The 144179-nt window shown below is 46.2% G+C and overlaps 1 protein-coding gene across 1 annotated transcript; it reads right to left on the bottom strand.

The window, feature by feature from the left end:
- Positions 1-22576: 22576 nt before the first annotated feature.
- Positions 22577-70291, bottom strand: KIAA1210 (KIAA1210 ortholog). Its single transcript, XM_045994815.1, has 12 exons — positions 70231-70291; positions 63786-63954; positions 55759-55885; positions 55300-55437; positions 51710-51865; positions 36775-36972; positions 33892-34000; positions 27404-32398; positions 26292-26467; positions 24740-24845; positions 23175-23177; positions 22577-22749 (listed from the first exon to the last, which is right to left on the bottom strand). The coding sequence occupies exons 1-12, from the start codon at positions 70289-70291 to the stop codon at positions 22577-22579; spliced, it is 6411 nt and encodes a 2136-aa protein (XP_045850771.1).
- Between the last annotated feature and the right edge of the window lie 73888 nt (positions 70292-144179).

The raw sequence follows: 144179 nt of genomic DNA on the forward strand, positions 1-144179 counted from the left end.
CAGACATTTCTGCAAAGAGGATATCCAAATGGCCAACAGACACATGAAAAAGTGCTCAGCATCACTCGGCATCAGGGAAATACCAATCAAAACCACAGTGAGATACTACCTAACACTAGTCAGAATGGCTGGTGGCTAAAATTAAAATTGATGGCTAAAATGAGCAAGGCAGAAAACGACAGATGTTGGTGAGGATGTGGAGAAAGGGGAACCCTCCCACACTGTTGGTGGGAATGCAAGCTGGTGCAGCCACTCTGGAAAAATAGCATGGGGGTTCCTCAAAAAGTTGAAAATAGAGCTACACTACAACCCAGCAATCATACTACTGGGTATTTACCCTAAAGATACAAATGTAGTGATCCGAAGGGGCACATGCACCTGAATGTTTATAGCAGCAATGTCCACAATAACCAAACTATGGAAAAAAACTAGATGTCCAATGGCAGTTGAATGGATAAAGAAGTGGTATGTATATACAATGGAGTACTATGCAGCCATCAAAAGAAATGAAATCTTGCCATTTGCAACTACATGAATGGAGGTAGAGGGTATTGTGCTGAGCGAAATAAGTCAGTCAGAGAAAGGCAATTATCATATGATCTCACTGATATAAGGAATTTGAGAGGCAGAGTGGAGGGTGTTGAGGGTAGGGAAGGAAAAAATGATACAAGATGGGATCGGGAGGGAGACAAACCATAAGGGACTCTTAATCTCACAAAACAAACTCAGGGTTGCTGGGGTGGAGAGGGTGGTTGGGTTATGGATACTGGGGAGGGTATGTGCTATGGTGAGTGCTGTGAAGTGTGTAAGTCTGAAGATTCACAGACCTGTACCCCTGGGGCAAATAACGCATTATATATTAATACAAATAATAAAAAAAAAAGAAGTTGCTATGACTGAGATCAGAAAGTTTGCTGCTTGTGTTCTCCTCTAGGATTTTGATAGATTCCTGTCTCACATTGAGGCCTTTCATCCATTTGGAATTTATTTTTGTGTATGGTATAAGAAAGTGGTCCAGTTTCATTTTTCTGAATGTTGCTGTCCAGTTTTGACAAGACCGTTTTTTGAAAAGACTGTCTTTTCTTCATTGGATGTTCCTTCCTGTTTTATCAAAGATTAGTTGACCATAGAGTTGAGGGTCCATTGCTGGGCTCTCTATTCTGTTCCATTGATTTATGTATGTTTTTGTGCCAGTACCATTCTGTCTTGATGACTACAGAGATCTGTCATACAGCTTGAAGTTGAATTGTGATGCCTCCAGGTTTGGTTTTCTTTTTTAGGATTGCTTTGATTATTCAAGGTCTTTTGTGGTTTCATACATATTTTACGATTGTTTGTTCTAGCTCTGTGAAAAATGCTGGTGGTATTTTGATAAGGATTATATTACATGTGTAGATTGCTTTGGGTAGTATAGACATTTTAACAACATTTGTTCTTCCAATCCATGAGCATGGAATGCTTTTCCATTTCTTTGTATCCTCTCCAATTTCTTTCATAAGTGTTCTATAGTTTTCAGAGTACAGATCTTTTATCTCTTTGATTAGGTTTATTCCTAGGTATCTAATGATTTTAGGTATAATTGTAGACAAAATCAGTTCCTTGATTTCTTTTTCTGCTGCGTCATTATCAGTGTATAGAAATGCAATAGTTTTCTGTACATTGATGACCCTATGTTTTACAACAACAAAAAAGGAAAATGCATGAAATGTGCAAATATTTTCTTTTAGTTTCAATAAGCTTAGTTTATGCTTACTATGAAATATGCTTTTCCCTGTATATTATATTTGGTTTCCCTTAATGATATATTTTTCCCATTTTAAATGTAATGTAGACTTGTTCTAAAAAATTAAAATTAGAAGGTACAAAGAAGAAAATTAAAATTACCTAGAACCCCACTACCCAGGAATCCCCATTATCTTTCCTAGTCTTTTTTCTTTGCATATATATTTATAATCATTAAAAAACAAAGTGGGAAGTATGCTGCATCTACACTATAACGTAAGTGTCCTATACTGATAGGAGAAGCAAAACCTTAAGAGTAGGAATGAATGCATCTTTCAGTAATAAATTTTAAAAGTCAAAAACTCCTGTTAGCTATGTAGCCAAATAGGGTCTGATTTTCACAGTTGGGGGATGTGTTAAGCAGTTCAAATATTGTGGAGAAAACTGGACATACATACTAAAAGCACAAACACACATCTCCTCCTTTTCTCTCTCATGTGGACTATAACCCAAGAAAGTAAGAGAAAAACATAGATCAAGAATGACATTAATAGTAAAAACATGGAGAGTAGGTGCATGGATAAAGAAAATGTGGTATATAACATACACTGAATACTTTTCAGCCTCAAAAAAAAATAAGAAAAGAAAAGGAAGGAAATTCTTCAGTATGCAACAACATGGATGAACCTTGGGGACATCATGTTAAATGAAATAAGCCAGTTCCAAAGATGAACACCATGATTCCATTTATATGAGGTGTCTAAAATAGTCAAATTCATGGCATGGTGGTTGCCAGGAGCTGGGGGTAGAGGGAAATGAGAAGTTACTAATCATTGGGCAGAAAGTTCCCATTAAGCAAGATGAGCAAACCCTAGAAATTATGTGTACAACGTTGCACCTATAGCTGACAATAATGTATTGTACACTTGGAAAGTTGAGAATTGCATTGATATGGATGGAACTGGAAGTGATTATGCTGAGTGAAATAAGTCAAGCAGAGAAAGACAATTATAGGGTTTCACTCATATGTGGAACACAAGGAAAAGCATGGAGAACCACAGGGGAAGGGCGGGAAAACAGAATGGGAGGAAATCAGAGAGGGAGACAAACCATGAGAGACTCTGGACTCTGGGAAACAAACTGAAGATTACAGAGGGGAGGGCGGTGGGACGTGAGGTATCCGGGTGATGGGCATTAACGAGGGCACATGTGGTGATGAGCCCTGGGTGTCAGACACAACTAATGAATCATTGAGTGCTACATCAAAAACTAATGATGTACTATATGCTGGCTAATTGAACATAAAAAAAGAAAGTTGAGGAGGTAGATTTCATGTGGTGTTCTTACCACAATTAAATAAAATTTTTTAAAAAGATAACTAAAAATGATGTCAACTACCATGCTGGAAGGAAGAGCTTTCACTTTTGTTTCACTAAAGGTACGCCATTAGTATAACTAAAGAAAATTACACTCTTCGAGTTATTAAACAAGTAAGAAACTGAGATGAAAAGTACAGCCTAGGGAATATAGTCAATCATATTGTAGTAACATGGTATGGTGACAGATGGTGATGACACTTATGGTGGCGAGCACTGAATAATGTATAGAATGATTTAATTAATTTATTTTTAAGTAATCTCTACACCCAGTGTGGGGCTTGAACTCACAACCCCGAGATCAAGAGTTGAATGCTCTGCCGACTGAGCCAGCCGGGTGCCCCACTGTACAGAATTGTTGAATCAATATGTGGTACACCTGAAAAGCAAATGACATTGTTAATTATACTTCAATCAAAAAAAAAGGAAATAAGACCTTAAAAAAAGAAAATTATACTGCAGTCAGAAAGACATTTTCAAAACCACACTACATGGAATCCTGTGTAGAACATGTTGAAAATACGAAGCTACAGAGAACTGCATGGGAACAAAGTATGTGAAATGTTATAAATAAAAATAAGCATAAGACTACACATCAATAAGAATTGCTAAAGTAAAACTTAGTGGCAACAAATGATGATGGTGAGGATGAATATCAGTCATCTGGGACAGGTGGGGGCTGGCAGAGGTCAGGGATAGAGGAATTCTCCCTGGCAGTCACTTCAGATAAAAAAATCGCAGGCCTTTGTGTGCTTCTGAGTCTATGATTTTTCCAAATGTAAGGAAAATTGATATTTGATGAAATGTGCAGATAGCTTCTTGGCGGCATTTCCCAGGAGCTGGGATTGCAATAAAAAGCGAACATTTCTAGCACATCCCACGTTGGCTCCACTTGTCCTAAAGGAGCTTGTACAATCCCCTCAAAATTAATTAGTTATCCCACTTCTATTTATACTAGAGATAAATTAAAGCATAAAATTCTTCTTCCTCCCCCAAACCCTTGGATCTAAATTGTATTTCTCCCTCTGTTCCTCCTTCCTAGATTAACCCGGCCTGCTGTGAGCTCTTGCTAGGAGAATTCGTCCTGCATTTATGGGACGAGTTCAGACGGCATTTGAAGAACCATGTGATTTCACATCGTCTTCTGTGTCTGTGTTCTTGCTCTTTTTGCCAATGATTTGTTACCTTCCCAGTCAGTGTGTACACTCCCTGAGAATAAGATTAATGTCAGATACTTTAAAGATTTCATTTATTTATTTTGAGAGAGAGAAAGTGAGAGAGCACGAGCAGAAGGGGGGGGGCAGAGGGAAGAGGAGAACCAGGCTCCCTACTGAGCAGAGATTCCCAATGCAGGGCTTGATCCCAGGATCCCGGGATCATGACCTGAGTCAAAGGCAGACGCTTGGGGCGCCTGGGTGGCTTGAAGTGGGTTGAAGCCTCTGCCTTCAGCTCAGGTCATGATCTCAGGATCCTGGGATCGAGCCCCGCATAGGGCTCTCTGCTCAGTGGGGAGCCTGCTTCCCCCCCCCCCACCGCCTGCCTCTCTGTCTACTTGTGATCTCTGTCTGTCAAATTAATAAATAAAATCTTTAAAAAAAAAGGCAGACGCTTAACCCACTGAGCCACCCAGGCATCCCTAGTGTCAGATGCTTTAGCTACACCACCTATTCCACCATCTCAATGGGTTAGCATGGTTTGGAATCAAACAAATGTTCAGAAACAACTGAGAACATGCTTGGGGAAGTCACGAACATGATGTCTCTGTCCCTATAAAGCATTTTAAAAATAGCTACAGGGGCGCCTGAGTGGCTCCGTTGGTTAGGCATCCAACTCTTGATCTCTGCTTAGGTCTTGATCTCAGGATCATGAGTTCGAGCCCCATGCTGGGCTCTGCACTGGTGATGGAGCCTACTTAGAAAAAAAAGTAGCTACAAGAGGGCTCCTACATGAACACTAATTGCAATTTTCTCGTGACACTAAAGCCATAAGCAAATTTTGTTGAGTTCTGTATTTAACCAGCTTGAAGTTTGGCCCCATCTCCCCTGGACCTTTAGTCAGAGATCAGAGAAAACCCAGCTTCAGATGAATGCCTTGTTGGGAAGTGCAAAGCCGGTGTCCAGGTATTGGTATAGGACCAGCAACAGGCAGGAGTCTAGTCATCTCTGGAACGGGGGCATGATCAAGATAAATGGAAAATACTTTGCCTGATGGATTGTGGGATTGTGATGTGTTGCTACTGGAAGGCTTTCTCCTGTCTCTGCTTCACCTGGGATTGCCTCTGTCATTTTATTTACCATGCTGTGTCATAGGAGCTGGGGCTGCTTTTGCTTCCAGGTTGTCTTCAACTGCTTCTGGGCATTTCTGAAATGAAACTGGGTGGTAGGTCAGCACCCACCACCCTCAATCATTTTAGTGTGGATATCAATGCTCTCTGGGCAAAGACTACCAGGAATACACATGTACTGACCGAACTGGGTCTATCTCTTGCTGCAGTGAGAGACAATGTACACCATGGAGAGCGTTGAGGCATCTCAAGAAAGAGGTATCTATACGACTTATTATACTAGGATCCAAGCTTTGGTTGGGTGACTCGGGTGAAGGTCAAAGCAACCTGTGCTTTGCTCTAGATTGGGCGCTGTCTGCAAGCAGGACAATCCCATGATTGTTATTACTGTTATTACTATTTCTGTGCATTTTATCTGGGGTTGGGGAGGGCAGACAAGAAGGAAACAGAAGTTGCCATTGGTAAAGAAGGAGTGGTCACTCATATTATCCGAGAGAGAGAGAGAGAGTCGGTCATTTCTGTGGTTTGGACAATGTTCATATTTTGTCTGGGTTCAGACAGCATGGAGTCGTTCTTGTTTTTGTCTTCATCCATCACAGTGGCGGAGTTGCTCTGTCTGATATTGATGTCCTGGGAAATTACTTATGCTCAGCCAAACACCAAGCCCTAGTTTGGTGTTGCTCCTAGTGTTGGGCTAGCCCCCAGCAACACCAAGGCTTAGCTGATGATGTCGGGCTAGCTCTTGGATGCTAAGACATGTTCTTCTTTTACTTAGTTAAGTGTTTCAGTAGAAAGCCACGTGCAAGGGGTTCCCATATGCATGTTTCAAATAGGTCTCTCCTCCTTTTTCACCCCACAGGCATTTCTGTCCCTAAGTCCATATTCTTTTGCCCCCACTGCATCTACATCTACCCCCACGTCTCCATCTACCCAGCCCCTGGCATCTTCCTAGGGCCTACCCCAAGTCCTACCTCTTCCGTGATGCTATCTCTGACCATTCCATCCTGAAAGACTTTCTCACCACTCTCTTCTTGAGGTCTTTATTGTTTGCTCTATTTCATTGGTACTTTTAGAGTTATACCAAGGCTGTCTGGCTCACTAGCATGTCTTCGGGCCTAACACCAGGTACAATCTCTGTGTGTGGTGCTAAGTGGCGGCATGTACTATTAATTGCATTTTACTGCAGGAGTCTTCCCTCTCCGACTGATCTCGAAGCTACTTGAGGGTGGGAATTATGGACTGAGAGCTCATGTATACCCCAGACTCTGTTCTGACGTTTTTGCATTTAATGCAACAAGCCCATGAAGTAAGAACGAAGGTGAGCTCCATTTTCAGATGAAAAGGAAACACGTTTTCCCAGCCCTTTCTGTCACCCTTTCTGCCCTCCCCCCATCCAGGACAGTTGGAGGCAGGTTCATGATGGATGGCAAAAGGCAGGGAAGCAGTAGGCATGCATTTTCTCCCCAAATACTATTCAGGTATAACTCATGTTACATGTCACACGTTCTTGAAAATCGGCATTAATAAACTGTGCTTGCTTAACCAGCATAGCTCTTTGGGTCAGGGTAACAATATTATGAGAGTCTATGAAGACACTATGTGCCAAGTTAGATCAATGTGATTTGCACATAGTATCTCCTTAGACTCTCATGATGCTACCCTTATTCTCATTTTCCGGGTAAGGAAACCAAAGAACAGAGTGGTTCCCAGGAAAAGAGGAAGACAGGTTAAAGAAGTAAGAAAGAGGTGGGGCACCTGCGTGGCTCAGTCAGTCAAACGCCTGCCTTCAGCTCAGGTCATGGTCCCCAGGGCCCTGGGATCGAGCCCCACGTCGGTCTCCCTGCTCAGCAGGGAACCTGCTTCTCCCTCTCCCTCTGCTTCTCCCCCTGCTTGTGTTCTCTCACTCTCAATTTCTCTGTCAAATAAATAAAATAAAATAAAATAAAAATTCTATAAAAAAGAGAGGGGGAAAGTGGGTCTAGAGATCTGATACAATCCTATTAAAATCCTAATCACATTTTTCATCGAAATCCAACAAACAATCCTAAAATTCACATGAAACTACAAAAGAACCAAAGCAATCCCGAGAAAGAACAAAGCTCTGAGCATTGGACTTTTGCATCTCAAACTATATTATGAAGTGACAGCAAAACAAGACGGTAGTGGCCTAAAGCAGATACACAGTCCAATGGAACAGAATCCAGAGCCCAGAAATAAATCCACCCGTATACAGTCATATCATATTTGTGACAAAGGAGCCAAGAAGACTCAGAGAAGGATAGTTTATTCAAGAAAATTTAAGAAAACTAGATATTCACAAACAAAAGAATGAAATTAAATCCCGTCCTTGACATTGGTCTTGGCACCAAAAGCACAAACAACAAAGGCAAACGTCAACAAGTGGGACTACCTCCAACCTTTTAGTGCTATCATGCTTTTGCACGGCAGAAGTAGTCATTGGAAAAATGCAAAGGTATTCAAAATATATAGGGAACTCATACAACACAATAGCGAAAACAGAACAGAACAAAACAACAACAAAAAACCCTAATAGTCTAATTCAAAAATGGGCAGAGGACCTAACCAGACATTTTTCCAGGGGAGGCATCCAAATGGGCAACAGGTACATGAAAAGATGCTCAACACCACTCACTCATCATCAGGGACATGCAAATCACAACCACAAGGAGACACCACCTCACACCTTCAGAACGGCTGTCACCAAGAGATCAGAGATGACAAGTTCTGGGGCGGTGGTGGAAGAAAGGGAGGCCTTGTGCCCTGCTGGTGGGAATGCCAGCTGATGCAGCCATTCTGGAAAACAGTATGGAGTCTCCTCAGAAAGTTACAAATAGAACTACTCTGTGATTCCAGTCTTACTACTTCTGGGTGTATATTTGGAGTGAGTAAATTCATTGTCTCAAAGAGATAATGTCATCGCATGGTCATTGCAGCACGAGTCACAAAAACCAAGACATGAAAATCACCTAAGTGTCCGTAGATGGATGAATGCATAAAGAAAATGTGGAATATACAATGGGATATTATTTCGCCGTTAAAAAAAAATAAGGAAATGCTGCCATTTGTGACAACATGAATGGGCCTTGACGGCATTATGCTAAGTGAAGTAAGTCAGACAGAGATGGACAAATGCTGGAGGCGCTCTCCTATATGTGAACTCTAACAAGGCCAAACTTGGGCGCCCGGGTGGCTCAGTGGGTTATGCCTCTACCTTCGGCTCTGGTCATGATCTCAGGGTCCGGGGATCGAGCCCCAGATTGGGCTCTCTGCTCAGCAGGGAACCTGCTTCCCCCTTGATCAAAGAGCTCTAACTTTCTAAGAGGAGTAAGTCCTGAGGTTGCAAATGTACTGTCTTATATACTTGAAGTTGCTGAGAGTAGACCTTGAACCTTTTCAGTGGGAAAAGTGGTCATGATGTGACATGTTGAAAGTGTTAACTAATCCCATTAGTTAACCTAAGTGAATGTAATCATTTCCCAATACATACCAGTATCCAACCATCCCATTATAGACGCTGAATTTGCCTGGTGCTCTCTTTCAATTGTATCTCAATGAAGTTGAAGGGAAAGAGGTCAAGAGTAGGGCCAGAGGTGAGAAAATGGTGGCTGAGCTTTGTGGGGGTGGGTGAGGAGAGGTGAGGGAAGCTCTAGGTCCGTGACCTTTTACTGTGAACCTGGAAGGAAAGGGAGACCCCAGGACTATAGCTTTCTGAAGGCACTGGCTAGCCAAGCCCCCCGGAATGGGATCTGAGGTCAGAGTCACCAAACAAACACACAAACACAAAACGACAGCAGCAAAACTCCCCAAACCACAAAACCGGATTTGTCTTCTCTGTGACAAAGCCCAGTCGCTACCCCAAAACACAGTCATACCGCTCCACCCAGTGGCAATCTCTGAACAGGGCAGGCAGCCGGAGCCAGAGCCTCGTTCTCTCCTCGGACTTTCCTTTTCTCTCATCACATGCCACCCCTCCGTGGGTGATTCTGTATCTGGTGCTGGAGACACGGTATTCCGCGCAACAAATGCCATCCCTGTTCTCAGGGAGTTTATAGTGGGAAGGACAGAGAGCAAGTCTGTACTTTCAGATGCTGACAGGCCCTACGAAGGAAAGAGGTCTACGGCTGCGTAGAGTGTGCCTGAGGTCAGAGCAGGCCTCCTGGAGGAGGTGACATTGGAGCTGAGACTTGGAGAAGGAGCAGTCAGCTATGGAAGAGTTGACCCAGGCCCTCTGCTGAGCCCTACAGTGCCTTTGTTCTCAAAGGAAAAGGAACTGCCCTCTGAACACACATCACATAAATAAATAAATATTATATATAGTTTATATAAATATATATTATATATCTAATATATCAATTATATCAATAACATTAATTATATATTAATATATCATATATTATTAATATACCATATATCATTACTGTGTCATATAGTATATTATTAATATATCAATATATGATTAATATATGATGTATTGTTAATATAAATACATTAATATATTATACATTTATTATATACTAATATATTAATTATATTTTATATATTAATTATATAATTAATATATTAAATGGATGATATATAATAAAATATATTTATATATTCTATAATATAGAATATAATTTATGAATATATTTTATATATTATATCTATATTTTATATAGATAACTTTAAAAAATCACACTGGTTGTCACGCAGAGGATCTACTGAAAGGAACAAGACCCCTCACTAGCAATCCCACTTCAATCTGCACCCTGACTTCCCCTTTGCCATGTAACCAAATAGAGTCCCGGGGTCCCAGGGATGAGGGCGCCGTGGCGGGCTGGGCCAGGCTGGTGGTCTGCCTACCCCAGAGTGGTTATGACGAAAGTCAGCAGATGGAGTCTAAGCCGGGTAAGGAGGCAAAGGCAGAAAATGGTAGGCGATGAAGAGGGAAAACTGGTAGGGAAAATGGGTTGAAGAAGTATCTGACGGGACTGACAAACTGTAGTGCTGGAGGAGAAACCGTTTCACGGCCGTTTCTGGTGATTGGGGGAAAAAAGGCGAGGGTAGGGTCCTACGGTGGGGAAGAGGAGGTGATGTAAGGTTGTCGAAAAGGCTAGAGGAGGTCAAGGAGGTGAAAGCCCAGGGTGAGGAACGGGCGGTCGGTGTGGCTGTTAAGATCACCCCGAAGGCTGCGTGAGCCTCGGTTCGGGGAGGACAGCCGAGCCTGGGAGAGCCCACGAGCTAGGGGAGCCTGGGAGGGAAGAGGGGTCTTCGGCTATGCCCCCTCGCCCAGGACCAGGAAGGATGGAGAGCTGACGATCCGCCCCACTCCCAGGACCTGGGCTCCAGTCCCGGGCCTGTGTGGTGACCCTCTTGGGGGCGGAGGCAAGGTCCCCGGTCTCCCCTGGCTTCAGTCAGCAGCAGGGGCCGCTGGGCTCCAGGCCTTTTGCCTGAGGGCTTCAGGTTCCTGCCGCGGGGGGGCCAGCACCCCCCCATGTTTGTACCCCTGGAAAAGGCTCGGGAAGTTGACTGAAGCCCTAGGCCCTGTCCCAAGGACCCCCAGGCCACATACTTGTCATGAAGAGAGCCTCAGTGTCAGAGCTGGGAGGAGACTCTCCCTCAGTTTTGCTTCAGGTCCTTTCCCGAAGGCTCAGCTTTTTCCTTCCTCCGCTGTTCGCTGGTGCTAATTAGGTCTCCCTCCCAAAGACTTGGCGGCCAACTCCAGCCGCCAGGGGAGACCGCTTGCCGCAGCAGTGAGAGGACAATCTCTTGCAGGGTCCTCCTCACTCCTGTCGTTTCATGGCCGTCGTTTGTCATTGACGGCAGCTCACCCTGTGGCATCCCTAGGGCCCTGGCCCTCCTCCCTGAGCAAAGAGGAGGCTGCGGGTACACACGTCTTTACCAGAGACTTCACGAGCGACAGCCTTCATCATCCCGTGTTTCAACCCCGCTGGTCATGGAAGGAGGCGACTGGAGAGGATATGACTGAGTAGATACAGAATCATGGCGAATCTGTCACAACGCTGACACTGCGTGCAGCTGGGAAAGCTTGGCTTCCAGAGGTCTTAGCCCTCTCCCCCCCTACCCCGGAGGGGCACAGGAGCAATGATGGGGGAGACTCTAGGGTGGGGACCACGGACAGTTCTTCCATCTTTGGGTTGCACGTGTCAAACAAGGACAGGTACGCGACAGTTCCAATGGGACATGGCACTGGAAGGTACCCTATACATTTGGTAGGTGTGTAGATGCGCGATTTCATGAATACAGCTGATGAGTTTAGGTAGGAGGTGAAGTGGATGGGAGGCAGCATGCTAGGCGGTGGGGGAAGGGAATGGCGGCACAAAGAGGCATATGTGCTTATAAAGGAAGCAGAAGACTTTCTTAGTAATAATTATTACTAGTAATAATTAATTATTATTAGTAGTAATTATGGCCTCAATCTGCTTTCCAGGCCTATCTGCCACTCTGCCCATGCTGGAGCCATTTAATTCCCTGGACAGGTACACATATTCACACATAAACACACACACACACACATGCACACCTCTTGTACTATTCATGCTGTTTCCTGCACCTGCAGTGACCTCCCTCCTTCTACTTCCCTTGCCATCTTTCGTTGCTAGGTAAACTAATGATCCTTCAGAATCCGGGTGAAATGCCTCCTCTTGGGCACCTTCTCAGGCACCAGTCCACTCCCTTCACCCCGGCCACTAATCTCTCTCTCATGCTCCCATAGTGCTCTGTGTTCATCCCTGTTTTAGCACTTGCCACCTGTGTCATCGGTGTCCAAGTGTCTGTTCTGTCCCTCTAGACCAAGAACTAAGGCAAGCCACGAGTCTTAGGCGTCTGTGAATGGGGACTCACTAGTGTAACTCAAGGCATACAGTAGGTGCTCAATACATGCTTGGTGAATGACTGAATGACTAGAGTCTGCAGTTTATGTCCTGAAGCTTCCTGAGTCATCAGATATTGTTAATATGGCTAAGTTCTGGGAACCTCTAAATGGAAGCTGGATATCCTGACTTGCATTATCACACAGCAATTTGATGGCTTCACAGTGGTAAAAGGATGTGTGAGTGTGAGTGTGTGTGTGTTTGTGTGTTTGTGTGAGAGATTTTTTTTTTTGAGTTCCAGGTGGAGATTGAATTATTTTTGATTGAGAAAATTCTCCTGCAACTGTTATAATTGAACAGGGAATGTTTTTGGAAATTAGCTTTTGTTGTGGATTTGGTAATATTTCTTAATGAATTCAACTTAAAACTCCAAGGCAAACAGTGGTTATGTACAAAACTTAAACACTAACAAAGTCATTTCAATGACAACAATATTGCTTGAATCAAAGTAACGTCAGGCTGCTTTTTGTACTTGCCTTGCTGTCAAAAGTTAAAGTAAGCGAGATCTCTATTCTCACACAAATTTGCAGTGGATAGGTATCCAAGCTCAGACTATAGTTCCAGCAGCATTTTTTGGACTGCTATGTAAGTACAAAGGACATATTCATATTTCAAACCCACTTAACTGTGCAGTTGAAGACTTCCACATAAATTTCAAATGGAAGTGATTAATCTGTAATGTAATGACATGCTAAAGGCAAATAAAAAAAAACAAACCTCTAATAGAATTCTGTAAATGCCTTCCACGAGATGAATAGGCTCAATGAAAATCATATGTTTGTGGACTGATATCTATATTTGCCAGTATCTCTGTGAAAAGACATTTCCAAAGATGAACTATGGAATACCTCATTAGAGATCAACAGATGGATATTTGTAATCAATTTTGATGACAGAGAACACTGTGAACTCCAATTAAAATGTTATTCTCCCCAAAGGATTCCATTCTTCTCATTAATAGGCCTTTACTATAAAAAAAAACTATGCAATTATTATTATATTTTTAGTTTCAACAATCAAATATTTGTGGAAATTTGTTTTCTCTCTTTTTGTATAAGTAATTACATAATGGTCTTATCTTACCTCTGAGCTTCCCCAAACCCAAATGTTCACTTTCTGTCCCCAACCTAGGTGGTCAATGTATTGAATCACTCTACATTTTCAGACACCGGTACAATTAAAGGGACAGGAGTCATGCGGACCTAAAAGTCACGGAGAACCCCAAGGCCTCGAAGAACACGGAGGTAACCATGAGCAACCCCAGAACCTAAAGGCCTCGGTCACTCATTGGAGGCGGCCCATGTCAATCCTCGCTTCTCGACAAATGAGCCTGGGTGTCCAGCAGCGGGGCCACCACCCATTGTTGGCGCTTCTGGCCCCGCCCCCCGTCCCTGGTCTAGGGGCCCCTTTGGAGCCCTGTCCACTGTTACCCGAGGGAGGCCTGGGTGGGCCGCTGGCGACATCCGCCCCCTTCCCTTCCCGTCGCAGGCCTCCTCAGGCACCGCCGCAGACTGTCGTCCCCTCCGTGACCGGCTCCTCGGCCTCCCCGTCCACCTCACGTCGGGCCTGCTCCCCACGGCCTCCCGACAGCGGCGGCCACCTCGGTGGCCACCATCTTTGCCGTTGGCTTTGCCTCAGCCGGGTCGCCGCCCCCACTGAGGTACTGCTTGTTGCAATGTCCTCCTCCGGGGATCCCGGCCAGGCCCCTGGCCAGGATAGCCCCGTGAGCGCTGTGGGGGCATTGTCCCTGGAGGCCGGAGGCGGCAACGGGGTGGCCCCTGGGGTCGGGTTTCCCCAGACTGATGTGGCCGGAGTGGTGGGGCCCGAGGTGGCCCTCGAGTCCGGGCTGCCCGGGATGGAGGTGGCCCTCGAGTCCGGGTTCCCCGAGATGGAGGTGACCCTCGAGTCTGGGCTGCCCGGGATGGAGGTGTCCCTCGAGTCCGAGTTCCCCGAGATGGAGGTGGCCCTCAAGTCCGGGCCCCCCGGGATGGAGGTGGCCCTCGAGTCCGGGTTCGCCGAGATGGAAGTGGCCCTCGAGTCCAGTTCCCCTGGGATGGAGGTGGCCCTCGAGTCCGGGCCGCCCGGGATGGAGGTGACCCTCCACTCTGGGCTGTCCCCGATGGAGGTGTCCGCAGAGGAGGGGCCCGTGGGAGGCCTCGGGGAGGCTGCCTTGGGTCTGGGTCTGGCCCGCGGCCCGGCGGACGTGAGCGCGGAGGCCGAGGAGGACGACTCGGATATCGGGCCTGCGGACGAGGACGGGGAGGAGCAGCAGGAGGAAGGCCTGGACGTCCTTGTGGATGCCCACCAGTTCCCACTGGTTGGCTTCCGTTTCATGTTCCTGGACCTGGTGCACTCGCTCCTGCACCGGATCTACCACAACAACCACATCCTCGTGCGGCCCCGCCGCGGCCGCGTGATGGTCTGGCCCCGGGCCCGGCAGCCCGACGAGCCCCACTGGCACCCCGCAGCCCCCGCGGCCCCCGCAGGCCCGCCGGTGGCCCGCGAGTCCGAGGCCTCGTCCGAGGAGGAGGCCGCCTGGGAGACGGCGGAGGAGCCAGACGAGGAGTCTGAGGAGGGCCGGGCGACCGCCAAGGGTGAGGAGGGACCCGGGTGCCCGAGGGGCGGGGGCGGCGGGCGGCCCTGCGGGTGGCCGGGACGAGGAAGGCGGGGTTCCCCCAAACCCAAGGCCGAGGGCCCGAGCGGGAGCCCCATTCCCTGGGGACCTACAGCTTGAGAAGGAAGCGTGCGGCCCTCTGGCAGCCTCCACTAAGACAGCTGAGGGCCCCAGAGCGGCTGGCGAGCCGCAGGCCATTGTCCGCCCGGGTGGCGGGGCGGGGCGTGGGCGTGGGCGGGGCGTGGGCGGGGCCTGAAGGAAAAGAGCCAGCCAATGGCACACCTCGTTTCTGCGCGTGGCTGTGAAAATGTCCAGAGTCTCAAAGTTCATCCCCCATCATTCTGAACTGACGCGCGTGGGCCTGGTACACGTGAAAGATTCAGGGGTTGAGTGAATGCGCTTCGCCATAGAATGTGTCATTGAGGCAAAACAGTTTTGCGAGAAATTTCTGGCCAAACCTTAGAGAAGGCCGCAGACCCTGATGATTCTGATCCCTTCTTCTGGGAAGGGCCAGAAATAGTCAGCTGCACAGGGTGGCTGGGTGACTGGGAAGAATGTCACCCTGAAAGTAAGGGATCGAGCGGCAGAACTATCAGCCTGGAGGAGGCTTCCCACCTCCGCTTTTCGGAGTTACTTCTATGCTCCTGCTTCGGGGAGAGGACTGGGTGTCACTAGTCCTTATGCATCGGGATGGTTTTCCCTGGGAATGTCTGCTCCAACGTCTGTCTTATTCTTTACCAAAGGAACAACTAAATATCAGTATGACGATCCTGCCAAAGGGGCCAACGACTCTGAAAGGGAGGAAGAAAAAGACAATTTTAACCAAAAGCAAGAAGGAGCCGACTAAAGATCTGCCCCAGCAGAGAAAAGCCCCAGAAGATCAGGTATCACAATAGCTTTGCACATCACCCCGCCTTTCCTGGCATCTACCTGCTACTGACAGTCCCCCCCCCAATTCTCCCAAATTAAGAAGTTTGTTAGAATTGGTTTAAAAATTCAGTTTTACCAGCTTAGAACATTAACAGAAAACTCATGTACCTAGTAATAGAAAATATAGTATATTCTGAAATATATTTCACGGTTGCTCATTCGTTCTTGTGAGGTCTTTTGTCCTCTACCTGAAAGACTACTAACAAGTGGTAAATGTCTCAGTAACTGTGAAAAATATTTCTTTAGAGAACAGTTAGCAGAAGCAGTAGGGAAATTGGCTGGCTGGGCACTAGTCAGACATTCATAGGAGAGACAGTGCCTTTGCAAACGTGATTACATACAAATAGCAAAAAGTCAAGAATTCCAAGTAGGACCACACTTAATGATTAATACCTAAATATTCAGGTGTCGATGTCTGTATTTTATGTGACAGTCCAAAGACACTTAGTCATCGTATGGCTATTATCACTGAATTGGCAATTAGGTCTTGAGGAATATCTTATCTTTGAATATTTGGAAATGATGTACATTTCTTTGCATTTTCACAGCTGTGTACTTCCTAATCACAGCCTCATTCTTGTATGGTAGATAGGGAAACCGAGGGTCTGGGAGGGTAAGGGAGTATCATTTGTGGAATGAGCAGAGGCTTTTAAGGTGAAGAGATTTCCACTAATTCCAGAATGGCCTCTAGGGATTGGGGCGGGGGCAGGGAGAGATTTATGGTGTCAGGCCAGAGGGAGGCAAGGTTGGTATGATCACAGAATTGAAGCCATGGGTTGCACGAGCACCCTCTACACGAGGGCACAGGTTACAAGAGGGAAGTGTGTTGTCTTCTCCTTGCTGAGATACAGCACACAGACGGAGCCCACGGACACAGGGCTCTGTTCATAGGTCTAGAAGGTCACTGGTGCTGGTTAATGCTGCCTCACTGTTCCTTTTCTCTCATTTCATCCTGCAGTTGGCATAAGAGAAAGAAGATGAAGAAAGAAGAATCTGTTGTTCGTTAGTTTTAGGTTTTTCATTTTTTAGAAGCCCGTGGGAATTTTATTAACACTGATGTCATTCCAAACTGCATCATCCAAAACGTGATATCCAATGAAATGAGACTCTTCGCTTATGTTTGACAGATATATCTGACAGCATTTGTTCGAGTTAAAAATAAGTTTGTTTTAAATCAATACACTGGAATGTAAGCAGATTTTGCTTAGACAAATTATCTTGACTCAGACCTCTCTTTTTCCTCTTTGTTTTGGCCCACTGTACCTTCACTGAAAGGTATCACTCTCCACCATCTGGTGAGCCTGTTTTAAATTAATTTCTTATACCCCCAAATATAAGAAAATGTCAAGTTTAAAACAATTGTTGTAAGGAGAGAGATGTAGGTCAAGTCTTTAGAGCTACACTGTCCACGACATTAGTAACTAGCCGTATGTGGTGACTGAAATATGGCTAGTCTAACTTGATATGTGCTGTTAAGTATAAAAATGTTCAATTAACTCACTGATAATTTCATATGGATTACATGTTGAAACGACAATATATTGAGTTAAAATGTACTATTAAACTTAATTTTCCCATTTCCTTTTACTTTTTAAAAAAGATTTTATTTATTTATTGGGAAGGGGAGGCGAGGAGCAGAGGGAGAGGGACAAACAGACTCCGTGTTAAGTGCAGAGTCTGACGTGGGGCTTGGTCCCATAACCCTGAGGTCATGACCTGAGCCGAAATCAAGAGTCCCATGATTAACCACCTGAGCCACCCAGGCACCCCTCTTCTTACTTCTTAATGTGGCTACTAGAAGACTTAAAATCACACATGTGACTTGTGTTATATGTCTATTAGACAGTGCTGCTCTAGAGTATGGTTTTGTTTTGTTTTAAAGACTTTATCTACTTATTTGAGAGAGAGAAAAAACCTGACCAGGGGGAGGGGCACAGGGAGGGGCAGACTCCCCACTGAGCAAGGAGCCAATGCAGCTCCATCCCAGAACCCTGGGATCATGACCTGATCCAAAGGTAGATGCTTAACCTACTGAGCCCCCCAGGTGCCCTAGAGCCTGGTTTTGAAGGAAATCTCCCTGCCATCTCCACTGGCCTTGAGGCCAGATGGTGGTGCTGAGCCTGGGCCCAGACACTGACTTAGAGTGGTGGTTCTCGAAGTTCGGTCCCCACAACAGCATCACCCAGGAATTCTTAGGTTCTACCCAAGAGCTACTGAATCAGAAACTCTGAGGGTAAGGCCAGCATCTGGGTTTGAACGAGCCCTTCAGGGATGCTGATGCAGCTGAGGTCTCAGAAGCGCTGGTTGAAGGCCACGGGGGAAGAAGCCGAGACTCACCTATGGTAGAACCAGCCTTCATTCACGGGCTTGGGACTGGCAGGTAAACTGAACAGGATGGCAAGGGCTGGCCTGGGGAGGAGGCCAGAACGCACAGGGGGCTGAGACACAGGGGGGCTCCGATGGGGAGATGGCGGCTGAAAGCAGCATAAGGGAAGAAGCTGCTTCCAGAAGGATACAGACATGATACCGCACGTATGACGTCTAAAACACATGCAAAATGACCGCCAGGTCTGGACTGTAGCTACAGATGTCTGTGGGAAAAGCACGCGCAGGAGAGACGCATACAAATGCAGCATGTGCGACAGCATGCGCAGGGAAAGGGAAAGAACTCATTTAGGATGGTGGCCCAGGGTTTTGAGAGGAGAGGGCCTATTTCTGCATTTAGTTAAGACTTCCTGCTGCCCCCTTGGCAGCACTGATACCTTCTCTCACATTCTGTGCCAGCACATTTCCTATGCTAACTTACAGGAGCATTATTTGTTTAATCGAGGTGAAATTCCCTTTAAATTAACCATTTAAAAGCGAGCACTTCAAAGACATTCACAATTTTGTGACACCGTGGCCTCTTTCATTCCAAAACGTTTCCATGGGCCCCAAACTCTGTACACCTGAAGTGGCCACTCCCATTTGCTCCTCCCCAGTCCCGGGGCAGCGGCCAGTCTGTTTTCCATCTCCATGAATTTACAAACATTTAGTAGAAAGGAAGTCACAGGATATGTGACCTTTGAGTTTGACTTCTTTCACTTGGCATCACATTTTCAAGACGCCTCCATGTCATACCAGGCACCAGAACCTCACTCTTTTTTATGACCGAATCATGTTTTGTGTGTCTATGCGGCAATTCGTTGATCCATTCTTCCGTCCGGAGAAATTTGCATTGTTCCCGGCTGTGGTGAACAGTGCCTGTGAACAGTCCTACTCAAGTATTTGTGCATTATTCATACATGTGTGTATTGACCCCTCCTCGCCTCCCCACTCCCCCGCCACGGTGAACTTCCAAATGATTGGGACCTTAAAGGCTTTTATATTTTTTCCCCCAGAACCCTAGGCCCTGAGTTTTTCACTTAGTAGGTACTCCACTACTGCCTGTTAAACTGAACACTTTCCCTTTTAACCATTGTTGTTTTAAAATGGATTCGCACGTGTTCCTTATAACTAGACCCAGGGGGTGACACAGAGACACAGACCCCTGGTCATCAGCACCTAAACGGAGAGGGCAGGTCAACAGTATTTGCAAGATGTGATTCGAGGGCCTTCAAAGTGGTTCCAGTTTGTTGGAGTTTTTGCGGTGCTAGCTGCGGTAGACTATTGCTTTAAGACCCAAGGGAGAGGGACCTGTGTCCTGTGGCCCCACTTTGGTCCTCTTCCGGCCACGCCCCCGGCCACGCCCCTCCCTACAGGACCGGAAGCCCAGTCCCCAGGGAACAGGGACAGGGGTGTGTCCCTCCTTGCCCATGCTCCAGGGCCCTGCCCCCGCCCCACATCCCTGGCCTGCTGCCAGGGCCTGAGTGCTCCTCTTGGAGCTGTCCTTGAGAGGGCTGACTGCACTGCACGCGGCTGGGCGTGTGTGCTCCTAGGCCTAAGGCGGAGGGGCCTGAAAGGGGGTCGTGTGCCTGAAACGGGGGGGGGGGGGGATGGGGTGTAGTCTAGGAAGAGGGGGTGGGGGCAGCTCTTCCTATATCATGGGAGCAAGATTTAGAGGAGTCTGAGAATTCTAAATCCTTTCAGGTCATTATGGAGGTACTTATATCGTGGAAGGAGATAAGTCATTCAATAAAACGTGCTGATTTCAACGTTTCAAATACATAGATACATGGTATGTGGGTCCCCAGCTGAGCTCTTTTTCTGATCGTTGCAGATGTTACAAATGTTCAGAAAGTCCAGGTTAAATATCTGGTCCATCACCCCTTTCCCCCTCTTGGCTCCGGGGCGTTGGGGTGGGGGGGGCTTGCTTCTGAAAGTACTTGTTCTAATAGCCCATCTTGCTAGAAGACTTGGATCTCGTCCCTTGCCCAGGCTGGAGAACAACCACCAACCACTACCCACTCCTAACCACCACCACCACCCCCTCCAACTGCAGTACCCTCTCTTCCCACTGGTCCCTTTCTTTGTTCTCCAGGTGTTTATACACCACACTTCTCTAATACCCCTTCTTCCACACACAAACACCCACCTGCCGGCCATCAGCTTGGCCAGGTGCCCCGTGTGGAGGCCCTTTGTCCTCCGCACAATCTCTCTTTTTTTAATTATCTTTTTTATTATGTTCAATTAGCCAGCATAGGTCCCCTCCTTAATGCTCATCCCCCCCACCGCCCATTACCCCATCCCCTCAACCCCCCTTCTGAAACCCTGTTTGTTTCCCCACCCCCGCCCCTGGAGTCCTGAGTCTCTCATGGTTTGTCTCCCTCTCTAATCTCTTCCCATTGAGTTTTCGCTTCCTTCCCTTACAGTCCTCTGTGCTGTTCCTCATGTTCCACGCATGAGTGAGACCCTATGATAGTTTTCTCTGCTTGACTTACGTCACTTAGCATAATACCCTCCAGGTCCACCCATGTCGATAAAAATAGTGGGCATTCATCTCCTAATGTTTTGCTTCTCAGACAACCTTCAGGTCTGAGTTATCCGTATCTTATTCGGCTTCCCTCCCCACGTGACCAAGACAGACTGCAGAACAAGCTTTATTGAATTTATTTGCGTTGCGTATATACAGTGAAAACCACAAATGCTAAAAGAAGCTGAAAACTTGTCAGAATGCGCATCCAGGCATTAAAAAAACTTAACAAAACTCCGTTTTTAAGTAAGCAGGTTAACTGTGGAAAAGAAATTATTAATGGATAGCTCTCAGAGTGAGAAAAAAAAAACCTAATAGTGGTCCACTCTAAAGAAAGGGGGTAGGGACTGATTACCAGGGTCACTTGACTAAAGGGTGTCTACCTAAATAAACTGTTCACTATGGAAGTAGAAAGGAAATCAAACTCAATCACTCCAAAACCTAACATTATCAGAATGGCAAAGATACAGTATCAGAAAGATGTTTTATCAAGAAAATGCAAAAGCCAGCATATGACTCTACAATGTCACGTTATACCATCATCATCAAAACCAAGTCCCAAGGATTTAAATTCACTCTGGCACCTCACTGCTTCTATGATTTTTTTTTTCTTGTAGGAGGCAGCACCCCACTCAGAATTTAAAGGCACGGTTAGATGGCAGACACAGTAAGAGATATAGCGAGAAGATACTTCTGGGTCTCCTAAGAAAATGAGCTAGGGCCTGTCCAGGCATCCAAGGGGAGCGTTCCCTTAGTGTTTGGTGTGTTTGGGAGATGGAATAAAGGGAAAGGACTTGGGGGACTGGCTCATTGGGGACAGGGTGTGCGGGGACCTATAACAGTCTAGTGACTTCTGAGATGTGTGCCTTCAGGAATGAGGGGAGGGAGAAGCTTATCTGCTTTAACCCCCAAGGCTTCCAGTAGGCAGAAAGTTAATTGTTCTCAGCCTTTGGGAGTTGCGGTCTGGCTTTGGGCTAAAATCTTGTGAAACAGAAGCTGCTGAGGGGGAGAGACTAGAAACTGGGCTACGGGAAGGTGTCTACCTTAAAGCTGGCATCAGGGAAAAGAGCTCTCCAGGAGCCCGGGGTCTTAACTGCTTAAAAAACAGCATATATACAGCATTCGGTATATTTCTCAGCAACTAGAGAGTCCCAATGGCCTTGGGATAAGAGGTCAAATACTGATGAGCTAACCATCTAGGAGAGCATGAGAATCGTCAAGAAATGTTCTGCCTCCTAGGTAGGTGCTCACTGCTGGGAAACTGGCAATGTGGGGCGTGCGCAAAGAGAGAATGTTCTAGAAGTTGCAGGGATTCGAGGGGGGTGTGCAGGGATACAAGGGTGCTGTCTCAAAGGGCAATGGCTAACTGGGGGGACTGGCTGTGCAAAACTTTTCTCGGAGACCCAGAATTTTCCGTCCCACCACCTCTTCTCGGGGCCTTTGTGAAGCTTGGAGCAGCAACCAAAGAACTGAAGCATTTAGCCAGGCTCCTGAAACCTGAAGGCCAGTCCTTGCGCCAAATCATCTGGCCATTTCCATCCGAGGGAATTTATTTGATCAAGGGAAATGATCACCACCTCTCAGTCGCTCGCACAAAATGTTTTTTGCTTCCTCTCTTCTAAAGCTGGAGGTCCAGAGTGAAACACGTCGCATTGCTTTTGTAGAGGAAAGGCTGGGTTTTCAGATGTTGGCGGTGACTGTACTGAGTGAGGGTTAGGCTTTCATGGCACTTTTTATGTTAAAATACTTACTGGCTTTAATTGTGCTTTTAAGGTGCTTCTGCTTAATAGAAAGTGGTTATGGGAAATAAATCACTACATAGCGTTAATGCGACTGTTGGCAACAATTCCCCCCACCGGGAGCTGTTTACTGCATGATTTCCGATATATGGGTCCAAGCTTTGGCTTTCTCCTTGGCCAGGAAGAACCAGACTGGCTCTTCTGGCTCTGCTGGCGCCTGGACCACAGCTGGGAGAGTGGAAGACCGCCTGGTTTCTTTGGCCATGGCAGGCATTTGAGCTATCTTCTGATCTTTGAATCCTGCAAGAACCACAGCGAGTGACACACAAGCGGTAGGAAGCTCCAGAGACAATGGGGGAAATGTATGGGATACAGTAAAAGTTCTCCTCCTTTCAGGTTTCCTCGGGCTTCTAACAGTCCCATGCATGTGGCCTGCTATGTGCGGTCTCTCGAAGGGAAAAGATCTACCCGGCTCTGGCCACGGGGGCCTGGGCATGCGAAGGCCCAAGAGAAAATACCAGCCAAGCTTTGGGTGGTTATTACTGGACTGGCTCACACTTATAAATCGAGACCAGAGAGGAAACATAAAATATGTCATCTATTCAGTTTTTCACATTTTAAATGAGGTCATGTGATCTCTGTTTTGCCGATCCTTGTCGTGTGAAATGACTAGTAAGGACTCAGTAGATCCACCCAGTACAAGTCTGTGCTAACAAATGCTGTACCAACTACGTGACCGAACAGAAGACCTCCCAGTGCCCTGCTTCCACTCCTTCCTTCATCCCGCTTTACCACTGACTGATTCAGTGACTTTGACTCAACTCACGTGCGGGGGATGCATTAGAATCGCCTAGGCCTCTCTCTCTCTCTTTTTAAGCAATCAGACATTTATTTGGTCATTTAGAACTGCAGTTCAGGAGACACTGATTTGGGTAGAAGCCTGACTGCTGCTTACAACTAGAGATCTTTTGTTTTTTGAGAATTTATTTATCTATTTGACGGAGAGGCACTAGCAGAGCGAGCGGCAGGCGGAGCGGAAGGGGAAAGTAGACTCCCTGCTGAGCAGGAAGCCTGCCCTGGGGCTTGATCCCTGGGATCAAGACCTGAGCGGAAGGCAGATGCCCAACTGATGGAACCACCCAGGCGCCCCAGCTAGAGCTTTTATTTAAAACTACCAATGCCCCGGGGGTGCCTGGGTGGCTCAGTTGGTTAAGCATATGACTCTCGATTTCAGCTTAGGTCCGAATCTTAGGGTCTTGCAATCAAGCCCCGCATCAGGCTCCAGGCCTAGAGCCTGCCTAAGATATTCTCTCTCTCTCTCTTTCTCTCTCTCTCTCCCTCCCTCCCTCTCCCCAAGCCCCTCCCTTCTATCTGCAAAATAAACAAATCCTTTAAAAATATAAAAATAAATAAAAACACCAATGCCCACACCATTTCCTGAACTATAAGAATTAGAATCTTTTGCAATGGCTCCAGGGCCATCTGTAATTTTGTAAATGCTTTAAAAGCTCAGCAGGCGATTCGAATGCACAGTCGAGAACCACCTGACAGGAGTAGAGGGCCTGTGAGGTTATTAATAGCTATCAGCAGTCCAGGTGCCATGATTTCATGGCCAGATCACGGCTTCCCAAGTTCCTGGTCTAATTTCTTTATGAAGGGGATCAAGGCAGAGGACAAAAATGATTCCGTACAAACCCACCCTCCCCTCCCCCTGCTCCTGCTATAAAGAAAACCCCCCTGGCACACACCTGTACTGCTGAGACCACATTCTATTCTATCCCTGCCCTGTGTTCGCTTGGCTTTCAACATCTCCCCGCCTCCCAAGCCCTGCTTAGAAGGTGGAGAAGCAAGCCTCTGAAATAGTGAAAAGGAGCAATTCTACACCACTGGGCCCATATAGTGGATTATTTTACAGTGTCCCCAGGGCTGTGGAAGGTGAGAAAGTACTGCTTTGCTAAGAGCTGGAAAGGAGCTTGGTGTTTTCCTCTGGAATCACAGCTGTGGGAACATTTTAGTGAGTGATCACAACTCTGTGTCTATTTCAGCTTCCTTGACGAGGCAGAGGACTGGGAGACCCTGGAAAGTCACATAGTGGACCCAGAGTGGTCCTCACAATTGGATTTTCCTGAAACAAGCTAATATCTGTACCTAATGGAAGAGCCATGTGAATTACGAGGCTGATTTGGGGCAGAGGAGGGGTTGGGGAAAGGCATATTGTGTCTGAAGTGGAAATTGCAGAAGTTTCCCAATATTCTGCCAGGACTTTTTTGGGAAGGGGGCTTGTTTTTACCTGCTTTGGTAAACTTGGGTAGCTTCTTCTCTGCCGGCTTCTCCAGTTTATTGACATCGGAAGCAAAAGCCTTTCTGGATTGGTTTTCAGTTGCAAGGCCAGATCCCTTTAATACAACAATGAAAACAAAAACTTGTTAAGGCCTGACATGGAGGAATGATTGGTTATTCAGAAAACCACAAGCGGCAAGCCCTGTCCTGACTATTATGAGCTCCACATTAGGCAAAAGGAAAGAGAGCAAGGGAAGGAAATAGCACTGAGAGGACCTTGGCTCAGAATTTAGGTCCACAAAACCTCAGCTGGTTCAAGTTTACCACCTTTGAGATCTGGAAGAAAAGGTTGTCTAATCATACAAATAGTGTAAACAGGTTAATGTAATTATCTAACTTGAAAACAACCTTCTCCCTAGCACATTACCAACACTTAATAGCACGCTAACAGAATGTGGGGGTTACAAACAAATCATATCAAGGAATTGAAGTGAGTTCCCCAGGATCTCACTTAGCAAAACTGTTGACCTCTGACTTGCACTCCTTGTACCAGAAAGAGACATTGCTACGGGTCTTTCCAGAATTGTACAGTTTAAGTTTTTCAAACGCACCTCACCACAACTGGTCTAAATTACTGAGTCTAGGTACCCTAGTGCATTTCCCCCATGAAAACTTCGACCAAGACATGCTTTGCCCCTGTATGTCCTACTCCCATAAAAATACTAATGATAAAAATGAAAAAAAGTCTTTCAAGGAGAGTTAAACAGATCCTCATGTGATCCCTTCACAGAGTGAGCAGTTAAAAGTACAGGAACTTAGACATATCTCTTGGTATGTAAATGTGATATGTTTTCTTAGGTCAGGGTTCTGCGATTTTGACAAGAGGGTCTCTCCTTCCAGCACCTCCAAAGACATGGCAAATGGGACATTGAAGGCTAGACACCATCCCGTCATCCCTGATCCACAGGTGGGACCGTTAGTCTAGTTCATCACGTAACTCTGCTTCTCGCCTGTAGGGATGGGCCTCACTAAAGCCAACCAATAGTCAAAGCCCCAGATATCAAGCGTTACTTTTATAAGATCAGTCATTCTGGATGATATGGAAAGGTGCCCAGAAATGAAATGTCAAATGAAAAATAGTATGTATGGTTCGATCACATTTATATCTTCTTCAATACACACATATTCGTAGGCATAAAATGCCTGTAGGGATAGTTATTCAATTCTCCCCCAAGTGGTTAACTTTGGTTTTTTGTTTTGTTTTTTTTTCTGTAACTTATTCCTCACTGCTCAACCGACTTCACGGAATCCTGTTCTGGAATAATAATCAGGACAGGGTTTGATGTACAGAAACTTGTCATAGTCATTATGTTTCACAAACCCTTTCAGAGCATAAAGCTGGACATGTTATTATCTGAGTTCCAAGCAAGACTCTTCCCCCCGAAGAAGCCCGCGCCTAATTAGTGCACCCAGAAAGGTGGGGAGCTGCGGGCTCGGCAAAGTTTCCAATGCAAGCTTAGTCAACCAACTCTAGTAACCTTCTGGAGTGTTCTGTGGGTTGCCGCAAGTTCTCCCCCATGTCTAGGCTCTTTGGCCTCAGGCTTGGCTCCAGCTTTGTTCTTGGTTTTTGTCTCTTTCTTGAGAATTTGGACCTGGGAACTCTTCTGCTTCTGCTTTACCATGGTTATCCAAGCTGGCTCTGAGGCTGTGCAATCTGAGTGTTGGCCAAGAGCCTTCCCTGAGAAAGGAAGGAGAGCAGTTAGAGCAGAAGTGAGGCAGGCAGGGTCTCGAGCGGGGCTGGAGCCCACCCACACTAATGTACCAGATGGGATCCTTGTTAATTGCCAGATGAAAATGAACAGAGATTCCATTGAAAAGGGCCCCCTTCTTTGGTGCCATCCCCACAACCTGGCAAGGCAGGAGCTCCTCGCATAGATCAGTTTGCCTACCATCCTCTGACTGGTCCCTCACCCTCCCTTGTCCATCCCTCTTCCCATCCCCAGATCAGGGTAGGAGCGGGGTGGCCGAGTGGGCTGGGAAAACTGCCCACTCAGATAGCTCAGGCTATCGATATCATTCCTCGAAGTCCAAGGAGTATCTTATGATATTTGACACTACATATTCCCTTAGGCAACCATGTGATTACGTGGGTGTGGTTCTAGGTGTGAAGACCATGGGATGGTCCATGTGAAGGTACAAAGGCTTTGAGAGACATTAGTGCTCAAAAGATCACCTAGCTCTGGATTCTTAGGCATTTCAGGTGTGGGAAGCAGCTGTGGAAGTAAATTAAGATTTCAAGCTCAGAGTCTGAATGTAGCGTTCTACTAATGAGTTGGCTTTTAAAAAAAACACATTGTGTTGTGGGGGGAGCATAATACGTGTCTAAGTATTTTGGGAAAGGTATAAGAGTCTATCAAAAAGGAAGGTGCCCAGAAGGAATGGGCAGATGGTGGTGTGTCCATTACAGAATGTGGATGGGTGGATGCCCCTGGGAAAGGGAAGACTCAAAACTAACCATCTCCAAATCCATTAAGCCACAAGCCAGCCCTATCAAAATGACAGCTTTGATCTCTAGATCAAAGATCTCTCGATTTAGATCTCTCGAACAGACTTTGATCTCTAGTTCTTCCCTCCACTTGGTACCTCCTTGTCCTCCAGAAAGAGAAAGTCTCACCTGGGACCTTGTAAATGGGCTGCTTCTTGGCCATGCTTTCGGATTGGGGCCTGGTCTGTTGCTTCTCTGCAAGGTCAGATGCTGTGCCGGGGTTCTCTGCGGTGCCCTGGAGCCCCTGGGAAAAGCTTCTTTTGATTTGCTGTTCTGTGGAAGATGAAACCGGACCCAAGGAGAGTGAAGAAAACTTTAAAAGATCATCTTGTTTCTCGCTCTTGTACTTCTTCAAGGAAGGGACTTTTCTCAGGCGAACTCCAAAAATGGTTTCAACACCAGTCTCACTGGTAGATTCATCTGGATGGCTGTTATTTTGATCACTGCTCTCGAGACCTTCTCCCTTGGAGTAAGTGCCCCCCATGGTGGAGGCCTGCCTAGTAGAAGCTGTAGTGAACTTCATGGGTTTGGGATCTGGAGGCAGGGTATTCTTAAGGAGGTCTTCAGAGACTTGTCGAAATCTCCTGGTCTTGTTTGGAGAAGCTGGGCCTCTTGAGAGGGACCAGCTTCCAGGACAGCTCTCAGAGGTGGTGCCCGCAGCGGCGGCACTCACGGAATCCGGACGGACCTGTGGCAGGTACTCAGGCTCTGCCAACACCTGGCAAGGGTATCTGCGATGGCAAGGCTGGCACTCCTCAGACCTGTTCCAATCTCCAGGGATGCTTGCTGGGCCTGCCAAGAAAAGCTGTGGCTGTAATTCAGCCCCCTCGTTGGCTTGGTGAGGGCCTCTAGAAGGCAGTGGCTCTTCAGAACTCTTCCGTATTTCAGGAGAGCTCTGAGAGGCTGAGGAGGAGACTTGCTGGTACTTGAGCTTGGCCGGTGCCATGGAAAGGTATCTGGGGGGCAGCTGCTCCTTAGAACCGCTCTGCTTCGGCTTGGTGGGGGCACTTTCTGAACATGGGAGAACTTCCCTGGGGACTTCCGGCCTCCCCAAGGGCTGTTCCAGGGGCAGCAGCTTGGAAGAGATGGCTCCCTCGGTACTGGCATTCTCTGGGCCCAAGAAAACTGGGTACTGGACTTTAGACCTCAACAGAGATTTGGAAAGTTGATTTGTAGATAGAGAATTAGCAGTGCTCTCCGAAAACACTTTTTCTGCCATAAACTTCACAAACGACTGGGAAGGATGCCTGGACACTGGTGGTTTCTTAGCGGATCTTTCAGCAACGGTATTCTCTATACGTGAGGACATCTCCTGAACCTTAGACCTTGATGAGAACTGGGTAGGATATTTGGAAGCCACTGGCTTCGCATACATGGCTGTCTGGGCGGCAACACTCTCAAAATTGTACGATATTTGCTGGACTCTATATCTCCCAGGGGACTGGGAAGGCTTCTTGGAAGGCCAAGGCTCTGTAGAAGCAACCCTCTTGGTGGCAAACTTTCCTGGAGCCACGGAGGCTGGTTGCCTGACCACCACTTTGGTCGGGGCCTGAGAAGCCATTCTGGAAGAGAGCTGATCTATGGAAATGCTCCTCTGGGTCAGGGAGCCATCTGGAACCAGGAAGGCTGCTTGCTTGACCACTGCTTTGGTCAGGGCCTGAGAATGCATTCTGGGAGACAGCTGATCTGGGGAACTGCTCCTCTGGGCCACGGAGCCCTCTGGAGCCAGGAAGGCTGGCTGTTTGGCCACTGCTTTGATCGGGGCCTGAGAAGCCACTCTGGAAGAGAGCTGATCTATGGAAACGCTCCTCTGGGTCAGGGAGCCATCTGGAACCAGGAAGGCTGCTTGCTTGACCACTGCTTTGGTTTTAAAAGACCTTCTGAGAGAGTGCTGCTCCATAGCAATTCTCCTCAGGGCCTCCGCGCCCTCTAGAGCCTCTGAGACAGGTTGTTTGACTTTTGTGCTGCCCCGGGACCTGATAGAGCATCTGGGAAGCTTTGGCTCGGTGGGGGCACTGCGTCTTTCTGGAGGCATGCTACTTTGTTCTGGAGGAGCACTGCATTGTTCTAGAGGCGCGCTCTGTTCTGCAGGAGCACTGCTTAGTTCTGGAGGTGGGCTCCTTTGCCCTGGAGGCCCGCCCTGTTGTTCGGGAAGCACGCTCTGTTGTTCTGGAGGAGTACTGCGTTGTTCTGGAGGCCCGCCCTGTTGTTCTGTAGGAGCACTGCGTTGTTCTGGAGCCGTACTCTGTTGTTCTGGAGGAGCACTGCATTGTTCTGGAGGAGCACTGTGTTGTTCTGGAGGCGCACTCTGTTGTTCTGGAGGAGCATTGTGTTGTTCTGGAGGCGCACTGTGTTGTTCTGAAGGCGCACTGTGTTGTTCTGGAGGTGCCCTCTGTTCTTCTGGAGAAGTGCTCTGTTGTTCTGGAGGAGCACTGCCTTGTTCTGGAGGCATGCTCCATTGTTCTGGAGGACTGCTCCATTCCGGGGGGGCGCTCGCTGATCGCTGGGAGTTGGCTCGCTTCACTGCCCGCCTCCTGGGGTTCTGAGAAGTCTTTCTTGGAGGTAGTGGAGGCAGGGGAGCTCGTGGCTCCAGAGAAATGCCCCACTCCAGAGCAGCGCTCTCTTCGCGCTCGGAGTCCTGCTGCTCGAATGAGGAGCTCAACCAGGACCGGTAGACGGTCCTGGGAGATGCCGGGCCCGGCACCAGTGCAGCACCCAGGGCAAGGCCCAGGCCGGGCCGGTGGCACCCTGTGGCGGAGGAGCCCAACAGCTCTGGCAGGGCGGGCTGTGGTGGGACTTTGGGCCACATGGCGGGCTGCGAGGGGTCTCTGGGCAGCAGCTCCATGGATGCGCCCTCGGTGCTTTCGGCCTCCGATGCTTGCGCGCCTCTCACATTGGTCAAGGCCTGAACAGAGTATGTGGGGAGCAGTGGCTCCATCGAAATGACCTTCTCGGCGAAGGCGGCAGTGGCCTCCAGACCAGAGAACACGCTGGGCTCCGTTATGGGGTTTACGGAGGCCTGGGCAAGGCCTTGCGGAGGCCAAGGCTCCTCAGGAGCTGCCGGCCTTTCTGGACCATCAGGGGCCTGTTGTGGGACCAGAGATCGTGTCGGGGACTGAGAGTCTTGTCTGGGGAGCGGCGGCGGCTGCACCAAGGTGTTCTGGTCAACCCCAGCACTTTCTGCTCCCAGGCACACCTGCTGCTCCATGACTGGCCTCAGGACCGTGTGGGAGGGACGTCGGGGAGGCGGCAGCTCCAAGCAAATGCTCCCTTCGACAGCCAGGACCCGCACAGGCTCCTGGATCGCTTGCTCTGCTATGGGTTCCAGCAGCGGGTGGGAATGCGGCCTTGGAGGCAGCGGCGGCGGCAGCTCCGCGTAAGAAAGCCCGACAGCGGTAGAAATTTCTGGACTTTTGGATACTGGTTGCTCCACCCAAGGCCTCCCGAGGCGCTTGGAAGAAATTCTGGGAGGCAGCGGTTCCGGAGGAATGTCCCACAGTGCGGCCGCGCTGTTGGGGCCCGCAGAGGTCTGTGGCTCTGCTTGAGGGCTCGACCGGGACTGGACCGGCTGCCAGGGGGGCGCGAGCTCCACAGGGCTGCTGCTGGGGGCGGGAGGCCTCGCCGAACCCCTGGACATTTGCTGCGGAAGGATCGGCTTCGAGAAGGACAGAGCCAGCCGCTCCACGGACACACCCCACTCTGTTGGGAGCATCTGGGAAACCGAGGGCATCTGTTGCTGGTCTGTGGGCTTCGCAGAGGCTTGGGAAGGGGGTCCGGGAGGTCCATGTTCGTCCGCGCTGCTCCACTCTTCAGCACTGTCGTACTTCTCCATGTAGCCGTCGGATTCTGTGGACATTTGGTCTTCAGGCTCCCCCAAGCCCTGGGCAGCCGAGGTGGGAGTCAGAAGCTCATCAGAACCGCTCGAGTTGCTGGAACTTTCTGAGTCTGAGGATTCTTGGTCATCGTCAGGCTCCTCCAAGGCCTGGAAGGGGTGGCTGGGAGCCCGCTGCGGCTCGGACCCGCTCTCCTCCTCCTCCGATGCGCTCTCTGGATCCGAGGACGCTTCCTGGGCTTTGGCATTCCCAAAGGCCCCCGCCAAGTACCTGGCAGCCAGCTGCCGCTCGGGGCTGCTCAGCTCCACAGCCGAACTCTCGGATCCTGTGAAGACGTCTTGGTCGTCGTGAGGCTTCCCGGAGGACTGGAGAGAACACCGGGGGAGCAGCAGCTGCTTGGACTCGCTCTCCTCCTCTGACGGGCTCTCCGGATCCGAGGACCGGTGTCCGTCTCTAGGCTTTCTCAAGAACCAGGAAAGGCTTCTGGGAGTCAGCCTCTCGGCAGAAATGCCTCCCTCGGCCCGAGCGCTGGCTGGGCCTGAAATGCTTGCTGTGAAGGCCCGGAGAATGTTTGCGGGTGACCTTTCTCTGCAGACGGCTGGAATATCTTGAACCGACTCCATCTTCAACTTGATAGCTTGCAGATCAAAGCTGAAAGCCTCCTCCCCTTCTGACTGGAGGTGGCAGGGCTCCATAAACACTTGCGCCTCCATAGCCACCGAGAAGATGACATCCTCCAGGGTTGTAGAAAGGCTTTCCATCCCCGATGAAAGAGGAGCCCTGCCTTCTGGCTGCTCGGCTCCGGAGGCCCCGTCCTCCCGGCCTGGTGATGGACCCCAAACCACAGACTCTGCCTGGGCTTCGGGTACAGACTGGGACACTGGGGCTTTTCTGGTGTTCAAATCGACGCCAGCCTTTCTCTTTCCCTTGCCATCTCCTTCTGGAAGCAGCTCCTGGGGAGGAGTGCGTTGGGCCTGCAGAGTCGCGGGCTTCTCCATGACTTGTTGCTCCAGAGACAGGTTCCAGAGACGGCAGTCCCTGGCATTCTTATTGGCGGGTGGGGACCCAGCCCTCTCACTGGGGACAAGCCCTCGACTGGATGGTTTAAACCTTCTTCCTCGGGGCGCACACTCAGTCGATCCTGAAGCACTCGAACCTTGCTTGCTGCGATGTCTCCCTCGTGCCGCTGACTCCCGGCTCTCACCCCAGGCCACGCCGGCCCATGCAGCCTTATCCACTGGCTTCTTATCCTGCGTTTCGGTTCTCTTGCTGTGTTTCAGGCTTGAGACACCTGTAACCAATAGAAATAAGGGAAAGAAAAATAGGCATGCCTAGGATGCCCTAAAATCGCAGGATTCAGCCCCCGCCCTGTGGGTACCTAGTCACTACCGAATCTCTTGGTATAAAGAAGCTTCTAGGCAGAACGGGGTCAGAGACTTGGCTGCTATTAGCCTCTGCAGTTGGAAATGTTTACATCAAAGCAAAATCCCAATTTTATGAACGGATTACGAGGTCATCTCATCAAGCGCCAATCAATGGTCTGGACCACCGTTAAGTGTGAAACACGATTTTTGAACCCAAGGACACCGAATGGGTTCTATCCTCTGGGTGTAAAAGGGACAATTATTAAAAATAAATGAGAGAAAAAGATGAAAAAGAAAGTAAATTTAACTTTTACTTCCATTTCTTCTCTGTATGGGTGTGTGTATGTTTCAGGACAGTTCGGTGGTTTTGTTAGTTTTCATGGAAAAACGTATTTAAGGATATCTCTTTTTTTTTGAAGGCACGTGTAAAATCCTTTGTAATAAAAAATAGGAAAGAACTCTTCAACTTAATTGTGGAATTGGAATTTTGTTTTATCAAGTATCACTTGAAATTAGGTTGCTGTCAGCAGGAACCACCATCCCTACACAGACACACACACACACACACACACACACACACACACACACAGACACACACACACACAGACACATACACACAGATTTTTTTTTTTTTTGTTCCAGTGCTTTGTGTGGCTCGCGGGATCTGGTAGGTGTTTGCTGCCAAGGACATCTGTCTATAGCTGCCCGAGCCCTCTTTGCCTATGGATAGGGGAACTGGTCTCACTCTTCACAAAACCTTTTTCTCTCTATTGGAAGAGAACAGCAACCTTAAAAAAAAAAACTAGTTTTGAGCAGCACCTGGGTGGCTCAGTGGGTTAAGCCTCTGCCTTTGGCTCAGGTCATGGTCTCAGGGTCCTGGGATCGAGCCCCGCATCAGGCTCTCTGCTCGGCGGGAAGCCTGCTTCCCCCTCTCTCTCTGCCTGTGTCTCTGCCTCTGTCTCTGCTTCTCTGCCTACTTGTGATCTCTGTCAAATAAATAAATAAAATCTTTTTTGAAAAAAACTAGTTTTGAGCTAATTCTGTTATTAGTGTCTGGTTCTGGAGCTCAGGGGATACGGAAGGGGGGAAATCACTGGTTGCCTCAGATATACCTTAGCCTTAGAGAGGATTAGACAAGCTTACAAACAGATAAGCAGGCACAGCACATCTCTCTGGTTGCAAATTCGTTTAGATAAAAGAGCGATCCAGGCATCATCTTTTACCTTAATTCCACACCAGTGGCAAGGGTAAGAGTTGGGCAGTTTAGCTGGAGGAACCCAGACCCCCTTTGATATGCATCTTAAACCAAAAGCTCTCTGAGGGCCAGGGACGGACAGCAGCCTAGTAAATCTCATTCCACAGAGCCTGTCACGGAGTGTGCGCAATACACGTTTCTGAATGAGGGTAAGGGTGTGCTAACCTGCACCATCTCTTCTTGGTTTCCATTTGCCCGCTTCTCTTGGCTTGGTTGTACTCTTCTCTTCTCCAGAAGCCACGAGAAGGATGGGCTCCTCTTGCTTTGCTTTCCCCTGAAAGAGGGAAAGAAAGAGCTTCAGACGGAAGTGCTTCCCCCCCACCCCTGTGTGGGTGCCAAAGAGGATGACCTCAGGGAAAGAAGTCCTTGATCTCCAAAGGGCTCTGCTGGGAACACAACCATACCATTAACCACAGAAATAATTTCCAGTGGCATCCATCCCCTTGCCGATCATGTTACCTACTGGAAGTGATCGTTTTACCCATTGGGAGTGATTCACCTAGAAAGGAAGCTTCTGATCTCTGAGGGGTTGGCAGAAACAGCCCGAAACCTGCAGAACCACATGGCAAGCCCGATAGCAGTCCTATTCGTGCTGGGCCCAACGGCAGTCCTATTGGTGGCAACGCTGGAATTCCCAAAATTCGTTTCGGTGGATCTGGGAGCCAAACTCAAAACCCATTTGGCTTCTTTTCAGGGAATTTAGTGAAAGCGTGAATTAAGTCTCTCCAGCTCCAGAGAAGGAAGAGGGTTGGGGTTTCGCTGGGAAAGGAGAGAGAAAATGACGAAGGGTTCGGCCCTTCTGCTGAGAGGGTTGAAGCTGGCTTCATATAAACAAGGTTTACAGATGATTATGGGGCAGATTTGGAAACGTCAGAGCAAAGCTGCCCTGGACGGCGGCCGGACACTGCTGCGCGTGAGCCTCTGTGACGTGCCTCTGAAGACTAACGTCCTACGCCTTCCACTCGCACTCACGGTGCCTGTGCAGACTCGCTGAGCACGGAGGGATTCGTTCTTGAGTGAATGAGGTGAGGCAGCCCTGGGCTCCAATCTCTGCTCCTGTGTTCACTCACCATGTGAGCTTGGCCAGGTTGTTCGCTAAATCTCTATGCCCACACCTGAAAATCAGGGGTGGGGGGAACCTGAGAAACTCTAAAGCAAGGAGCAAATGACAGTGGCCTTCGTGTCAAACATGGTCCTGGACCCTTTTACATTCAGCCATGTCTTGGGGGGAGTCACGTGGAAGATGTCCTGACCTTCTGAGAGAGGGATGCCCAGGCCTTTTCTTCTTCTTTTTCAAAAAAGATGATTATTTATTCATTTGAGACATATATATATATATATAATATATATATTATACATATATATATATATATAATAGGGGGAGGGACAAAGGGAGACGGAGAAGCAGACTCCCTGCTGAGCAGGGAGCCCGATGCGGGACTCGATCCTGGGACCCTGAGATCATGACCTGAGCCAAAGGCAGATGATTCACGGACTGAGCCACCCAGGCGGTCTTCCCGGGGCCTTTTTTTTGATTAGTCTATGCAGAAGGAAGAGAGTCAGAGGCTCATACTACGTTTCCTTTAGCCAACATTTGCCATCTCCCTGGTTTGTGGTGCGGCCTCCCGGTGAAAACACATATATAGGGTTTAGTGCTTAGTAATGCGCCACCTTCTGCTTGATAACCGACCAAGGAGATCCTCTTGGAGCCACCAGAGGGCACCCCGGACCTGCTGTTCCGCTGACTGCTCTTTAACTCATATTTTGTTCTCTTTCTTTTTTAAAGACTTTTTTTGGTTTGTTTTTTAGACAGAGAGAGCACACAAGTGGGGGAAGGGGCAGAGGGAGAGGGAGAGAACCTCAAACAGACTTCTTGCTGAGCGCAGAGCCCGACGTGGGTCTCAATCCCATGACCCCAAGATCTGAACGTGAGCCAAAATCAAGAGTCGGACACCTAATGGACCAAGCCACCGAGGCCCTCCTTGCTGTCTTTTTAAAGCTAAATTGAAGTGTCTGAGCTCGATGCAACGTGGTGGGGTGAAGAGAGTACGGGGTTGGAAGTCAAGACTGGGTTCTGGCCCCAGATCTGTTACCATCAGGGTGTGTGACCTTCGTCAACTATTTGTGCTTTAATGTCCTTCCCTATAAAAGGGTTGTAAATCCGTCAAGAGGCTGGGGAACAAACTCCCATATAGGAAGACCTTTTAGTGTCTTCCAGCTCTGAATACATCCCTTGACTTATAGCCCAGAGTCACTGAGGAATTGGGTGTTTGACCCAAGTGAAACTTGCAGCTAACCGACCCATCTTTCTACACACCGACATCTTTCAGTAAATTAAAATTAAACACCAACGTTTTACCTTTTGCTAAAAATCTTTCCCAAAGACGTTACTTCCCTCTCTTCTTAGACAGGTATCAAGAAACACAGGTAAACATTTCTTGATAACTTGGATAAATAATGAACACGATCTATCACACTGGACTGTGATGAGGTGTGGCCCTGAGGGATTTACTGAGGTGGGCAAGGTTCTGGAACCCTCTGCTCCCAAACCATTTCTGCCCTCTTTCTCTGCTATCAATGGTCACATCGCTCTGTTGTCAGATCTCCCAGTCTAGTGGCCCTGTTTTTAACATACGTGGCCTGCCTCGATGCAGCTCTGGTGGCTAGGAAATCGTGTGACACAACTTGGGACATCTACGAGACAGAGAGATCTCTGGGGGTAGGACAACAGGCTTCTGGACCACAGCTGAATATCCAACAGGGGGAGGGTGGAGTGGATTCCCAGATGCTAAGCCCAGAAGCAGTTCCTGGGGTTCAGGTCCCTGCTTCTGCTTTCTTCAGTCCCTTATGTGTAAGTTCCACATGGAGAGGACATCCCACCAGCTAGACACAAGTTTGCTTACCTTGGGACAGTGCCCTTGACTTTACCAGCCTGACTTAGGGCCTGGATTCCTCAAACCATACCACTCCCCTAGCAGCAGTTTGGGAAGGTCAGAACTCATCTCTTATTATATGGGAGCTTATCCCCAGGCCTCTTGAAGGCCTTACAGTGGCTTGAGGATTATTTCTCTTCTTTTGTTTCTGGGGGTTTAAGGCCATCTTGTGTCGAGCTGCTGAGGAGTCCAAGCAGGTGCTGGCTGCGCTGCTGAGACTCATGGGCAGGTGGGTGCGGCTGGGGGAGGCAATCATGGCATCCGTGCCCATGCACTGTGAGCGGGTGGGTCCTGGTGAGGGCTCAAGGGAGCTCTGGAGAGAGCGGGGGAAAGGAATGGGTCAACTCCCTATGCTACCACTGGTCCCGGAAGCTGGAAACTTCTCTGGCTGAAGGGCTCCTACAGTAGAAATCCTTGGGGCGCCCAGGTTGCTCAGTCGGTGAAGCGGCTGCCTTCGGTGCAAGTTATGATCCCAGGGTCCTGGCATTGAGCCCTGCACCCGGCTCCTTGCTCGGCGGAGGGCCTGCTTCTCCCTCTGCCTGCTGCTCCTCCTGCTTGTGTACACTCACTCTCTCTGACAAATACATAAATTAAACGTTGCAGAAAAATTAAATGAAGAAATCCTTCATGAACTACTGTCCCTTGTCCTCCAGCAATATTGACCCTTCTAGTCCATGGGCTCCTTAGAGGCAAAGTGCACACTTCTGCTGGGTTCCTTATAGGTGAAAAATGAGAAAGAGGAAATCCGGGTTGCTCCCCTGCTTAGAAAGGATTCAGGGGCTCCCCTTCGCCCTCAGGACAGGAAATCAACCATTTACTGGAGTTTATAAAAGCAAAGGATTTGCGTTTTCTCTTGTCCCCTATGCCCTTCTGATTAACTGGAGGGTCCTGCTGGGGTGAGAGGCACAGTGTGGGTCAGGAAAATCCATCAGGGCCGTGGGGTTTCTCGGTAGGAGGGCTGAGTGGAGGGGACAAAGTCAGGCTGGAAGAGGGCTTGTGTGTAATCTGCATTTGCATGTGACAAGCACTGGCTGTGGTAGGCAACTGAGGAATGATTGAACACTACGTCCGAAAGTAATGATTTTTTAATTAAAAAATTTTTAATTAATTAATTTTTAATTAATTAATAATTAATTAATTTTTTTAATTAATTAATTTTTTAATTGAAAAAAAATTTTTTTTAAATCTACCTTTATTTCCGCCAGGCTGACGGGAGGACCCTGAGGAGCTGTGTGCCCCATCTCCAAGGAGGTGGGGAGGAAGCCCGTCACCTTGTCCTCTTTATGGCTGGCCTCCACCTCTCCGAACTGTCTGGTCCCAGGGCTCCCAGTTCAGTTCCTCTGTAGGAGCTTCAAACTGGTCTCCTCTGGGTATCTTGACATAGCACTCTCTACACCTCCAAGATACACCCTAGAACAGGTCCCACTCGTGAGCAGCTCCCAATATTGGTGTCAGGAGAGCCTCCTCAAAGGCCAAGTAATAAATCATCTCTCTCCTGGACACCAATGGAGAAGGATGTAGATTAGCAGGTGGACACAATCTCCATCTGTTTACTTACTAGCTCATTCTAGCTTTCCACAACACCAACGGGTCACCTGTGGCATTTGCAGCTTTGACCTCTCTCCTCAATTCCCTACCACTGTCCAGTGATAACCTCAGCTACTATTTTGGTTCCAACTATGGTTCTTTTATGGCCTGGGATTCCAAAGCCTGAGACACAACACGGTGCTAATGGGGCCAGTGAGAGATCCAGGTCCCTTCTCTGTTTGGGATTCTAGGGAAAGGGGAAGGAATGCTAGTTATTTTTGGCAGGGTGAATCATGCAAAATTAGGAGTGGCCCCCAGGCCTGTTCTAACTTCTTCATGCAACTCTCATCCATGAATTTAGAGAATACCTCTTCTGGGCACTGTATATTTGTTTGTGTTATCTGGAGGAATTGTTCATTGAATACTTAGTGTACAGAGTAAGGTCTCTTGTTTTGTGGTTCTGAAATGTGCTCGTGCTTTGGGGAAGGAGGGTCGTACAGTTCTGGTATTTGGGGACTGGATGACAACGTTATACTCCCACTAACCTCCCATGATCTGTCTCCCTGTTGTCTCTGTGCCTGTGTCTCCTGTGACTTTCTGTTGCAGACACACTGTTGGTTTGCTGTGCCTCAAACATGGCACGCATGCCCTTCCCTCGGGGCATCCTCACTTGCTGTTCCTTCTGCCAGGCATGCTCTTCCCCCCTTGTTCACATGGCTTCCTCTCTCACTTCCTTCAGGTCTCCATACACAAGCCATCTTCTTCTTCTTGCCGATCGCTTCCCTGGATAACCCAGTCAAAACTTTATCCCTTCACCCTGACAAGTCTTCCTTGGGCACTTGGATCACTAATATACTGTGTATATTGCTTATTTTTCTTGTTTATTGTCCATATCCCCCATGATAACTATAAACTCCATGAAGAAGGGTTTCCATTTGTTTTATTTACTACAGGATCCCTAACACCTAGAAACGTGCTGGTACATAGTAGTTGCTCAATAAATGTTTGCAGAACCGGTGAATTGATTATGTTAAAAGTTTCCATCAGATGTTGCCTGTCTGAGAAACTTCCAGAGAAATATCTCTGGTTCTCTGTTATCATTTTAATCTTCCTGAAACCTCCCTAGCTCCACCCAAAGGTAAATGGAAAGAGTCAAAGAGGTCTGTGGCTCCAGAAACCCTAAAGGGACTCCGGGGCAACTGGCTTTCCATGAAGATGAACTTATGAGGCCTAGACAGTAAGCAAAGATACATTGAATTTAAAAATCTTTTCACTTTGGTTGGCAACCTAAACCTTGTAAGGTAAACACTATAGACAAAAGCACTGTTTAGGGAAACTCACTTTATAGCAAAACAAAGAAATCAGGCTCAGCAAACTTCTGGCCAATGGTAGACTGAGTGTGTGAAAGACAGAGCTTAGCTGTTCGCCGCCGCAGCCTATGTCAAGAGTCTGTCAGACTTAAAAATAGCCACTAGTCTCCCCGTGCTTGAATGACTCTCGTTAAGGAATCTCTGGGTATTAGCTCTAAACACAGACGCACAACTATCTTTAAAACGGGGCTAAAAATAAGAGAGCAAAGCCATCAAGCATTCTTCCCACTGGACTATGGTGCCCCAGCTCAGGCACAGGATTCGAAACAGCTCTAAGAGGATCTCTGTTGTTGAGGTCAGAGTATGTCGTATGGGTATAGAGTATGTGTATATTTTACAATTTCCCTGAAACTCAGAAATGAATTGAATAAGCAGTTCATTAAATGAATGATTCAAATAAACTGTCTGGAACTCTGGGGAGTGGTTCTGAAAGTATGTTCTGGGATTCCCCTAACGATCAGCATCAGAATCATCTGGAGTGTTGAAAAAAATGTGTTTTAAAGGACACATAGAGACCTGCTGAATAAGCCTGTCAGGGGAGGGGCCTGACAGTGGCTCCGTGGGCTCTCCAAGTGAGTCTTCTGGGTTGTGACTCACTCCTCACTCTCTGGCGTGATGAGAAAGGCTCTCATTTTCAAACAGAAGCACAGCAAAATCCTAAATAACCCCACCAGTTGCCTCAGAACAGGAACCATCCAAATCTGGATTCCCTGTGGGAATTGGGGCCCTTTCCTGAGGCCCTACACTTTCCTTCAGCCATATTGGTTAAGAGAAACCTAGAAGAGTCACCACAGGAGCCAACCAGAGGATTTTATGAGCTACCCAGGAAAAGCAAGCCTAATCCCTTCTTGGCAGGTTTCTGCAAGAAAGCCAAGTGAAGGAAATGAGACTCCTTTCTCTACTTTTCCTTCCCCTCATGCAACCCCTGGCCTCCCTCCCCATACTCTGAGAGCTAACACACCCACTCTCTACCCGGTGTGCATTTTATTAAGGAAGGACAAGATGTTTTCATTCTTTCTCCTGGGTTTTAGAGGGATGTTAGCACAGACAGCTTCGGACTAACAGCTGGAGTTAAATGAGCTCCTTTTGCCTCAACATCCGGGAGAGGTGCCAGGCCTGGCCTCTACTAACCCAGAATCTTCCTGGGGAAGGAGGCTGGGTCAGGCCTTTGGCCAGAGGAAGGGATCCTTCAGCATTGGTTGGTAGTGGTGCCGGATACCCCTTTGTATTGGTTCAGGTAGGGGCTGCTCTTCGGAAAATTAAAACACATTTCAGTTCCCCTTTTTCCCTTCTGTCAAGTTTCTAGACCCGGTGCAAAATAGTTCAGTCAATAATCCATCCTTTTGATGGTTTCTTTATCTGTTGTATAATGCTAGGGTCTCCCCCTTTTCTTTTAACTCTTGATAAGAAACACTTGGGGAGGGTAGAGAGCACTTTGGCCGATTCTCAGAACAAAGGAGAACCCCCATGGTTACATCTTACATAAGGGCATGAACTGGTGGCTATTTAGGCCCAGATTTCATCAACCATTGGGCCCCCAAAACTGTCATCCTGGGGAAAAGCTCCCTCTGAGACTGCCAGGGAGGTTTTGATACTGGGACGTTGGAGAGCTGTGTTCCGTGTGAGTCATTCAGCCAAAGGCTGGAAAGGCAAGTATCCATTGAAAGCTCTCCAGAAGGAGCGGCAGCTCTTGGTGGGAACAGTGGTTCTCAGTGGGAATCTTCTCTACCAAGACGTACTGACACAGGGTATGAGACCCGATATTGGCCATTGGGATTTTCATTTCCCAGGTGTGTCATTGGGCTTCTGTGCCCATTCCTGAGAATTCCTGTGCAACTGTTGCTTCACTCAGAACCTCTGTTTCATAAAACCTATTGTGGTCACGATTTTGCCAACTAGAAAGTTCTGGGAGGTGGACATCCACGTATTCCCTGCAGCTCCCGTTCTCTGCCTGTCTCAATTTCTTAACTAGCATGGAGAAGGAAGAACACGAACTTTGGAAATGAATAGGCCTGAATTTGAGGTCTTAGTCATGCCATTTATTAGCCCTTTGACCTGGGACAAGTTACCTGATCTCTTTGAGCCTCAGTCTCTATGTCTCTACAACATATCTCTATGTCTCTGAGAGGGATGATAATAATATATAATTCAGTGTGCTGTTGGAAGGATGGAATTCAACAATCCAAGGGAACTGCCTTTCACAGAAGAAAGTCTCAGTAAGTGTGAATGGCTATTGCTGTCGTGGGTGTTAGTTGTACAAATTTAGAAAGCTGCTAGAGTCCACACGGTTTGGTGAAAAGTCCTGTGAATTTAGGCACGACTCCTGGGTTTGAATCCCAGTTCTCTCTCGCTGGTTGGCCCTGTAACCTTGGCCAAAGTCATTTCATCTCTCTGAACCTTTTTTTTCTCCTAAAACAAGAATAATGCAATCTTCCCCCATCTATTTTACAGAGTTCCTGAGAACATCAGATGCACCTATAGATACAAAATCACTTTGTAAGCTACGAATTTTTATGCAGCAGTGGTGAGGGGGGCACTATGCTCTCCTTTGCTGTATCAGAGACCGATTTGTAGATAACAAAGGTGAATTGTGGAGTAGGCAGCCCGGAATAAAGAAAGAGACATGACAAGGAGGCAGCCTTACAGCCATCTAAATGAACTCTTCAGCAGCCAATACGACGGGCTAACTAGGAGCAGGTATTTTTTTTTAATTTTTTTAAAGATTTTTAAAATTTTTTTATTTGATGGACAGAGATCACAAGTAGGCTGAGAGGCAGGCAGAGAGAGAGAGAGAGGAGGAAGCAGGCTCCCTGCTGACTGAGAGCCCGATGCGGGGCTCCATCCCAGGACCCTGGGATCATGACCTGAGCTGAAGGCAGAGGCTTTAACCCACTGAGCCACCCAGGCGCCCCTAACTAGGAGTTGTTTAACCCCTACCATGTTCAAAAGTGACATTTGTCCTGCAGGGGAACCCTATGGGCGCAGGAGTTTAATCAGCTCAAATTTTAAGCACTAAGTAGCTGATACATCCCTTTCTCAAGAGTGAAAACTGATTGGGTTGCATGGGTATGCCTTCTTTTCCACACAACTATTTTTCTCCATGAAGAACCACTATCGAAGCAAAATATTCGACCTGCTCATTAGGGAATACAGAGGAAGATGAGTCGGGTTGGGAAAGTGGGAGGGGTGGGGGAAGGGCTAAGTAGGAGGATCCTCTGGTCCAAGGGTGGGCTAAAGATGGCCGGTGGGGTGGATGAGCCAGGCCCTGCTAAGGTAGACTGCCTGCTGAGGGAGCCCTGGGCTTTCCGTTCTCTCTGTGCAGGAAAAGCCGAGATCGAGCAGAGTCACGGTGGCCCGTCAGGGCACACACGCTCCGCAGGGACACCTGTTCATCCTCAAGGCCTGTCTTGCCTGTACTCAAAGAACTGAAGCCCCTGAACTGGGGCAGAGGCCTCGGACACCCCCAGAGGAAGATCACTCAGGGAAGAAATAGCAAGTTTTTCTCAACCAAAACTCAAAGTGGGAAAAATACTCAACTCTTCACTCAGGGAAATGGGGAAGGAAGAGGCAGAGACAGCAAGGTTTCCGGCAATCCTTCCTATTCTGCCCCGAGGAGTTTGAAAGAAAAAGCGAGCCTAGGGTAAAAGGTCTTCTGTGTCCTTTTAAAATTCTCTCTTTGTCGCTATTTTTTGCCATTTTAATTATTACAGGTCTTAGGAGTTCTTGAAAGAGAACGTGTTTCCTTATGCCTCCAGCAGGGGGCAGCAGCTTAGAGAGGAAAATAAAATAGGCAGCTTGGAAAGACACCCTCTCCCCCATGCCCTCAGCAGCCTACCAGCTCCGCGCACCCACCCAGAGACTCAGGTATCTTTCAGTCTGACGTCCGTACTTGGATCCGCCTAGCTCCCTAGTTGATCCTCAGTGAGAAGGCAGTTGGAGCTGGGTTTGTGGGAAAACCTCCAAAGATAGACTACTTGGGGGTCATAATTTATGGGAAGCTTAGACTAGCATCCGGGCCAGCACATCTGGTTGGGATACTGATTACAGTTGCTTCTCGGAATGCCGCTGTTGCTGCTGTTGCTGCCACCTGCCCCCTCGTGTTCACCATGATGAACATATGAACCAGGGAGCATGGTGGAGACAGCGAGAAACGCTCGTGCCTAGGGTGGGAGGGGTTTGACCATACCACCCAGGATAGACTTTCTGCCCGGCAGCCCAACATGTAACCTATTGCAAGCAAACTGAATACTTGGATTTATTAATAGAAAGTTGGTTTCACCACTCTAAAAAACAGCATGAAGTTTCCTCAAAAAATTGAAAATAGAGCTACCATACGACCCAGCAATTGCACTTCTGGGTATTTACCCTAAAGATACAAATGTAGTGATCCAAAGGGCCACGTGCACCAGAGTGTTTATAGCAGCAATGTCCACAATAGCCAAACTATGGAAAGAACCTAGATGTCCATCAACAGATGAATGGATAAAGAAGAAGTGATGTATATATATACAATAGAATACTATGCAGCCATCAAAAGAAATGAAATCTTGCCTTTTGCAATGACATGGATGGAACTAGAGGGTATTATGCTGAGCGAAATAAGTCAATCAGAGAAAGATAATTATCATATGATCTCACTGATATTTGGAATTTGAGAGGCAGAGTGGAGGGTGTGGGGGGTAGGGAAGGAAAAAATGAAACAAGATGGGATCAGGAGGGAGACAAACCATAAGAGACTCTTAATCTCACAAAACAAACTGAAGGTTGCTGGGGGGAGAGGGGTAGGGAGAGGGTGGTTGGGTTATGGACGTTGGGGAGGGTATGTGCTATGGTGAGTGCTGTGAAGTGTGTAAACCTGGCAATTCACAGACCTGTACCCCTAGGGCTAATAAAACATTATATATTAATAAAAAATTAAAAAAGAAAGAAAGTTGGTTACATTCAAGCAGGGCAAATGTTTAGACTGAGCCTTAGAAATGTTGACTATAAATAATTTAACTCTATTTTTGACCTAAAAATACATAGCCTACTCAAATTCCGGAAAGAGAAAACCTATGTCTTCAAATGTTACCTACTTTTAAAGAAAAGAATTTAAAAATATAAGAAGAAGGAAATAAGGGAATGAAAATAAGAAGGGTGCACTGGGGCACCTGGGTGGCTCAGTCCATTAAGCGTTTGCCCTCAGTTTAGGTCATGATCTTGCCGTCCTGAGATGGAGCCCAACATTGGGCTCCCTGTTTGGTGGGGCGTCTGCTTCTCCCTCACCTTCTGACTCTGCCCCTCCCCCCGCTTGGGCTCTCTTTGTCTCTCAAATAAAAAAGCAAAATCTTAAAAAAAAAGAAAATGGGTACCCTAAGACAAAGCAATTAAATCCAAAAGAAGGTAGCAGTGGAGGAGCTGAGGAACAAAAGAAGATAGAAGATACACAGGGGAAAAAGAACAAAATGGCAGCAGTAAGCTGTTCTTTATTAGCAATTACTATGAATGTAAATAAATTAACCCTCAAATCAAAAGACAAAAATTTGCAAGATGGATTTAAGAAATATGATTTCTTTATATGCACATACAAGAGACTCACTTTAAATCTAAAGACACAAATAAGTTAAAAGCGAAAGGATGATAAAAGATATTCTAAGCAAACAGTAACCAAAAGAGCCAGGTGGCTACACCAATATCAGACAACATAGACTTTAACTTCAAAATTGTTATAGGAGATCAAGATAGATTGGATACACTGATAAAAGGGTCAATCTATCAGGTAGCTAGAACAATCATAAACATGTACACCCCAAACAACAGGCTCCCCCAAATACATGAAGAAAAATGGACAGAATTGAAAGGAAAAATAGTTCTACAACAGTAGTTACAGATTTCAGTATCCTATTTGCAATAGTAAATAAAGAACTAGACAGAAGATCAATAAGGAAATAGAGGACTTGAAAGAATACTATAAACCAAGTAAACATAACAGATATATATATATAAAACATTCCATACAGCAAGAGCATAACGTGTATTATTCTGAAGTACACATGGAACATTCTTCTGGATAGACCAGATGTGAGGCCACAAAATAAGTCTTAATAATTTTTAATTATAAAATTTTATAAAATTATATTATTATATATAATTATATAGAATTATAATAAAATTATAAAATTTTAATAAATTTTAAAAGATGGAAATCATATAAAACATCTTCTCTAACTACAATGGATTGAAACCAGAAAATGTAAGGAGAGCCAGAAAATTCACAAATAGGTGGAAATTAAACAACATAGCCATAAGTAACCAATGGCTCAAAGAAGAAATCAAAAGGAAAGTTAGAAAATACTTTCACATGAATGAAAACTAAAACACAACATAAAGAAATGTATGAGATACAGTAAAAACAGACCTTGGAAATGTATAGATATACATGCCTATATTAACAAAGAAGAAAGGTCACAAATCAATAACCTAACTCTCCACTGTAAGGAACTAGGAGGAGAAGAGAAGACTAAACCCAAAGCTAGCAAAAGGAAAGAAATAATAAAGATTAGAGGCAGAGATGATGTAAAAGGGAATAGAGAAACAATAGAGAAAAATCAATGAAACCAAAAGTGGGTTCCTTGAAAAGTAAAACAAAATTGACTAATCTTTAGCTAGATTTACTATGTTAAAAAAAAAAAGGAGTCACAAATTACTAAAATCAGAAGTGAAAGGAGACAATCACTAGTGACCTTAAAGAAATAAGAATTATAAGACAATACTATACGTAATTGTCTATCAACAAATTAGATAGCCTAGGGGAAGGGATACATTCTTAGACACACCCAATTTATCAAAATTGACCCAAGAAGAAAGAAAATCTGAATTCATCTATAACAGGTTAAGCGAATGAATCAGTAGTCAAAACTTCCCAACAAGAACCAAAAGGACCTGGACCAGATGGCATGGCCTCACTGATGAATTCTACCAAACTTTTAAGGAATAAATCACACCAATCCACACCAATAATTCACACCAATTCACACCAATTGAAACAGATATTTCAAAAACAATGGAAGAGAGAATACCCCAGTTCTGTGAGGCCAACATTGCCATGATTCCAAAGCTAGATAAAGGTATCACAAGAAAAGCACACTATAGACTTATATCCCTCATTAAAACACATGCAAAAATGCCAGCAAACCAAATCCACCAGCCTATTAAGTCAATTGTATAGCATGACCAGTTGGGACTTATCCTAGGATTGCAAAGAGGTTTGCATATGAAAATCACTCAATGTAATATAACATATTAATAAAATGAATGAAAAAATATAACATGATCATCCCAATGGATACCAAAAAACATATGACAAAATCTAAAACCTTTTCATGCCAAAAACACCTAACAAACTAGGGATAGAAAACATATGTGAAAAATGCATAGCTAAGATCATACTCAATGGTGAAACAGTGAAATCTTTCCCAAAATTAAGAATAAGACAAGGACGTTTGTTCTTAGCATTTTTTTTTTGCCCTTACCACTTTTATTCAACATTCTACTGGAAGTTCTAGCCAATTAGGTAAGGAAAAGAAACAAAACCATGCAAATTGGAAAGGAAGAAGTAAAACTGTATCTACAAATGACACAATCTCATATGTAAAAAATTATATCTGTATATACAGTTGCAGTTAATATAATTTTAATAGATAGTCAGATGGGGAATTTCAAAGAGAAATGGAAACTATAAAAAAAGAACCAAATAGAGGGTGCCTGGGTGACTCAGATGGTTAAGCATCTGCATTTGGCTCAGGTCATGATCCTGGGGTCCTGGGATCAAGTCCTGCCTCAGGCTTCCTGCTCAGTGGAGAGCCTACTTCTCCCTCTGCCTCTCTCTCTCTCTGTCTCTCATGAATAAATAAATAAAATCTTTTTTAAAAAAGGAACCAAATAGAAAATCCTAGAACTGAAAATTACAATGTCTGGGGGGGGGGGGGGGGAAATCCCAGATAGATTTTGCATTCTCATAAAAGCAGAAGAAAATACCAAGTGAATTTATACAGAGAAGTCAATAAAAAAGGCAAAATATGAAGAGAAGAAATTAAAATGTTAACAAAAAATTAAATTCTAAAGAATCCCCATAAATCTAGGAGAGCTAATAAATGAATTAATCAAAATTAAAAGATACAGGATCAATACACAAAAATCACTAGGCATGAGCAATCTAAAAAGGTAATTAAGAAAACACTTCCACTCACAAAATCATCCAAAAAAAAAAAAATACTTCGGGTTCCTGGGTGGCTCAGTTCATTAAGTGACTGCTTTCGGCTCAGGTCATGATCCTGGAGTCCCAGGATCAAGTCCCACATCAGGCTCCCTGCTCAGTGAGGAGTCTGCTTCTCCCTCTGACCCTCTCCCCTCTCATACTCTCTCTCTCTCTCTCTCAAATAAGTAAATAAAATCTAAAAAAAAATACTTAGAAATAAGTTTAACCAAAGAGGTGTGGGACTTGTACATATAAACTACAAAACATCACCAAAAGAAATTAAAGACCTAAATAAATGAACAGTCATCACATGTTCATGAGTTGGAAGACTTAATGTTAAGATGGTGATACTCTCCAAAGTGACCTCAAAATTCAATGCAATCCCTGTCATAATCCCAATATGCTTTTTTAAAAAAATTTGAGATATTATTTACTTATTTGAGAGAGAGAGAGAGAGAGCATGCGCACAAGCTAGGGGAGGGGCAGAGGGAGAAGAAGACTCCCCACTGAGCAAGGAACCAAATGTGAGGTTCAATCCCAGGATCTGAGATCATGACCTGAGCTGAAGTCAGACACTTAACCCACTGAGTCACCCAGGTGCCCCTCCCAATGTGAACTTTAGAAGATATGGAAAAACTTATTGTAAAATTGATATGGAATTGCAAGAGACCCCCAAAAGCCTAAACTATCTTAAAAAAAAAGAAAGAAAGGAACAGAATAGGAAAATTCTCACCTCCTGATTTTGAACCTTACTACAAAGCTACAGTAATCAAGACAGAGTAGTACTGGCATAAGCAGAGACATACAGATCATTGGAATAGAATTGAAAGTCTAAAAATAGGGGCGCCTGGGTGGCTCAGTGGGTTAAAGCCTCTGCCTTTCGCTCAGGTCATGATCCCAGGGTCCTGGGATCGAGCCCCGCATCGGGCTCTCTGCTTGGCAGGGAGCCTGCTTCCTCCTCTCTCTCTCTCTCTCTCTCTCTCTCTCTCTCTGCCTGCCTCTCTGCCTACTTGTGATCTCTGTCTGTCAAATGTATAAATAAAATCTTAAAAAAAAAAAAGAAAGAGAAGGAGCTGACTATATCCCTAAAAAAAAAAAAGAAAAGAAAAGAAAGTATAAAAATAAATCCATTCTTCTGTGGTTAACTGATTTGCAGTAAGCATGCTAAGAACATTAAATGGAGGAAATAATAGTCTTTTCAAAAAATGGTGCTGGGACAACTGGATAGCCACGTGCAAAAGAATGAAGTTAGACCCTTTCTCACGCCATATATAAAAAAGGACTCAAAATAGATCAAAGACTTAAATATAAGAGGTAAAACTCTTAGAATAAAACACAGGAGTAAATCGTCATGATCTTAGATTGGGCAATGATCTCTTTGACATGACACCAGAAGTACAAGTACCAAGAGAAAAAAATATCAATAAGTTGGACTTCATCAAAATTAAACTATTTTTTAAAACATTATTCTTTTGAGAGAATTAAAAGACAACTTACAGAATGGGGGAAATATTTGCAAATCATATATCTGAAAAGGGTCTAGTATCCAGAATACGTACAGGGCTCATAACACAACAATGAAAAAACAAGCAACACAATTAAAAATGGGCAAAGGCCTTGAATAGACCTTTATCCAAAGAAAGATATGCAAATGGACAATAAATACATGAAAAGATGCTTAACATTGTCAGCCACTAGAGAAATGCTAATCAAGACCACAATGAGATACCACTTCACAGTCGCAAGAATGACTATTTTTTAAAAAGATTTTATTTATTTATTTGACAGAGAGAGATCACAAGTAGGCAGAGAGGTAGGCAGAGAAAGTGAGAGGGAAGCAGGCTCCCTGCCAAGCAGAAAGCCCCATGCGGGACTCGATCCCAGGACCCCGAGATCATGATCTGAGCTGAAGGCAGCGGCCTAAATCACTGAGCCACCCAGGCGCCCCAAGAATGACTGTTTTTTTTAAGTGGAAAATAACAAGCGTTGGGCAACTTTTGCAGATATTGGAACCCTTACACCTAAGCAGGGGGGAATATAAAGTGGTGTAGCTGCTGGGGAAAACAGTTTGGTGGTTCCTCAAAAAGTTAAATATAGAACTACCATCCCATCCAGCAATTCCGCTCCGAGGTATGCACACAAAAGACTTGAAAACAAGTGTTCAAACAAAAACTCGTATATGAACCTTCGGAGAGCATTATTCATAATAACCAATAGGGAGATAGGACCCAAATGTTCATCAGTTGATGAAGAGCTCAACAAAACACAGTATATCCATACAATGGAGAGTTATTCAGCCACAAAAATGATTGAAGTACTACAACATGTTAGTACAACCTCAAAAACCTCAAAAACTTTGTACTAAGGGAAAGAGGCCATATGCAAAAGGCCATATACTGTGTGATTACATTTCTTTTTTTTAAGATTTTATTTATTTATTTGACAGACAGAGATCACAAGTAGGCAGAGAGGCATGCGGAGAGAGAGGAGGAAGCAGCCCCCCTGGTGAGCAGAAAGCCAGATGCCGGGCTCAATCCCAGGACTCTGGGATCATGACCAGAGCTGAAGGCAGAGGCTTTAACCCACTGAGCCACCCTGGTGCCCCTGTGTGATTACATTTCTATGAAGTGTCCAGAATGGGCAAATCCAGAGGCAGAAAGCAGATTCATGGTTGCCAGCAACTGAGAGGAGAGAGGAATGATACATAGGGAGCTTCTGTCTGGGGGAACCAAAACCATTCCAGAACTAGATAGTGGTGATGTTGCACAGCGTAGTAAATGTACTTAATGCCACTGAATTGTATACTGTACCATGATAAATTTTGCTATGTGTATTTTATCACAGGGAAAATGTTATCTTAATTCAATCCTTCTACCAAATCAGACTAATTTGTCTGATTTAATGGTATTCTGCAGAAAATACATATAGTCTAAATCCATAAATCAGTGAGCATCCATATCCCCCTACCACCTGCCTGTGCTTTAACTTTGTTCCTAACTTGATTGTTTTTTCTTCTTGTTGACACATCTTAAAAGGTTACTTCATTCCATAGGATCTTTTAGCATCAAAGCAGTTTTGTGCTAACTGACCAATGATCTTTATTATCAATTACCTTTATCTTTATTATCAATTACCTATCAATTCCCAAGGCTAATTGTTCTAAACTCTACTTCACTTTAAAAGTCTTTTCAAGTTTGGGATGCCTGGTGGTTCCGTTGGTTGAGCCTCTGACTTGGTTTCAGCTTGGTTCATGATCTCAGGGTCGTGGGATCGAGCCCTGGGTTGAGCTCAGCATAGGGTCTGCTTGTCCAGCTCCCTCCCGCTCTGCCCCTGTGCTCTCTCTCTCATAGATAGATAGATAGATAGATAGATAGATAGATAGATAGATAAAATCTTTAAAAGTCTTCTCAAGTTCAACAACAACCAATTAAATCAATCACACATTAGTATTGATATGGACACCATCTATTAATTTTTCAATTGTTGATGGATATTATTTGGTTGACCAACCTAGATGTATGAAATGTACATGTCAAATGTTTTTTCTTATAGGTGTGTGTCTACCAAACAATACTACATGCCCCAACCTTTGAGATTTTGGTGTTCGAAAACATAGAGGCTTTACTTCCACAAAAATCTCCATTGTTTTCTTCTCAAAAGAACTGAAAACATCTGCAAACTATTATTGTTTTCTGTAATACTGTCTTCCATTGTTTATAAACCAAAGTGCTGATTATTTCGTTTGTAGAATTGGACAGAAAATGTAAATCACCATGCAAATCAGAAGTCAAAAATGGCTGCTCCTTCCTCAAGTGGCCCCCTAGTGCTAAGCCACAGCAGAAGAGAGCAAAAGGGATTATGCCTCTGACCTGGATCCCCCAACCAAACCTACCACTTAGAATGTGGCTAACACTCACCTTCCTCATTGACATAATCTTGATTGGTAAATCTTTCCTCTGTGGGATCTTGGGTGACTCCTCATCAACAGAGGTTTCTTCAAAGTCAGCAGAGGTTGTGTGAGATCGCATCAGAGGGGGACTGCTGCTTGAGTGGCGTCGGCGCAGTGAGGGGAGCTGGGAAGGAGGAGAATAGAAGGAAAATGTTAGAACTTGTGTGCTTTCCTTCAAATTACTGGTGTTCTCTTGTTGCTTAATGGTTGAAGTACCAAGACCCCAAAATGAAAAAACAAGCCATGGAAAGAATCTCCTTCCTCCCTGTCCTCACTTTTTGACCTATGCAGACCAAAGACCAATAGGATTGAGTCACTCTCTGGGCTGCAGCACACTTTCACCAATCCCCAAACAAAGACAGAAACTTCGAACTGCTTGTTTGATCAAAACCAGAATTCTGGGGGTGCCTAGGTGGCTCAGTGGGTTAAAGCCTCTGCCTTCAGCTCAGGTCATGATCCCAGGGTCCTGGGATAGAGCCCTGAGTCGGGCTCTCTGCTCTGCAGGGAGCCTGCTTCCTCCTCTCTCTCTCTGCCTACTTGTGATCTCTGTCAAATAAATAAATAAAATCTTTAAAAAAAAACAGAATTCTGGTGTTCTCTCTCTCTGTTGCTAACTATAAATCTTCTTTGAGTCTAATCTTTGTTTTCATTTTGTCCCTGTATTCAGAAGTCTGGTTCTTATGGAGGTTGGATTTTGGGGTTAAGATCTAGGCTTGGCATCCAAACTATAATCCTTGCTCCTATCATTCCAGGAATTGTCTGGATCAGATCTTGACTCTGTTGGCTGTTTATCTTAATCCTGTCAAGATCAATCTTCTGGAATTATTAGAAAATCTACAGAACTAGCCTTGCTTAGAACTACTTTCCTAGTTTTCCTAAGGGGATGAAATGGATCATTTGGGTTTCCCTTGGACCTCAGCACACTAATTTAGTTCATTCCAATTTGAACCTCACGATACACTTGAATCTGACGTGCTGGCCTCTGTCATGGTCATTTGGATGTGGATCCAAATCTCTGATTTGATCTTTAACAAATACTGTTAAGCATCTACAGTGGGCCATATTCCACTCTAACTAAGCACTGGGCCTATAGCAATAAACAAAACAAAAATCTTTCTTGTCTTGGTGCTGACATGCTTTTCTCTGTCTCCTGCTCAGGACAGATGGGTTTCAAACTCTCAAAGACAAGAGGCCCCGAGGAGGGTTTGTCCAATGTTCTGTCCCTGGATCACTCCTGGCTAGTGTCTAAAGTGCCCTCTTATCACCACCAGGCCCCACTGGGGACTCTTGAGAAGAAGTCTTGGAGTTTCACCAGTGCCAAGCCCAATTCTAATAACGATAATGACAACTCACTTTTACTGAGGGCTTTACTCTGCTTTAATCTGTATTTTTCCTTCCTTTTGCTAGCTTTGGGTTTTGTTTGCTCTTCTCTTTCCCATTCCTTCGGGTGAAGGGTTAGGTGTTTAGGTAATTGGTTTGAGATCTTTCTCCCTGCCAGGCAGGGAGTGCCCTTCATAGATGCATGTCATGCAAACCTTGCAATGATTCTTTGAAACACCTGCTCTTTCTAGATGGGGAAGATCAGGTCTGAGAGATGACATGACTGGCTCTAATTTTCCCGCTGGCCTAGCAAGTGTCTGAAAGGTCTGCTTGCCTGTGAAGCCCATGTTCTTAAGCCCTGCACACTCCTGTCTCCTAACTGTAAGAGCCAGGAAGGGGGGGATGTCCCATATTCAAGTTCAGGGACTTTAAAGGCAACAACCAGAAGAGAGGGTGTGCCTCCTTCCTTAGGAAGGGCTGCAGAGGGAGCGTCAGGTCTGTGAGCAGTAAGAAGGCTGCTTTGCAACCTTTGCAGTCTCTTAAATTACTCAATTCAATTTGATTCCACAAGAAGGTGTTCACAACCTGCCAGTACTTCTTATCTATTTGTTCTCAAACAAAAAGAACATGCAATGTCTCGGAGGGCCATCTAGGCACCCACATTCCTAACACTTCAGATAAGACAGCAGGTGAAAATCTGGTAGGGAATAAAACATAGCTCAACCTTGGTATTTCTAACAGAATGATATGCTGGAATTTCCTCTCCCACAATCTTCCAGCTGCTCAGCAAGTCACATAATCCATTATGGATCCTGCCCCTTCGAGAACCCCAGACATTGGCCATTTCCATACTTGCTCAGTGTCTGTGCGGCACTGGGGGGTGGGGGTCAGGACCCTTGACCTGATGCTATCAACCACCCTATCATTTAGGGTTGTGACCTTGGCACTTAAGGAAGTCTCCCATGCAAAGGTCAATCTGGCGGTGGCTGGCTTGGGTTCCATTGACACCCTACCCTGTCTTCAGCCCTGTTTCTCAGAAGAGGGACTATGGAAAAGGCCAAAGATGTGAGGATTGGGCCCAAACCAGCCATTTAAGAAAACTTGTCTTTGGGCTGTTGTGACTTTCCTTAGCCCCCTCTTTGTTGTGAGAGGAAATGTGCCCAGAATCTTTACCTTTAATCTTCATCCCCCACTTCCCCCCAAATCATCTTTCTAGAGCAATGGCATGTCTCTGCTATGAGAGTCTCTCTGTGGCTGGGACTAAGAGAAGAGGGCGAGCAGGAGGCTTCCAGGACACAGGCTTCCCCTTTCTGCAAGCGAGAAATAACCCTCTAGCATTTGGTCATGTGGCAAGGGAGTGTGGGTTGCTGTGGAGACAAGCAAAAGCTGGTCCTCATGTTCAAAACCGAGGACTGGAAGGACTTTTCCTATTGTAGTGCGAGAGGGGAACAGTCTGCTGACCTAGGGGCTGCCTTATAGCCATAAGGTTGGTCCCAATGGTGACCATCTCAGCATTTGCTTGTCGACCCTCCATGGATAATGTAGCCCGTGGAATGTTCACATGCAGTATAGACCAAAGTGAGAGATAGGGGGTCTTACAGATATGTCACGAATAAGCCCCAGTTACCTTTTGCCAAATGCAAACTAATCAGCTCCTCAATGGAAAAGGGTCTCCCCCCTTGTGTGGCCTTCTCAGTTACTCAGGGATATCTGGGTATCATCCCGCCCACAACCTGAGAGAAGGAGGAAGGGAGTTGCTTAGGGTTTTCTCCCTGGCAGTGCTTCCTGCTCCCCCCTGCGAGATTTCTAGATTAGAGCTCCAGATGGGTCTAACAGAGCAATGGTTACGGTTATCCAGAGGTGAGATTCTTCTAAGCATATGCATAGACCCTTCTCCCTGTTGAGGCAGGCACAAAGAAATGGAATATCTTAAAGCCTGGGATGTTGGAAAGACTGGATTTTGAGGTCAACACATCTGGGTCAGATTTCTAGGTCTACCATTTACTCTCTGGGGAAGATTGAGCAATTTCTTTAACCTCTCTGAGTCTTTATTCTATCCTCACAAGCAATAGTCTAAGGTAGATATTAATATTATACCCACTGTTGGTGGGGAAAGGAAGGCTCAGAGAGGTTAAGCAACCAGCCTAACATCACAGAGCCAGTGAGTAGCAGAGTGAGGATTCAAGCATAGGTCTGTCCCACTCGGCTGTCATACTCCGCACAATTCCACTCTATTACCTCAGCGACCTTGGAGCCCCCAATCCAGATTCCACTTCTGGGCACATATCGTGGCACAGCTCCAAACATAAGTCCAGAAACACCTCCATGCACATCACTAGTCCCAGATCTAGGCAGAGTTCTGGAAGCTTGAGATCTCTGTAGAAGAACGAAAGAACATGGTGGTTGGAATGCTTGCACATTAACCAACAGTGGGCTGTCACCATCCTAAAACTTAGCTCATTCTTGGGGCATGTCTAGTGAATATGGTAATGCCATCCAAAGCCTTGTGCTGGGCACTAGGTCAACACATTGTGTATTTCTACATTCTCCCTTCTTTATGGTAGCCCTGTTGGGTAGAATCAGCTGGGGAGCAAGGACAAATTCCCCACTCTTTGTTTTTTGGCAGTTGGGATGCGGAATGGGGAGGATGAAAGAGGAGGGGTCTAATCAGGCACTGATGCTTAAGTTCATGGTTACCTGTCGAGGTCTGCCTCTCTGGCGCTCTAGAGAGGGGCAGATTCTATGCACTGATATTTCAGGCTCAGGATCCAACATGAAGATGCTGTCATGGGACAGGGCTTTACTGCCCATGTTGCTCTTGGCCCTGAACAGGAAGGAAAAGGTCTCATAAGAGCAGCCCAAGGGCCATAGGAACTGAAGACACAGGTATATCCATAGCATGACATACCAGACACCTCAGAAAGGGGACAAGGAGGCACATGGGCTGACAGAGAAGGTTTTCCATGAGAGATATGAAAAAATAAAGAATAGTATGGTCTCATTTAATATATATAACCAAGGGCACCTGGGTGGTTCAGTCAGTTAAGCATCTGCCTTTGGCTCAGGCCTGGTCCCGGGGTCCTGGGATCCAGCCCTGCATCGGGCTCCCTGCTCAGCAGGGAGTCTGCTTCTCCCTCTGTCCCTCCCCCTCCTTGTGTGTGCTCTCTCTCTTTTGCTCAAATAAACAAAAAACTAAATAAATTATATATGTGTATATATGTGTGTATATATAATATATTAATTAATATATTAATATATACAATATATTAATTAATATATTAAATATATTGATTAATATATCATATTAATATATAATATATAATTAATACATAATGTATTAATATATTATATTATATATTAATATATATTAATTATATAGTAATTGATTATGATTATTAATTGTTCTTTATTATGTATTATAATTATTAATTATTACAATTATTAACGATGATCATTTATATATTAATTATATAATATATATTATATAATATATTAATATATAATATTATTAATTAATATAATTAATATTAATTAATATACTTAATTAATATATTATAATATTATTAATATTATATATAATATAGTATATTATATTAATAATATAATTATAATATAACATATTACATAATATATTATTACTATATTAGTATGATTAATTATATTACTATATCAATAAAATATCTTAATTAATATATTAATATATATTAACCATAGAATATATTATATGCTAATATGTATTATATTAATATATAATAATTACATTTCATATAATAATTAATATAATTTCATATAATTAATTAAATAAAATAAAATTAATTTAATTTGAAATGAAATTAAAATAATTAAATAAAAATAAAATAACTAAAATAATTTCATATAATTATATATTAATTAATATATTAATGTGTTGATTAATATATCAATTAATAGATAATTATTTATATAGTGTATCAATAATATATTGATTAATATATTAATATTAATTAATTAATATATTAAAATATTATATTAATTAATACGTTAGTGTGTTGATTGCTATATTAATTAATATAATATATTAATGTGCCGATCAATATATCAATAATATATTAATTAATATATTGATATATTGATTGATATATTAATATATTAATGTGTTGATTAATTAATATATTGATTAATAGATAATTGTTTATATACTATATTAACAATATATTGATTAATATACTTTATTAATAATATATTAATTGATATAATATATTAATAATATAATATAATAATATAAATATATATTAATATTATATATGAGATAATATATTAATAATATTAATATATAATTATATAATATATGATATATATATTACATACATACGTAGTTTATGTTCATAGATAGCCACCAAATAATTAGTGGCAGTTCCCTCTGGGGAATGGCACTAGGAGCAGGGGGAGGAGCCTTAATTTCCTACTTTATGTAATTCTGTATAATTTTGATTTTTTAAATGATCAACACATATCTTATTTATATAATGGTTTTGAGTTATGGTTTACATACCATACAATTCACCCATTTCAAGTGTACAATAGCGGCAACAGGAATGGGAGGGAAGTGGAATGGGAGGGAAGTGGAATGGGAGGGAAGACCCTAAGTCTTTCTGTTATTAAGGTAAGAGTCATAAAATATCTTTCACACCCAAATTTCTCTCTAGTGGTTTTGTTTTTATTTAAAATACCAAACATCTGGGTGCCTGGGTGGCTCAATGGGTTAAGCTGCTGCCTTTGGCTCAGGTCATGATCTCAGAGGCCTGGGATCGAGTCCCGCATCGGGCTCTCTGCTTGGTAGGAGCCTGCTTCCGTCTCTCTCTGCCTGCCTCTCTGCCTACTTGTGATATATCTCTGTCAAATAAATAAATAAAATCTTAAAAAATAAAATACCAAACACCTGCCCAGATACTGGAGACTATCATTCACTAGATATTTTCCTCTTTCACACAAGGGTTCTGGGATACACCTGTCTGATTTTCAAAGCATCTTGGGCACCCATCCCTCCAACCCCACCACCAGCTTGCTAAACCCAGAAGGAAATACCTTCTGACTGGAAATTAAGCCAGGTTGATGACAGTTAAGTGCTAAGGCAAGTCAGGGAAAAGTTAGAACAAAAATGAAAAGCTGAAGGCACGAAAGACTCCTTTTGAAATGTGGGAATATATTTTAGCTGTTAAAAATTTCAACCAAAGACATCACAAGAAAAGGAAACTACAGACTAATATTGCTTATGAAATAGAGGTAAGAATCTTCAATAAAATTCTAGTAATCTGAATCCAGCAACATAAAGAATTATACACTATTAACCAAGCAGAACTTGCAAGAAATGTAATGTTATCTTAACATGTGAAAATCAATTAACGTAATACACCATATCAACAGAATAAAAACAAAAACCATGTAGTGATTTCAACAGATACAGAAAAAGCATTTGTAAAATCCAAACACATAATAAACACACTTATGATAAATACTCAACCTTGACAGAGGACATCTGTGAGAAACTCTCAGTTAATGTCATGCCTAATGATGAAACACTGAATGTTCTTTCCCTCACAGCAGGAAGAAAGAAGACAAGGTGTCTGCTGTTGCCACTTCAATTCAACATTGTACAGGGGTTCTAGCCAGGGCAATTAGGTAAGAAAATTAAATAAAAGGCATCCATATTGGACAGGAAGAAGTGAAATTATCTCCAATCATAGATGACACAATCTTGTGTATAAAACTCCTAAAGAATCCAATAAAAACTACTAGAACTAATAAATGAGTTCAGCAAAGTTGGAGGATAAAAGACCAATATATAACAATTGTCTTTCTATATACTGGCAATGAAGAATCTGGAAGTAAATGACGAAAACACTTCCAATTTTCAACCTTTACAAATAGGTTCTTTTTGTACCTGTACAAATACAAATACAAACATCAAAAAGAATAAAATGCTTAAGAACAAATTTAATGAAAAGTGTGTAAAAATTATACTCTGAGCACTCTAAAACACTGATGAAAGAAAATTAAAGAAGAAAACCTAAGTAAACGAAAAAGCAACCTATGCTCAAGGCTGAAAAGACTCAATCTTGTCAAGATGCCAACAGTCCACAAACTGATCTACAGATTTAATGTGATTACTATTGAAATTCCAGCTGCCTTTTTAATTTTCTTTGGCAGAAGTGGACCAGAATGATCTTTAAATTCATAGTGAAATGCAAGGGGCCACAAACTGATAAAACAATCTTGAAGAAGAACGAAGTTGGAGAACTCACACTTGCCAATTTCAAAACTTAATGCAAAGCTGCCATAATCAAGACAGTGTGGTACTGGCATGAGGATAGATATATAGATCAATGGAATAGAATTAAGAGTCCAGAAATCAACTCATTCATCCATGGTTAATTGATTTGCCAAGACTGTTCCATGGGGAAAGAAGAGTTTTTTCAACAAATGTTGCTGAGATAATTGGATAGATACATATAGGAGGGAGAAGTTAGACCCTATCTCATACCGTATATAAACACAAACTCAAGATGGATCAAAGACCTAAATAGAAGAGTTAAAACTCTGAGAAGAAAATATTGGGGGGGGTATATCTTCATGACCTGAATTTGGCAATGGATTCTTAGACTATGACTCTAAAAGCTTAAGCAATTGAAGAAAAAAATAAATAAATGGATTTGATCAGAATTAAGCTTCAAAGGATACTAGCAAGAAAGTGAAAGGACAACACACATAAAGGGGGGGAATCTTTGCAGATTGTATATCTTTTTTTAAAGATTATTTATTTATGTATTTCAGAGAGAGAGTGAGTGAGAGAGAACACGAATGGAGGGAGGAGGGGCAGAGGGAAAGGGAGGAGCAGACTCCCCCCTCCAATTAGGAAGCCCAATGTGGGACCCAATTCCAGGGCCCTGGGATCATGACCTGAGCTGAAGGGAGTTGCTTAACCAACTGAGCCACCCAGGGGACCCTGAAGACTGTATATTTGATAAGAGATTCATATTTAGAATACATGAGGAACTCTTACAATTCAATAATAAAAAGATAAATAACCCAATTTTTCAAATGGACAAAGGATCTCAATAGATATCTCTCTAAAGAAGATATACAGATAGTCAACAAGCATATGAAAAGATGCTCGACCATTCATTAGCCAACCAGGAAATATAAATCCAAAACATAATGAGATGCTCCTTCAGACCCACCAGAATGGCTAGAAACAAAAACTCAGATAGTAACAAGAGTTGGCAATTTTGGGGAGAAACAGGAACCCCCATGCACTGCTGGTGGAAATGTAAAATGGGGCAGGCATTTAGAAAAACCATTTAATGGTTCCTCAAAATCTTAAACCTTTAATTACCATATGACCCAATACACTCCTAGGTGTATACCCAAGAGAAATAAAAACATACATCCGTCCAAAAACTTGTATGCAAATGTTAATAGCAGCATTCTCCATAATAGCCAAAGGATAGAAACACCTAAGTATCTATCATCTGATGAACAGATAAAATGTGTTGTATTCATACTCTGGAATACTATTCAGCAGTATGAAGAAATTACCTATTGGACTCATGCTACCACCTGGATCACCCTGGAAAACAAAAACATGCTTAGGGAAACAAGCCAGCCACAAAAGACCACATACTGTATGATACCATTTATAGGAAGTATCAGAATAAACAAATTGAGAGAGATCACCTCAGGGCTGAAATGGGGATCACCTTGGGCTGAAATGGGGATAGGGAAGAATGGGCGCTGACTGCTAATGGGTACACGATTTCTTTTATGGAGGGGTGGAAATGTTTTTAAATTAGATAAAATAATTGTTTGAAATTTCATATACTTTTTTTTTGCACATATTACCTTCATTACGAAACATTTACTGTAATACATATAGGTTAGTGCTTTAGAAAATAATCTTTTTTTTTCTCCCCTAAGTAAGGCTCCATGCCCAACATGGCGCTTGAACTCATGACCCTGGGATCAAGGGTTGTGTGCTCTACTGAGCCAGCCAGGAGCCCCTAAAAATAATCTTTTTTTTTTTTGAGAGAAAGAAAGAGCAAGAATGAGTGGCAGGGAAAGGGGCAGAGGGAGAGAGAGAATCTTAAGTAGGCTCCATGCCCAGTGTGGAGCCTGTCCCAGGGCTCAATCTCACGACCCTAAGATCATGACCTGAGCTGAAATCAAGAGTCCAACATTCAACCGACCAAGGCACCCAGGTGCCCCCCTAAAAAACAATCTGTAAATGGTACCCAGAGTCACAGCTTGGGCTCTGTAGGACCAGTACCCTCCCCATCATCATGAGCCCATCTGACCATGGGACGTGCGCATGGCTAGATCTGATCACGACACACTCTGAGGACAATCTGGTGTTATGGGGATTAAAATGGCACGCATACTAAGGTGGCTTGTGGATCCACAAGAAGAGAGGAAGCAGATGCCTTTGTATTACCCACTTTCTCCCTGTAAAACTCTGCTACCCAGGTAGCTCTGGTGGTGAGGGCAACATGCTCTGTCTTATTAAAATGGCAGTCCTGCAGAAAATTCACAGGACTCTTACTAAATGCTTAATGATGACACATGACTGATGCAGCATTGTGAGAGCAATGTTCCCAGACCCTCTCTAGACACATTTTCCCTCATTTTGCACACAGAGATGCTGTCATTCAATGAAGCTCTATGACCTGCCAGCTCAAATCAGGCCTGGGACCAGTATCACGGTCCCACAGATGTCCCAGCCTTAGGACCATCTGTGACTACTTGGCCTCCCCTGCTTTGGGCAGAAAATCTGCAAGGAAATCTTGGGCCATGGGTGGGCTTAGAAACCGTCATTTCTAGCCAGAGTGCGGCTGCTGAAGTGGCTCTGTAGAGCTAGACCCTCCCTGAACCAAGGATTCCTGTAGCTCTGGATGTGGCCATGTTTGTCAGAAACCGAATCGCCCACCGGCTGAACCTATCTAGCACCTACTGATAGGCTTCCTGGGGGCGAGAGGAAAAAAATGCATCCAAAACTCCAAAGAAAACCTTGGCCTTAATTAAAGGCAATAAAGTGCATTACGTCAGCACCCATTAAAAAAAAAAGTCAAGGGCACCTGGGTGGTTCAGTTGGTTAAGCAATTGCCTTCGGCTCAGGTCATGATCCCGGAGTCCAGGGACGGAGTCCCACATTGGGCACCCAGCTCCGTGGGGAGTCTGCTTCTCCCTTTGACCTTCTCCCCTCTCATCCTCTCTCTCACTCTCTCTCTTTCTCAAATAAATAAATAAAATCTTTTTTAAAAATATCAAAATGGCAGCATGAAATCTCTCTATTTTATCAGATAGGGCTTAATACAGTCTTAGAAATGGATACTGGTCCTATTGTATAGGCGAGGGGAGGGCTGGCTTTACGTTTTGTTAGCTTCCATGGATAGAGGCTGATTTTTCTTCTTGGGAAGAATGTCACAGGGTTTTCCCCCTAACACGTGAAGCAAGTGACTGTGGTCAGGGGTGACTGTTAGCACTCCTACATTATACTCTTAGTTAATTTATGCTCCTTGCCCTCTCCCCACCCCCCCCAAAAAAGACCTATTTCAGACCCTTAGAAAAACACTCTTCCTCATATATAAATTATTTCACACACTTCCATTCACCCCCTCCTCTCCTTCTTCCTGTCCCCCCACTCCCTCCTGTCCTCCCCACAACCTGCAAGCTGTGCATGCACCTGCCTTCTTAGTGTGGAGAATGTATCAGAACCAATTGGCCACTTTGGAGGCAGAGGGACAAGTAGGAAGGGGGAAACCCAAAACTTTAGTGGAGATGGCCCTTGCCAATTCATAGAGACAATGCAGAGTAGACCCAAACTCCCCTCTACCCTCCTCCCTGCTCTGGTCTATATCATGGCATGATTTGTGAGGTATGATACAAGCCTCTCTGTCCAAAACCATCCCCCCACCAGCAAAGCTATCTGAAATTCCTCACAGTCGACCCAGTTATGAAGGACCTCCTGAAGGAGACCTAGGTGCTGTCAGGTTTGCTGACTGCCCCATTTCCAGCAGCACAGGTGAGCTCGGTGGGCAGCACAGATAAGTCTGGAATGTTCAGGCCAGGCGAACAGGCCACAGGGGAACTGCACAGAGGGGGAAGCTGATGGAACCAGGAACATCCGGGAGTACTGGATGGTCAGATATGGAAATGGGGGCATCACAGATGAAAAGTGGGACAGGCGTGGCCAAGAAATGGTCTTCCCCATTCTGGGACCAGTTAGAGCATCTCCCTCTCCCCGCCCCCACCCCCACAACCCGCCTGTCTCCTGGGATGTTGCCTGATCCTTTGTTTGTTTTTACAGTAACACAAGTGATTTCAGGCTAGACTGGCTTCAGCATCTGAGATCTGAATCCCACATTAGGAGATGGAATTGCAGATCTATAGTCTGAGGGCCGGGCAGGCAAACCAGGCCTGGCTGCCTGCAGGAGGCAGGCTGCCTTTACTGTAATGAATGGAGGGAGGCCTCCAGCTCCTCGCTAGGAAGACACCTCGTGGGTCAAGTTCCTTCAGCTGTGACACAAGAGGGCCCCCCTGGTCTGTCTGTAGCCAGTGCTCTCGGGGTCAGGGTCATGCAGCTGCCCACCTACTGAGCCGCGTGCCCCAACAATAAGCATTGGTGTGAGCATGGAGAAAGACCCCCAGGCCCTGGCCACCCCGGGCAGTGACTGCCACCCACTGGCCCTTACCTGGCCTCGGCGGGCTGACCTTCCCGAACCGGCTTCAGAGAAGAGATGTTAATACTGCCGCTGGACAAGCTTGGCTTTAGCCTCCTCCCTTCCTCGGCACCTTCCGGCTCTTTCTTCTTCTTCTTGCCAAAAAAGCTCTTGAAGGCTTTGAATTTGGATTTCTTCTTTACTGGAAGTTAAGGAACAAAAGCGAGGCAGAGTGTGACAGTGGAAGCGAAGGTGGGGAGGAAATGGGGCCTTTGGGACAGGAACAAGGACCGTGATCCCAGGTGGCCTGCAGACTTGGCTCTCCGCTCCCCCCACCCCACCCTGTACCCTTCCCTGGGCCCACGACACCATGACACCATGCGTGTGGCCTGCTCCCTTTTTCATAATTCTGTAGGACCAAGTGTCTGAGTTTCTGGGGGAGATTTCCTGACCCAAGAAATTCACTCATCTACAGCAATTACTGAGCCCACCTAAGCACAGGTCACCCCCCTGATTTCACATGAGCTTCTACATGCAAGAAAGCCCCTCAGGACCCCTGGAGTTGCAGGTGGGATCTGGGACTGGTCAGCTTTGTGTGCTGAAAGGATGCAGATCTGCGGGGTAAGTGCTGTCCAGGCGGTGCAGTCAGGGAAGCCGTCCTCAAGGAGAGGATTTGGGAGCAAGGGAGAGGGCTTGGAATTGGGAAGAAAGGGCCATGGGGCAAAGAAGCTGCCCGTGTAAAAGGCATGACAGAATCAGATACCAAAGTGCTTTGCAAGGAGTGCATGCGTGCATGTGTGAGTGACTGTGTTAATGTGTGAGTGCGTGTGTGTCTGCATGGGTGCGTGCATGCGTGTGCCATGTGCACTGTGTGTGTTCTTTCATTATTGCTGCTTTGTCTGGATTCACTACAGCCCTCTGCACCTGCAAATAATTGCAAGTTTGCTCCATCTGCGTGAACCACCAGGGCAGAAGTGAGGCATGGGAGCTTTAAATGTTCCTAAGGCTCTGTTTGGGCATTTCTTAGTTTCCTAACAAGCACATGTGTCTTTACTGAGGATCAGCAGAAGAGGGGCGAGGAGAGGGGAGGGCATATTGCATTCTTCTGAGGGAGAAGTCAGCTCTGACTGCTTTCACATGCAATAATTTACCAGCGTAGGTGTCTCATCCGAATTCCCAACAGTCTGGTCTCTGAAAGGCCTCTTGCCACAATGCAGCAATGCTGCACTGGCAGGCAACGGCCCAGGCAAGGGAGTTGCCAATGGGGCAGCCATTACAAAGGCTTAGCAGTGTAACAGAGAGTACCACCCAAGAGTCAGAACAGTCTGGAATCCTCGACTTGACTCTACGATTAATTAGCTCGGTGACTTTGGGTAAGTCATTCAGCCTCCTGGAAGGAAGCAGGGCAATGAAGGGATCACATAAATCAACATCTCCCAAAGTGTGTTCAGAGGGCTATCATTGGTCTATTGAATGAGAAAAGGATCTGCAGGCCAGTCGTTCTGAGAAATGCTGGATTAAGCAAAGTTTAGGTCTCTGCTTTCCAATAGGACTTTTCTGGAACTTCAACATGCCTGTGTGAACAGTGATGCTCTAAGATACTGGGCAGCCATGTTGTCTCCCAAAATCATGTCAGCAAAATGTCTGGCAAAACACACTTTGGGAAATGCTGAACTAGGGTTCCTTCTAGCTTGGAATCCTATGGCCTATGAGAAAGGTTTCTACACTTCGAGGCCTACCTTCAGTCCAATGTCCACCAATCACAAAAATCAGCCCTTCTCTCTGCATGCCTAAAACTTGACTGCTGGCCTTTCAAGTTTTACATCTGAATGCCCTCTAGTATGCCCATCCATCCACCAATCCTCCATCTACCCATCCATCCACCAATCCATCCAGCTATCCATCCATCCATCTATCCATCCATCCATCCATCCATCCATCCATATATCCACCCACCAATCCATCCATCTATCCATCCACCTATCCACCCACCAATCCATCTATCCATCCATCCATCCATCTATCCATCCACCAGTCCATGAATCCATCCATCCATCCATCCATCCATCCATCCATCCATCCATCCATCCATATATCCACCCATCAATCCGTCCATCTATCCATCCACCCATCCACCCACCAATCCATCTCTTTGTCCATCCATCCAACCACCAGTCCATGAATCCATCCATACCGCCATCCATATATCCACCCAACAATCCTTCCATCTATTCACCCATCCATCCACCCACCAGTCCATCTATCCATCCATCCATCCATCCATCCATCCACCAATCTATCCACCTATCCATCTATCCATCCATCCATCCATCCATCCATCCATCCATCCATCCATCTATCCATCCATCCACCAATCCATCCACCTATCCATCTATCCATCCATCCATCCAACCATCCATCCATCCATCCATTCACTAGTCCATCCATCCATTCACCAGCCCATCCATCCATCCATCCACCCGCCAATCTGCCAATCCATCCATCCATCCATCCATCCATCCATTCACCAATCCATCCATCTATCCATCCATCTATCTATCCATCCACCCACCAACCCAAACATCCATCCATTTATCCACCTGCCAATCCATCCATCCATCCACCAATCCATCCATCCACCCATCCATCCATCCACCAATCCATCCACCAATCCTTCCATCCAACAAATATTTAAGACCGAGCACTTACTATGCTTTGGGTATCAATAAGGAAGGAATAAGATACAGTTCTGTGTCTTAGTTACCATCCCCCACATCAAGGCTGTAAGCAGGCCCTTTTTCACATCCCCTTCAGCAACCAGCACCATGAAAGACATACACCCAAGGGACATCTGTCACTTCCCTTAAATTGAGGTCACCAAGCAGAGTTATCCTTAAGCATCCAATAATTTAAACACTAGCCCTTGTCAGGGTTCATATAAGTTGTAAAAAGTGTAGGTAAAGATCTTAGCATAGGATCTGGCATGGTGCAAGTGCTAGTAACTGTGAGCTAGTGCTAGGGAATCAATAATTACTCATTTCTTTAAAAAATTGTTTGTTTGTTTGTTTGTTTTCACATAAACTCAAAGCCCAGTATGGGGCTTGAACTCACAACCCTGAGATCAATATGTTGCATACTCTATCCACAGAGTCGACCAGGTGCCCCAATAATTACTTGTTTATTAAGACCAGAGTCAATTATATCTGGACAATTGATCTATCAGTTCTATTAATCTATAGATAAGGAGAAGCAACCCCATGTCTATCAATCAATAGTGATCTGTACAGTATAATGATTAGAAGCAGAAACTGGCATGGGGTGGGGCAATGCAAGAAGACAGAGGACTGTGTGCTTGATAATCTCTCCTTAAGTAATTCCTGTTTGGGATGGGTTGGGCTATTTCTCATCTACCAGGATGTATCTAAATAGGGTCATGATGGGGACCAACTTGGCAATTCTACCTGCAGATAGAAAGATTAAAACACTAAGACACTGAAGGAAACATATTTTTTTCAAGTTTCCTTCTGTAGTTTTTTTCAGGAAAAATTCAATTAATTTCTATAATGAAAAATTATTTAGAAAGATGCTGGGTGTGGCTCAAAAATGATTGAGAGTTACTCTACTGTACTGATTGCTACGGTCAAGTCTTTGCTGGAAAAGATTTATCAACTGGATTTCTTGGGGGAAATGCCCTTATCTGTAGTATTGGCCTATTTCTCTGGTGTAAAAGTCCCTGCCAGTTTTCAACCAGAACCAATAAGATTTATTGATTCTTGATGGGAGATGTCCTTCCGGTTTTCTAAAAGAGGAACAACTTTATGCTCAGAGTGTTTAGAAACATATTGGTTGTTGCCCCTCTTGCTGCAAAATCCCTGACTAGATGGGAGGAGGACAAACCTGCTTTTCACAAACCAGCAAAGGCAGAGAGGAGAGCATCAGCAGTTAGTAGCTGCACTTACGATGCAATCTACAAACATTTAATAACTGAATAAAAACACCTCTAATAAACATTCGGTCTCTAAAACTGAATGTACCAATCATAATCATTGTATGGGCAGACAAAATTTGGCACCAACACCTTTTTATGTCCCTAAATCAGCAAAATGACTAGTGACTTTAGAACTCTACCAGGGACAAGCATTAATGATGCATGTATTTCAGTTTCCGTCCCCCTCCCCCCAGTTTTCTATTTTTGCTGACCAAAACCAATCTATTTTCCCATGAGGATCCAAAATACCTTAAGTACTGTGTATCTCTTTCAACTGTGGGCATTAGAAGGAAAACAATGTTTCCATTCATCCCTGTGGGATAGCTCTGAGTACTGGGGTTGGACCAGGTTTGGGGGACCGGATAGGGGGTAAGAGTTTTGTTGGCAGAGATGGTTTTGGCTTGGGAGACTCTGGAGCCCAACAACATCAGACCCCATGTGTGTAGATGGGCCCTGGGAAGTGGATACCAGTCCAGGAACGGTCCACACGTTATGTTTCCTGAAACCCCACTGAACTCTGAAACAGTTGCCCTATATTGCCTTTCAAGCTCTCTTTTGCAAAAAGGGTGTCTTTAAATCGTCAGCAGCTGAGCGCCGCCCAGGCTGGTTTTCAAAAGCTGCTGTTGTGCCAATAGCTAGATAGACATAAGCAGCCGGTAGACGTAGAGGTCACAGCCCACGTTTGTATCCAGCAATGTTTATGTAGGTCACTTCCGCACCGGGGAATTTGTGCCCCCTCCCCCCCGCCCCCAGGCACCACAGTAGTGGGCAGTGAGGTGCCCACTGCCAGCTTCTGGAATTTTCCTATAACAAAGCCACTGAATTCCCTGTCCAAGTCCAAGGACTACTTATTCCCAAACAGGCAGGAGCTCTCAACATCCTCATCCAATGAGGACAATGTATCACATGCCACAACAAAACACAGTTAACTCCAATGAAGAAATCATCACTTCTGGGTCGTATATTTGCTTATCCAATGCGCACACAGGCAGCCAACCTGGATTGAACTTGATAGGCTTTAAAAATGCATCTCATGACAGTGACTTTGTTCTCTTGCATTGCCGCTTAGAAAGAAAACATTCCTAACTGGCCTTTCTCTCCATCAGCCTCCAAACAGCCACACTATCCTCTGGCCAGCAACAACTAGCTCTAAAAACATACCCAACTGTCTGGGCTTTTAAACAACAAAATCTTGCAAACAGAGAAAAGGCATTTCCTTACCTTCACTCTTCATCAAGACATACTGCATTGCCACCTTCTTTTGTAGCCATCTGTCTAGCTCATATCCAAAACAATAGGTCAGTTGGTTTGGTAGGGGGCTGCCTTGGTGAAGAGGCCCATCATTCCTTTTTTTTAATCCATTCATTGATTGAATATTTGTGGTGTCTAAAGTCCCTCTCTCTCTGAGACCCAGTACTAAACAATGGTAGACACCAAAACGAAGACCCAGGCCCTGCCCTCAAGGATCAATGCCCCAGGTTCAACATCCCCCCACTCCACATCAGCCCCACATCAGCAGTAAAATCAGGCTCTAGGAAGCCACAAGAAGGTTCCATTTTGTTCTTCCAAATCAAGTCTTCCACATCACGCTCTACTTCAATAAAAATTGGAAACAGGGCGCCTGGGTGGCTCAATGGGTTAAGCCTCTGCCTTCGGCTCATGTCATGATCTCGGGGTCCTGGGATCGAGTCCCACATTGGGCTCTCTGCCTGGCTCTCTGCTTGCTTCCTCCTCTTTCTTGGCTTGCCTCTCTGCCTATTTGTGATCTCTCTCTCTGTCAAATAAATAAATAAATAAAATCTTTTTTAAAAAATTGAAAACAACCCCGTGAACTGTTGCATTTAGTCCTGTCTTTAAATTCAACGTCTTATTTTATGCCTGATGGTTCCTTTGCAGCAGTGGGGATGGGGGATGTCAATGAGGTTTATCATTGTCTAGTGACTTTTGCCTCACTGAACTGATATTCACTCACAGTCACATATCAGTCCTAGGTAGCCCAACAATTTAGGGAATGGGCACACGTCTGAGTAAATTTTACAAAAAGAAGTTTTGTAAATTGAGTCCCACTTAACAGAGGCCTATGGTGACATCTTTTGTTTGTATTCCCTCTTTATTCTTCAAACCACAAATTTGTCTGTTGGTTAAATCTGGATTATGTCTACAGTCAAACCTCAGTTGAATCTCTCAGATCATGGTTCTGCTCTAATTTTTTTTTTCTGATTAAGCAGAAATACTTTTCCTGCCTTAGTAAGTAGAAACTGGTAACCATCCCCAAAGTAGATTACAGGGCCTCAGACAAACCTTGTGACATCAGAGTTGGATCCCCCCGAAAAAGAGACCAAAAAAAATTGCAAAGTAAATGCAGACTAAGTCTAAGGTTATTAGAAATTTGATAGGAACTTGCTTGATTCTGACTTCATTTTTTTCCTAGGAGTTAAACACAGTAAACAAATCTAGTTCTAGTTGGCAAGGTTCCACTGGGCTACTTACCCTCATCGTTGGCCTCCAGAACTTCCAGACTTCCAGAAACCTCACTAAGGGATTCAGCCATAGTAGGATCACTAAAGGAAAATATTGAGTGAAAAAGCAAAAGATCATCACTTGATATCCTGGGCATAACACACTCATTTTACCTCACTCCTTATCCTTCCATTAGATTCTTAAACCATTCAAGGAAAACCAGACAGAAAGAATTGCCATGAGAGAGAATTACCCTTCTTTAAAAAAAAGATCATGACTTCATGGATATGAAATGTCTAGAACAGGCAAATACACAGATATATACATGCCAGAATTCATCACTGCATCATTTTAAATAGCCAAAAATGGGAAGCCATCCAAGTGACCATCAAAAGGCTAATTCTCCCATGACTTTGATTCTACGTCATGGGAGAATCACCCATCTCCACCAGTACAGATAATCGATTGCGCATCAACTGTAAATTTTCCCTTCAATCTAACCTTCTAGCAAAAGCTTGGGGGTACCTGACAGGTCTAGGGAAACCTGTCTGTGGACAACCAGATCATTAAAAATCAATACTGAAATTTTTAATGGGAGTTTATATGGATTGGGAAGGGGGAATCTGAGCAGCACCCTGGCCCAGACAAAGGATGCTATATTCATGGGAAGCTGTAAAGAGGCGGGCAGAGACTGGCCTCATAAGAAATCCCCAAGGCTCTTGATCTGACTAGCTGAAGGACCATCAGGTGGAGGTTAGGTAGTTTCTGGAGCCCCTTCCCCACCCCCGATCTGCTCAGCCCCCAGACATAGTCAAACTGCCATTACTGTCTCGTGGATGGATTCCAGGCGGGTCCTGTCCTACCCCCAGCCACATGCGCCCCCACCCCCCGCCCATACATCTCCGGAAGTAGAGAGGGATGCCCGTGGGCTCTGAGGTTAAGGCCAACTTGAGAGGTCACCAGCAAGGGTGACTGAGGCCTTGGAAAGCGAATGCTTCCAAACCACGGTGAGGGCTGACAGGGCCCTGCTGTCAAGATGGCTTCAGACCCTCTCACTTTGAAGTCCTGTGATTTCCCAGGGTGTGTGTTCTTTCTTACCGTGGTGAGTAATAAACCCAACTCGTTCGATGACAGGTGTGTCTCGGCCGGCCTTGGCTGAAAAGTATTGACACTATGTTCAAGTCACTCAAACTCTATGAACCAATATCACAGTTCTGCCTGCAGATGACTTAATCCCAAGCCCATACAATGCTCACAAATTCTCTATCTCTCTCTCTTTCTCTCTCTCTCTCTCTCTCTCTCTCTCTCTCTCACATACACACACACACACACACACACACACGTATGCACACACACACGTTCCACCTGGAGATTTGGGAGGAGCAAAGGGATGGAGAAATTCAGAATTGCCTCAGAAATTACAAGGGAGGACTAGAGAATTCCTTGGGCCAGTGGCAATTCACATCATGGGTGAGTTCCTGGACCAGTTTAAAAACATACCAGCACCACCACCACCACCCCCACCAAGACTAAGGAAGGCTTTAGACACTGGGGAAATAAACTCTTTCTGAGCTTTGGAGAAGTCCATAGAAAAGGAGCATGTTTTCCAAATTACCAGGCCATGGTCTTGGTTATAGTCCTTAACCCAACACTGGCAGGGGCAGAAGACAACGAAGCAACAACCAAAGAGAAAAGTACAGAAGTCAAGAGGGAGAACAAAGAAAGAGGACATCTTGGCAGTATCCAAATCCCTTAGAGCACTTAGTAGAATTACTCAATTTGACTAACTCTCAAGGGTAGACTGTCTCCCATCCTTCCTGGCACCGTTGCCTCACCCTCTTAAGTGAATCCCAAGGGCCCTGTAGACAACACCACCATCAGCTGAACTGTCTCCCTGTCTCAACCACCCAACCAACCAACAACCAACAAACCACCACAGTGAAACACACATGCCTCCCCTTGATTTGAAATTCTCTTCCCGTTACCACCCCATTTCTCCCTGTCTCTTTTAAGGGAAACTTAAAAGTTGTGTCATCTATACTTACTATCCTTATGTCTTCACTTCTTAGTCTCCTGGGTTCAGAGAGTGAATTCAGGCTTCTGACCCAAACTCCTTCCAAAGGACTCTACCAAAAGGGTTCTTACTGAATGCCACAGCAGTTCCCAGACTTCCCAGCAACATGTGACACTCCCTCCTTTTTGCATAATTTTATCACTTTGCCTTTTTGACCATCATACTCCCTGATTTTCTTCCAACCTCATTGGTTGATACTTCTCAGACTCCTTTGCTTTATCTTTCTCCTCTCCCGGGATATGAAATGTTGTAGCCCTTAAAGCCTCTGTCCTTGGCCCTCTTTATCTGTGACTTCTTTCTTGGTAGAAACCTGAACATGAGCCACCACTGCAAACCACATGTGTCATTGCAGAATTCCTAGTTAGTCGCATTTAAAAAAAGCAAAAGAAAACGGGGGGGGGGGTTACTTTGACCTCAGTAGAGCCCAAACATTATCATATTTTCTTTAACTCAATAGAACCAAGATAGTAGTGGTTCGACAGATAATCATCATAAAACTAATAGCAAGGGGATATTTTACATTCTTTTTTATTTTCCATGCTAAGTCTTTGAAATCCAGTTAGCATCTCACACATACAGCTCCTCTCAATTCAAGTTGGTCAATTTCAAGTGCTTGACGGTCCCATGTGACTAGTGGCTACCACATCCTAAATGATCTTGTTCAGATTTGAAGTACCATCTATACACCTCTGTACTACATAGCCCTATAACCAACTGCCAAGCCAACATCTGCGTGGAACTCTTACTTCCCCTCATATTCACTTTTCCCCCTACCCCGGTTTTCCCCAGCTCTGAAAAATGTCACTAACCAAATGCTCAGACTGAAATTTGGGAGCTCTTGATTCCTCTCTTTTCCATCCTATGCCACATCTAATCCAACAGCAAACCTTGGGAGTCCTCCTTGCACGTATTTCTGGAATCCGGCCATCTCTGGCCCCGTCTGAGCCACCATTATCTGGTTGCCGCATCGTGGCAATGACCTAATCCATCTCCCGGCTTCCATTTTTGCCTCCTTACTTTCCACACAGTGGCCATGTTAGTCCCACCAGCCCCCTGCTCAAAGACCCCCAGTGGCTTGCCAGCACGCTCGAAGTCTCAGCTCCTTACCCACCCTCACCCCCGGGCTTTATGTGATCTGGCCCCATTCTCATGCCCCCCTGACAACCAATCCTGCCACCACCCCCCTTCCTCCCTCTGCTGCAGCCTCACTGGCCTTCTCACCCAACATACCCTGCCCCTTTTGATCTCAGGACCTTCGCACTTGCTGCTCCCTTTGCCTGGAGGGCTCTTTCCCTGGCTAGTTACATGGCTGGCTCCTTTGTAGCTTTCAAGTCAGCTCAGATGTTTCCTCCCAGAGAAGACCTCCATGAGTATCCTGGCTGGAGCCTACAGTTTCTATCCATCACATGGTTCTTTATTAACACATTTACAGCCCTCAGTGGTACTTAAAATCATATTCTATAGTAATTCACTTGTTTCTTGTCTGTCTTCTCTAGCAGAAGGTAAATTCCATAAGGTCAAGGACCTTGTGTATTTTACCCATCACTGGATCTCCCAGCCCCTAGAATGGTACCCAGCACACAGCAGGCACTCAATAAATGTTTGGTGCACGAATGTCTCAATTCAGTAAAAGAAGGGGAAGTAACACAGGAGCCATTTTTGTGGTCAGAAATTTCTTAGAAGTAGAGGCGAGCTATAGGAGCACGTATCCAGGGGGAGGGATCCCCTTGTTTTCCCAGCTTTGCAGGGCCTTCCTTCTCTCTTAGTGAGGTTGGCCCCACTCCTAGGTTGTTTGTCTATGTAGAACCAAGCGCGCTCGGGCCCCTCCTGTCCTTGGTGTAGAGAATCCACTCCTACGTGTCCCAGCCACAAGAACCCTGGGTGTGGAGCTCTATTCAGCTGGGCTAAGCTTAGAACCTCACGGAGGAAGCTTCAGGAACAGATACCCTGCCTCCTCCTACTTAACAGCCTTCCACCATGGGCAAAACTCCTTTCCCCTCGCCCTCGGGCTGACTTTATTAACCAGAGCTTTGCTTCCCAAGTATCCCCCTCACAGAGGCATCATTGTAATTTTTTTTAAATTTTATTTATTTGAGTGAGAGAGAGCATTAGAGGGGAGAAGTTCAGAAGGAGACGCTCCCCATGGAGCTGGGAGCCCGATGTGGGACTCAATACTGGGATTCCAGGATCGTGACCTGAGCCGAAGGCAGTCGCTTAACCAACTGAGCCACCCAGGCGCCCATCGTTGCATTTGTTTCACGTGTCTCAGGACAGCTAATATAAATCTAAGGTGTATTGGTTCCTTCATTATACTAAGCCTCTTTAAGAGCAGCCTTTGGGTCACCTCCTCTGCTCTATACTTTTGTGTATGATACTTAGCAAAAACTGCTATCATTTCATCGGTATCTCAAAAAAGTCACAAATGTTTGGTCTCAGATACCAGCTTGACCGTGAGCCTCCCTGGTTTCAACTAGTTCATCAACTTCCTGCTTCCGGCAGGATGGGAGCCAAGTCCTTGACTCTCGAAGTCCTCAGCAATCTGGTGTCCCCTGCCCCCTTCCGTTGTACTAGAAGTCCACCCCCGACTCATACCCTCACATCCAGAATTACCTGTCATTCCCCAGATGCACCATATGCTGTCAAATTCAGTGCTCTGTCCACTTGGCCTAGAACGTCAACTCTCTCATCCCTACATCCTTAAAATCCTACCCTTTCCTCCAGACCCAGCTCACAGGTCACCACCCGAGCCCCATGCTAGTGGCCCTTTCTGCATGCTTCCATCCCACCTGATATCTCCTTGAAGACAAGGACCACATCTTGCCTCTCCAGATGTCACCAACACCTAGAACGAGGCCAGGCGCATGGAAGGCACTCGCTGCATGTTTTTCTGGATGGGTGAACACAAGAGCAGGGAGTAGGGGCTGCTGCTCCGACACCAGGAAGTTGGTAGGGAAAGAGGTCCCCTTTTCAAACACCCTGGAACAATACAAAACACACTGTGGGCAAAAATCCCCTCAGTACGAAATCCATGAAAAAGCTGGCAAGTTGAATAGGGAAAGATGAAATAAAGGACATTTTTATCCTTAAATGAGAGGCCTTCAGAACCACTTCCAGGGAGTATAAATTCATGTAGTAATGGTCGTCAGGAAGCCTGGCCCAGCAGGGATATAAAGTTTCACGATCAGTTGTCGTTTAAATGCTTACCTGCCCTTGGCCAACCCTGGAGGCTTAGGCCTCACAGTTCTCTTTTGCTTCTCAGACTGTCTGACTTGAGGGCTAAACAAGAGTTCTGGGGGTGGGGGGGGGGGGAGAGAAACCACAAGGGACTAAGGCCTGTCTTCCAAGGTCGTTGAAATTTTTTAACCACAGCCTAGTTCAAGTTCAAAGGTTCAGCAGATTTTGCTTGACAGCTTTGCCACCTTCTCAGCGTAGGGAATGTTAATGGAAAGAAGCTGGCCTCATTTTGTAGAAAATAATTGGGTAGGCTGAAATGCTTTTCAGAAGTAGAGTCTGTGGTGGGCAGAATTCTAAGTGGGTGTGCTGTCTGGGTGGGCCTAGCCTAATCAGGTAAGCTCTTTTTAAAAAACGTGTCCAGAGGTCAGATAGAGAAGTCAGAGAGATTTGAAGCCATGGGAGATACTCTCTTATTGGGTTTGAAGGAACAAACCGCTATGTCATAGGGTGTGAGGACCACGTGGCAGGGCCTAGCAGGTGGCCCCCAGTAGCTGAGAACAAGCCTCAGAGGACCTCAGCCCTACCATCTCCAAAGCCTAAATTCTGCCACCCACCAGCCCATTCGGAAGAAAAGCTCTGACTTCAGATGAGTCCTCAGCCACAGCTGAGGCCCTGATGTACACAGTGCCGGGACACATGACTCTCGGACACCAGGAGGGGGTACGTCCGTGTTGTGCGAGACCCAGAAACGTAGATGACTTGTTACACAGCAATAGAAAATGAATACAAGTCAGCTCTAGTTGAGGAAGGAGGCAGAAGCAGGGTAGGTTTAGAGCCACAGAAGATGAAACACAGAACTTGGTAAACAGCCCTCGGGATTTTCTGCTCCCTTCCTCCAGCCCAGTTAGCTCTAGAACTTCTGCTTGCCTATATCCTGGGTGGAGGGAAACAATCCTGATGGCCATTTAGTCTGGCTCAGAGAGCCCTTAGCCTGAAGCAGGAAGTGCCGCATGGTTTTAAAAAGGGGGGAGCCTTAGGCCCCCTTCAGTGACATCTTCAGTGACTTCCACAAAGCCATGCCTCTGAGTGCCCAAAGGTGTCAGGAGGAAGACAGACAAGGGATAGACGGTCACTTCTCTACACTCCACACCCTCACCTACAGGCGTATGACCGCCACAACTGTCAGACAGATGTCTAAGCATGCTCTAGGGGACTCCTGCCGAGGACACCTGCTCTAGAAGAATTGTCACCTGGGCCTTTCTCCCACTCGAGGAGGCCAGAGAAAAATGCAAGCCTGCCACCCTCCACATCCCTACCATAGATAGGGAAGTCTATTTCAGGAATATCTCTTAGCACCCTGATCATCAGCCTGGGAGCGTGGAGCCTTGTCCCAGAGACTGGAGATGGCCCCCAAAAAACAGATGTCTCGGTGGGAAGACCGCTCAGAATTCCTGTGGAGATACGTCCCACCACCAGGAGAGAGCAAGAGGAAAGATACCCCCCTTATCTTAGGGGAGCAGCTACAACAGCTGTCCTGGATTGCAACTTGTCCTCCTCCTCCTCTTCTTCCTTCTTTTTCCTTCTTTGTGCCTTGTCCTCCTCCCAGGCTTCCATTTAAAAGCTCTTTACCTTGCCTCCATGTCTGCTTTTTCTCCCTCCCCATTGCGCCCCACTGACCTCCCCCCCGAATAAACCAGTAGAAGCTCAGAAAGACCCAACTCAGGCCACCCCTAACACCTTCCATCCTCCAAGGGTTGCAAATGTAAAGAGCTTGGCCAGAAAGGTTCTTTCCGCCATCTGTCTAGTGGCCCCAGAGCCTAGCTGTTGGGGAGTCTCATTATGTCTCGTCAGCCCACATATCCTACGATTAAAGTCTCTGTTCTTGCAGTTCAGGGGCAAGTGATATTACACAGTTAGCCTTGTGTTAATGAAATTGCGGAGCCCTACTTAGTGCCAGGTAAGCACTGTGAAAACCGATTTTACGTACATTCTTTACCAAATCCTCACAACGGCCCTGTGAGCTGGGCACTGTTATGTCCATTCCGATTTCCCAGATGGGAAAACGGAGTTTCACTGACATGAGGTCATCTGTGCAAGGTCGCACAAGGAATAATAGAACTAGGACTCAAACCCAGTTCTGGAAGACTCCGGGGAGCCCGAAGTTCAACCACCACCCTCTCCTTCCTCTGAACTCAGCAAAATCTGATAAATATTAAATGCACCCCCCCACTCCTGCCCCCAAACAATCTCCCATGTTGGCCCATGACAGGACCCAAAACTAGGACAACTAATCACCCTCAGCCCCTAACATCTGGGTCAAGATTTGTGGGCCAGTTTAACAATGAAGAATCCTGCCCCCAACGGTTCACTAGCCACACGTATTGCAATGAGCTCTCACACGTACTGAAGGGGACACGTCTGTTGCATGGGCCCCTGGGCTGCCAGGCTAGAGTAGGGTGCCACCCAGGGGAGCAGGAAGCGTGGGGGCCCTGGGGGACTCAGGGGAAAGCCAGGATTGAGTCAAGGGGCCCCAAGGATGGATTTCACAGCTTCAAGTGTGTGTTGGGCACCAAGGGCTCTGCACCCGACCTCTCTGTCAGCACTCAAGCCCATCCCAAGCAGAGTGTGTCTGTGGCTTTTTATTTTATGAGGTATTTGCTGCAGTTGGTATTATTATAGCTCCTAGCAGTCCATAATCCATCAGTTTGGGAGGGGGGTGAAAACTCTCCAAGTAGGGGAAGGAAGGCAAAAGAGGAAAGGAGGTGGTGGCCGTGGCGCGAGGTGTGAGCTCTCCAGGGCTGGTGGGAGCCTGTGGGCTACAGCCCAGAGGCTTCCTGACCTTTGAATTCGAAAGGCCCCTAGAAGATGAGACACAGGTAGTCGTTTTTTGCAAGGGGTGGGGGAGGAGGTAGGGGAGCTAAAGGAGGGAGAAAAACAGGCCCCAGGAATATGCCCCCCCATGCCAAGCTGCACCATCTGTACCTTTGACAAAGGCAACTTGTAGCTTTTTGGTTTCATCTTAAGGCCCTTTGAGCCCACAGGGTGGGGGCCAGGGGAGGCAATCTCAGCTTTGCCTTGTGGTTATGATAACTAGCCCTGACCTCCCAGTTCTGAAGGACAGGGAACAGAGGCCTCTGGACACACTGTGCCTTAACAGGGATGGGGTGGGGCCGGTGGGGGGAGGTTGCTGTCCCCAAAGGGTACATGTCCCCTGAAATAAAGATGCACCCAAGAAGCTGAGAGCCCTGCCCATTCTCGATCAAGGTGATATCTGAGAGCCCAAGACCCCAGATTTCCTTAGCCCTTAACCCCACAGACAGCCCTACAGCCAGGCAGAGGCAGCTGTGCACTTAGAGTCACAGGAAGGGTTACCCGAAGGTTCGCTGATCCCCAAATCTCTCCTTTTCCCCTAGCCATGGCATTGCCTGCTCTTTCCACATGGCCTTGAATCCCCACCATTGGAATCACTCCCTCTGAACCAGGCCACAAAGCCAGAACTCTCTTTCCCAAGGCCCCTCTCTTTGCTACCCCAAAGTCTTTCTGCAGACCTACTACGGGTTCAGAGTTGCAGTGATGAAATACAGAAGTTAGCACCTACGGGACAGTTAATGTGGGCACACATCAGTTCATTCGATCCTATGAGGTGGTTACTATTGATTCCTGATCCTCCCCATTCTGTGGGGAGGATCCCAAAAGGCTAAGTAACTGCCCAGGGTCACAGGCAAGTCCACAGGCAGGGCGAAGTCGTCAGACTCCAGGGCCCATGTGTTCTACATAAAATTACCCACTCCCCACTGACGAGAAACAAGCACACGTTAAAGATTTGAGACCTGTCTCTGAGTAGGAATCAGAAGGCCTGGGTCCTGATTCTGCCCTTCCAACAGATTACCTTTGTGGCCTCGGTTCCCACACTTGTAACGTGAGGAGGTGAGACTAAATTATCACGTGCTCTCTTATGACGTTTTTATGACAAGGACCCGAAGGCTAAACTCTAGAGTACTGACTACATAGAAGAGAGGTCTGTAGGCCCCAAGAGTCTGGGAACAGGAAGCCTGAATGTGCATTGCCAAGGAGGGAGGGGAACAGCAAAACTAAGCCAGAGAGCTAAGATCTCGAAGTCAAAGAACAAGGGAAGGTGAGAGGGAAGGGAAAGAGCAGGTGGAAGAATCCGGGAATGGAATGTGTGTAGCCGCAGAAAGTTCTAGAAGGTGATTTTGTGGGTGGCTCCCTTTAAAGTAGCAGAAGGCTGGAGGAATCATGAAAGGCCTGAGAGATGAGACCCACCTTAAGATGGGGCCTTCTGCTGGGCAGAATAGTTTGTTGTCAGCTTGAGCACTGAGGCACTTACTTGAAAGTCAGCATAGGTGAGTTGGGGGTGGGGGGGCAGGGAGGACAGATGACACCCACAGACCCTGGACCACCGGAAAGAGCCTGAGAACCCTGGCCCAGGAAGATATGCTCAGGACAATGAGGCATGGCGGCCCCTGCTCCCCTTACATCCCTTTTGCCCCACGGTCAAGTCTGCTCTCACACCTGACTGTCCCACCTCTTTGGTCCAGTGCCTACAAAAGAAGCCAGAAGCTCCTGGACCAATACCAGCAGGCCACGGGAAGAGGCGCTAGGACCAGGGACACGAGACAGCAACCGCCTGGAAAATACAGTGGCCCAGAGCCTGGCGCTATTCCAGACACCAGGAGGGCAGAGAAGGTGGGAATCTCCTGAAGGAGGGCCTGGAGCCAGGCCAGGCCAGAAGGCTGCTAGTTGAGGAGGGGAGAAAGGCCCAGATGGCCAAGGGCAGAACAAAGATTCCCGGTCCCCTTCTCCTGTATTCACTTCTGATCGCAGAAGCAGAGAGGAGCCCAATGCAGTTTTCTCAAGACATTCTCACGCCCATCCGTTCCCTCCCCCACGCCATGCGGTTCCCTGGCAGGGAAAGGAACAGGGTTGCCACTTGGAAGAAGTCAGTGAGGTGCGCAAAGCTCTTCCCAGTAGGGTCACCACCTCAGGGGAAAGGAGAGTGGCAGTGAGAAACTGGAGAGCAGTTATCTCCCAAGTTGCCTTAAAATTGAAGAATTTGGGGTCAAAATGGCCTAGGAGCAGAAGAAGGCCCACTGAGAGGAGCACCTGGGAGGAGCATTACAGTGGGGGCGGGAGACACCCGGCCCCTCCCCACCACGGACGCTGCTCTGTTGCCCACTTGAGAGTGACAGAGAAGGACCTGGCCAGACTCTAAGGAATAAAGGAGATACTGCGTGCAAAAGAGCGCCGTGCCTGGGACAAAGGAAGTGCTCACCGAACAGTAGGTTTTTTAAAACAACTACAACAGGGAGGGACTTGGGTGTGAGAAATGGGCTTGAATCAACATCCTGTCTGTCAAACATGGATGCCTGGGCCCTCCTCAGCCCCGGGGACTCTCACTCCTCATTGGTGGCGGCGGCGGCGGGCCCAGAGACCTGCTTGCTTTCTAAGCTCCCAGGCAATCCTGAGGGAGAGGGTCCAGGCAACCCCCTTGAGGGAAACACTGCTGTGAATCACATGGGATACTGGGCATGACTGGCACAGAAAGGTCAAAGTGGGAAGCCATAAGATATCGATGGCAGGACCAGATGACGAAGAAAAAGTAACTTGAATGATATCTGGAGAGGACTGTGACCACAAAGGAAGGTATTTAGTTCTTATAATAAACATCTCTAAAACTTGACCCTCCAGTGAGGCCCACAGCAATTTTTGGAGAGTTGATGTCCCAGCTCTGCTATTAATGAGCCCTGAGGCCTAGGCATGTCGGGTGCTTCCTCTGGGCCTGTTTTCTCACCTGAGAACTAAAGGATTCAATTAGACTTGGAGTCTAGGATTCCTTTTAGCCTGGGCATTCTAGGATTTTATGATTCATTGAGATAATCGATGAAAATGTCCAGTACATCCCTGGAGAGGCCAGGGAGGCCCATCTAAGCCCAGCTTGAGTTGGCCAAGAGGGGACCAGCCTTCAGAACAGACCCTTCAGAATCCTGTCAATATTTTCAGAAAACTCTCCTATTTTCTGATTGTTTAGAAATGATTCTTAGAAAACAATTTTTTTCTTTTCTTTATCTTTTACTTAAAGATTATTTATTTATTTATTTATTTGAGAGAGAGCAAGCAAGAGAGAGAGTACATAGAGGGAGAGGGAGAAGCAGGCTCCCCACTGAGCAGGGAGCCCAACGTGGGGCTTGATCCCAGGACCCTGAGATCATGACCTGAGTTGAAAGCCGATGCTTAACTGACTGAGCCACCCAACTACCCCCGAAGCTATTTTTTTCCATTTAAAAAAGCAGAGCCTGTGGAAAACAGTATGGAGTTCCTTAAAAAAAAAATCAAAATAGAATTACCATATGATCTAGTAATTACACTACTGGGTATTTACCCGAATAAAAGGAAAGCACCAATTTGAAAAGCTACATGCACCCCTATGTTTATTGCAGCGTTATTTACAATAGCCAAGATGCGGAAGTACCCCAAGTGTCCATCAATAAATGAATGAATAAAGAAAATGTGATATCTATATCTATATATACATATATGTATAATATATACACACACCACACATATATATGCATATATATATATATGGAAATAATACTCAGCTGTAAAAGAATGAAATCTTGCATTTGCAAGAACACGGATGGACCTAGAGGGTGTAATACCAAGTGAAATAAGTCAGAGAAAGACAAATACCATATGATTTCACTCATATGTGGAATTTAAGGAACAAAGCAAACGAATAAACAAAGAAAAAATGAGACAAAAAAATCAGGCTCTTAAGAAACAAACTTGGTTGACAGAGGGAAGGTGTGTAGGGAAATAGAGGGAATTCAGAGCACCCTATCACTATGATCCTTGAGTAATATACGGAATTGTTGAATCACTGTATTGTACACTTGAAACTAATATAACACTGTATGTTAATTACACTTCAGTTTCAAAAAACAACAAAATAATTGCACAGGGTTGTGGGAGATTTGACTTAAACTTCCCCACTCATTCTTTCTGCCCCTTCAAAAAATATATTTTTGAAATCTTTTCAAGTCAGAAACCCATCCCTATGGGGGTGCTAACTACCTCATCCCAGAGACCTTCCTGCTTTCTCCAAGTCTGAAAGAGAGAACATAGGCCATCTCTGCATGAAATAAGGTCTTAGGTCTTTGACACTTGGGCTTCTGAAGCCACAGGCACAGTGGAAACATTCCTCACATTCAAAGTAAAACTATCTTCTTCAAAAACAGGGGAAGGAGGCTTTGTGGGGATCTCCCCCCACTTCACTCCCTTAGAGGGCTTCTGGAGACACACTGTAAGTAGCACGAAGAGTAAGGAACTCACATAGAAAGCTCTGTCCATGTGCTTTATGCAAACTCAGGGGGAGCGGACTCTTCTACCTCCTCTTCTGGGCCCTGCTTAACCTGTGGGTAGGCAGATGCACCCTGGCTCCCAGGGCCCTTTCCTTTCCCCAACCCCCACGGACATCAGAGGAGACTCCCCCTTTGACTTACTTTTCTCTCCATTCGTCCAGAATGCTTGAGCTTAGGGAAAAGGGAGATCTGAAGCAGCGAGAGCTGATGCAGGGTAGGGAACTAACATGACCCATAGCTTATAGGATAGGCTGGTCCTTGGCCGTTGAGGTCCGCAGGACAGAAAATAAGAGATAATGACCCTATTGATGGAAAAATGCAACATGACTTGAGCAATCTTTAGTAGCAATCTTTTGTGAGATACAGTGCCTGCTAGCTTGTTGCTCTTTCCTAATCCACATCTAGATGTTCCCATGCCCTGTATCTCTTCTTTTTCTCCCCTGTTTCCATTCCTCATTTCGAACATCTCCCTTCTATGCTTTAGTGGATAAATGGATTATATTGTTATAATCTTGTCGTGTTTGTAACAAGGAATACAGCTCCAAATGTTCAAATCAGATGTGTGAAATGGTTTATGTTTCTACTTTCAAAAGAAAAGTCAAGTAAGTTGCTTTAATAGTATGGCATCCTTTGTTGATTTTTTTTCCCATTTAGCCTTGGCCCCAATAGATGAAACTCTCCCTATCAGGCTCTGAGCCTTTTAAAGGACAGAAATGCTAATTAATAATGATCTTTACAAGCTGTGTGACCTGGGACAAATTGTGTAATTTCTCCATGCCTTGGTTTCCTTAGCCATGAAATAAATCTGTCTTGGGACAAAATTTGGGAAGTGGAGGGAGCAGGTAGTTTGAAAGTATGGTGGTCACAATATCGTGTCTTTCTGCAACGTTCTTGATTCTGTGATTCAATAGTGTCCATGCAGACCTTCCTTTCTTGCAGAAAGAGAAATCTGGCACCTTGACCCTTCTGAAGAGGGAGGATAATGTAGTTGCAAAAGGGTTAGGCTGCGGAGCTACACAAATCTATCTTTGAATCCTGCCCCTTGTCAATGGGTTGCTTGTGATCTGGGGCAGGTCCGTGAGCTGTTCAAAACCTAAACTTCCTTATCCGTGAAGTGGGGCTAAGGGTAGTGCCTTCATCCTACACCACCTGTGAGGACTCATTCATTTTAGAACTGTTTGTTGGGCACCTGTTGTGCGCTAAGAGATCAGAACAGTGCTCAGGAAAGAGAAGGGTCCTGTTCTCACAGGCGATTTGGTAACTAACTCACAGAGAACTCTGGGCATGGGGTGTCGCACACAGTCAGCCCTCAGGACCTGTTAGCTATTGTCATCATCATTCTCATCCCATGGCATTGATGACCTATGTCCCCTGTTCTCTGTCGCTCTCCCAAAAAGTATGGGATGAGACTTCCTGCAGTTAGCTATACTCTCTCCGGTGGCCCGTGGTGACGGGCTTTGTAAAATGGCTGTGGCATCAAAGGCTGAGGCCCGGTGGCGGCGGGAGCACAAATTCTGCTCAGTCCAACATGTGCCCTTTGCTCATGAGCCTCCACCGGATCGGCCGGCCATGGATATGGCTGGAGTTTAAATTCCCAATGCGGGGAAACCCCCTGTCCCCAGAAAGTCCCTCTCTGGGCACACAGAGCATGGTGACTTCTTTCAGGACCCGCCCAAGTTCAGGCAAGGCAGCTCAGGCTCCTCCTTAACACTGTATTTGTGACTCACTCAGAGCCCCGTACTTTCTTCCTTTGCCCTCACCTGTCCCAAAACGGTTCAGACTGCTCTTCTGCCCTTCCTCCTCTCAAGAAAGGCCTAAACAGTTTTCCAGGGCCCTCAGCCAACACTTTCACTTTCTTTTCCATCCCAGAGGAACAGAAAGGGGATGACGACTGATTAAGTGGCTAACATTTGCTCATCAGACGGCAAAGGAACTCATGTTTACTGAGGGCCACCTATGGACCCCATCAGTTACCAGATTCAATCCTTGTGACAACCCTGGGAGGTAGGAATCCTTATACCCATTTTACAGAGAAGACAACTGAGGCTCAGGCAGGCTATGACCTTCATGCACCCATGGCCATACAGCTAGCAAGTAATACTGTGAGGATTTAAACCCATGTCTGGCTCCAAAGTGTCAGGTGATTTCCACTCTATGGTGCCCAGGATTTTCAGAGTGTGTGGCTCCCAGGCCAGACACTGTGCTGGTCATGTCCTCAGAGGGCATGGCTTGAATGGCCTGGTGTGAGCTGCTTCAAGGCCCACCCGCTCCCCTAGGGCCGGATGCCCTGCTCCTTCATTAGCAGCCTGGGAGCGTGCCATTGTGAGGAGCTCCTGGTTTCCCCGCTGCTCTCCAGTGCACCTTCCCCATTCAGGCACACTTGTTTCAAATGCATGACAATTCTCCCAAGAACTTCCCAAGTTCTCCTAAGAACTTCTGTGCCGACTCTAAATGAAAGCATTCTTGCGTATAAACTCAGAGCATAACTCTCGCACTTATAGGGGCTCTGTCCTCTTCAAACCACCTCCAGAGCCATTTGGTCCTCCCAGCAATTGAGGGCGAGGGAAGTAGCATTATCATGACTATTGCATTTCTTATTCCCATTTCACAGATGAGAACAGCAAGGCCCAAGGAGGCACTGTGGTCACACAGTGAGAGCCGAGAGTTAGGGTTCTGCCCCTGAGGTGGTCTTTCAAGGATATCACAGGTGACGTCTTGTTTAGAAGCCCTGAGCAAGTCCCACTTACATGACGACCATTACTATACTGACCACAGATTGCGGGCAATGATTAACATCGTTCAAATGTTTTCTGTGCTGGCACTGCGCTACATGCTCTCTTGCATGAGCAATATTCATTATTGCATGGAATATTCATCAGCTTCGAAGGAGTAGGTTGCATCATTACCCCCATTTTACAGATGAAGGAACTGAGGCTCGGAAGGCTTAGATGACTCAAGACTGTCAAAGAAAGTGGTTGGTCTGTGAACACAGAGTCAGGACTGTCTGGTCCCAGAGCCACGTGCACCTAGGGCTACAGAGTTGCTGAAGTTGAGTGTCATATGGAAGCCACTCGGCACATGTGTCTGTTTCACTTTATATTCGTTTAAGTGAAATAAAATAAAAACTCAGTTCCCTGATCACACCAGCCACACGTCAAATGCTCAGTAGCCACACGTGGCTAGTGGTTCTTGTTACTGGGCAGAACAGCCCAGAAACTTCCATCACCAATAGAAGCTTCTATTGGATAATGCTGATCTGAACGCTTAGGGTGCTCGTCTTGGACTTCCACTTGGGCAAACCATTATTAGTGGAAGACAGCGTTTCTCAGTCTTGACACTACTGACATTGGGGACTGGAAAATTCTTGGTTGGGGAGTGGGAGAGACTCTTCCCAAGCACTGCAGATGCTCAATGTCCTCCCTAGCCTCTACGCACTAGATGTCAGTAGCACACCTTCCCCCCTAGTCATGAGAGCTAACAGTGTCTCCAGACATTGCCATGTGGTCCCCTGCGGAGCAAAATCAGACCCCATGTCCCTGCTGAGTACCTCTGGTTTAAGGTTACCAGTGTATTTGCAGTAATCAGATGGCCAATCTTTTACTAGTTTAACCTCACCGTCTAAAAACAAACTATTTCACCCAAACTCATGTCTCCTACTGAATCAGGGTTTCCAGCAATTTGCATTGAATGGGTGATTTTTTTTTATTTTTTTTATTTATTTTTTTTTAAAGATTTTATTTATTTATTTGACAGAGAGATCACAAGTAGAGAGGCAGGCAGAGAGAGAGAGAGAGAAGCAGGCTCGATGCTGAGCAGAGAGCCCAATGCGGGACTCGATCCCAGGACCCCGAGATCATGACCCGAGCCGAAGGCAGCGGCTTAACCCACTGAGCCACCCAGGCGCCCTGAATGGAATTTTTTAAAACATAAAAGTATGTCATGTTGTTCTCCCCCCCCCAAAAAAAAAGGAATGGAGGGGCGCCGCAGTCTATTCAGCGTCTGCCTTCAGCTCAGGTCATGATCTCAGGGTACTGAGACTGAGCCCTGCCCCTCTGGGGCTCCCTGCTCAGTGGGGAGTCTTTTCCCTCTCCCTCTGTCCCTCCCCCCACTCGTGTGTTCATGCGTGTGCACTTTGGAGACGTCATTAAACGAGTAAAGGCATTGGAAGCAACAGAACATGAGTGAGGATGCCAAGAGGGGATTGCTGGAATGTCCTGTTCAATTAGGTCCTCCAGTTTCCTAGCCACCAACCATAACTACGAATTTGTAAAGGAGGAAGCCATCTGGGTGGCTCAGTCAGTTAAGCGGCTGCCTTTGGCTCAGGTCATGATCCCAGGGTCCTGGGGTCGAGTCCCACATAGGGCTCCCTGCGCAATGGGGAGTTTGCTTCTCCCTCTGCCTCTGCTCCTTCTCCCTGCTTGTGTGCACTCCCTCTCTCTCTCTCTCTCTCTCTGACAAATAAATAAAATTTTTTTAAAAAAATTGTAAAGGAAAGATACAACTGGATTGGTTTAAAAAACTAGAAGAATGTTAAAGGAGCAAATCAATTAGGAAACGACAGGAATGACCAGATCACATACCACATTTTGGCTACCGATTTCCAGAAATAACAAACAACAAAAATTGTGCCCCTTGAGAAATTAGCAAAAGAATCCCCCAAATGTTAAAGCTGGCCTTTAACAAAATGGACTTTCGAAGGCTTCAAATGACACCTGCCTGAACATTCTCATATAAAATGCTGAAATTTTGGTTCCTGACAAAATAACACACGTTTCCACATTTTAAAGTGTATTCTCGAGGAAACTCAACCTCCTTACAGCAAACGGAACATGAAGGACAACGCTAATGACCAAATGAACCAAGCCAATGACATCTTCAGAGAGATCTCCAAAAGATTAAAAAAAAAAAAAAACAGCTTTAAAACAATTTCCTCCTAGTGAATTTTTATGAGTTAAAAAGTTTACCTATATTGGGGCACCTGGGTGGCTCAGTGGATTAAGCCTCTGCCTTCGGCTCAGGTCATGATCTCAGTGTCCTGGAATCGGGCCCCACATTGGGCTCTCTGCTCAGCGGTGACCCTGCTTCCCCCTCTCTCTCTCTGCCTGCTTCTCTGCCTACTTGTGATCTCTGTCAATTAAATAAATAAAATCTTTTTAAAAAAGTTTACCTATATTGTAGATAGTCCAAAAAGACAAACTTTTGGTAAACCGGTAGATAGGGCAAGGAGTTTGTTCAAGAACTTGCCCCTGGTGAGACTACGGGACCTAGGACAGTGCCTGCCCAGAGGCTGGGAGACTAGAACCCACCACTCTACCAGTTCTCCTACGGCTTCCATGAATGGAAAGTGCCTCGGGCAGATGCCACAGGGTGACCACAGATTAGCAAAATGCAATACCCAGGCTGTGCCCCTTGCCATGGAACTGGACTTCCCAGCTTTTCTTCTAAAACAAGAAGGGGGGAGAGGAGAACAAGAGAACAGGTTGAAGGTGGATGGGGAACAGTTCCAAGACTATCAGCTACTGGAAGGACCTGCAGGTTGAGACCTCTTCCAGCCTCTGGGTGCCAGGGGCCCGCAGGGCAAAGAAGGAATGCATTGGTCCCCTGAATCCTTGCATCTAGAACTCATAAAAAGTCAGTATTTGTAGCCTCTGGTCTCCAGCAGCAGTCCGTACTGGTCTGTGTCAGGGAAGGTCTGCAGCCAAGGGGAGCCTGCTGGCCCATCCATTACCATAGCTACACCCCGGTCGGCTGTCAGGTGCCTGTTGCCAAAGCACTAAGCCTCACCTTCCTGAACCCTGTTCTTGAGTCAGAGAAGCCGACTGGCACAATATGAGGGGTCCACTGCCCTGGCAAGCTCCCCGAGATGGCCACCAAGCATCAGAGTGGCACGAAAGCATTGAAATCCTATGGAAACTCACATTGTCAGGAGGAATCCAACATCGCAGGTCAGTTTGACTGAGATCCAGCCCCCAGAACCAAGGATGCCAGGGGGTCAACCAGCCAAGGGGAAGTTCACAGCCTAGGGACGGCAGAGGCTTAGAGAAGAGAGGCTGGGAGGGAAGAGCAACATTCAGGCCCAGAACACCTGGAGAGGGAAGGGGGCCATAGTGGGAAAGGGGCTGTAAATGGAGAGATTGGGGTCGCCAAGAACAAAGTTGTCCTAGCTCACTCTTTTGCCTTGGGCTCAAGCTGCCTTTGCAGTAGCCCCAGCCAGATCCCACAGCATCCTGGGGTGGTGGGAAGGGGGGCGCATGCTTCCGCTTCTCTGCTCAAAGGATGATCCTTCCTCTAGCACACGCTACACACTACAGCTCTATGCTGCAAGTCAGGGTACTCAGGATTCTGATCTTGGAATTGTCATTGACGGTGTGGCCCAAGGAGAATCTCCTAACGTCTTTGGGGCCCGATATCCTCACCCTTAAAATAAAGACATTTTCACCCATGCCACCATTATAGGCTCTTTTCTGGTTAAGAAAGTTCTTTTGCTTGGAGCACCTGGGTGGCTCAGTCAATTAAGCAATTAAGAGATGAAGCGCCTGCCTTTGGGTCAGGTTATGATCCCGGGGTCCCTGGGATGGAGCCCTGCATCAGGCTTCCTGCTCACTGGGGAGTCTGCTTTTCCTTCTGCCTCTGACCTTCCCCCTGCTTCTGCCAGCTTTCTCTCTCTCTCTCAAATAAATAAATAAAACACTTTCTTTTTAAAAAAAGTTCTTTTGCTTTCCCTTCATCTCCTCATGTACTGGCACATAATTACGGTGACACATAATTCAAGACCACTCGTAGTTTTGTCCCTTCTACCAATAAGCGTATTCACAGATCCCTTGATACATTCCTGCCGTCCCCTGCTGTCACATGTCTATGAAAATAACAGGGCTTACTGGCTAGTTACCTCAAGCAAGAACTATATCCACCATAACCAGTTCAGAATTTAAACACCAAAACCGGTCCCCTGGGGACAAACAAACAAACATCTCCAACTCATCAAATAACCGTCCACACCTGGAAAATCTGGACCGCAAGTGCGATCTGCCGAGAAGACTGAACCAACTTGGTTTCCACCCGCGTTTGGACTTCCAAGTCCTGCCTACTGGGGTTCCTTGAAAGGGCGCTCCCCTCCTGATATGGCCAAGCTGTGATTCTAGGGGACCCTGTTGTTGGGGGTGCTGAGGGGATGGAGGCTGGGAGGCTGCATCTTGTACAGTTCAGAAGAAATTTAGAAACCTGTCCCGGACTGAGCTCTTACCCACCCGCCCCACCACTTACAGATCATCCTTTACCGGGCTGGCCGCTCCCTAAGCAGACAAGCTTCCCAAGGGTATCTTGGTTCAGTCGACAACACGCCTTCACCAAATGCTTGTGTCAGACGCCCTGGCTGCTTGGCTGTGAGAAAGGAAAGCACGCGTCCCCCCACAGGGCTGAGCACACGGCTTCCCAAGGGGCAGGTGCGCCACGTTTTCGAAGGTCTCTCTCCCCGTTAAGTCCCGGGTCTCTCTCGTTAAGTCCCCGTTAAGTCCCCCGAGGGACTCCCATCCACGTACTTACAAAGACCGTGGCTCCTTAACCTCCTCAAATACCTTCTTATGGTGTCTCCCGTTCCTTCAGCCTGGTTTCAGTAAACGGTCAGATGAGCTCAGGCCTTCAGCCGGGGCGACAGGAAGAGCCGCTGGTCCATGAGGGCCGCTTTTCCACCCCAAAGGCCTCAGGCTGCCCTGGATCCCCTCCATGGAAGGCAGACATCGGGATGAAGGGGCCCTGGGGAAGGCCCCTGGTTCAAGCAGGAGAATCTAATACTCTCCGGCCAGGGAAGAAGGGCCCGACTCTCACCTGGGAGCAAGAACCTTGCCCTTGTCACTTCCCACAGCAGTGGTTCCAGCTCCCTCGCCTCCCAAGGCCTCCACGGCCAACCTCTCTGCCACCTGGTGCCACAGTGAATTACATAGAGAAAATGCCCTCATTGCCACCGTGTGTGTCCAAGGCCAGAGGCTAAGGGCACGGCAGTCAGGTGAGCCCCAGAGGCGGGGTTTTCAAAAAGATGCCGAGGGCACTTTTCACAGGTAGAGACTCCAGGCCCATCAGGAACAGGCTACAGGGCCGGTTTTGAGGCAACAGCGGAAGGAGGCGGCCAGCGTCCCCACCCTCCCTGCCTGAACCACCTCCAAAGGGGGACGCCCCGGAAAATCACATCAGAGGCTGCCAATCCCTGTCTGTCCGGTGCCTTGCCATGAGATGAGAGAGCAGCGGGGGCCATGTGCTATTGGAGACCTGTGGTGAGCGAGGTGAGTTTCTGGCCCGGATTCAGAGAGTGACGGCTTCATAAATGGCACTGGAGAATGATCGCGGACCTCGCAGCCCTGCTAATGAGCCGTACAAGTGGGTCCGTTTGGCTTAATATCTTTTCCTGTTGTCACTGTCCGCAGTAAGTACACATGCCACCCCAAAATACCCCTGTGGGTGCAACGCGAGCGGAAACGGTGTGGCGTCCGTGCCCACCCAGTAACAGGGAGCCGGCAGCTTGCACAGCTGGCGCCAAATTTAGAGAATGAAGATAACTCAGAAAAGTTAAAGTGATTTTTCTCCACTCATCCAAATTCTGTGCTTTCCATCCCTCTTTCCTTCCTTTGTCGTCGTCTTCTTCTTCTTCTTCTTCTTCTTCTTCTTCTTCTTCTTCTTCTTCTTCTTCTTCCTCTTCTTCTTCTTCTCCTCCTCCTCCTCCTCCTCCTCCTCCTCCTCCTCCTCCTCCTCCTCCTCCTCCTCCTCCTCCTCCTCCTCCTCCTCCTCTTCTTCTTCTTCTTCTTCTTCTTCTTCTTCTTCTTCTTCTTCTTCTTCTTCTTCTTCTTCTTCTTCTTCTTCTTCTTCTTCTTCTTCTTCTCTCTGTCTCTCTCTGTCTCTGTCTCTCCCTGTCTCTGTCTCTCTCAATTTTTGCCGCAGCGTCTCCCCAACCCCCCCTCCCCCATATCTGTATTTTCAGCCCAGCCAGCTGCTGACTAGAACCAGAACCAAACACTTGGGTGTCACTGATCCCACGATTTCACTGAATGAATGATCACCGCGAAGGTCATTTTAGCCGTGTCCCTAGTCAATGAAATTAGCCTTGTAAAATCCCGGTCTGCTGGGCGGTTTGTTTGAAGGGGACGCGGGGTGGGATTATTGCATGTTTATTACACGTGCACGTTGGAACCTGTAGCTTGGCCCTCGTCTCTCTCTCTGGCTGCCCGCCCGCCTGGGATAGAAGCATCCTCGTGGCGCTGCTGTCCCTTCTCAGACCCTCGAGTCATTTGTCACGTGCTCCGTCCGGGGAGGCTGCCCGGTGCCGCGGAGACCCTGGCCCTGGGAGAGAGGTAGGGCCTCCTGCGGTGCAGGGCGGCGTGGGGGGGGACCCCGGGAATAGCGGTACTCCCCAGTCCAACTCTTTTGCCGCTTGGCCACCTCTTTCCTGTGCCGCGGCCCTCCTTCCCTCTGCGAGGCGACCAATCGACAACCGCAGCGGCCCCCGCGAGACGCCCCGCCTCCCCCGCCCGGCCCCTCCGCCAGCCTGGGGGAACTCAGGTGAGCCAGGTGCTGTGGCTGTGGGGAGCAGACAGTGCGCCCCACCCCAGCTTCCCCCACTCCCGGTCCGCGCCGCTTTCCCACGTCCACCTGCGCCTGGTTCCCGGCGCGCGCTGCCCCAGGGCGACGGGTTCGAGCCCCGGCTTCCAGGGCTGACTCCGGGCTGGCCCCGCCGGCAGCGAGCGCCCCACCCTGGGCGGGGAGAGACCCCAGCGGATGCGGCCGAGCGCTCCGCCACCCTCGGCTCCCCCTCCACTTACTCTTGATTCTTCAGGCAGGCGTAGAAGCCAGCCATGGTTCTTCGGAACCGCTGCGCCACCGCGGGGCGGGTGCCGCGGGCATGTCTGCGGGACAGCTCGGCAGCCAGGGGTCCGCACGCACAGCCCACGCCCGCGGGCCGGTGCACAAACCCAGATAAAGTTTCTGCTCGAGGCTTCCCGCTGTCTTCTGAACTAGGTCCAAAAAGGGCCAGGCTTGTTCCTTACGAGGCTGCGAAGTGTTAACTCCCCTTTTTCCTCTGCCTCCGACTTCCCGCTACTGCAGCATCCTCGGTGCGAAATACCAGATGCTCGGTCTTAGCCCGTTTGTATCCCCGCGGGGCTAAGGAGTATGCGGAGTCTCAAGGTGGGAGGCCCTCTGGGCTTAGCCGAGACCTTTGCAGAGAAGGACACTCATCGGTTTGGGGAAGGCCATGTGAACAAGTCACTTTCTGGCATTTTAAAGATTCTGCAGGCTGGGGGTGGGGGGGTAGGGGAGGCGTGAGGGGCAGAGCGGAGAAGAGAGAGGCCAGGCGGATGTTAAGCAGCCTTGTTGCAAACATTCCGCCCGCAATCGGAACACTATTTTTGACCCCTTTGAGCTGCTCTCGTTCAATCTTAAGGAAAACGATTTACACCCTAAGCAAGGCTGGAGTCATAAAGCCGAAAGAGAGAGGGAAGGGAAAGGCAAAGGGAAAAGGAAAGGGGCATGAAGGTCCTTAAAGTTGTAAAATCTCAATGCCCTTCGGATGGCAGTCCCCAGCAAAGATCGTGTATGCACAGTGGATCCCCATTATAACACAGTTTGTATTAGGTGGATTCAGAGATAGCGCTGATCGGGTCGCGCCTGCGGAAAACCAAGAGAACTGGAGAAAGAGCACAAGTGCCACCTAAGGCTTGCAGCCTGAAAGACCCAGTGGGGGCCTCTTTCCCAGCCCCAGCGCAGTAAAAAGGGGTCTCCGCCCTGGCATCTGCGATGTGGAGGCAACATCTGATTTTGCAATATTTTGATTTGCGAAGTGTCTGGTGACGGTGTGAAAAGCCAAGGAAACGTAGATGCGGACTTTGGGCTTTTTATTTATTTTTTTTTTTAAGATTATTTATTTATTTATTTGACAGAGAGAGATCACAAGTAGATAGAGAGGCAGACAGAGAGAGAGGGAAGCAGGCCCCTGCTGAGCAGAGCCCGATGCGGGACTCGATCCCAAGACCCTGAGATCATGACCTGAGCCGAAGGCAGCGGCTTAACCCACTGAGCCACCCAGGCGCCCCTGGGCTTTTTAAAAAGACTGTGAGAAATCAAGGGATTTTTAAAGGTCAAGATTTCTCCTGCGTGCGTGTTCAGGGGGTCATTAATCTGACGGCCTTTCTAAACTGGCCTTCCCTGGGTTAGAAGAAAAAAGGAAACCAGGTCCCCGTCCCTCAAGGGGTCTTAGCCAGTCTGTAGCAAGGGGCCTTCTTTTCCCTTCCATCTGCAATAGGCAACACCCCGCTTCTGAAATTTCACGGGGTGGGCAGACGGCGGGCGCCATTTGGAACAGAGCAGAGCCAGCATAGGCCCCTCTCCTCTTAACTAGGTAGTTGAGGGGAGACACAACTGCTCAAGGACTAGATTTACACCTTGCATGCTGACTCCTCACCCATGGCTAAGATTTCTAGCAAGAATTCCTTCCTAGCTAGAATTCATGGTCAGTTCTCTATGATTCACGTGTGGCTTGCCCACTTAATGGATTTTCTGCTATTATGGTTTATTCAGTGCATAACTTCTGTCCACCCGACTTGTCATGTCAGCGGGTGGTTGGGAAAGACCCACTTTATTATTTTTATCATTGTTATTATTATTTTTAGGAAAGACCCGTTTGAATACTGGCCAGAGAAGAAGCTAATTAGGAAGGCAAATCCATGTCATTCCCCTCCCAGTCAAAAAGAACACACTCCAAAAACCACGGAATTTTTTTAAAGGATTTTATTTATTTATTTGACAGAAAGAGAGGGAGAGAGACAGAGTGAGTGAGTGCAGGAGCAGGGGAGGAAGAGAGGGAGAGGGAGAAGCAGGCTCCCCCCAACCCCCACCGATGAGCAAGGAAGCCGGGGCAAGGCTGGATTTCAAGACCCCAGGGATCACTACCCAACCGACTGAGCCACCCCGGCACCACTCTCAGATTTTTGGTTTTTGACTACACGTGTTTTGTGATCACTTGGCCAGCTCCTTTCTTCCATTGCTAGGAATAATCAGGAGTCGAGAGTCCACAGAAAATCTGGAATTCCCAGACTGCACCGATGGCTTCTCCTACTGAACTCTTGTCTCGCTTGTGGTCAGGGCTCCAGAGCCAGAGCAGGGTTCAAATCCCGCCTAAGTTTCTGCCATGGGATAGCTGGATCGGGATTTGGTGAGAAAAGAGCTTCCGAGGAGGTCCGTGTTGATGTATTTAGAGAGGAAGTGTTATGATGTCTGCAATTCACGCTCAAGTAGGTCAAGAAAAGAAATGGGTAGGGATGTGTGTGGGGCAGGGAGGAGAGACAGAGAATGGACTGAGAGCACAGGTAGTAAGAAGTGGACACTTGGTGACTGGAGGGGGGCCAGTATGGACCTTCCCTTTGCCAATCTTCCAACTTCCCTGTAGTTTGGAAGTGTTTTCAAAATTAAAAGTTGGGGATAAAATCTTAGTTCTGCCTGCCCTGATCACCTGTGGTAGCAGATTATTCACTCCTTGCAAATCTGAGTTCCCTTGGCTCGAAAATGGACATTTTAAGAGAACCTCCCCATGCAGGGTTGTTTATGGGGATTCAGTTGGGAGAACAGATGTCATGCCCTTCATGGGGCCTGTCCCTCCAGAACTGGGAGCAACTGCTCTTATCATGCCATCATCATTTCACCTGTGATCATATGCTGCTCTTGTTGTCCTCGAGTGTCTCACATGCAAACATCCTATATCCTTCACTCCGATTTAAGCCTCCAGAGGGCAAGATGCATTTCTTTTTTTTTTCTCAGATTTTATTTATTTATTTGAGAGAGAATGAGAGAGAGAGAGAGAGAGCATGAGAGGAGGGAGGGTCAGAGGGAGAAGCCGACTCCCTGCTGAGCAGGGAGCCCGATGTGGAACTCCATCCTGGGACTCGATCCTGGGACTCCAGGATCATGATTTAAGATGAAGGCAGTCGCTTAACCAACTGAGCCACCCAGACGTCCCCGCAAAATCCATTCCTTACACTTGTTCTTGTATCTATGGTCGTTGCTGGCACGGCCCTGAGTACCCCAGAGCTAGTGAGAGGAGTACCTTGTTAGTTACCGTTCTGTGACATCTGTGGTCCTATAGCATTGCCTGGAAAATTATCACATGCCCAAGAGCCAGCCATTCCTGACAACAGACCAGTAGTAGAGAATGTTAGCATCGCACGGTGGATTCTGGAGAAAAAGGCAGGCTACCAAGACAATGGCTGGGGAACAGGTTTCTAAAATTCTTCAGATTGAAGGTCAATACCTTCATGCACCACCAGACTTTTGGAAAGAACGCCCACATTTTTTTAAATCCCAGGAGGATTTACATTCTGCTGCTTGGCTTGCCGGATAAGGAGGAACTCGACTAAGCAAGTTGGGCAGGTGCTCCCTCCCAACAAAGGGGAGAGCACAGACATTGCGAGGGACCCTCCAGTGGAGGGACCATTCACCCCAGCTCTTGGATGAATGCCTCCATTACCTTTGGAGGGAATCTGATCTTCCTGGCTCCAACCATTGATTCCAGTGAGTCTAAAACAGGCAGGATAAATTCAACTGAAACCTTCAGGACCAACTTCAAAAACCCTGCCAGGACTTATAAACATCTGGCTCTTGAAAAATCTCTGTGAGCACCAGAGCCTGAAATAGAGAATGGTGAGATGCCCTCATTCTTGAACAGATACAGACCATTCCAGAAGGTTCCTCTCAGTCTGTGCTTCTCTTCCCTTTCCTTTTGGTTGCTGTCTCCCTCCTTCCTCTTTCTTTCTCCCCTCAGTCATACCTCCTGAGGCTCACCAAACGAGTTCCCTTCCTGCTAAAGGCTGGCAATGAAACTGTGCATTTAGGGGTTAGCCGTGAGAGAGACAAAGATGTTTAGTGTCTGCCTCCGTGTGACCCTGCTGATTGCAGCACCCACCTTCAGCTAGACAGAGTGACATCTCACGAAGCCTAGGAGGACAAGCTAGAGAGCTGGGTTGTGGCTTCTATGGAACCATTCACTGGGACATCTCAGCTTGCCGCCAGAATTTCTGCCCTCACAACCCACTAGGGAGTCTGCAGGACAGTGGGATTCAGGAGTTAAAAACCCACAGAGCCAGGAACTTCTCTAAGAGAGCTGGACTGGGGAAAACTACACTCTTCAGGGCAAGGACTCCCCCCAACCCCCAACATTTATAAACAGGTCAAGTCTGATGTAGATTGGCATTCAAGGTGGAGGAGGTAGGAATGGGGAGGCGGAACCCTGTAACTGCGGAGGGGCAGGACGCCTCCCTGGGGTTGGAGGGATTCAAGACAGAATGCATACATAGCAGACATTTGCTAATAGTAGTTCCCAGTCTTGCCTACTTCCTCCTCTTCCTCCATCAGGTGGTTTTCAGAGTCACTGAGTACATCCTTCCTCCTGGACACCTTGGATCAGGGAGGGGAGGGGAACACCAGGAAAATCACCATCACTCACCATGCTCTAGGCTTGTCCTTGTGGTGAAAAGCAACCAGATTTGAGGAAGTCCGTGTTATACAGAATGTTTAGAATGTAGTTTTCTTACTCTTAGGCTATATATCCAATAACACGAACTTGGCTCCAGGTGTGGGCTGGACTGAATAGACAGAGAAGAGTTTGTAAGTAAGCACTGTGAAATGTTTCTAAATGCACACCCATCCATCTGCCTGCCTGTTTGGTTGACCCGTTTTCAGAGTCTCCTTTTCTTGAGTAGAAACTGGAAATCAGACGGGGCCAATGATGTTGGTAGTGAAGGTGCAAGGACGTGGAAGGTCCTTGCCAGCTCCTTACTGGAAGCATTCATTTCCTTTCCCCTGGCCAGGCAAGAACTTCAAAATGATCCCCTCCACTCTCCTCCTCTCCCTGGCCCTCAAAAGCCTGGGGGCTGGAACGGAGGAACCAACGTTCTTTTCCCTCACCTCTAGCCGTGGCCAAACTAGTAATCTCCGACCTGCAAATCACCAGGAAAGAGAAAGCACATGCATTTACCCTTCACACCTCACTTAGTCCAGAGCCTAGAGGTGTGAGGCCACTGTGGGGACAGCTGCCTCCTCCGTGGTCAGAGACTCCACCAAGCATCACTTCCCCTACAAGCAGCACTGCCCAAAGCCTGCACATCCCCCTCTATCCAACCATCAGCCCAGGGAGCAAAGGCCCAGCCACGAATGCCACCCCTGCTGGAGAAGGGAGACTTGCCTGGCCTAGTAAATGGGTTTTTACCTCCTAGTCAGGCACTGAACAGTTCTGGCTTCCTCGGCCAGGCAGCTGAGAGGGAAGCGACCCCTAGGGTCTGGAATCAGTGACTCATATGGTCCTACCCAAACAGCCTCCTGCTGTCATTTTATCCCCTCCATTACTTAACATCCTGGAGAAGGAGTTCCCAGTCCTTCCTCCCAGGCCTTTGGCATCCTGAGTTGAATGACCGGTCAGTGGGAGAAGGAAAGGCATATAGCCAGGGCAGCTGGCCTCTAATAACTCCCCAAATAAGAAAGAAAACAAATGGTTAAAAAATTCTAATGGCACACAAAGGTATAAAATAATGAAACATGAAAGCCCCCTCTCTATCCTTCCTCTCCCAATGCCTTGGGTTCCTTCCAGGGAAGAGAAAAGTTGTATGGGTACATACATATGTGTGCATGTGTATATATTGGGGTTATTTATGTACAAAAACAGAAATGAAACAAACAAATCATGTTTCACTCTTACATTTGCTTTTGTTCTACGTAGTGCCTCTCTCTCATACTCACCATCAGAGTCTCTGTCCTGCTTCCTCAGCACTTCAGATGAGCAAGTTCTGGGGACGTGACGGACAGACGCCATGGTGACTCTAGGTAACGAGACTGTATTCTATACTTGAAAGTTGCTAAGAGTAGATTTTACACGTTCTCACCACAAAAAAATAGAATTATGTGATGCAATGAATGGGTTAACTAACTGTATTGCAGTAACCATTTCACAATATGTGTGTGTATTAAATCACCATGCTGTACACCCTGGATTTATACCGTGATATATGTCAATTATATCTCAGCAAAGCTAGAAAAAAAAGTCATGCAGTAGAACTTCTAGTTTCCAGTTCTGCATGTATGAGCTTGGAAGTGACCACTCTGTCCTAATGACAAGTGAAAAGCTTGAAGAGACTGAAAAGTCAGCAACTCTTCTTGGATCTAGAGGGGGGGAACTTAGGGCAAACTGTGGTCCCCCAAATTGGAGAGACAGACAAACAAATACAGGGAGACATGGCTTCTCAAAGCCAGGATTCACTGACAGAAACTGCCACAGGAACTGGTGCCTGGGTTGTAAACAAAACAAAACCAACAAACCGACAAACCCTGAACTATAACGAACTGATGGAAACTCAGTGTGGCCAACTCTGAGAGTCAAAAACTAGCCAGGCTAAGAATAAAAGAGAAAGGATACGAATTACTAGTATCAGAAATGAAAGAAGGAACATCACTACCAATGGTATGGACATTAGAAGGGTAATAAAGGAATACTATGGACAATTCTAAGCCCACAAATTTGATAACCTAGATGAAATGGACCAATTCCTTGAAAGACACAATTTGTCAAATTCACATGATAAATAGACTATTTAAATAGGCCTACATCTATTACAGAAATTGACTAAATTACTTATTGACATAATAATCTTCTAAAACAGAAGACAACAGGCCCAGATGGGTTCACTGGCAAATTCTATCAAAATTTAAGTAAGAAATTATACCAATTCTCTACAATCTCTATTGGAAGACAAAAACAGAGGAACTATTTCTTAATTCGTCCCATGAGGCCAGCATTACCCTAAAACCAAAACCAGATGATGAAATTACAAGAAAACTACAGAACATTATCTCTCAAGAACACAGATGCAAAAATCCTCAACAAAATTTTATCAAATTGAATCCAACAACATATAAGCAAATGGTATTTATTCCACAAATGATAGGCATTCCAGGTATATAAGACTGGTTCAATATTCAAAAATCAATTAAACAGGCTAAAAAATCATAGTATATCTATAGATACAGAAAAAGCATGTCACAAAATCTAACACCCATTCCTGATAAAAACTCTCAATAAACTAAGAATAAAAAGAACTTCCTTAACTTGATAAAGAATATGTTTTTAAAAACTTACTGTTTACACTATTCTTTTTTTTAAAAAAAGATTTTATTTATTTGACAGACAGAGATCACAAATAGGCACAAAGGCTGGTGGGAGGGGGGAGCAGGCTCCCTGCTGAGCAGAGAGCCCGATGTGGGGCTCAATCCCAGGACCCTGGGACCATGACCTGAGCCAAAGGCAGAGGCTTTAACCCACTGAGCCACCCAGGCACCCCAGTTTACATCATTCTTGACAAGAAACTAGAAGCTTTCCCACTAAGATCAGAAACAAGGCAAGGATGTCACTCACCACTTTTTTTCCAACATCCTATTGGAAATCATAGCTAATGCAATAAAAGACAAAAAAAGAAATAAAGGTACACAGATTGGAAAGAGGGGGGAAAACTGCCTTTGTTCACAGATAATATGATTGTCTATGTAGAAAATCTGAAAGAATCAACAAAAAGGCTACTAAAACTAATAAGCAATTATGGCAAGTTTGCAAGATACAAAGTTAATCCACAAATGTCAATCACTTTCCTATATATTAGCAATGACCAAGTGTACTCTGAAATTAAAAACATAATACCATTTATATCAGCATCCCCACAAATGAAATGCTTACCTAGAAATCTAACAAAACATGTACAAGATTTTCAAATTTCCTATGAGGAAAACTACAAAACTCTGATGAACAAAATCAAAGAAGATCTAAATAAAGGGAGAGATATCCCATGTTCATGCATAGGAAGACTCAATATTGTCAAAATGTCAGTTCTTCCCACCTTGATCTATAGAGTCAATGCAGGTTATTTATTTTGTGGCTATTTACAAAGTGATTCTAAAGTTGATATGGAGAGGCGAAAGACCCAGAATAGCCAACACAATATTGAAAGAGAAGAACAAAGTTAAAGAATTGACACTAACCAACTTTAAGACTTACTATAAAGCTACAGTAAGCCAGACAGTTTGATATTGGTAAAGAATAGCCATAGATCAATGGAATAGAACAGAAAGTCCAGAAATAGATTCATATAGATATACTCAAATGATCTTTGATGAAGGAACAAAGGCAATACAATGGGGGCAAAGATAGTCTTTTTAACAAATGGTACAGGAACCACTGGACAGCCACATATGAAAAAATACATCTAGGGGCATCTGGGTGGCTCAGTCGGTTAAGCGCCTGCCTTCAGCTCAAGCCATGATCTTGGTGTCCTGGAATAGAGCCCTGCATTGGTCTCCCTGCTCATGCTCTCTCTCTCTCTCAAATAAATAAAGAAAAATCTTGAAAAAAAATAAATCTAGACACAGATTTTACACTTTTCACAAAATTTAACTCAAAACAAATCATAGACCTAAATGTAAAACACAAAACTGTAAAGCTCTGGGAAGACAGCATAGGAAAGAACCTAGATGACCATTGTATGACCTAGGTATGGTGATGACTTTTTAAACACAGCACCAAAGGCACAATCCATGAAAGAAATAGTGGACACGCCAGACTTCATTAAAATTAAACATTTCTGCTCTCTGAAAGACAATGTCAAGAGAACGAGAAGATGAGCCACAGACTGAGAGAAAATTTTTGCAAAAGACACATCTGCTGAAGGACTGTTACCCACAATACACAAAGAACACTGAAAACTCAGCAGTAAGGAAACCAACAACCCGATTTTAAAATGGGCCCAAGACCTTCACAGACAACTCACTGGAGAAGACATACAGATGGCAAAGAAACATATGGAAAGATGTTCTACATTATATGCCCGCACAAAAAAAGTACGTGCAGAAATTTACACCCGTTTTATTGATAATTTCCCAAACTTGGACGCAACTAAGATGTCGTTCAGTAAGTGACTAGATAAACTGTGGTATATACAGACAATGGGATAGTATTCAGCACTAAAATGAAATGAAATACTAAGATATAAAAGAATGGAAGATCCTGGAATTTACATTGCTAGATGGAAGAAGTCTACTGTGGCCTGAATGTTCATATTCCCCTAAAATCCACATGTTGAACACCTAAATGCTCAAGATGTTGGTTTTAGGAGGTCGGGGCATTTTAGAGGTGATTAGGTCATGAGAGAAGAGCCCTCATGAATGGCCTTAGGGCCCTTAAAATAGGGACCCCAGGGCTAGCCTAGTCTTCCACCATGTGATGACATGCTGAGAACCCAACAGTCTATACCCAGACCCAGAAGAGGGCCTTCATTGACCTGACCATCTTGGCACCCTGACCTTGGAGGAGTTCCAGCCTCCAGGACTGTGAGAAATGTCTATGGTTGATCAGCCACTTGTGCTACGACATTTTGTTATGGCAACCCAGACAAATGAAGACAGAAGCCAATCTGAAAAGGCTCCATGTAATGTACCGTGCATACTATAGGACATTCTGGAAAAAGGCAAAAGTGTGGAGACAGTAACAAGATGAGTGGTTGTGAGGATTTGGTTGGAGGGGGGAGGATAAATAGGCAGAGCACAGAGAATTTCTAAGACAATGAAAATCCTCTATATGATAGCATGATGATGGATACGTGTTGTTATAAATTTGTCCAAACTCATAGAGTGAAACCTACTGTAAACTATGGACTCGGGTGATAGTGATGTGTCAGTTTGGTGGGGGATGTAAGTAGTGAGGGAAGCTATGTAGGTGTGGGGGCAGGGACAGTATAGGAAATCTCTGGACCTTCCCCCTTAATCTTGCATTGAGCCTCAAACTGCTCTAAAAAAATGAAGTCTTTACCAAAGTTAATTAATTTAAATAAGTGGGAAGAAAAATCACGGAGAGGCATTGCATGGGGAAATGAAAACTGATTTGCTGCAAAGGTGCTCTAAATGGAGGGCCCCGGCTGGAAAATGTCTTGGGGGCTCCTTCATGCCCACCTCACTTGATTTTGGGGTGCTCACTCCTGAGTGCCTTCCTCCAATCCCTAGCCTAGTCTCATTAGACTGAGCAGAGCTCCAAAAGCCCAGATACTCGCTGCACTCCCCAACACCAAACACAGCTTTTATCTGATATCTCTTCTCCCATGCACAGGAAACTGCTTTGTGATGAGGGACAGTGACAGGCACATAAGGGTCCAACAAAATCAACCCAAAAATGCAAGCTCCGTTAGGGTCTGTGTTAAAAATCTCCAGCATCAAGGCGTCTGGGTGGTTCAGTGGGTTAAAGCCTCTGTCTTCGGCTCAGGTCATGATCCTAGGGTGCTGGAATCGAGCCCCACGTCCTCTGCTCAGCAGTAAGCCTGCTTCCTCCTCTCTCTCTGCCTACCTCTCTGCCTACTTGTGATCTCTGTCTGTCAAATAAATAAATTAAATCTTAAAAAAAAATCTCCAGCATTGGGGCACCTGGGTGGCTCAGTCATTGGGCGTCTGCCTTTGGATCAGGTGGTGGTCCAAGTGTCCTAGGATCCTAGGGAGCGTTGGGCTCTCTGCTCGGTGGGAGGCCTGTTTCTTCCTCTCCCACTCCCCCTGCTGTGTTCCCTCTCTCGCTGTCTCTCTCTGTGTCAAATAAATGAATAGAATCTTTTTAAAAAAAATCTCCAGCATCACAGCACCTTAAGCCTGTGGGAAATGACATGTATTTTTAAGAGCCTTGGGAAATTTTTTCATCCTTTTTAATTCTGATAATGGCCAGTGTAACCCACTCTCAGAGCAATGGTCCTAGCCAAGCACACGCTGCTGAGCTCAAAAGTGAACAATAACCTGCAAAACTTTGATGTGGGAACCACGAGTCAGGCTCTGGTCCAAGTCATGGGGAGGCAAATGCACCCGGCTTTTCCTGCCCATTTGGCCTGCTGGTTGAGGAAGGGATGGGCACTTTTGATGCATGTACAAAAGATATATTTAAGAATGAAGGAAAAGATTCAAGGATCTTTTTTTTTCTGACTTGCCCACCAACTGGGGCTTTTGGCAAGGCACTTAAGGTTCCTGGGTCTCAGTTTTCCCATCTGTAAAATAGTAACAATAACCCCCACCCTTCCTGGCTGGCTGGGTCACCTTGTAGATCTGAGGGAATAATGTGTGGGTGACTATGTTTAATTTTCTAAGTGTTATACAGATGCAAGGAAGTATTCTCAGGGGACAAACACTTACAATGGGATCCTGGCCAAGGGAGGCCACACGAGAAGAGGCATATCTTCTCATGTTCTTCGTGTTTGTGGCTGGGCTCCAAAGCCCGCAGTCCACACCAAGGGCTCTGTCCCTTGAAAAAGCTTCCTCTGAATCCTCATGGTCCTTGTGTGTCAAGAAGTGGCTTATCCACATCACTGAAGTTTCACTGTTCTCTGAATATGCCCAGCAATGCAAACCATCGCTTAAATCAGAGTGAAGGATATAGGATGTTTGCATGTGAGACACTCGAGGACAACAAGAGCAGTATATGATCACAAGTGAAATGATGATGGCATAATAAGAGCAGTTGCTCCCAGTTCTGGAGGGACAGGCCCCATGAAGGGCATGACATCTGTTCTCCCAACTGAGAGCTTTTCGCCTAAGGTCAGGAACACGGCAGGGCTGTCCACTATCACCACTGCTATTCACCATAGTACTAGAAGTCCTAGCATCACCAATCAGACAACAAAAAGAAATAAAAGGCATCTAAATCAGCAAAGAAGAAGTCAGCTCTCACTCTTTGCAGATGATATGGTACTTTCTGTGGAAAACCCAAAAGGCTCCACTCCAAAACTGTTAGAACTCATACATGAATTCAGTAAAATGGCAGGATATAAAATCAATGCACAGAAATCAGTTGCATTTATATACGCTAACAGCAAGATAGAAGAAAGAGAAATTAAGGAGTCAATCCCATTTACAATTGCACCCAAAACCATAAGATACCTAGGAATAAACCTAACCAAAGAGGCAAAGAATCTGTACTCAGAAAACTATAAAGTACTCATGAAAGAAATTGAGGAAGACACAAAGAAATGGAAAATGTTCCATGTTCATGGATTGGAAGAACAAATATTGTGAAAATGTCTATGTTACCTAAAGCAATCTATACATTTAATGCAATCCCTATCAAAATACCATCCATTTTTTTTCAAAGAAATGGAACAAATAATCCTAAAATTTATATGGAACAAGAAAAGACCCCAAATAGCCAGAGGAATGTTGAAAAGGAAAGCCAAAGTTAGTGGCATCACAATTCCAGACTTCAAGATTTATTACAAAGCTGTCATCAAGACAGCATGGTATTGGCACAAAAACAGACACATAGATCAATAGAACAGAACAGAGAGCCCAGAAATAGAACCTCAACTCTATGGTCAACTAATCTTCAACAAAGCAGGAAAGAATGTCCAACAGAAAAAAGACAGTCTCTTCAACAAATGGTGTTGAGAAAATGGGACAGCCACATGCAGAAGAATGAAACTGGAACATTTCCTTACACCACACACAAAAATAGACTCAAAATGGATGAAAGACCTCAATGTGAGACAGGAATCCATCAAAACCCTTGAGGAGAACACAGGCAGCAACCTCTTCAACCTCAGCCGCAGTAACTTCTTCCTAGAAACATTGCCAAAGGCAAGGGAAGCAAGGGGAAAAATGAACTATTGGGACTTCATCAAGATCAAAGCTTTTGCACAGCAAAGGCAACAGTCAACAAAACTAAAAGACAACCGACAGAATGGGAGAAGATATTTGCAAATGATGTATCAAATAAAGGGCTAGTATCCAAAATCTATAAAGAACTGATCAAACTCAACACCCAAAGAACAAAGAATCCAATCAAGAAATGGGCAGAAGACATGAACAGACATTCTGTGAAGAAGACATCCAAATGGCCAACAGACACATGAAAAAGTGCTCAACATCACTTGGCATCAGGGAAATACCAATCAAAATCACAGTGAGATACCACCTCACACCAGTCAGAATGGCTAAAATTAACAAGTCAGGAAACAACAGATGTTGGTGAGGATGTGGAGAAAGGGGAATCCTCCTACATTGTTGGTGGGAATGCAAGCTGGTGCAGCTTTTCTGGAAAACAGTATGGAAGTTCCTCAAAAAGTTGAAAATAGAGCTCCCCTATGACCCAGCAATTGCACTACCGGGTATTTACCCTAAAGATACAAATGTCATAATCTGAAGGGGCACATGCACCCGAATGTTTATAGCAGCAATGTCCACAAAGTCACAATATAGAAAGAGCCTAGATATCCATTGGCAGATGAATGGATAAAGAAGAAGTGGTGTATATATATAATGAAATACTATGCAGCCATCAAAAGAAATGAAATCCTGCCATTTGCAACAATGTGGATGGAACTAAGGGTATTATGCTAAGCAAAATAACTCAATCAGAGAAAGACAATTGTCATATGACATCTCTGATATGAGAAATTTGAGAGGCAGGGTGTTGGTTCCTGAAGGGTAGGGAGGGGAAGAATGGAACAAGATGAGACCGGAGAGGGAGAAAAACCATAACAGATTCTTAATCTTACAAAACAAACTGAGGGTTGCTGGGGGGTGAGAGGGGAGGGATAAGGTGGCTGGGTTATGGACAGTGGGGAGGGTATGTGCTATGGTGAGTGCTGTGAATTGTGTGAGACTGATGATTCACAGACCTGTACCCCTGAAGCAAATAATACATTATATGTTAATTTAACAAAAAAAAAGAAAAAAGAAGAAAATTTAAAAATTAAAAAAAAAAGAAAAGAATCCCAAATAAAAGCAGTGGGATGTTTCCCTGGGTCTTAAAACTCCTTGAAACTCTCTCCCTTCAAATGACTATATTCTGATTAGGTAGGATGGGTTCCTGGAGATGAAATCCACTTCCCTCCCTCTGTATCTCTACTTGCTCCACCCCATCCTATGGCCCTCGGGTATCACCTCCCCATACATCAGGGGTGCATTCTGCTGGTGTCCATCCTCTGTGGGGCAACACCTTAGCCCAGTAAGTAGAAAGCAGGATCCAGAGTCAGTGTAAGCCACAGCAAGAAGACGGCAGTTCCTTTGAGCTGCCCACTTAGGGCTGAGAGATAAAAGCCAAGGATGGATGGAAGGAAAAAGTAAAGCATACCCACTCTGGAGTCAAGGACTATACATCCTCTGGTCTCCACACAGCCCCTAAGCCCTGACTGACTGAAGGCAGGTGGAACCTGCTGGCAGATTCCAAATGGGAGTCGGAGAAAGAGAAGATTTTTCCTCTATAACTTGGCACCCTGCTCATCTGCAAAGATAAATACAGACCCATTCAAAAGGGTTGACTTCTGATTTATGAGGACAGCATGACAAGGTAGTCTGGAAGCCAAGCCCATTGGGATTGTAACCCCCCACTTCTTGATGTCTGTGGAGCAACATTTCTGTGGGAGGAGATGGGAAGTCGATTAATTTTTGATACCATGTAAAAAACTAGTATTTCCTGACCAAACACCAGGGCAGCCAGAGGGTTATAAATAAGGACTCTATCGTTCCTTTGTTTGAAAATATGTAAGTGGTTGTTAGAATTAAAGCTTCAGTTCCTTATCAGAAATATTCTGTGCTGGGTAAATAGAAGCTAGAAGCATGTTTCACGGACAGTATGGCTTCAGTATAAGCAGGGCAATGATCTGTTCACTGTCAGCCTGGGCTGTGGAGGCATGTGACAAGAGCCAGCCGCACACCATCACCACAGTTGAGGGGAGCCCATGGAGTCGGTGGAAATCAAACAAAACTTCCTAGACTCTGCTGACGTGGGTTCCAAACAATTGGTTTTGTGGCTCCTCCTGGTCTGATTCTTCCCTGCACGAGACCTCTTAGCACCTCTGTGACTTTGTTCATGCTGGTATCCCACCTCTCCTGCCCCAGAGAGAGAACCCTGGCTGGCATGTTATGAACCCTAACCCATGAAGGGTCCCATTCTTCTCTTGCTATGTTTCTTCCTCTTGGTAATGAGAAGTTTGGGCCAGAATCTAGTAACCAGATGTTTTCTATGGTCCCTTCATCCTCCAATGACTTCTGAGTTGTCCTGATAGCAATCTAGCATGCTTCTTCCCATCTGTCTGTCCCTTCCTTCTAGATGGGGAAAGAGCCAATACGCCTCTCCTCCCGGAAGCCTTGCCTTATTATGAATGCCACCCAGTCCTAGCTCCAGAGAGCGTAATCTCATTCATCTCCTGGGTGTCTTTGGCTAGGTAGGTCCTTGGGTACAGGAAAGGTGCTTTCTATTCTTTGGTCTCAAACCCCATCTTCAACACATAGCATAGGGGCCTTTAAAACTGGTATGCAATCTTAGCTATTGATCGACTAGCTGACGAATCAGGCTGTTACATACTGAAGATGAAAAAAAAAAAAAACAACTAGAAGACCTACCGAAAGAAAAGCAGTACCAATTACAATCAAACAGCCTTCCTAAGCAGGACATTATCATTCAACCCAATCCATCCCCACCATCTACAAAACCACCAGAGGGAACATTATGAAACTCCAAAATGCCCAAGTCTATTCCTGCTTTCAAAGCCCCTCCCTGTCTCTCCAGGGCCCTGGGGTGAAGTGTAAACATTTGATAAGACACAAGCAATGACCCCAGCTCAGTGGTACCCATCATTCCTTCTTCCCCTGGTGGCCTCAAGGGACAGATTATAGGGCTCTGAACTGCCCTAATGCATTACTGCTATACACTTCTCTTCCACCACTGGCTAGAAAGTGCTCTCCTCTTCCTCCCCCAGTCTGGTGAGTCTAACCTACCTCCCCTGGGAGGTCTTCCCTGTCCCCTCCCTGCAACCATAGCCTCTCTTGTGCATACTAATGTTTCATAGAAAGCCTTGAACACACCCATCGCATGGACACTGTCTGCTCAAACTGAGGCCTCTCAGGACAGGAACAGTATCTCACTCATCACTGTATCTTTAGCATACAACACAAGACCTAGCCCAAAGGAAGCATTCCATAAAGGTTTGTGGAATGAATTAATGACCTCACTAAGTCTCTATCTGCAATAACAATAGGTCAGTGCCCAATGAGGGATCCTGGACTTGGGCAGGCATAAGATCTAAGAAATACCAGGATATTTGAGCTCAGGCCTTGGCTGGGACTCGGTGTGACTCCTTATCCTCAATTCAACTTCTCCGTTCCACAACCCAGATAAGAAGCACAGACAGAACTAGAGACACAATCACACGGCCTTGAGTCCTTGGCGTAGTATTCCTGCACTCTCTCCAAATCCTTCCTTCATCCCTGGAGGCCTAGTTTGGAACTTATCCATGGGGGGGGGGGGCGGGGAGCAGTCTCACCCCAGCCAAGCAAAGGAGTTCTCCGCCTCTGAACTTCTGGAAGACTATTTGCCTACACAAGTCCAGTACCCATCACGGACAAGCTTGTTGGCTTAGTTTAGTTGGCTTCCCAGAGAGTTCATAGACAGCAAGTATCCTGGGGAGTGTGATTAAATAGGTCCCTGCCCCCCCCCTTTAATCCGTGAAATCAGAATAAGGGTGTAGAGGGTATTGGTAGAGGAATCTGGGCTGCCCTATGTTACATTTGTGTTGTGTCTCCTCAACAGGTTTACCAGAAAGTACTAGATGGCAGAACCTTGCTCCTTAGCTTTCTGTGTCTTCCTTAACATCAAGTACAGGGGTGCCCTATAACGTTTTCTTCAATCAGTAGCTTCTGGGCTGCTTTCCCATGAGAAAACTCAAATGAGCAAAGAAATCCAATTTGAAGTTAGTCTATCTGAAGGGGCCCAGGAAGAGGTAGCTTAAGCCGTACTCCCCAAAGTCTGCTTTCTGACTGATTTTCCCAGAGCCAAGGTCATCCCTGACCAAAACAGTTTTAGGCCAGAAGACTCTATTTCCTAGGAAAATAAAGATTCAATGACTTGGACCCTCTCAAACATTTTTCTTAACTCCCCTTTTGGGAGGAAAAAAATAACATTCCAAAGCACACACACATACACACACAAATGCACACAAACACATGATTACCTGGACATCTACTGGGGTCCATATCTTACATCTGTTGGTATGTATCCCCAGCCTCAGCGGTGATCCCAGACAATCAGGAAGCTTACTCACCACCCGAAGGCCTATGACAGTCATAGGTTGAGCTCCTGAAGGCAGGAAGGTGGCCTCAGACCCTTTGGTAACTCTTCCAATGAAGAGGATAACAAAATATGCTTTCTGCTTGAGCCTCAGTTTCCCAGAAATTCCCACAGGGCCCCTCCCCCAAGATTCTGACCAGTCAAGTCTTCCCTCTGCAAAGACAGCCAGAAACACCTCAGGGCCTATGTCCCCACAAGCTCCATGACCCTGCAGACAAAGGCCTCTGGGAAGAAAAGTGGCCTCCATGCTTGTCAAGCATCAGAGAACAGACACAAGACCAGCCCCAGTCAGGCCTCAATGTTCCCTCCGTAGCCAAAAGACCACTGTCCTGTCCCTGGATCTTTGAGCACAGTTGGACAGGTAGGCCCACAGGCTAGAAGAAGGAAGAGTCGCTCACTCCCTTATTTCGCTGGTCATACATTTGTAGTGACCTGCACAGCAAGTGCCCTCTGGAGCCCGTGAGTACTCATTTCCATCTACAGCTTGTCCTCTCACTCCTCTGGGGGCAGAAGTGACCAGGTAAGCTCTGCTGAGCAGGAGCCCCTGGGGTGGGACGATTACCTGAAGTCCCCCCAAAAGTACATGCTGTCTCCTGGGAGACCAGAGGGTCTATGGGGTAGGGGACAGGGACAAGGCAACGTTCGGTTGTTAATTTCCAAGGGCTAGTGCAAAGCCAGCAGCAAGAGGTAAGACCTGAAAAGTCAGACACCAGGTAAACCCTGGGATGGAGGTAGGACTGAAAAGCAGGTGTGGCAGCAAAGTGAGAACGTCCAACCACCTTGGAAAGGGCTGGGTTAGGGAAGCTGTAAACATAGGCCTCAGGGTTCATGGGCAGATCATCCTAGGTTAAAGTCAGGGGGCCCTGGATGGATGCTACAGTTTTCTGGTGGGGCCTAGCTAGAGAGGACCTTGTCCTCAGGGAGTCTGAAGTCTCAACACGGCCTGTCCCTCCTATAAAGAAATCTAGACCTAGCACGGGTGCCTTCCAGTCCTGGATTCCCCCAAAGACCACCACAGTTTTGAAGCTAGAGAAGGTCGGCGGGTGATGGTGAGCCCTGGGGCATGGAGGGGGATGTTAGCTAGTGGCACTGTCCCCACTCCCCAGAGAGCTGCACGTGCGCTCTGAGTCCTTTTCCTCACGAGGGAGATTCGGCCACATTCTCTCATGGAGTCTTCACAGCGGCTAAGGAAACATGCTTGCCAAATGGGACAGGCTTTGCTATCGGAAGTTTTCTGACCGAGGCGCCCTGTTCCCAACAACTGAGATAACAAGACCACCAGTGTCTGGAAGGCATCCAGGGAAAGAAACATCCCAGTTTCTCTCTGGCCCGTGGAGCTTCACGACAGGACCTGAGCCCATCAGTTTTCTGCGTGTCATTCCTGTCAGCAGGAGCCGGGAGCCAAGAGGACCCACAAATCAGATAAGCTTTCTGATACTTTTAAAAATCTCTTCAGTTTTATGAGAAAGACAATAAACCCTTACAATCCTGAGGGAGAGAAAACAGAGCCCTTCCAAGGTCTTCCCAGGGCCGTCCCCCTGGGCTCCAGTCTTCATGCAAGGCAATATGTGTGTGCTTTACAAGTATTATCTATGCTCTTTCTTACAACAACCCCAGGGCAGAGCAGCTATGTATAAGAAGGCCCACTTCACAGAGAAGTTGAGTGACTTGCCCAAGGCCACACAGCTAATAAGAAGCAGAGCCAAGATCCAGACGCCAGGCTCTGAGACTCGGAGACCCATGCTCTTAGCTGCTGTGCCTGCAGTTCTCAAAGCAGGAGCTTAGATATGGGAGAAGGTTCTCAAAGCAGGAGCTTAGATACAGGAGAAGGTTGCCCAGTGTTCAACATCACACACCGGGTGTGTGGAGGGATAGGGTGTGCTGTGTTCTGAGGCACAGGGAAATTTTCGGCCCTGGTTGACACCCTACTGCCTCCTGAGTTGGGCCCAGGGTACAGGTGAGAATGCTAAACGCTCCACGTCAGCCTCCCATGCTCTTAGCAGTCTTCCCTGGGCATCCGCTGCTCAGTCCTGGTCCCTAAACACCAGGGCTCTTTCAGTAGGACCCTTCGCCTGGACCACAGATTTCAGGCCTTTTACGGGGATCAGATACCGCTCAGAGAACTTGTTGAAAACTCTGGCTCTTCCCCTTCCTCCCCCGACCAGGAAACATATACACAGAGGCCTGCACTCCCTTGGTGGCCCCCTTACAAAATACTCACACACACACACACACACACACACACACACACACACACACACACCCCTTTGCATATTTTCAGAGGATACACAGATCATCTAAAGCTCCTTTATGAACTGCCCGCCCGCTCAACCCAAGAACCCCGCATCCCAGAAACGTCTGCTCTAGAAATCTGGACACAGACTATGGCCTATGGTTGTGTTGTTGTTGTTGTTGTTGTTGTTTTCTCCTAATCCTGTCTGTTAGAGATACACACTAATGGCTTCTTGGCCTTTTGGGCTAAGATCAAGTGTAGAGATACACACTAGAGTGTGTTAGGGAAGATGATAAGTTGTCTGCAATTTGTTTCAAAATATTGCCATTCATGTGGGGGTGAGGGACCTGGGGAGACGCAGGACAGACACACAATGGGCCACAAGTTCTTCGTTGTTGAAGCTGAGAGTTGGGTACAGAGGGATTCAGTCTACTGTCCTCTCTACTTTTGTATATGCTTAAAATTGTGCATAATGAAAAACTATCAACAATTAGGCTGAATTACGTGTTATGCGAATTATATCTCAAGCTGGGGGTTTTCTTTAAGATTTTTTTTTATTTGAGAGAGAGAGGGAGAGAGAGAGAGAGACGAACAGAAGGGAGGAGCAGAGGAAGAGGGAGAAGCAGACTCCCCACTGAGCAGGGAGCCTAGTGTTGGCCTCCATCCCAGGACCCTGATCGGGGTCATAACCTGAGCCAAAGGCAGATGCTTAACCATTGGAGCTACCCAGGTGCCCATAAAGCTGTTTTTTTTGTTCTATTCTGTTCTGTTTTAATTAACCCCCTGTTCTGGACTTGTGTAAGTCTGCCAGTGGACACACTAAAGGCCCAGAGAGAATCACCTGTTCTCCTGACTGCTTGCTGTTCCTTAAAGTCACAGCAACAATCAGAACCTCTTGGTCTCCCTAAGGTGACAGGAACCCTCCAAGCAGGCCTCGCTAAAGCATCAAGACTAGTTGCTAAATATGAAGGACCACAGACAAGAGGCCAAATCGCCTCTAATAATGGGCATTACTGTGCTGATAATGAGCCTAGTAATGATAATTATCACTTACCATCAATGTTCAGAGCACTTTACAAAGAGAAACTTCCCCCAAGAGTATCCAATACCCTCTCTCAAGAGGCCAAAAAATGTAGCAGACATCCCCTAACAGGCCTACTTCCCTGCTGTGGAAAGCCTGGAATAAGAAAGAAGTTTCCAGAATGGATTTTAAAAGAAACAGTTCTTAAAGCTAGCCACCAGTGATGAGTTTTGTTAATAAGACAGACACCAGGGGTGGCTCAGTGGGTTAAAGCCTCTGCCTTCGGCTCAGGTCATGATCCCAGGGTTCTGGGATCGAGCCCCGCATCGGGCTCTCTGCTCGGCAGGGAGCCTGCTTCCCCCTCTCTCTCTCTGCCTGCCTCTCTGCCTACTTGTGATCTGTCTGTCAAATAAATAAATAAAATCTTTAAAAAAAAAAAGACAGACACTAGAATAAGCACCCACAGGTGTTCTAGAGAGGAGGCTATGGGGGTGGAGGGTAAGGAGTGACGTCAGTGCTTGGTAGCAAATATCTGCAGAGTCCCCTCATTCCCCTTCGTGGGGTGAAGCCTAAAGAGGCCTTCTCGTGTGCACCTCCAGGATACTGCAGCTCCTGCTCAGGAAGTGACTAACCCCCCCAGCAACCCACAGAGTTGGCTTAACCGCACCTTCCCTTTTTACAGCATGTGTCCCTCTCCCTCTGAAACTTCCTCGTAAAATAGAGATGACAGTGGTCCCTACCTCAGGGGGCAGACATGAGGCTTCACTGAGTTTATCTAGGTAAAGCCCTTGGAACGGGGTCTGGGCACAGAACAAGCCCTTGGCAAATGGTAGTAATTCTCATTAACAGTGCTTTCTTTGGATGGCTGCAACACCAGCAGAGTCATTCCTTGGATATGGCAGAGCGATTGCCCCCCTTGAAATACATTTTCCCCCAACTCCATCTGGATGTGTACTAGACTGGAAGGGAAATAACCAGAAGATGACCCGCCCCCTTCAGTCCTCACCTGGGGCCGGCTATTGATTTGCTGACCCTACCAATATGGCGACCCAAACTCTTGTTTCCTCCCTCGAATTCTCCAGATGGAAGTCCTACATGAGCCACAAGTGAAGAGATGGTCCCTCTCCTGAAAACTACTCTTTCTCAATTCTCTTGCTTTAACTCGTTTTGTTTTAAATAACTTTGATTGTGTCCTTAAATCGTTTCTCAATCCAGAAGGGCATCAAGGCGTTACTAAGCAATGCGACCCTCTAAGGATGCTCTCTACAGTCTACCTGGTCTTCACCACTGGCAGGAAAGCCCTGTCATTGGCTCTTAAACATACACCTTGCTTCTGAGTCTGATTTCCAGTGCATGGTACTTAGTAAGGGTGACATTTCGACAAACAAGGCCATGAGAAACCTCCACAAGTCCTGGGAAATAAGCACCATGGAGCACTGGATTTTCCCTAAATAGAGTCTTGAGTATCTCTTGGATGCATTTCTTAAGATTTTATTTATTCATTCATTTGAGAGAGAGAGGGAGAGCGAGCGAGCACATGCATGAGTGAGTACATGAGCTGGGGGAGGTGCAGAAGGAGAGGGAGAAGCAGACTCTTTATGCTCAGTGAGCCTGACGTGGGCCTCAATCCCACAACCCTGAGATCAAAACCTGAACCAAAATCAAGAGTCAGACACCCAACCGACTGAGCCACCTGGGCGCCCCGCCCTTGGATGAATTTTTTTTTTTTTAAGATTTTATTTATTTATTTATTTGACAGACAGAGATCACAAGCAGGCAGAGAGGCAGGCAGAGAGAGAGAGAGGAGGAAGCAGGCTCCCTGCCGAGCAGAGAGCCCGACGCGGGGCTCGATCCCAGGACCCTGGGATCATGACCTGAGCCGAAGGCAGAGGCCCCAAACCAATGAGCCACCCAGGCGCCCCCTTTGGATGAATTTTTAAAAAACAAAAACAAACCCTTCTTTAGTGGATGCAACAAAAACCACAAGGAAGGAGTAGCCAGCCAGCTCAGGGTGAGTCTAGCTACGTGACAAAACAGACCCTACTGCCATTGGTCCCTGCCACACTCCTCTGGGACCCTGGAGGCCACATCTGCAAAGAGCCACAGGCTTTGGGGGTCTGGTGAGCAGAGGTCAACAGATGACAAATCACATGTGGCCCAGAGTCCAAAGAGCCTATTCGCCTCTCTCCAACAATAGCCCTTCTGGTGACACTGGCCTCATTGTTCTCCTGGGGGCCTTGTCCTGCCCGGGACCCAAGGTTTCAGGGCAGGGTCTGGCTGTCTTCAATGTAAGGCGTGCTTGTGAAAAACCACAAATGGGAAATGGTGGCATACAGACTCGGGCCCATACTTAACAGAGGCGTGCTCGGTGCCCCCGCCATCTGACCACTGCAGGAGCTGAGCAGCGGTCTCAAGGCTCTGCTCTGCCACTGACTTACTTCTCTCCACGCAGACCAATGCCTCTGGATCCCCTTTAATATCCCCACCTCTCTATCCCAGCCTGAGGCCAGACGGCATAGACCCACTGGTCGGGCAGACCCAGGAACCCATGCACCAGCAAAGCAACTCGCTCCTCTGGGCAATCTGGATCCAGCCACAAATGTGGGGGGTCATGGGGGTGGGCATAGAGCTGGGCAAGAGATGCAGTCAAACGCACTTCACCTTAGGCATGTGAGAGCTGTATGCCGCGCGGGTCACTGCGATGAATTTCAAAGCAATTCTTCTAGACTGACTTCACTCCAATGCCCAAATCCCTGTTGCTAACTGCGGTGCAAACAAGGAGATCCTGCTGGGTTTTGTTACAAGTGTGAGTCAGGACCGGATTGCAAAGGCATAAGTTTGCCATCATCAACTCTGAGACTGAGATATAAAAATATTGCAATGGCGAGACCTGAGCCTTGATGGAGGCAAACTGTCTGGGCCAGCATCTTCTGATAACAAGCAGTTTTGTCCTGGCTAACCCCTAAGAGGGCAAATGAGACAAATCAGAAGACAGCAGGGAACATTTTAAAGGGGGGAATGTTTGGAGCACATCCGTGTTTCGGTCCAGTCTCCTCCCTGTCTACCTCTGGTTCTCGTCAGACTTCAGCGGGGAACCAGAATCACCCGGGCACTTATTGAAGAGGTAAAGTCTCAGGGTCGCTTCTAGTAACTCACTGGATTGTTAGCTAACATTCAGGGAACACCTACTATGTGCCAGGCACTGTCATAGGCACTAGAGATCCAACAGTGAGCAAGACAGAGTCCCTGTCCATGGGAAGGTTATAGTCTTTTTTTAAAAAGATTTTATTTATTTGAGAGAGAGAGCGTGAGGGAGGGAGCACAAGCAGGGGACGGGCAGAGGGAGAAGCAGGCTTCCCGCTGAGCAGGGAGCCTGACACCGGGCTCCATCCCAGGACCTCCGGGATAATGACCTGAGACACTTAACTGACTGAGCCACCCGGGTGCCCCAGAGAGCTTATGATCTACTGGATGGGACAGACAAGAAGTTTACATGCCATACAGATGTGACAGGGAAAGACCAGAGTGTGGCTGTGATTTTAAAGAGTGTGAGCAGAGCAGCTTCTCTGAGTGAAAGGAAGAGCCAGCCATGGGAAGGGCATTAGATCTGAAGGACGAAAAAGAGCAGAGGCGCTGACCAAATGAGACAGGCCTTGGTTTACTCAAGGGCAGAAGGACAGACAGACAGAAGTCCTCGAGAGTCATTGTCAGTAGCTCTTAGAAAAGGGCCAAGAAACTGCATTTTTAACCAAAGCCTCCCCCACCCCCACCCCAGGTGATTCTGCGCTGTAGGCCCAGTTGAGAACCCCCAGACCACACTGTCGTTCAGAAGCCTGACCCCAAAGTCTGCAATGTCACCCCAGTCAGCAGGTCTGAGCTAATCATTGTTCACTGAGAAGGGAAAGAGCCCCCAAAATAATTCCACCAGAAAGTTCCCTGGGAGAAGGACAGTGTCTGTCCATTGCGTAGCCATGGTGCCTAGAACCGTGCCTGGCACCCAGGGTTACCTGGTGAACAGAATGAGTGGCCGCTGCCCCCCGTAGCTCCTGGTGCTCCGTGAGCTCAATTTCGGTGAACCAGAGTTTTTCTCACACACAAATGTCATAAACGCCACATCAAAAAGCAGCCTTTTCCTGCCCTAGTTACTGGAGAATGCTTTGGGAGAAACGGCCGCTGTCCGAGCAGCCACATCCGGTGTGATCTCTGCATTTTGAGGTAGGGCTCCGTCTCACCACGGGGCCCTGAGGGCTTGAAGAAAGGACTGGTTGAAGAGGCTAAAGTCACACTTTTGGAACCAACCAGCCAGGGCCTCAGCCAAGAGGCCACCTGGAAGGCCTCCGTGTGAATTCCCTGGTGTCAGGCGCCACCTGCAGGCTGCCGGGAGTATGGCGGACTCCCTCAGGAGCCCCTGGCCCGGGCTGCTGGTGGGGGCCTCCCCAAGCCGCTGGAGGCCTCAGCATGATCCAGTTGAGGAGGTAAGGTCCAGGCCATGTGTGGGGGCCTCCCACCCGCCTCTCTATGCATCCCTCTCAGCACCTCATACCTCAGGCAGCCAGGACCATTGGGATGACTGAAGCTGATGGCTTTAGTCCCATATGATCCAGCAGTTCTACTCCTGGGCACACATCCCAGAGGAATGAAAACTTATGTCCACACAAACACCTGTCCGCAAATGTTTGCAGCAGCTTTATTCATAATCGCCAAAAGCCAGAATGGGCCCAGATGTCCTCCCGCAGGTTCAGCAAACAGTGTGCTATGTCCACACCACAGAAAACCACTCGGCAGCAAAAAGGAATCAAGTCTTGACCCATTCAACAGCCCAGAGGAACTCCCAGAGAACTTGCGTGAGTGAGAAAAGCCAAAGGTTACGTGGTCTGATTTTGCTCACATAACTTTCTTGAAATGACAGAATTAGAAGAATGGAGAACAGATTAGTGGTCGCCAGGGTTGAGGAGGAGGGGTGAGGTGGGAGGGGAGCGGGTGTGACTGTAAAAATGCAGCGGGAGGGATCCGTGCGGTGATGGAGACATTCTGTACCTTGGCCATACTGATGTCCACACCCTGGCTGTGACTGTGGGCTATAGTTTTGCAAGATGCCACCACTGGGAAAACTTGGATAAAGTGTACTTCTTCTCTCTGTGTGCTCTTTCTTACAGTTGCATAGGAACCTAGGGCAAAATAAAAATTTTAGTTCCAAAAGAAAAGACCTGGGGGCATCTGGGTGTCTCAGTCGGTTGGGTATCTGCCTTTGGCTTAGGTCAGGATCCCAGGATCCGGGGGTAGAGTCCCACATCAGGCTCCCTGCTCAGTGGGGAGCCTGCTTCCCCCTATCTCTCTCTCTATGCCTGCCTCTCTGCCTACTTGTGATCTCTGTCTGTCAAATAAATAAATAAATAAAATCTTTAATAAATTAGCACATCATCTGCCCTTTTCTTAAGATCAACAGAATGAAAAGTCTTGTTAAACCTCTTTGTAAACCCTTAGTGACTGAAACAAAAAGAGGCTGGCAAGGTTGTCAGGGAAGGAAGTGAAGGGAAATTAACGTTTATGGACTTCCTAACCATTTTCACGCTTATGATCACAATTGATAGTTATCATAGCCTTATGAGGTAGGGATGAAAGGAATATAGTGTAGTGAGTGATGGAAACTTCAAAGCCAAAGACTTGACTTCCAGTCCAACTCTTACCAGTTTTTAGCTGCAGAAACTGACCAGTTATTTCTCACTAAGCCTCAGTTACCTTATCTGTAAACTTATGTGCTCACTCTCTCTCGAATGAATAAATAAAATATTTTTTTAAAAAATCTCCAAAACTGAAAGATGGAGAAGTAGCAGGCTGAGACTACATCAGGTAGCAGGAGATCAGCTACATAGCTTATCTAAACATTACAAACACCTACAAATCCAATGGGCGATCGAAGAGAAGAAGAACAGCAATTCTAGAAACAGAAAATCAACCACTTTCTGAAAGGTAGGACTGGTGGAGAAGTGAATCCAAAACGACGGGAAGGTAGACTGCAGGGGGAGGGACCGGCTCCCGGCAAGCGGCGGAGCAACGGAGCACAAAATCAGGACTTTTAAAAGTCTGTTCCACTGAGGGACATTGCTCCAGAGACTAAACCGGGATGAAGCCCACACGGGGTCAGCGTGGCCCCAGGTCCCGCAGGGTCACAGAAGGATCGGGGGTGTCGGAGAGTCCCAGAGCTCGCAGGTATTAGAATGGGGAAGCTGGCTACAAAGACAGAGATGAGGACTGAGCTCTCAGCTCGGGGTTACCTTGAACCGGTCGCAGGCTGGGTGAGCTCGGAGCACGGCCGGAGGCCAGGGATACGGGAGTGATTGGGCGCTGCTCTCTGGGGGCGCACTGAGGAGTGGGGCCCTGGGCTCTTGGCTCCTCCAGACCAGAGACTGGGAGGCCACCATTTTCATTCCAGTCCTCCGGAACTCTACGGAAAGCATTCAGGGAACAGAAGCTCCCAAAAGCGAACCCAAGCGGATTACTTAGTCTGGCCCAGGTAAGGGCGGTGCAATTCCGCCTCCAGCAAAGACACTTGAGAGTCAATACAACAGGCCCCTCCCCCAGAAGATCAACAAAAAATCCAGCCAGGACGAAGTTCATCTACCAAGGAAAGCAGGTTCAATACCAAGGACAGCAGCTGAATTCCAGAGGATGAGAAAGCAAAACACGGAACTCATGGCTTTCTCCCCATGATTCATTAGTCTTGCGGTTAATTTAATATTTTTTTTCATTTTTTTTCTTCTTCTGCTAAATTTTTTTAAACTTTTGCCCTTTTTTAACGTTTTTTAACTAGTTTGTCTAATATATATATATTTATTACTTTTTATATTTTTTCTTTATTTGTTTTCTTTTTTTAATTTTTTCTTTTTTTTTTCTGAACCTCTCTTTATCCCCTTTCTCCCCCCCCCCACGATTTGGGGCCTCTTCTGATTTGGTTAAAGCACATTTTTCTGGGGTCTTTGCCACCCTTTTAGTATTTTACTTGCTCCTTCATATACTCTTATCTGGACAAAATGACAAGGCAGAAAAATTCACCACAAAAAAAAGAACAAGAGGCAGTACCGAAAGCTAGGGACCTAATCAATACAGACATTGGTAATATGTCAGATCTAGAGTTCAGAATGACAATTCTGAAAGTTCTAGCTGGGCTCAAAAAAGGCATGGAAGATATTAGAGAAACCCTCTCTGGAGATATAAAAGCCCTTTCTGGAGAAATAAAAGAACTAAAATCTAACTAAGTTGAAATAAAAAAAGCTATTAATGAGTTGCAATAAAAAATGGAGGCTCTCACTGCTAGGATAAATGAGACAGAAGAAAGAATTAGTGATATAGAAGACCAAATGACAGAGAATAAAGAAGCTGAGCAAAAGAGGGACAAACAGCTGCTGGACCACGAGGGGAGAATTCAAGAGATAAGTGACACCATAAGATGAAACAACATTAGGATAATTGGGATTCCAGAAGAAGAAGAAAGAGAGAGAGGAGCAGAAGGTATATTGGAGAGAATTATTGGAGAGAATTTCCTTAATATGGCACAGGGAACAAGCAACAAAATCCAGGAGGTGCAGAGAACCCCCCCCTTCAAAATCAACAAGAATAGGTCCACACCCCATCACCTAATAGTAAAATTTACAAGTCTTAGTGACAAAGAGAAAATCCTGAAAGCAGCCCGAAAAAAGAAGTCTGTAACATACAATGGTAAAAATATTAGATTGGCAGCAGACCTATCCACAGAGACCTGGCAGGCCAGAAAGAGCTGGCATGATATATTCAGAGCACTAAACGAGAAAAACATGCAGCCAAGAATACTCTATCCAGCTAGGCTATCATTGAAAATAGAAGGAGAGATAAAAAGCTTCCAGGACAAACAAAAACTGAAAGAATTTGCAAACACCAAACCAGCTCTACAGGAAATATTGAAAGGGGTCCTCCAAGCAAAGAGAGAGCCTAAAAGTAGTAGATCAGAAAGGTACAGAGACAATATACAGTAACAGTCACCTTACAGGCAATACAATGGCACTAAATTCATATCTCTCAATAGTTACCATGAATGTTAATGGGCTAAATGCCCCAATCAAAAGACACAGGGTATCAGAATGGATAAAAAAACAAAACCCATCTATATGTTGCCTACAAGAAACTCATTTTAGACGCGAAGACACCTCCGGATTTAAAGTGAGGGGGTGGAAAACAATTTACCATGCTAATGGGCATCAGAAGAAAGCTGGGGTGGCAATCCTTATATCAGATCAATTAGATTTTAAGCCAAAGACTATAATAAGAGATGAGGAAGGACACTATATCATACTCAAAGGGTCTGTCCAACAAGAAGATCTAACAATTTTAAATATCTATGCCCCCAACATGGGAGCAGCCAACTATATCAACCAATTAATAACAAAATCAAAAAAACACATCAATAATAATACAATAACAGTAGGGGACTTTAACACTCCCCTCACTGAAATGGACAGATCATCCAAGCCAAAGATCAACAAGGAAATAAAGGCCTTAAATGACACACTGGACCAGATGGACATCACAGATATATTCAGAACATTTCATCCCAAAGCAACAGAATACACATTCTTCTCTAGTGCTCATGGAACCTTCTCCAGAATAGATCACATCCTGGATCCTAAATCAGGTCTCAATCGGTATCAAAAGATTAGGATCATTCCTTGCATATTTTCAGACCACAATGCTCTGAAGCTAGAACTCAATCACAGGAGGAAATTTGGAATGAACCCAAATACATGGAGACTAAACAGCATCCTTCTAAAGAATGAATGGGTCAACCAGGAAATTAAAGAAGAATTGAAAAAAATTCATGGAAACAAATGATAATGAAAACACAATGGTTCAAAATCTGTGGGACACAGCAAAGGCAGTCCTGAGAGGAAAATATATAGTGGTACAAGCCTTTCTCAAGAAACAAGAAAGGTCTCAAGTACACAACCTAACCCTACACGTAAAGGAGCTGGAGAAAGAACAAGAAAGAAACCCTAAACCCAGCAGAAGAGAAATCATAAAGATCAGAGCAGAAATCAATGAAATAGAAACCAAAAAAACAATAGAACAAATCAACGAAACTAGGCACTGGTTCTTTGTAAGAATTAATAAGATTGATAAACCCCTGGCCAGACTTATCCAAAAGAAAAGAGAAAGGACCCAAATAAATAAAATCATGAATGAAAGAGGAGAGATCACAACTAACACCAAAGAAATACAGACAATTATAAGAACATACTATGAGCAACTCTCCGCCAACAAATTTGAAAATCTGGAAGAAATGGATGCATTCCTAGAGACATATACTACCACAACTGAACCAGGAAGAAATAGAAAACCTCAACAGGCCCATAACCAGTAAGGAGATTGAAACAGTCATCAAAAATCTCCAAACAAACAAAAGCCCAGGGCCAGACCCCTTCCCAGGGGAATTCTACCAAACATTTAAAGAAGAACTAATTCCTATTCTCCTGAAACTGTTCCAAAAAATAGAAATGGAAGGAAAATTTCCAAATTCATTTTATGAGGCCAGCATCACCTTGATCCCAAAATCAGACAAGGATCCCACCAAAAAAGAGAACTACAGACCAATATCCTTGATGAACACAGATGCAAAAATTCTCACCAAAATACGAGCCAATAGGATTCAACAGTACATTAAAAGGATTATTCCCCACGACCAAGTGGGATTTATTTCAGGGCTGCAAGGTTGGTTCAACATCCGCAAATCAACCAATGTGATACAACACATTAATAAAAGAAAGAACAAGAACCATATGATACTCTCAATAGATGCTGAAAAAGCATCTGACAAAGTACAGCATCCCTTCCTGATCAAAACTCTTCAAAGTGTACGGATAGAGGGCACATACCTCAGTATTATCAAAGCCACCTATGAAAAACCCACCACAAATATCACTCTCAATGGAGAAAAACTGAAAGCTTTTCTGTTAAGGTCAGGAACACGGCAGGGATGTCCATTATCACCACTGCTATTCAACATAGTACTAGAAGTCCTAGCCTCAGCAATCAGACAACAAAAGGAAATTAAAGGCATCCAAATCAGCAAAGAAGAAGTCAAACTATCACTCTTCGCAGATGATATGATACTATATGTGGAAAACCCAAAAGACTCCACTCCAAAACTGCTAGAACTTGTACAGGAATTCAGTAAAGTGTCAGGATATAAAATCAATGCACAGAAATCAGTTACATTTCTGTACACCAACAACAAGACAGAAGAAAGAGAAATTAAGGAGTCAATCCCATTTACAATTGCACCCAAAACTATAAGATACCTAGGAATAAACCTAACCAAAGAGGCTAAGAATCTATATGCAGAAAACTATAAAGTACTCATGAAAGAAATTGAGGAAGACACAAAGAAATGGAAAAATGTTCCATGTTCCTGGATTGGAAGAATAAATATTGTGAAAATGTCTATGCTACCTAAAGCAATCTACACATTTAATGCGATCCCTATCAAAATACCATTTCTTTTTTTTTTCAAAGAAATAGAACAAATAATCCTAAAATTTATATGGAACCAGAAAAGACCCCGAATAGCCCAAGGAATGTTGAAAAAGAAAGCCAAAGTTGGTGGCATCACAATTCCGGACTTCAAACTCTATTACAAAGCTGTCATCATCAAGACAGCATGGTACTGGCACAAAAACAGACACATAGATCAATGGAACAGAATAGAGAGCCCAGAAATAGACCCTCAACTGTATGGTCAACTAATCTTCGACAAAGCAGGAAAGAATGTCCAATGGAAAAAAGACAGCCTCTTCAATAAATGGTGCTGGGAAAATTGGACAGCCACATGCAGAAAAATGAAATTGGACCACTTTCTCACACCACACACAAAAATAGACTCAAAATGGATGAAGGACCTCAATGTGAGAAAGGAATCCATCAAAATCCTTGAGGAGAACACAGGCAGCAACCTCTTCGACCTCAGCCACAGTAACTTCTTCCTAGGAACATCGCCAAAGGCAAGGGAAGCAAGGGCAAAAATGAACTATTGGGATTTCATCAAGATCAACAGCTTTTGCACAGCAAAGGAAACAGTTAACAAAACCAAAAGACAACTGACAGAATGGGAGAAGATATTTGCAAACGACATATCAGATAAAGGGCTAGTGTCCAAAATCTATAAGGAACTGATCAAACTCAACACCCAAAGAACAAACAATTCAATCAAGAAATGGGCAGAGGACATGAACAGACATTTCTGCAAAGAAGACATCCAGATGGCCAACAGACACATGAAAAAGTGCTCCACATCACTCGGCATCAGGGAAATACAAATCAAAACCACAGTGAGATATCACCTCACACCAGTCAGAATGGCTAAAATTAACAAATCAGGAAACAACAGATGTTGGTGAGGATGTGGAGAAAGGGGAAACCTCCTACGTTGTTGGTGGGATTGCAAGCTGGTGCAACCACTCTGGAAAACAGCATGGAGGTTCCTCAATATATTGAAAATAGAGCTCCCGTATGACTCAGCAATTGCATTACTGGGTATTTACCCTAAAGATACAAACGTAGTGATCCCAAGGGGCACGTGCACCCGAATGTTTATAGCAGCAATGTCTACAATAGCCAAACTATGGAAAGAACCTAGATGTCCATCAACAGATGAATGGATAAAGAAGATGTGGTATATATACACAATGGAATACTATGCAGCCATTAAAAGAAATGAAATCTTGCCCTTTGTGATGACGTCGATGGAACTAGAGGGTATCATGCTTAGCGAAATAAGTCAATCGGAGAAAGACAACTATCATATGATCTCCCTGATATGAGGACGTGGAGAGGCAACATGGGAGGTTAGGGGGATAGGAGAAGAATAAATGAAACAAGATGGGATTGGGAGGGAGACAAACCATAAGTGACTCTTAATCTCACAGAACAAACTGAGGGTTGCTGGGGGGAGGAGGGGTTGGGAGAGGGGGAGGGGGGTTATGGACACTGGGGAGGGTATGTGCTATGGTGAGAGCTGTGAAGTGTGTAAACCGGACGATTCACAGACCTGTACCCCTGGGGATAAAAATACATTATATGTTTATTTAAAAATAAGAAATAAAAAAAAATTTAAAAAAAAGAAAAAGAAAATATAAAAGGAAAAAAAATTTTTTAAATCTCCAAAACTTATTTTTTTTAAAGATTTTATTTATTTATTTGACAGAGAGAGACAGATCACAAGTAGGCAGAGAGGCAGGCAGAGAGAGAGAGGGGGAAGCAGGCTCCCCGCTGAGCAGAGAGCCCAATGTGGGGCTCAATCCCAGGACGCTGAGATCATGACCTGAGCCGAAGGCAGAGGCTTAACCCACTGAGCCACCCAGGTGCCCTCCAAAACTTATTTTTAAAAAAAGAAAAGAAAAGACCTCTCTGTTCCACTGTTTCTCCTCTTCTCTTGGGCCCTCCTATAGCAATCCAGGCAGGGTGCTAGTGGGCAGCAAAGCACTTCCTACCTACCTCAGCAGGGGTTTCCTGGTGATCACAGAGGGGCAACAAGAAGAAATTGCCTTGAATTTAAAATCAGGTTACCCTGAGGCCTGGTTTTCCTAGGCTTTGTGACCTCAGACAAATTGCTTGGCCTCTCTGAGATTCCATCTCATCCCCTGTAAACAAATTTTAAAGAATAACTGAAAAAGTGAAAACACATGATAAATTGTAAAGTGGTACAGCAAAGAAGGTCTTTCTCCTTGTCTCCCTCCTTCCCTGTCTGTATTCCTTCCAGTCAGAGGATAAGACTACGTCTGGAGGCAGTCTGACGTTCTCCCGTATTTCCAGGACTTAGCCCAAGTCCCTGGCCCTGGAGATGCTTGGAAAGTGCTTGCTCATGCTGATAATGGCAGACTCTTTGAAGCCAGGAGTCAGCTGTAATGGGGGAGAAGGAAGGTTCAGCCCCACCGTGGGACACAGGCCTTGGCCGTGTCTTCGGCTGAGACATTGAAGAGCCCTTGGTAGCGTCCCATGTCAACAGTTCCCTACCCTGGGAATAGTTTCACTCAGAGACATCATGGCACAGAAAGGCAGGGCCCATGGAACAGCCCAGCTGCCAGCTGGGGGACCAGAGAGGACTGGAGAGAAGAAAAGTGTCTCCCTTTGCCCAAGAACTTTGCTATTCCTTACCACCTTTACTTGTCCCCGCCCTCCTGAGGCCGACAGAGCAGGGGCCTTCCCGTTGTCCATGTGCAAACGCTGAAGGGAGACAGGGCTGAGGCCTGCCCAAGACTCTCACTCACAGCGAGGGAGTCAGTGGCACAGCTGGGGCCAGACTCCAGAGCCAGAAACTTTCCACAGCAGGGACGGTGTCCAAATGGGAAGGGACGGTGTCCAAATGGAAACACTAAGACAGAGAAAATGTAACTCTTCCCTGCCCCAACCAGAGCCTCTCCTGAGGGAGTTTCGGCCAGGCCTCACCATGTCTTTCCAGCCAATGTGCTTTCTGAGGGAGCAGCTGTCACAGCAGGCCTGGCGGGGGGCTGTCGCGGGCGGGCGATGGCTTCCCTCCCTTTAGGCTCTGAGCTTTCGGCGACCTATTTAAAGACAGAGAAACTAGTTTGGGGTTTGGGTCTCTCTCACTCTCGGGGTGCCTCTCACAGGTGGCTCCCCAGGGCCTTCCTGGGCCCCTCTTCCTGCTTCTCGTCAGTGGTGACCACTGAGGGTGGGGTAGGGAGGGCACCTTCCTTCTTCCCTGGCCCTGAAAGCCCAGAGCATCCTTAGAATTCTACTCAGAGACTGAAGAGAACAAGTCAGGGCCTTTCTGGAAGGTGGGCTGAGGGAAGGGTAACCACCACAGGCACACCCGTTTCCCCAGCCTGAATGCTTTCCCCAGGGGCCCCGTATCCCCGCGGCCACGCCCACCAGGCCTCTGAGAAGACTGAAATGCTTGGATTCGGTCACCCCTTAGCAGGTTGCCAACTTGGAAAGCAGAGCGCTCTGCAGCGGCTGGGAAGGTTCGAATGGGGGAGTCAGAGGAGGTGGGGTTGCGGGGAGGACTTTGGAGCAAGCGAGCCCATGCTGAATCCCTGCTCCGTGCCTGGCCCCATGATGGGTCCCCGGGGGAGGGGGGCCCTCCTCCTGCCCTCAAGTTGCTTTCTGTTTGGGACGAGGGGCCAGAGCTCCCAGGGAAGGCCCGAGGCAGAAAGTACGAAGGCTGAGGCCAGCAGTCTTGGCTTCCAGGCAACTCGGGGACCTTTCCGGTAGCCTGCCTCACCATTCATTTGTTCATTCATTCATTCGCTCATTAACCATTTCCCCACTTCATAAATATTTATGAAGTGCCCAACCTGTGTTGGGCCCTGGAGAACAGCGGTGGACAGGGCAGGCTCTGTGCCTTCTGGAACTTATAGCCGCAAGGGGTCGTCTGGGGGGGGGGACTCCTTTAGATCTGGTGGTTCAAAGAGGCCTCCCCCCTCACCATGAGGCCACACCCTACTTCGTAAAGATCCACAGATGCTTTCCAGTCAGGGCTGCCAAACCTGAAATCCAAGTGTCCATACAAACAGCCAACAGTCTGCAGACAGAAAAGACTCAAAAATGGGTCCCTAGCACCTCATAAAAACCTTCTCCCTTCTCAGGGCCTCTCACCCTGTAAAGGAAGGTTTGAAGAGGGAGGAAAGGGGCAGGCAAGGCTGCAGTGGGGCCCCTTGAACAGCCGGCCAGCCCAGCTGGTGGAGTGGAGTGGAGTCCGAGTGTCCCTCAGCAATCTCCTCCTCCATGGAGCTTCCCGAAGTCCCTCCCCATCTTTTAAAGTCGCAGTAACTTAGGACCCGTCAGTTCTGCTTCCCCTGATTCTTGTGCTCGACAAGAATCCAAAGCGTGGCCACAGACCGCAGACACTTATCCGGCGGCTGGAGCTCTGAGGGTCAACTAGACAGCCCCGGGCTCTCTGGAAGCTTCCAGTCCCACCAGTGGACGTGACAGGAATGAATGAACTTCATGAAGAACGAGCTCATTACAGTTATGCTGAATACTTTGGAAGAGACTGAGAGGACGTCCCTTCGTCAAGGCAGGGCTCGGGACTGAGGAGGTGAAACCCCGAAGGATGGGCAGGATTTGAAGCCGAGAAGGGCTGTCTCTCAGCGGACATGGCAAGGGGGAGCCCAGAGGCCGCGTGGCGGGCTACTTTCAACGAACACAAAGCAGGCTGGGGCTTGAAGCTGAGCGAAGTCAGGAGAGAGAGGCTTAATATGAATTCTGGAGCCGTGGGACATCTGCGGGGCTCAGTCCGTGAAGCATCTGCCCTCAGTTCAGGTCATGATCCCAGAGTCCTGGGATCGAGTCCTGCATCAGGCTCCCTGCTCAGTGGGGAGTCTGTTTCTCCGTCTGCCTCTCCGCCAGCTTGTGTTCTCTCTCTCTCTCTCAAATAAATGAATAAAATCTTTTAAAAATATATATGCATTCTGGGAGATAGGCAAGGAGGGGCCAGGCGGGCGGGACCTCATGGTCCCAGAGAGGCATTTAGGTTGCAGCCTAAGAACTTCGAGGCATCACTGAAGGGCTTTGGCAGGGGACAGAATCAGGTTGTCATTGGCTTTGGGGGGGGGACAGCCAAGAGTGGAAATGAGGAGACAGTTGGAAAGCTGCTTACAGTCATTCAGGTGGAAGATGAAGATGGAAGCCTCGATCTGTGTGGGGTGGGGAAGACGAGGGCCAGTGGAAGAGTCCAGACACACTTAGGAAGTGGAATCAACAGGACATTTGGGGGAGCTTTGGCTGCGGAGCTTCAGGGAAGGGAGGATTTGTTCCCATCGTCTGGAGTGGCAGGTGAGAACACATAGGAGAAAATCTCCAGAACCAAGGGCTTGAGAGAGTTCTTTTTTTTTTTTTAAGATTTTATTTATTTATTTGACAGAGAGATCACAAGTAGGCAGAGGCAGGCAGAGAGAAGGGGGGAACCAGGCTCCCCGCCGAGCAGAGAGCCTGATGTGGGGCTCGATCACAGGACCGTGAGATCATGACCTGAGCTGAAGGCAGAGGCTTAACCCACTGAGCCACCCAGACACCTTGAGAGAGTTCTTACACAAGACACCACAGCACTACTCATAAATGAGAAAACAAATCGAACTATGAATACACACAATGACTTGGGAGGCGATCAAGGGCATTATGCTGTGGGGGTGGGGGGGTGAATCCAACCTCACACGGCTGCCTACTGTATGATTCCACTTATGTAACATTCTCAAAGTGACGGAATGATAGAGGATGGAAAACAGATGACCAGTTTCCCAGGGTGAGGGATGGAGGGCGGGTGTGACTGTACAGAGTCGCTCAGGGGAGAATTTCGTGGTGACACTGTAGTTCTGCGTCTTGGTCATGGTGGTGGCAGTTACACACATGGTGAAATGGCAGAGAGCTACAAACACACATGGTTCCAGGGCCAGTTTCCTGGTTTTGATATTGTATTATAGTAACTAAGATTTAACTACCAGGGCAGACTAGGCAAAGAATGCGTGAGAACTTTCTATACTATCTTCACAGCTCCCTATGACTCTATACTTATTGCAAAAATGTTTTTAAATTAGGGGGAAGAAAGAGACAAAATACAGTGTGTGGTATAGAAAACATTTGATGAAACGTAATTACTATACCTCTCCCCGCCCCCCCACCGCCCAAGTTTTCAAGGAACCTCTAACTCAGGCCTGTGGGGGAAATAACAAGGCCTGTGGCTATGGTAACATTCTGATTTGGGGTTGAGGGGAGACTTAGGATGTATTGAATAGAGGGGACAGAAGCTGGACAGAGCTGACAAAGGAATCCATAAGGGCTTTTTTTTTAATCAAAAATACAAATTAGGCAAATTACAAGTTGAGGTAAGAGAAGGGATTCCCATCAAGGTCTTTGAAAGACCAGCGGCATTTATGAATTTGTTTACAGGTCATTAACTCTTTAAGGAAATTCCGAGGAGCAAAGGGAAATCTTAGCAGGGAATCTTGGAAGTCCCACTGGCGACATGTCATTGGCAATGACTGCGTCCTACTGGGACCTTGTTACTTCACGAAGAATGCTTCCTGACCCAACTCAGTTTTTTCATGTGTGTAGAGTAGGCTAGGATTTGGGGGGCACTGAGGTGGGTCTTCCCCATCCAGATCTTTGCCATTTACTGGTTGGTACTAACTTCCCCCTTAGAGTTTCATTCCTTTGGCTTAAAATCAGACTCCCTGTTACAACCTTAATCGTAGCTAAGAGTAGATTTTGATGAGAGGAGACCAGGCCAGCTGTCAGCTGAGGGAAGGGAGCAGAACATATGAGTAAGAAGGGAGAGAAGGCTTCCTTTCGTGGTCTTTGTGGACAACTCGTCTTGTTCAGGGCACATTCCTCACTGCCCCCTCCCCTTATTTACTGCTGAGAGTTCAGTTGAGCAGAGCAGCGCCAGTAGGTTGATGATGATGATGGAGATGGTGATGACAATGGGGGCTATCAGGTTTTAAGTACCTACTGTGGGCCGGGAACTATGCATGCATTTTCTCTCACTTTCACAACAAATCTCACAAAAAGGGTGCTATTTTTTAGCATCTCTTTAAAGGTGTAGAACCAGCTTCAGAGAGGCCAAGGGGCTTGGTATAACCGGGTTAGGAACCCAGGTCTTGTCTGGCCCCAAAGGACTGCCTTAAAAGAGACCGTGATAGGGAAGACTTCATCCAATGGAGGGGCCAGGGAAGGCTCTAGAGGAATCATCCAAAGGACAGTTCTCCAGACACGCTCTCCATCCTCGGGAGTCAACCAGCTCACACTCACCCACAGCTGCTGGGCTCCCATTTCCCTGGTGACAGTCTGTAAGATGGAGATCAGCTAACAAGTCATGGGACAATGTGGACCCCAATTTGGTCACAAGTTTGGCTTCATACCTCCTGTTCCATCAACCTGGGTGTCCCCCAATGTTCAACCAGAAACCTAGGTGGCCTCAAATCTGAATGGTACCATTTTAGGATGCCTGCCCCTCCCCTCATGTGCTGATCCAGAAATGTCTCCTTCCTTTAGGGTAGGGTCTCCTTTCTCCTGTGTGGGGTAGGGACCAGCTAGGTCCCCTCAGCTGCCAAAATGCAATCCGTCTCTCCGGCCTCTGCCCCCGGAAGGACCACAGGCTGTGGTGTTCTCACAGTGAATCTCAAGTAGGAAAGCACTCTTGATGCACGTGGAGATAAAGACAGGTGGGCAAGTTGGAAGGGAGAAAGAAGACCATGGGGTGAGGGCAGAGCTGAGAAGGATGGTGGGGGTGGGCTCATGAAGGCTCGGACTTGGCGGATGTTCCAGAGGGCAAGCTCAGTAACCACATAGTAGGCTTAAGGTCTTTATGCAAAGAAAACCAATAAATGAGGGACGCCTGTGTGGCTCAGTCGGTTAAGCGTCTGCCTTTGGCTTAGGTCATGATCCCGGGGTCCTGGGATAGAGCCCCCCATTGGGCTCCCTGCTCAGCAGGAAGCTTTCTTCTCCCTCTGCCCCTCCCCTTGCTCTTGCTCTCTCTCTCACTCTCTCAAATAAATAAATAAAATCTTCAAAAAAAATCACTAAATGAAAAGCAGGGCCTGACATGATTAAGGAGTGGTCTTGCTTTGGCCTTGGTCCATCACAGTCACCCAGTGACCTTGTCTGATGTTGCTGTTTGTGGAATTGTTTCTGTTGGACAGAGCACCGGGGCCTCACGATGAGTGAAGGGCCAGCCGCTCGCCACACCTAGGCCTAACTGATACCGCCAAGACAGCTCCTGGCTGGTGGGGGATGCTTTTCTCTTTCTCGGTACGTTACAGTGTATTCTAGTCTGTATATTGTGTTAAGCATATCTCATCCATGCACGTATATGTGTATATTTATCCACAGTCCCATACCGGACTCAACTATTGCTAACTTAGTGTTCTTCCCACCACTCATTTCGTCCTGGGGCAAAGGTACATAACCTACGTGCCTTTTTGGCAGACAAGTAATTTAATATCTCTTTCACATTCCAGGCACTCTGAGCCCCCATGGGTTTCTCAACCTAATCTAGGTCTTCTCAACCTAGAATTATTGACCTGGGACTGGGTAATTCTTTGTGGGTGGAGGAAGACTTTCCCTTGCCTTCCAGGATGTTAACTGTACCCTTGCCCTCTACCCACCAGGAGCTGGGAGCGTACCTCCCCACAACCCCCATGTAAAGATCGAAATGATCCCCAGACTTTGGCAAATGACTCCTAAGCGTCAAAATCCTCCAGTTAAGAATTATTGTTCTAAGGCCACAGCTTCGCTAAACGGCTTGCACTTATCTCTTGAGCCTCACCTCCCCCATTCACTTACAACGGACAGTGAACAGTCATCTGGAGTATTGCCCCAGGCTTATTACTGCCTCCAATCAGGCAAAAGGACCACACAAAACTAAGGCACAACTGGGGGAAGGAGGCTCAGAACATATTCCCAATGGAGCTCCTTACTGGAGGAGGGTTTCCAGGTGTCTATCTGTCACTGGTCCCTTGGCCGTGGAGGGATTTCCACAGGTTCCCATTGCTTAATTCCCTTTGCCCTACAGTTGTTGGAGGGACCCCTTGCCTCCCCGCTGTCTAAGAGCTAAGTGTTGGGCATCTACTCTGTTGGCCCTACCCTGGGTTAAAGAGATGGCTAAGGGGCACCCGGGTGGCTCAGTTGGTTAAGTGTTTGCCTTTGGTTCAGGTATGATCCTAAGGTTCTGGGATCAAGCCCCACGTTGGGCTCTCTGCTCAGCCAGGAGCCTGCCTCTCCCTCTTCTTCTCCCTCTACCTCTGCCGCTCCCCCTGCTTGTGCTCTCTTGTGCTCTCCTTCTCTCAAATAAATAAATAAAATCTTTTATTTAAAGAAAGAGAGAGAGAGAGAAGCGCCTGGGTGGCTCAGTGGGTTAAAGCCTCTGCCTTCGGCTCAGGTCATGATCTCAGGGTCCTGGGATCAAGCCTCACATGGAGCTCTCTGCTCAGCGGGGAGCCTGCTTCTCTCTCTCTCTCTCTCTCTCTCTGCTACTTGTGAACTTTCTTTGTCAAATAAATAAAATCTTTAAAAAAAGAGAGAGAGAGAGGTGGCTAAGGTGGACAAATAGCAGACAATCCCAATGCGGTTTGACCAAGAGTCTGAGAGAGGAAAGCCCAAGGAGGCCATGGAATCCCCAAGAATGGCAACTGCCCCTGCCTGGGAGGTCAGGGAAGGGGTCCCAGAGAAGTTGACATGTAAGTTAAGTTACAAAAAAGGAATGGGAATTTTCAAGGCAAAGTCTAGCCTGGGCTAGGCTAAGGCCAGAGAAGGGACTGGAACAGAGGATGGGGTAGCATGGTCTTTGGAAGGTAGTGGTAACTCCAAGTTGCTGACCATTTCCCCAGCTTTAAAAGTGAAGAGAGAAAAGATGAAGGCAGAGTGGTAAACAGGGATCTGCTAATGAAGGGTGCTGCGTGCCAAGCTAAGAAAGGCATTCTTTTTTTTAAAAGATTTTATTTATTTATTTGACAGAGAGAGAGATGACAAGTAGGCAGAGAGGCAGGCAGAGAGAGAGGAGGAAGCAGGCTCCCTGCAGAGCAGAGAGCCCCACGCGGGTCTCGATCCCAGGACCCTGGGACCATGACCTGAGCCGAAGGCAGAGGCTTTAACCCACTGAGCCACCCAGGTGCCCTAAGAAAGGCATTCTTTATCCTGAAGGGATGTAGATCTTGAAACATCCCCAGAAAATTCAGATTTCTTGCTTCTGTTCCCAAAGATGCTGATTCACTTAGAACCCAGCCATCAGTATTTTCTTCTTTAGACTGTTAATATGGTGGATTACATTGATTTTCTTTTTTTCTTTTTCTTTTCTTTTCTTCTTCTTTTTTTTAGAGAGTGTGAGGGGCGGGGGCAGAGGGTGAAAGAATCTTAAGCCAACTCTGTGCTTAGTGCAGAGCCTGACGCAGGGCTCAATCTCACGACCCTGCGAGTATGACCTGAGCTGAAACCAAAAGTTGGATCCTTAACCGACTGAGCCACCCAGGCGCCCCTTATGTTTAAATATAGAATCTGCCTGGCATTAAATTATTGGATAACCCCACTTGGTTGTGGCATATTATTCTTTTTATATGTTGCCAAGTTCTATTTGGCAATACATCGTTGAGGATTTTTGAGTCTATATGCACAAGGGATATTGGTCTGTACTTTGATTGATGTTTGGACCATCTTTGTCTGGTTTTGGTATCAGGCTGATGCTGGCCTCATAAAATAAGTTGAGAAGTACTCCTTCCTCTTCTATTTTCTGAAAGAAATTATGTAGAACTGGTGTTATTCTTTTCAGTGTTTGGTAAAATTCACCAATGAAGCCATCTGGGCCCGTGCTTTTCTTTGGAAAGTGTTGAATTATACATTCAATCTCTTTAATAATTATAGAACTATTTGGGTTATCTGGTTCTCCTTGACTGAATCTTAATAGTTTGTGATTTTCAAGGAACTGGAACATTTCATCTGAAGTGTCAAAATTATGTGCAGAATTATTGGCAGTGTTCCCTTGTTATTCCTTTGATATCTGCAGTGTCTGCATCGACATCCCTGATTTCCCTCCAGATATTAGTCATTTATGTCTTCTTTCTTTTTCTTTGTCAATCTTGCTAGAGGTCTGTCACTTTCATTGGTATTTTCAAAGAAACTGCTTTTGGATTTCATTGCTTTTTTTCTTCTTCTTTTTCTTTTCTTTCTCTGTTTTCAATTGCATTGATTTCTGCTCTTTATTATTTCCTAGTTTCTGCTTCTTTTAGGTTTATTTGGCTCTTCTTTTTGTAGTTTCTTGAGGTGGAAGATTAGATTATTGATTTAAGACCTTCCTTCTTTTCTTACATAAGCATAATGCTATCTGTTTCCTTCTCAACGCTGCTTTAGCTGCACCCCTACAAATTTTGGTATCTTGTACCTTCATTTTCATTCAGTTCAAAATCTTTTCTCATTTCCCTTGACTCTTCGACCCTTGGATTGCTTGGAAATCTGTTTTTGAGCTTCCAAGTATTTAGAGATTTTCCTTATGTCCTTCTGTTATCGATTTCTAGTTTGATTCCATTGTAGTCAGAGAACATATTCTGTATGATTTCAATGCTTTTTAAATTCATTGAGGTTTGTTTTATAATGTAGGATATAGCTCCTTTTGGTGAATGTTCTTCGTACACTTGAAAAAAATGTGTATTTTGCTGGAGTGGTTGGAGTGTTCTAGAAATGTCAGATCTCTTTGGTCGGTAATGTTATTCCATTATTCTCCATCCTTGCTGATTTTGTCTCAGGCACCCTCATTTTTAATCAGATTTGGGGAAATGAAGTGCAGCCTGATATGAAACGCCACTGTTTTGAGAACCAAAAAGGGAATGGTGAAAACCTGATTTAAAGGGCACTAGGTGGGATGCCTGGGTGGCTTAGTCAGTTAAGCATCCAACTCATGGTTTTGACTTAGGTCATCATCTCATGGGTCATGACACAGAGCCCCGTGTGGGGCTCCATGTTCAGGCAGGAGTCTGCTTGAAGAGTTTCTCCTTCTGTCCCTTCCCCCACTCATGTGTGCACTTGTTCACCCTCTCTCTCTCAAATAAATAACTAAATCTTTTTTTATTTTAAAAAATAAAATAAAATATACAAAAGGCCCCAGGATAAAAGGACTCTCTAACCCCAAGTCTTTCCCACTCAGGTGCAGGATGTGAGGGTTTTCACTGACCTAAAGTTCCATGTTGCCTGGAACAAACCACTAGGGATCAGCTGATTAATTCTTTTCCGCCTCCAGAATGGGATTTTGAGATTGTTGGCCTGCAAGGGAATTTTGACTGGGACATCACCAGTAAGGGTCACAAATTTGTCCTACTCTTTTCTTTGTTCCAGCCCAAGGAGCACACTATTCTCACTTCCTGTCCAAGCATGAGCCCCACAGGCCCCCAGCCCCACACTCCCTACTACAGTTTTCTCTGGGAAACACTGAGGTGTGGATGAAAGTGTAAGGAATTGGAGGTACATGGATAACCCCCAGTTTTAGCCAGATTTCCTCAGTCCTCCTCTCCCATACTTCCAAAGTGTGGTTGATTTGGGCTCCTGAGGGGACCAAGTACAGGAAGAGGAGGGGGACACTAGAAGACAAAGCAGTCAAAGACAGTGGTTCTAACTATCAGTGGGTCTCAGAATCTTTTGAGAATTTGAAATAGTTTTGGACTTTATTCCCAGTAAAAAAAAAAATGTCCTTGGGATGGGCCCACAGGCCCTCAGTTTTGGGGTGTTTGCAATTCCCTGAGGAGCATTCATGGTGCCCCATCCTAAGAACTTCTGTTTTAGAGAAAGTGGCAACCTATATGTCCTTCTTCCCCTTCAGATGGCATAAAGCCTCCTTTGTACCCCAAAACATCCCCTCCATCTGCTTTTTTTAAAAAAGATATATTTATTTATTTGACAGACAGAGATCACAAGTAGGCAGAGAGGCACAGAGAAAGAGGGGAAGCAGGCTCCCCACTGAGCAGAGAGTCCAGTGTGGGGCTCGATCCCAGGACCCTGGAAATCATGACCTGAGCCAAAGGCAAAGGCTTTATCCCACTGAGCCACCCAGGTGCCCCTCCCCTCCATCTTCTTGAGTGGCCAAGATTTCTTATTGCTATAGCCAATGGCAAAAGACAATAAGCAGAATCTTAAGGGATCCTGAATAGCCAAAACTATCTTGGAAAAGAAAAACAAAACTGGAAGACACACTTCTTGATTTCAAAACTTATTACAAAGCTATAGTAATTAAAGCAGTGTGGCACTGGCATAAAGACAGACATATAGACTGATGGAATAGAATAGGGAGTTCAGAAATACGCCCTTGCATACAAGGTCAAATATTTTTGGCAAGGGTGCCAAAACCATTCAATAGGGGAAAGAATAGATTTTCAACAAATGGTCCTGGGAAACTGATTATCCACATGCAAAAGAATGAAGTTGGGCCCTTACCTCAGGGCATATATAAAAATTAACCCAAAACAGATCAAGGACCTAAATGTAAGACCTAAAATAAAACTCTTAGAAGAAAACATAGGACAAGAGCTTTATGACATTGGATTTGGCAATGACTTATTGGATATGACACCAAACACACTGGTAACAATAACAAAAAATGGACAAATTGGATGTCATGAAAGTTTTAAAATATTGTGCATCAAAAGACATGGCCAGCAGAGTTAAAAGGCGGCCCCCAAAATGGGAGAATATATTTGTAAATCATGTATCTGGTAAGAGATGAATATCCAGAATATACAGAAAACTCCTAAAACTCAACAACAACAAAGCCGTTCAAAACAGGCAAGAAGCAGCTGGCTGCCTCAGTCAGTGGAACGTGCAACTCTTGATCTCAGGGTTGTGCATTCAAGCCTTACATTGGGCATGGAGTCTACTCAAAAAGGGGCAACCAACAATTGCACTCCTGGTTATTTATCCCAAAGATACAAATGCAGTGATCCAAAGGGGCACCTGCATCCCAGTGTTTATAGCAGCAATGTCCACAATAGCCAAACTATGGAAAGAGACCAGATGTCCATCAACAGATGAATGGATAAAGAAGAAGTGGTATATATATATGTGATGGAATACTATGCAGCCATCAAAAAAGAAATCTTGTCATTTGCAATGACATGGTTGGAACTAGAGGGTAGTATGCTAAGCAAAATAAGTCAATCAGAGAAAGACAATTATCATATGATCTCACTGATATGCAGAATTTAAGAAACAAGGCAGAGGATCATAGGGGAAGGGAGGGAAAAATGAAACAAGATGAAACCAGAGAAGGAGACAAACCATAAGAGACTCTTAATCTCGGAAAACAAACTGAAGGCTCCTGGAGGGGAGGGGGGAGAGAGGTATGGGTGCCTGGGTGATGGACATTGGGGAGGGTATGTGCTATGGTGAGTGCTGTGAATTGTGTAAGACTGATGAATCACAGACCTGTATCCCGAAGACAAATAATCCATTACATGCTAATAATAAAAAAAAGGGGGAGCAGCAAAGGACTTGACTAGCCATTTCTCCAAAGAAGACATAAAAATGGCCAAAAAGTACATGAAGAGATGCTTAACATCACTAATCATTAGAAAAATGAAAATCAAAGCCACAGTGAGATACCACTTTACGTCCATTAGCATGACTACTACAAAAACAAAAAAACAAACAAAAACCCAGAAAACAAATTTTGGCGAGCATATGGAGTAACTGCCACCCTTGTGCATGGTAGGCAGGAACATGAAATGGTGTGGCCATGGTGGCCAACAATATGGCAGTTCCCCCAAAAATTAAAAATAGAACTACCATCCAGCAATTCCACTTTGGTATATACCCAAAAGAATGAAAAGCAAGGTCATGAAGAGATATTGTACATCCACATTCATAGGAGCAATTTTTCATAATAGCTAAAATGTTGAAGCAACCCAAGTGACCATCAGGGGGTGAGTCAATAAAAAAATATGGTGTGTGGGGCGCCTGGGTGGCTCAGTGGGTTAAAGCCTCTGCCTTCATCTCAGGTCATGATCCCAGAGTCCTGGGATCAAGCCCCACATTGGGCTCTCTGCTCAGCAGGGAGCCTGCTTCCTCCTCTCTCTTTGCCTGCCTCTCTGCCTACTTGTGATCTCTGTCTGTCAAATAAATAAAATCTTTTAAAAAAAATATGGTGTGCGCATACAATGGAATATTATTCAGACTTAAAAAGAAATTTTCACTATGCTACAACATGGATGAACCGTGAGGACATTATGCTAAGTGAGATAAGCCAGTCATTAAAGAGACAAAGACTTTATGATTCCATTTATATGAGGTACTTAGAGCAGTCAAATTCATAAAGACAAAGGAGAACAGTGGTGGCCAGGGGCTGTGGGGAGGGGAGAACAGGAAGTGTTGAATGGGTGTGGAGTTTCAGCTTTAAAAGATGAAAAGAGTTCCAGAGCCGGATGATTGCAAAGTAACGTCAAATGTATTTAACATCACTGAACAATGCACTTAAATAGTTAAGGGCATTAATTTTATGGTAAATATATTTTACCACAATTTTTTAATTTTTTTAAAAGATGTTATTTATTTATTTGATAGAGAGAGCGATCACAAGTAGGCAGAGAGGCAGGCAGAGACAGGGAGGGGGAAGCAGGCTCCCTGCTGAACAGAGAGCCCGATGCAGGGCTTGATCTCAGGACCCCGAGATCATGACCTGAGCTGAAGGCAGAGGTTTAACCCACAGAGCCGCTCAGGTGCCCCTATCACAATGTTTTAAAGATTTTATTTATTTAGAGAGAGAGAATGAGCCGGGAGGAGGAGTGGAGAGGGAGAGAGAATCTCAAGCAGACTCCACACCCTGCACAAAGCCGGACCTGAGGCTGGATCTCAGGACCCCCAAGATCATGACCGGAACGGGAAGCTTAACCAGACAATAGGGAGAGCCATTAAGGCCACAGCACTAGCTACTCACTTAGACCTTGAACCCCGGAGATGATCGTCCCTTAGTCTCATGTCCTTCAGCCCCGCTGGATCTCATTGATTCGTGCTTCCATTCCCTAGGCAGTTGGGCTGTTTCCAGAATGTGAACATCACTCATCTTCTGGGAATCACGATGTCTAGAGACAGACTATGATGACTAGGCTCTCTTCTCTGATTTCAGATTTGTGCCAAGTCCGATGTAAGGAGTAAGTACACAGGTGAAAGAGTGCTGCAGACTTGAACTTGGCTGCAGCAGCACTGTGGGAACTTAGAAAACTTACAGGTATATAGAGCTTGGCAGGGTGAAGGGGAAAAAAGAGGGTTTGGTGGGGGCCCTGAATCCCTGTTCAAGTAACTTCTATTTACCCCCATGGGGGTAACAGAGTGGACCCTGATATCAAAACGCATCTTGCATCATTTTATGACGTCAGTTCCTTTATAGTCGTTAACTGGTTTATCACAGTCTTTCTCAACCAAGAACATCCTTTGATTGCTTCATCAGGCGAGGGGAGCACAAAATTTGAGTTGGTTCTCCTGCTCCACCTCCTCTGTCAGCCCAATGACTCATGCATTTTCTCTGGAACATTCCCAGTAACTGCTGTCCCAAACACGAGGCTTCTTCTGCTCTGGCCCAGACTAACATGAATAGCTGTCCCCAGGTAGCTCTAGCTCCTGGGGCTAGTACTGCCCTCTGGAGGTAAGAGAGGAATCCAGCTTCCTGGAGATTCACGGGCTGTTGAATCAGATTCCTCCCCCATATTTGTGTGTTTCTACCACACGCTGACTTCCGGGCTCTCTGGGCTCCAAAGGATAAACAAATCAGGGGAAGCAGCTGGATACGGCGGTGCCCTGCAAAGTTAGGGATGCACACCTTGCATCTTAGGGTACTAGCCTCAGACCCCGGAGCCAGATGAGGCACAATGGGCTCCATTTGCAGAGCAATAGATGAAACCGTCTCAGGATAAGAGCCGAAAGAAAACCATTACCACGCTATATCTCACTCAGCTGTGGTTTTTCTTTTAAAAAAAAAGTGTTTAAAAAAATAAAAAAATAAAAAAGTGTTTAATCTTCATTGACTTTTGAAATTGTGCGGGTAGTTCCGTGGTTCAAAACTCAACAGGTATAAAAATGCATTCAGGGCAAAGCCTCCTTCCCACCTCCGTTTCCCCTCAGGCTCTCTCACTGGAGACGGGCACTAATAAGCAGTTTCTTCTTCTGTCCTTCCACCAACACTTTGTTTCATTCTTTATTACCTCCTCTCCAAGTTTTAATTGGGGCTTTTTTTTTTCAGTGTTTCCACCGGAGTGCTTTGCTCTCTCCGCTTGTAATCAGAGATCACAGAACGTGTCTTTGCAAAACGCAGCTACAAAATTTGCTGTTGCCTGGGTTGCATTTTAAGCAATTCCTTCCTATTCCACAAGAGCTAATCCTTTGCACCCTGCTCTGGGCCCTGAGAGGGACCCCAAGATGAGTAAAGCCTTTGCCACTACCCTGAGGGAACTTCTTTGTTAGTTAGGGACCCGAGACTAGGCATCTGAGATAAATGGCGATAAATGGCTAGAGCGGATGGGGTGCACTGGGGATTCATGCGTTGTCTTATGGAAAGCCTCGAATGCTGAGAGACGTGTGACCTCAGGACTGTTGGTCTTCGGTGACCTGGTGATTCAAGGTCCCCGGAGTCCATAGATCTAGGCTCCAACGCCAGCTCCAGCACTCCAGCAATTTCCTTGACATCTCTAAAGCCAGCCGCTTCCTCTGTTAGATGAAGAAAGCGTTTGCTTCCAGAGGCTTGTGATGCAGGGTAAGCAAGAAGAGGATGATGTGGCGCCCGGCATGCAGGGGGTCCCCTGTAAGTGGGTTGGTTGTGCTTTCTTGTAGGGGAAACCCCATAAAACTTGAGCCCATGGTTGGGGGGGTGAGTGTGTGTAAGTGTGTGCAAGGGGGTGTTGTGAGTGTGTATGTGTGTGTGTGTGAAGGGATGTGGGGTGTGTGGGGGTGTGGGGTGGGTGAGGGGGTGTTGTGAGAGTGTGTGCATGTGAGTGGGGGGAGCATATGTGTGTGTGTGAGTGGTGGCGTGTGTGTGAGCGGGGCTATTGTGAGATTGTGTGTGTGTGAGGGGGTGCTGTGAGAGTGTGCGTGTGTGTGAATAGAGTGTGGAGTGTTGGGGAGTGAGTGTATGGGGGTGGAGGGGCGGGAATGTGTGTGTAGGGGCACATGTAGTGAAACCTATTAATAGTGACAGGTTCATGAGCTCTAAGAAGTGGGAGCAGGGACGAGGCAGAGAGAGAGACCAGAAGGAGGCATTACCCACTGGTGGGAGCTCATACTGCGTCCATGGGGTTGAGCTTCCCAGTTGACCGCTAGGGTTGGCAATGGCAGGGGTGGGGAGGGGTGGTCTTTGACACTTCGTAGGTGTGACCATGACATGCTGAAAGTGTTTGCCAGCGTTCATACAGGAGCGGCGTGGTGGCTCATATGGAAAGAGACAGGACTAGAGGCATAGGGAACGGTAAGGACAGCGTTGAGGGGACAGGTTCTGAGAGCCGGCGCCTTGGTGGGTACAGAGGAAAGAGCTGAGTTCCAGGTGACCATAGGGCTTCTAGCCGGCAGAACTGGGGCTATGACGCTGCCTATAAGAGAACCAGCAAGCGGGACTCAGTTCGGAGGGGGAAATAGTGGTACGTGCCAGCTGTGTCCTTGGGACAGCAAAACACCTAGGGGAAGCAAAACATCCTACTGAAGTAGGTGGTTTGATTTCACTTTCCAATGAATGCAACAAGGGCAACTGAAAAGGTTGCATACATATAAGTACGGAATACCGAGATAGAGCCGATCACATGGGGCCAGTTCGCTGGTTTCCTGATCCTCCGATGCTCTCAATGACAAAGAAAAAATCTGCCTGTAAGGAGAGAGGGAGAAGCAGAATGTGGCTTTAGATCTTGACGTGAGATTAGGGACTGTCTGGATGGTCATGCCGATGAGGATGAACAGAATGCTTTGGCCATCAGCCGTATCTTGGGGTTGTGTTCCTCTGTACTTCTTGGGGACAAAGGCTCTGAGCAGCTGGATTTGCCCAATAGTGTGAGTGGGATGAGGCACATATGTGGAAGGCGTCGGCTATACCATACTGTCCGTGAAGCACCTGCTCTGGGATTGGCACCAAGATTCCACCATCCCAGGTCTCCCTGGGCTGGGGGAGAGATGACCTTCATGCTAACAACTTTTCAGGTCTTCATTACTCTGGGTACATTCCTAACTCCCCTGTCATGAACCGAGTGGCATCTTAGCTTGGTGCCGAGAAGATGACCTAGACGAAAGTGCTCAGAGGCTAATAGAAAGGGTTCATTACTGGGGCATGACACAGAAATCAGAGGGGCCATGTACTGTCTGATTCCATTTGTACAAAATGTCCAGAACAGTCAAGTCCATAGAGATGGGAAGGAGGTTAGTCACCAGGGGTGGCCGGATCAGGGAGGAGGAAGTGAAGGGTGACTGCTATGGGTCAGGGTTTCCCTCTGGAATGATGAAATGTTCTCGAATTAGATAGTGCGGATAGCCGAGTAACTCTGTGACTATTCCAAAACCTCTGAATGATACACTTCAAAGGAATGAACTTTATGATATGTGAATTCTATCTCAATAAAGCTGTTATTTAAGAAACGATCAAAGTAGATGTCTGCATTCATGTCTCATGTGAAACCCACAAATATGTACACACACTGAGGGGTAGCTGCTTTTTCACTGACAGATCACAATTTTAAAACATGTATTACTGAAGGAGAGTTGACATACAGTTACATTAGTGATTCCACAGTGATTCCATAGTGATGCCACAACTCTATACACTACTCCATGCTCACTACACTCATGTACTCACCATCAGTCACCATCACGTTATCATAATAATTTTTATTAACATATAATGTATTGTTTGTTTCAGGGTACAGATCTGTGATCCATCAGTCATACATAATACACAGTGCTCACCATAGCACCTACTGTCCCCAATGTCTATCACCCAACACACCCCATCTCCCCTAGCCTCCTCCCCTCTAGCAACCCTCAGTTTGTTTCCTGAGATTAAGAGTCTCTTACAGTTTGTCTCACTCTCTGGTTTCGTCTTATTTCATTTTCCCCTCCCTTCCCTTGTGATCCTCTGTCTTGTTTCTCAAATTCCTCATATCAGGGAGATCATATGATAATTGTCTTTCTCTGATTGACTTATTTCGCTCAGCATAATACCCTCTAGTTCCATCCACATCATTGCAAATGGCAAGATTTGGGGGGTTTTGATGGCTGCATTGTACACACACACACACACACACACACACACACACACATATGCCACTTCTTTATCCATTCATCTGCCAATGGACGTCTAGGCTCTTTCCATATTGTAGCTATTGTGGACATTACTGCTATAAACATTGGTGTGCACGTGCCCCTTCAGATGACTACATTTGTATCTTTAGGGTAAATAGCCAGTAGTG

This window comes from Meles meles, chromosome X, assembly GCF_922984935.1.
Source record: "Meles meles chromosome X, mMelMel3.1 paternal haplotype, whole genome shotgun sequence".
In the NCBI taxonomy this organism is placed as follows: domain Eukaryota; kingdom Metazoa; phylum Chordata; class Mammalia; order Carnivora; family Mustelidae; genus Meles; species Meles meles.

Bases quoted from the DNA above. Each gene is read 5' to 3' on its own strand.
- KIAA1210 (XM_045994815.1), bottom strand. From the start codon at position 70,291: ATGGCTGAATCCCTTAGTGAGGTTTCTGGAAGTCTGGAAGTTCTGGAG. The intron at 51,866-55,299 runs GTAATAGAGTGG...CCTCCTTCCCAG, and splicing joins GGGGCTCCAAGGTCGCTGAG to CTCCCCTCACTGCGCCGACG. The intron at 36,973-51,709 runs GTGAGTGTTAGC...CGCTCTCTCCAG, and splicing joins AGATTATGTCAATGAGGAAG to AGCTCCCTTGAGCCCTCACC.